Source organism: Telmatherina bonti (assembly GCF_933228915.1).
Source record: "Telmatherina bonti genome assembly, chromosome: 14".
Taxonomy (NCBI): domain Eukaryota; kingdom Metazoa; phylum Chordata; class Actinopteri; order Atheriniformes; family Telmatherinidae; genus Telmatherina; species Telmatherina bonti.
In genome coordinates, this window is record NC_136612.1 from 17,186,311 (window position 1) to 17,327,801 (window position 141,491).

A 141,491-nucleotide genomic window follows, 5' to 3' on the forward strand; every position below is an offset into this window, starting at 1 on the left:
AAGGAATGAGGCGGAGACTGAGATCTTTCAGGCTGAGGTGGGCTTTGTCTGTGAGGAGATGGTAGTGTGGGAGAAGGGGGACGCCTCATCACAGATGTTTGTTTTCTCCCTTTAAACAAATGTGGTCTTGTGGGTGGCAGAGGGACTGCATCTGCAGGGGGATGTTGTCTGAAAGATAATCTTGGGGATGGTGGAGGACTTTGTCTCCTCCTTAATGACTCCTGGGGTGACGCTAGTGGACTAGAAAGTGGGGATTGGGGTCTGACAGATGATGGGGCCCTGCGAGACGATATTCCTCCCCTTCCTCGTGCCAGGGACGGCTGAGTTCTTATTGACATGCCTCTTCTTTGTTGTGGTGGAGAAGAAGGGGGGCTGAACTGTCTACGCCTATCAACTGGAGATGTGGACATTTGACCTCCCATTGATGCTCTGTGTGTAGGCATTCGACTGGGTAAGCGAGGAGACAAGTGGGGGTCTGACTGGATGCTTGAGTGGAAATCCATAGGATGTGGTGAGAAGTGGGACGAATGAGTTGTCATTACCCTAGCTGATGCTGGCCTTAGTGATAATTGTGGAGATGGAAATGGACTCATTCTTCGCACTGGCCTGGGTGACGACACTGGGGAATGAAGCGGGGAATATATCATTGACTGCACCGGTGGGGCCACTGCAGGCATATGTTGCATCTGAAATATCTGTTGGTCTTGTGGGTAGGGTGCTTGGTACACCTGGGAGGAAAACTGAGGTGGTAAGCTAGAAGGGGGCATCTGACCAGGGGGAATAGCAGGAAGAGGGTAAGCAGGCTGAGGGGAAAGAAAATACTCCTGATTAATGCCTCCTGTTGTTGTCATGGGGACTTGTACAAGAGGAATGGTGCCATTTTGTTCGTTCATGACAGTTGGGTAAGTGGGCTGCGTGGGAAGGTATGTGGGAATGGGTTGTTCGTATTGTGTATTTGACATCATTTCTTGATTGTTGAGTGTAAGCATCGGAGAGGATGGTGGAATCATTGGGGAAGTGGGGCGAGAATTAAGAGGAGGTGGTGGCAAGGTTTCCACTTCTATTTTGTCTTTCCCAAACAACATTACTTGGGGCCTGGGTACCCTGAACTGCTCCGATGAAAAGGGCTCAGGTTGAGGAAAAGAAAACTGCTCTTGTCCATATAACTGTCCTGTGTCAGTTGGATCTAGTCCAACACTCATGGGGAAATGTTGTTGATAAGGATTATAAACAGGTGCAGGCTGTGCATATTGCAGCATTGGGTCATTATATGGACTTGGGACTACAGGGTAAGTACCATTCATCATACTGTATGCGTCTGACATACCATAATTTAAAGCTAAATTGTGGCCAAAGTAATCCTCATATAGTTCAGATGGGTCATGGAAACCATATGTGGCATCACTATAGTAACCAAAGGGCTCTGGTTCTACTACATACAGCATTCCATCTTCACCATAATAATATTCAACCCCTTCTTCGCCATAGTAGTCCTCATAACCATCATCATAATAGCTATAAGGGTAACCATATTCATCCACATCATCATCATAGTAAAGCTCATCATCATAATAGAAGTTGCCCTCATCATCATAGTAACCGTATTCGTCTTCCCATTCTGCATCATCAAAGTCCATTTCCTCTTCATATGGATTATATGGGTCATGAGTCATTGGTTGTCTGAAGCCTCTAGGTCCCCACCTCTCCTGGTAATCATCTTCATATCCATATCCATCATCATATTCATAGGCCTGATCGTAATAATGTGTGTGCCTTCCTCTGGTGTCCCTGTTAGCAAATGATAAATTCTTACGCCCAGATCTTCCTGCCCGTCCACCAAGGCGTCTTTGGCCTTTAGAGGACAGAAATCTCCCTGTCAACCAGTTAGTAGCTGCTGCTATTCTACCAACCATCCATCCTTTAGTCTTAAATGGTTTTTCTGGTTTCTTTTTTCCAAACATTCCTTTGAACTTCCCTCCCAGTCCTTTTGCCTCTGTTGCCATTTTGCCCTGGCCCCCTAACTTGGATAGATTTATTGTCTTTTTAGATGATGCACTTTCTTTTGCAGCATCATCTTTTTTATTAAACAAGCTGAAACCAGACAAACCTGGTTTTTTGTCAGCAGACTTTCCCCCAAAACCAGAAAACAGCTTGCTAGTACCTAAAAGTGGTTTACCATCAGCAGGGGGTTTCTTTTTTTTGGACAGTCGTAGGAATAAACGAGAGGTACTTTTGAGGTTTCGCTTTGGTTTTGCTTTCTCTTGCTGCTGTTTAGAAGGTAAGCCAAAGGGAGAAGCCTTTCCTGTGAGTCCTGAAAGGGCTTTGGATGCTCCTTTGAGGTGAGATTTTGCATCTGTTGTCCTCTGTGCTTTTCCTGCTCCTAAATTCTTCTTCTGTCCTTCTGCAGCAAACCCCATCATTGCCTTGGAAGCTCCTTTAATGTGCACATCACTCATTTTTTTTAGATTAACTGCACTCATGCCTTTCTTGTTATGTGACTTTTCTTGGCTTCCTCCTTCCTCATCATCATCAGGAGATGAGTGTTTAGGAGGCTTTAAGCCCTTCATAGCCATGGCTTTGGATGCACCTTTCAGAGCTGCTTTTCCTTTTCCTTTATCCTTCTGTCCTGCTTTCTTGGCCACAACTTCTTCCTCGCTGTCACCACTTTCTTCTTCCTCAGTTTTCAACTCAGAGGATTCTTCTTCCTCTGACCCCTCCTCTGACTCACTGACAGGTTTCTTTCCTTTTCCCTTCTTCCCGTCATCTTTCCCTTTTCCCTTTGTTGGTGGCTCCTCTGCCTTCTTTCCTCCTTTTTTATCATCTTTTCCTCCCTTCTTGTCATCCTTTCCACCCTTCTTTGGCTCTTCCGATTTGCCTTTCTTGGCAGCAGATTTTGAATCACCTTTCTTTGGTGGCATGATGTATGCTGATTTAAATCATTCTAAACAGTAAAAGCAAATTCCCAGAAGTGAGGTGTAGCCGTGCTTTATTGATTATCAAATTGCTGTAACCTTCAGAATAAGAGTTCGAACAGCAGCAACATCCTTCATCCCTGGTTGCTCTCATGTCTTCTCTCTTTTTTCATCCATCTGATCCGTCCCTGACACCCCACGGACATGCACTGAAATGCACTCTGTCCAAAGTCACTTGTTCTATAATGCACACTGAAACAAACACAAACCACAGTCCTTCAAAACTTGACGAAGTAATGGAGTCGGAATCTCAGCCATCATTGCTTGCTCACATTACAGGACATCTTCAGACCTCTGAAGTAGCTGTTGTCTGTTTGTATAAAAAGAAAGAAGCATTTCCAGCTATGGTCAAATATAAAACACAAGACACTTGTTGGATTTTAGATGTGAACTAAGAAAAAGAAAACTATTGCTTGCAGTGTCTGTCAATTTTACCCACTTGTTGCTTCTGGCGCAGTTTTTTCACTGACACTCTTGGAAAAAGTACATCCAAAGTTAGTTCCTGAGCTTGTTCCTTTTTATAGGTTTGTAAGTAACTCCCTGGGTCACACGACAAATAAAGGACCCTGCTCTCCCAGTGACAGAGTTGTTGTAGTCCTTTGTGTGTGTCCCATTGTTAGCTCGTCCTGTGAGTCCGGCAGTGAATCCTCATGTTGGCCACTGCACCAACTTTGGCAGCACGTCCCCCGAAAAAGGAGAGCCAATGTGAGTGCGTCAGCATGAGTCTCTGTGTTCTCTTCGTATGAACACGAATGTGCATGTGTGTTACATTTGTGTTTGTATCCTCCCACATCCACGTCAGCTTGCCTTTGTGACCTCCTGCAACCTTCTGTAACTCTCTCTGGTCAATGAAGCTTTCATGATGCTGTTCATCTCACTTTGACACCTTATCACACTATGAAAGCATCTGCGACCACTAATGTCCTTATACTGTATGTCTACACGTGTATGAAGAAATCAGAGAGAGTATTGCCTTTTATAGCTTCAAAGAGCACCTTGACATAGCAGTTATACTACCATAGGGTAACACTATCTGCTGGTTCACTTGTGTATGAATAATGCAAGCAGGCTGAGCTGTTGCTAAACTGTGTCTGAGAGGCAAAGCCACATTGAGCCAAAACACCACATCAGTAGCAGCATGGGATGCAGCTAATAACAATGCATGTTATTATACTCATACATCCAACAGTTTAAACACACTTCTAGAGAGCATGCAAAGGGCCACAAGCTTTATACAGAAAGACAACATTTCAGAATTAATTATAGCCTTTTTAGGTTAAACAAAGAAATCAATAAATCTGCTGTGGGTCATTAATTTTTGTAAAGTGTCCACTTAAGTAGCCACCTAAATCTGAAGTTCCTATCATTGCCTATAATGCAAAGCTCCAGTTGGTTTTTCTTATTGATAATGAGAAAATCCTCTAAATTCCAATCTGTTGATTGACTCTGTTTACTCTGTCCATCAGGCATCTACTAAATACTGTTAATAGCTTCAACTTAATGACTGTAAATATAGAGCGTGAAACAAGGAGTTACACATATGAAGTGTGATACCATTGTATAAATAGCTGCTGAGAATTCATTGAGAGTGGCCTTAAGTTAGTTCATTGATGACAGGTTGATGTTAATTCATTGATGATGGGCTGATATTCCAGGAGGTCATATCAGTGGCAGATGTGAATGTTTAATGAATACCTTGTGTTGTTCCTACGCAGCATGGATAAAACATTCATCGCAGGCTCCTCTAAATATATCACAAAGGGTCAACCCCACCCTGGCCTGCTCTCCAACCAATAAATAGTATTAAAACTACAGACTTGTGTAATGAGTTAACAACCAAAGATCAAGGAGCAGATGGCAAACATCAGCAGAGGAATGTAAAACTATTCAATCTAGTGTTCAGAGCTATTTATGTACATTAATATATTTTCTCCCCCTTGAAGTTACTGAAAAAAAACAGAAAAGTGATCTTGATGACCTCTGTCAGTTACAGTTTCATCCTACTAATGAAGGACTAATAGACATGACCTTAGAAAAGAACCGAGTTGAAATCTGTATCATATTACCCCAGGTGCAGTGACCATAACAAAACTTTAAACATTCTGCAGATTGCCCTAACAACATCAGCAGCTGGTATAATTTAACTGCAGGTGCAGATAAGTGGACATTCACAAAGCAAGTACAGAGGAAGGTTCAAAGGTTCCTTTTTACTGATCCCACATTAGTGTACACACTCACTGAACATTGTTGATTGCCAAACATGTAAAAAAAAAAATCACAAAAAGATCTGTGTGTCTGTCACTAACTTAAGTGGCAATGAATACAGCATGAATAGCTGTACAGAAGGAAAACAGCCAGAAGCAAACAGCTTCAAAGTAGAAATGAGTGAAAACGATAAAGAAAGTTTGAGGGATGATATGGAAAAGGACATTGGAGAACAAGCAAGTGAGTGGGAGATGCAGTCAAGTCTCTTCCTCTGTCATTGTCCTGTCAATCAGTTACAAGATGCTTTCAGCAGACACATTTGGCAACACAAGACTAATAAAGGGAATCACTGAAGCAAAGCATAGCCAACAAGCTCATTTAGAGACTGTGGAAACACATCTAGCTAACACACGCACATATGTGGGTGTCTCATAATGGAGACGGCATGTGATTATTATGCAAGTGGTGAATCATCAGGGGATAAGAAACAGAGAAAAGACTGACAGGTACAATATTGACATTTGTAAGTTAATGGAAATGATGCTACAAGGATAGCAGGTGAAAAAACTTCTGTTTTATCTGGTGTTCCTGTAAGCATTGTTACTTATGCTAAGCACTTTTGCTACAAATAATCATTTTGAAAAATTTTAAGAGTATAAGTTTGCATTGTTTTTAATTAAATGGTTTCCTTTGGGATGTGTCATGCCCTGCAGACTGCTATGTGCAGTAGCACAAACTCCATGTATCTTACCCAAAGTAAATAAATCAACCTACTGAAAGTGAGATGTGATGACATGGTAAGCGCTATATTTATTTTAGTCACCGCATTGATCGTAAAGAGATTTTAATCTTATAACTTATGAGAAATGTGTTTAATTTGCCATTAAAGTTAAAACAAACTATGCTTCAGTAGAAAAAATACTATGCTGAAGTCACATTTCAGAATCTGTGGATAGAAAAAACATCAAGAAGCAACCCAATATGGTGACTAAACAAGCAACTTGTAAAGTTAAATAAGAATTTTCTTTAGAATTTATTAACTAAACACTATTCAGCTGTCATTGCCAACCCCACACACCGATATGTACAAGGTGTGTGTAATATTTTTTTCATACAATGAGGATCAAAGTTATAAAGATTGAAAATTACTTTCTGTTTTTAGAGATGTGTGGAAAATGTAGAAAGATAGGTGCAAGGAGAGCGTCTCTAAGACAGAATCTGAGACAGGAGGATGAGAAGACTGTTCTCAGGTTTCCTGTAAGCCTTTAAACCCCATTCAGGTCTTAACCTAAACTGTCAGATTATCCTGTGACTTGATAATGGAGAAATGCCAACAGCTGCTTCCACCCCAAAAACTTGTCTTCAAGGATCAAGCACCATTTCTTAAGTTATTTTACTTTTAAAAGATATGAAAATACAATAATGTAGTTTGAATTAATTCTGAATTCACCCTAAAGGAACTGCTCCAAGGCTATTTCAAGTTTAAATGGATTAAAGGTTGAAAACATGTTTAGATTTTGAGCATTTAGGTTAAAGAAAACTGAAATAAATCCAGACATGCCGGGGTCTTGCAACATTAATTCTGGCAATGCAGCCAATGTTGAAGCTACAACTTTTCTCAGCTCTTTAATTAACTTTAGAATGGGAACATACATATTGTCTGGTAAAATTCTGCCACCTTGTGGTGGTAATTTCGAAAGCCTGAAACAACAAAATCCACCTTTAACATTTTAATTGGACTGAACTAACTTAATGAGGGCTATAACAATATCTGACACACAATAATTGGTCAGAAACATTTACAATAGAAATATTGTGTCAATAAAACTAGAAAATAATGCTATAAGACTAATTAATTCTTTTTTTCCTGAATTTTTTACATGTTGATTAAAATTTGGATATGCTTGCGAGCATTTTACTTTTTGTTATCCTTCACTGCAATTTGAGATGAATTTTAGTGCATGCTAAAACAAATTGTTTTATTTCCAACAGAAAAATGTCTCCTGAACTGAGACACAGTCAAGTTTTACTTTTGTTTCTTCCCACATCTCCTAGAAAGAAATCTGTATATTTCCTGCTAGTTTGGCAGGTGTTATAAATACATAATGCAATGTACAAAAAAAAAAAAAAAAGTCACACGACATTGAAAACTTCTCTGCCCTTCACAGACACTGAAAATATATTTCTTTGATGATGCAAATTATCAACCATTCAGACATTTAAAAAGATTGTTGAGCTTTTATTTGAGGGGTTGACATTTCTAAAACTTAAAATTTTGCATCGCTTAACTTTTGCTTTCCTTGAGCCACATGTCTAATCCTACAGACCTCAATCAGAATAACTATTACAAAAGATATTTGTCTTGTGAAAATATGTATTCTGGTATAAAGACTTTATCTTTAGTTTGTGCTGCAGCAATGGGAAATGACCTTGTGGCGCAATGGTAGCGTGTCTGACTCCAGATCAGAAGGTTGTGTGTTCAAGTCACATCTAGGTCATTTACATTACACACACAAAAAAAAATGCTACATGAAATAAAATACTTGAAGACAACTGTAAGTCCATATTGGATTTCACAAGTCAACTTAGTCCCTGTAAGAAACTGTGGCCTCTCAGTTCTCTAGCAATTAAAAAAAAAAAGTCCTATTGCACAAGTCCTTGATTGATAAATATGGCTACAAATGAAATTGTAATTGAAAATGGAAGTTGTTACAGCATTTTCTTTTACGTGTTAAACTCCTCTGTTTAATTACTTGTAATGGTAAAATGTTCAATGTAATATAGGCGGGCGTTAATAAGCTTTGCTTCTGCCTGTGCTTTTTCAGCCACAGTTTTGTTTTTCATTTTGTTAATGTGTAAATGTAATATGTGACGGAAATAAACTAAACTAAACTAAAAAACTAAATCTAAATATATCCCTTAGTCCCATAAGGAACTGCTGCCCTCCAGGTTTTCAATATATCCCTGTAACAACAGACCTTACTTAAATTAATAAAGTGTTGTGCTTCTTTTGGCTGTTGGATCCATTTAAAATGAGTCAGGTGTGTTTGTGTCGTGAAATGTTGTTCCCTCATAGATAACGACTTGAATAGCCCTGGAATATGTGGTCTCCTGCCTTTTATGTGGATGGCAAGACAATCTGGTGCAAAGTCTTTTGTTTTTTTGAAGCAAGACTTTGTGGTGCAATCGTAGCGCGTCTAACTCCAGATCAGAAGGTTGCGCGTTCAAATCACGTCAAGGTCATTTATATTACACACACAAAACAATTGCATGTGTAATAATAAAAAAATAATTGAAGGCAACTGCATGCCCATATTGGAATTCACAAGTCAAAATGGAAGCGCATGGAGTTGTGCGCTAACAAGCAGTAGCTGACATGCTGGTTTGCATTGTTTAATAATTTGATCATAGAACAAAAGTAGCTTGTTTTTGTTTTGTAAGGAGCCTATTATGTGCATTTCAGACGAATTTATTTTTATTTCTGAGACCAGAAGGGCTGGGATTGATCGAGTTATTGTCACAAATCGCTTTATTTACTTCAGACCGACCCTCTCCGTAGGCTGTCAGATCAGCCTGTGGGCAAAACGAGTGGATTGAGACTCTTCCGCATTAAGCCCCGCCTCCCGCCACTGCACTACATCGGGAGCGCGCACCGCAACTGCTTTCACCGGCATTGTAACATCTCATAAACAGAAGGATTAGGCTAATATAAACTCAATAAAAAAAACAAAATACAATGTCAACATATAGCATACAGCCCTACATGTTGGAACCTGAATCAGACCCGGAAAACAGCAACCCACAGCAACGAATGCAGCAGGATGTCTCTCTTTGGTAAACTCACCAGCCATCGTTGGAAATAACTTTATCCCACGTTTTCCACCCGCCTGATGTATTTGTACATGTCCTTGTTAACCAGTAGAAGGTAACCAATCACCGAACCTTATCCCCCGGGACGTCACAAGGATTTCCAAGTAGAAAAAACTCTCTAAAACGACACGTTTTTCGTGGCCATGGAAACCGAACGGACAGCGTACTGGAACTCAAACTCAAACATGAGTTTAGGTGATAAAAAAACAGTGCCGTTCACATGTCTGATGAGGATTCAACACTGTAATACTGTAGAAAGCTCAGAAAACTCCAAATACCATAATAGCACCCCTTTAAGATTTGCATCACCTGAGCTTTGCGTTTAAAAAATCCTGCAAGAGAGTAAAACAGGTGGTATATAGCTTCACAACCATGACCTTGTGGCGCAATGGTAGCGCATCTGACTCCAGATCAGAAGGTTGCATGTTCAAATCATGTCAAGGTCACTTATGATCAATTACACACTGGAAAAAAAAAACACAGCTTTCCAGCTACCTTATGTTCAAGTTCCAGACAACTTAATGAACTGTGTATAATGAACTGTGGGCTTCTTGTATCTACAAATTGCATGAAAAATGCTTTAGAAACAAAGTTTGATTTAATTTGGTCTACCGTCTTTGTCCTTAGGTAGAATAGAGCTATCTTTACAGTCAAGCCCAAGTGTTTGCACTTCTATGACTCCAAGAGTATTCAAATATACCTCTTGGTTGGAGAAATATATTCATTCAATTATGGAGCAGTAAAATTAATGGAACTTGTTAATATGTGTAAACATCTACATTTGTGTTAGTGGTATAGAGTAAATGAAAATGAAAGTTTAAACTCATATAAAAAAACCAAGAAAAAAAACTGTTTCTGAATAAATATGAAATTATGCAGCTGTAGCTCTAAATCATTTTCCAATAAGATAACATCTGAACATTATCATTGCAATGGTCAACTTGAAGAAAGTGAAACAGAAGAAACTGCCGTGTTTACTAAAGAATGTCCAAAATGTCCATTAAAGACTTACACACACTCTAAAACACTAAAAATACTCAAATAAATATGAATAAAATTATAAATGTATATTTATAAATATTCAAAATCACAAAAAAGCGTGAATCTTTGATATTCTCTTCAGGGAATACAATATATCTGCCGATTGGTAAAACTTCTTACTCTGTGTGGAGGACATGTGATGACCTTATTACTATACCCTGAACCTGCCTTAGAATAGACATATAAGGCTGAAGGGTCCGGTACTCCATCTTCAGACTTATAGCACGCTAATGTCCTCTATCTCCATATACTCTCCAATACTGCCCAATAAAAAAAACACAGACCACTGGCTCACACTGTACACTCTCACCTACCTAAAAATAAAATCTCTGCTGCAGACGAGTACATAAGCGCTCCTCATGGATCTTCTAACTGAAAGAGTTGTCTGTGTACGAACTGACCTGACTAATGTGTGCTGGATTGTGATCTCCCAATAGGTTGATCCAGAACCATCTTCTTGGTTCTATATGCATTTAAAATAAGATGGCTATGATCACACCACTGCACAAAGTTCTCGATAGACTGATGGGCTTGCATCTCTGTGTGGTAGGCTGAGATGTCATCAGAAAACATTAGTTTTTTATACAGTTTCTATTTAGGAAGAACTGAAGAGTTAAAACATCCCTGCGAAACTGAAAGGGTTTTAAAAAAGCATCAGTACCAGTCTGTGATACTCTAGCTTGGATCTCTCTGATCATAACTATCAGAAAAATAATTTAAAAAAAAAAAAAAAAGGTGAAATACAATGAATGATCATTTTGTATCTCATTTTTTATAAAGGAGTCAAACAAACCTGTTCAATGTAGGCAAAACAGTAGTACATGTAAAAACTTTAGGAAGGACACATACTCAAAGCTTGGCTTTTGTACCGCTTACCTTTTTTCTTTAAGAGAGAGAGTCGTAGATCATCATATCCACAATCATCAAAATATCTGAGGAGAGCTTTTGATGTGAAAAACAATACAAAAAGATTCATAAAAGCCAGAGTGATTTTGTGTTTCTCGACTGACTCCTAGCCCTCGTTTGGACCTTACTTGTAATGTTCTACATTGGTTACACACACACCCACCCTTCCCACACACACACACAAAGACATAATTCATGTTACTTTCCTTAAATGATACAGCATCTGCACACACAATGGGTCTTCCATGGTACACATGGTAAAGAAACCCCCTGTTGCTTCAATGATAGCTCAGTAATTACCTGTGCTTGCACAGAACAAACGTACAATAGTTCACTAAGGCAAAACAGAGGTGGGACTCTTTCCACATCCATCCGGGCATCCGTTATGTAGCTATTAGGTTTCTGAGTAAACATGCAGCATGTTTGTTTAACTACCGTGCTCCCCCTCTCAGTCAGTGAAGAATATGCATGTGTGTTGTGCCGTAATGGCAGACACACACACACACACACACACACACACTACACTATCATCATTCTACACATGTCATCTGACGTCAGAGCCTGAAGTGTTTTGTTATAAAAAACAAACCAACAATGACAATGGTTTGTCAGGCATTTGTGTGTGTGTGTGTGTGTGTGTGTGTGTGTGTATGCTGGGGAGCCTTATCACTGCTGCTCACACTCATATACTCTCTTGCACACACACACACACACACACAGACACGCATAAACATACACAAACACACACGCATCACAGGAGTAAGGCTTTGTTACCTGTTGCTCTACTTACCACTGAAGCAGCTTGCATATCACATTTTTTATGTTAAATATTTCCAGTGAATATCTAACTCATATATTCTTTCCCACAAACAACATCAGAACGTCTTGGTCCGTCATACTGATGCTAATTCATCTATATGTATTTTTTATATATGTTTTTGCTGCAGGTGTGTGGACACAAAAACATGGATGGATGAAGCTGTTGTGGGCAAAAACAGTCTCAGAGAAGATGTGTCTTTTTCCATTTTAACTCATCCAGCAGATTAAATTCACCAATCAAATGTTTCTGATCTTCTTTTCTTTAATCTGTTTTTTTGGCATTATGGTTTAACACAAACTCATGGTGGATTAAAAAGTAAACATTGTTCTTGAATGAAGCGGATGTAGTTTTTAACTTCATGAATAACTGCACTGCAGGATTTATGTTTTTCTGATTTATTTACCAAATAGATTCCTGTTTCACCAGAAATACAAACTGAGGTGAGGCATTTAATAGATCTGAATAATCTTTTTCTTATAAAAATATTTTAAAAAATTTAACTTAATGTGAACTCTCATTGCTGTCTTAGTTTAACAAAACTATCACATTCGGAGAACCAATAAGTATGTTGCATACTTTAACAAGGTCACTTTTCTGGTTCTTAATAACAACCACCTGCATGCATCTCATATAAACCTCATATTTGCAGCCTATCAATAGGTTTTATGGTCCATGTAAAATGATAAAAAGATTCTTTGTAGTATTTGAGTTTTTACAGGGATGGTTTACCCTCTAATAATGTAAACATGTTGTGTATACATGGTAATCCATGTGGTGAATGAACAGAATGCAGACAATGAGTGTCAGAGAATGGGTTTTCTTTATAACCCTGTTTCTTTATGCTATAGTATGATATGTCACAGAGACAATCAATGCACTCTACAGACAGTAAGATAAAGAGGGTAAGATAGATAGGTTTAACACAAAGGCCAAAATAGGGCAGAATGGTTGCATACTGTCCTCCATGCTATACATGTATATATATATATATATATATATATATATATACACAGGCTTATAGTTACAAATGTCATTTGTCCATCATCTGGTGGTCATTTCATTTAATAAGCTCTTTTTTTATTGTGATGCACAAATGTCGAAATTTTTTCACAATTTTGTTTAAACATCCAAAACAACTAAAGCATTAAATCCCATTTAATTTTTGGTTTACTAATGAAAAAAGGTGTGAATAACTTCTGATTCAGATAAGGTATCAAATTTCTTCTCTAACCAGCATCTATGCAATCACGTGTAGCTCAACTAGTTGTACAACCAACCCATATGCAGAGCTTAGAGGTCCTAAGTGTAAGTGGCCCAGGTTTTAATCCCAACCTGGGGCCCTCAGCTGTATGTCACCCCTCTGTTTTCTCCAATCCCTTTTCTTCCCAAAAATCTTTCAGATCTGGTCTGGTTTCTTACACTAGTTCTAAATGCTTCAATACAAAGTTTCTCACTCAGCATTTGCAAGAACGTTTATGCAAATTAGCATGAAAATCATTCACAATTATAATGGGAACTGTGGTTATATGAGCTGGAATATTTCCACCACCAGATGCCAAAACTGGCTCATGACAGCAGTTGCAACTATTTATTTGGTTTTGGGACATTAGGCTCCACCGAATCTGTTTAAACAGCTTTTTAGTGAACAAGATCTCAAGATTAAAACATCCTGTTAGCTTGTAACCTGTACAAGCTAACTTTACTTTTTTTTTTTTAAAATAAATACTGAATACAAGTTTAAAACTTTAAAGACTATGCCTAAACTAAAATACAAACTATGATCTTTTTCATCGCACCCCCCCCCCCAAACACACACACAGTCTAACCACTCATACTTGGCCATATGGAGCCAAGTAGCATCAAGTGTCTCACCTGCTCCGTACAACACACCCAGTCAACAGTACCTTTGTTTTCCTCTTCTGTGATAGAATACTATCCCTTCATCTCTGTGATCCTCTTTCAGGTTATTCCAAAGCAGATTCTCTCCATCCACAACGCTCTGATGGGACATCTTCAAGGCATGTTTCAGTTAAACTGTTTACACTCGGTGACTCTAGCTGGTATGAAGCCTCCCATTCAGTGCCCCTCTTCTACACCGAAGAGATGCGTGTTAATATTTAATGGTACTATTGTGCTCTTGTGTGCATGAGTCAATGGGGTGAATTGACTGGGAGCTCATACTTTGAGAAGTGGTGCACTTGCCTTGAGGCACTGGAGATGGTCATTAACAGCTGGGCTGCAGGGCTGAAGGTGGTGGTGGGGGGGGGGGGGGTCAGAGGACACTGGCTTGTAATATATACCATGAAAACTTAAGTAATTCCTCTGCAGCTTGCTACACAAATTGGGTGTGTTAGTGTGTTGATCAATATAATCCATCTGAGAAGATTATCAGAATAAAAAAAAAAAAAAAGACCTGTTTAAATGTTTTAAGACTTTATTTTCCCACATTTTTCTGAATGAATGCATTTTGCATCTTCATCACAAAAAGGTAAAATAAGCCTCTTTCTGTCCAAACTCGGCTCAAATATCTTCCATTTCTGCAGCTCTCCGTTTTGTTAGATTTCTTATAGAAAATAAGGATGTCAGCTATTTTGCTTTGTACAGTTTGTCGGGGGTTTTTTTTGTAATCCTCTCCTGACGCTTTTCTTCTGTCCAGTCAGAAGTGTCCTTTACTTCTTTACAATCTGGATGACGTCCTCATGCTCCATGATGTGCGTTAGGCCCACTCTCTGAGGACTGTACTTGGTACTGGTTCCCTGTAAAGACACACAAGTTCAGATCTGCTGAGTACAGCTGTGGAGTTGCCTAATAGCAAAGAAGTTCTAAAAACGTTGCAGATTAATTTATTCTATTTAAATAAGCTAATGAACAAATGTTGCAAAATGTTCAAATCTGAGTAAAGCTAATTGTGAAACTAAAAAGCAGACGAAGCGTTGACAGTCACTGAAACACATTAAAAGACTCAACTGGTTTTTGCAAAGGTGTGGAGTTGCACATAAATCTATGATGTGTTTATGAAGCAAGCAAAAGCAGCCCGGCTGCTTCACTGACACATAAATACGACTGTACATTAACTTTAACTTTGCAAACTACTCAAAATATATAACTTTAACTGTCTTCTAACAGGGTGGCCAGTGGCTCAGTGTGGTAGAGCCAGTTTTCCTGTGACCTGAAGGTTGAAAGACTAATGTTCACTGAGGGACGGTCTCAAGTCCGGCATAAAACATGTCTACTTGTGTGAGAGGGGCTTTTGTTGGCAGTGAAGCTGATGTTTAGCTGTAGCGACCCCTGCAGGGATAAAGCCAAAAGGACAATTACAACAACATTTTAAATAGATAGAAAGAAAAAATAAAGAACAGTAAAAAATGAAGATTTGTTTTCTTAATTAACTAAGAGTTAAGCTTAAATGCCGCAATGAAACACAGACCTGGCAACACCCCACCTCAGACCGACTGAAGGCCAAAGTATCTTTGAAATATGGTTTTACTGAGACTTTTATCACTACACATTTACGGGAGTTAAACATTGAGGACTAATGTTTTAAAAGAGCCACCAGCAGCTGAGTCGAGCCTTCAGAGCAGCACAACTACTAAAAGAACTGCGCAGAGGATTCTCACCAACAGCCGGATTTTGCTGCTGGTAATTTTACAAACTTATTCCAGACACAGCAGAAATCCTGGCATTTACATACCCTATTAACAACGCTGCTAACTTTACAGCTTCAAGCTGACTGAAACATTTACCATCTGCTGTGCGTTGGGGATTTTAAATCTAAGCAGTTTGTTCTGGTGAAAATCACCTTTGCATGACCTGCCACTGTTACTCAACTGAGCTGATCTAAGTAAATCCGAGTTTTCAGCAAATGCCTCTCCAGCATCTTCCAACTCTTTCCTTTTTTTTTGTTGTTTTAAAACCTTATTTTAAACCTGATGTTGATTTGAAGCTACAGAATTTCTTTAAAGGAACTGAGTATTTTGTACATATACCCCTTTGTTAGAAAGACCCCCAGTAAACATACTAAGGTACAAGTTTACAAGTTTGCTCTTACTTACCCACACCAAGGCATATTTGAACTGGCTGGCTAAGGTTCTGTGGATTCTGTGGCACTGTAGGTTTAAGAAGAAAAAAAAAAAAAAACTTGAAGTACATCCACATATATTCTGTGTACATGTCTGGAAAAGATAATACCCAAAGTGTTTGGGTGCATCAGTGTGTTCTACTTACGACATGCTCTACACTTGCTCCTCTCCTCATGATGATGGCGTCGTTAAAGTCAGGGCGCTCTAACAAAACAAAAGAAAAATTTTAAATGAGATCTACAGTCCATTCATGTAAATCTGACTCCCTAATGAATGAGATGGACCAAAGAAAAGATTATGTTTTGTTACCTCCTCTTTTCTTAGTATAAATGCAAATCAGCGCCAGGTATTCCCACAACCTCTCCAGAAGGTAATCCAGGTTCAGCTTCATTCCACAGCTGGAGCGTTGGAAAGAAACAGGAGGAAGCTATTTAACTCCCACATTCACACATAAAAAAAAAGAACAAAATGACTACTTCCAATCAAGACCTGATGACAACGCTGTGAGGTCTATGCGCCAGCCGGTCCACCTCCTCGATGGAGATTTGATCCACCTTATTGTACACCTGACAGCACAAACAGTATGATGTACAAAGATTTCCTCTCTACATATGCAGGTGACCTCACTTAATGTCTTCAACTTTGACCCAAGTTAGGTAAAAAAAACAAAAACAAAACAAAACAAAGTAACGTACATATAGACAAGGCATGTAAACCCTGTTCCCAACAATGACATCGATGAATTCGTCTGGTGTGCTGTCCTCCCTGAAGAGCACTTCGGCATTAAAGATTTCTGAGGAAAAGGTTAAAGAAATCATGTCCATAGAAATGAAAAATGAAGAACAGTCAGAGAATACAGAAATGTATTGCAGTGGTGGAAGCATGAATTTATTGGACTGTTATGGATTTCTGTTTACTCCGATCCCAACACCGTGAAGGATACTGTATTCATGAAGGATGAGCTGAACGAGCTTCTCTGAGCAGTGAGTGAGAGGAACAGTGGAGTTGTAGGAAAGGCCGCCACCTTTCTTGGGCTACAGATGAAAGAAAAAAAAAAGCTTTTAAATTCAAGCATAGATTTCTGGGTGCAATAAGCCAACTTCAGGTATATTTCCACAAACTGTTATACAAACTGGTAAATAATTAATTAATTTTTATGCCTCAACATCTTGCACTACTTTTGCACCATCTTGTTTGACATGCCGCATCTTGAAAACTTATAGATTCTCTTATGACCCTCCATGATGCATGAAAACAACCCAATAAAAACTATACCTTGAAATAAATATTAGGTTTTGTCCTGTTGAGTCTGATGCCCACAGACTCCAACTCTTTTTCTAAAAGTTCTCTGAAAAGAAAAGGAGAAGTTACAGGTATGAGATCATGATAAAAACAGCTGTATGTCCCTCAATTCCTATCCTAACTTGTCCACAAACCTCTGAACATCTCCTTTGGTGGCGTCCAACATCATGATGACGACGTCTGCTGTCCTGGCAACGGCAATGACTTGACGGCCTCTTCCCTTTCCTGTAAAACAAATTATATTGATTGACTGAATATTTTTTTATTTTGGTACTTTTTATGAACTGCTGAACTTAGCTAAGTTTATACAAGGTAAGTTTATAAGTTTTATTAGTTTATAAAAAGTAAACAAAATATAAAAACATGGACGCAGATGTACCTTGGGCAGCACCCTCTATGATTCCTGGCAGATCGAGCAACTGGATGTTGGCCCCTTTGTACTACAGAGCAACAAATAACAGTGTAAAAGACCTTAAAGGCAACGAATGTAAAACATTATCAGATTTTTTTATGAGTACCTCTATAACTCCAGGTATGCAGGTGAGGGTAGTGAACTCGTATGACGCAGCTTCACTGGCTGTTGATGTCATCAAGCTAAGAAAAGTGGACTGCAGGAAGCAACAAAGAGTTAAGTTAAAGCAGGACATGTCACAGCTACACTACATTCATCTCTATTTGTGTCAGATTAAGAGGATTTGTCATGTTTGCACTATCAGCTGAAGGTATGAAAATTAAACTTGAGACAGGCATGTTTTAAGTCACTTGTATAATTAAACTATTTACTGAGCAATGTGTGTTTGCACATTTAGTCCATACCAGGTCTAACACTGAGGTAAATACACAGATACACAACAATATGACTTATTACGCTAGACTGTTATTTAGGTTTAAATGCATGTGTCACTTTTTTTAATCCCATGTTCTTTTTAGAGAAGAAATCTTCTCCTGGCAACTGTTCCAAACCATAAAATTATGTCTTTTAAATTACCAATCAGAGGTTTTTCCAAGAATTCGGATTTTTTTCAATTAAAATCTATTCAAGGACTATCAAAACTCAAGCTTGTATCATGTTTTTAAAGTTCTGTAACAAGCCCAGGAAGCAATTCATAACCCACGATTTCCATTTACCTTACCAACGGACGGGAAACCAATAAGTGCAACACGAGCATCGCCTGATTTCATAACATCGAAGCCTTCACCTTTGGCCCCAGCTGACTTTGAGGGTTCCAGAAGCTGAGCTCTGTATTTGGCTAGCTTGGCCTTCAGCAAACCCAAATGGTACTCAGTAGCTGTGAGGGCAGAAGAAAGATAAAAAAAGAATAAAACAAACAAAGAAAACTAAGTTTAATGGTTAGTAATTACAAACCCAAGTTTAACCCAATGTTGAAAAGGTGATGACATGAATTTGCTCAGTGACTTAATACATAAAAATAGACACAGTTCTTTATCTTTGGAGAATAACTATACTTTCAGACAGTGTAATTTTTGTTTGACCTGCTAGCTCTTGATCCAGTGGCATCCACTGCCAGTGTTCTCAAAGCTCAATCAATGCTAAAGTGAGACAGAACGGGTGATGCCGCCCATATCATTTGAATCATCGGATGGCATCTACAGACATTTTCAATCACTAAAATCACTCCCCCACACCCTTTTTTGGTAACGAATCTTGTAAAATGTATTTTATCACAGTACAGTCAGATAAATTAGCCTTATTGAAACTAAACTTTTGACATTATTTGTTAAATTGCCTCAAATGTAGTCCGTTACAGAGTAAAGTGTATGTGTGTCGTTTTAATGCAATAATGCATTAGCCTCAAATGCAGAGGGGTTTAAATATTTTCAATTACTTCTGTAATATTTGGGGGAAAAAAAAAAGCCATCAATGCAAAGTATACTAAAGAATGGACACAGAATGAACTTGATATTCAGTTCCAGCATCTTGTTTAAATGTCTCATAACTTAGTTCAGTGATTCGTGCTTTCCTCTTAGTTTCATTAAAGAGAAACTGAACAGTACCATCAGTAAGCATATTCTCTTCTAAAACCTATCTTAGAGTCTATTAGAAGTGCATTTAAACTTGAAACTGATTACTGTGACCATCTAAAAAGTTGTTTTTATATGTTGCACCACAGGAACAAGTAAAGGAAACACATGCAGCCAGTTGTAAGTTCGCCCAGTGTGTGGCTACCGATTAGCTACTGCTGTTACCTACCTTTGTTTTTCTGTGTCCGAGAAATCTCTTTCTCTATTTCTGCTATTTTCTCCAAAATGCCCATAGTTTCGGTTCAGATGGGCTCCTGCTGCTCTGTCAAGGAGAGAAAATAAAAAAGAAACGTGACACTCCATAGTTGTTAGCTTTGTTAGCCACCCGGCTACACAGCAAACCTGACACTAAACAGTTAAGAAACTGCACCAAAGGCTTCATATAACATGCAGATTACACTAAATGACCTTCCAAATATAACATAAATAATGTCAATTAGTTAAACTGTTCAATAATAGTTGAAATTCATACTGACAAGAGGATCTACTCCGTGGCATGCACACTATACCGGAAGACGTTCCGTTCACGTCAAAAGTCCGGGAGAAACAAGGAATAGCATGCTTACGAAACTCTTACCCCCGCGTACAAACGTAGCTTACTATTCCTGGTTAATCGTGATTCCTAAAATTACACAAATTGTGTTAAAAATGAGATTTTAGAATCCGTTATTTTGGTCCATTCACGCGCATCTTGATTTCAGCGCGCCTATATCCTGATATGTGTCGACACTACAGGTCGATCAGAGATATTTACTGATAAACATGGCTGCGTACACTCGACATACAGGACCAGCAGCCTCTGAGTCGACTGGGTTTGAAGGGTTTCCTTTCCCAGTTGCCAGCAAGCCACCAGAGGATAGCTCTGCTAAAGAGCAAGCGCAGACCGGGGACGTGAAAAAGAAGCCATGTAGAGCCTGCACAGACTTCAAATCGTGGATGAAGTTACAGAAACAGGCGACAGCTGCTGCACCGGTAAGCAGAGGTCAAAGCAGGGTCTTGTTTGGGTCTGAGGGGTTTACTCTTGTTGATCCAAGAAAAGTTGAATTGTTATCCTTTTATATATTTACCTTAATTGATGTTATTGTTTCATAATGGTTTTCACTCAGTGCCGCAATTATTACCTCTTGGATTTTTACACCAGTGACTCTGAAGTGTGTGATAAATGGCTCACATCTCTTGTTCATGCTGGCCAGGGAATTATTAAGCCAAACATAGTTGACGCTTGTAAATAGACGGTGGCCGTCAGTGGCCAAAATTCCTTCACACAATAACATATCATTTGTAGCTGATCCAGTGCAACTACTTAAAACTGTGTGCATGTGTCCACTCTTTTTCTATGTGCCTTTAAAGGTGGTAATTATCCCAAATGGTGCCCTTTGAAACCAAGGCAGCCCTGCAGTTTTGGACCCTCTTTACACAGCAACATTTCCAGACAAAACCCCCATTTTATTTCCTTTACACATTTGACAAAAATTGCATTTATACAACAGTTGGGTGAAAACTACATCCACAGACTGAAAATGCAAATAGAACTGGAATGATGTAGTGTGCATGCCAGGACTGTAGTGGGTGGTGAATCTCTGCAACAACCCACCCAACATGTGCATTGCATCATCATCAGACCTGAAAACTTAACAACTACTTGTAAAGAGCTGTAGTGTACTTGTATTATAGGTGCTTTCTTGGGTGTAAACGGGGCCTGAGTGCGCAAGTGCAAGATAATGCTACAGCTGCATCATCGCCAAAGATGCTAGTTTGTGTTTACGGAAACCGGATTTGCCTTGCATTTATAGAAAATGTTGCCATTCTCAAGCTTTTGTGGATTTGCCCATGCAAAACTCTGTCACTGTGTGAACGAGACGCCAAAACGTTCACAGTTCAATCTCAGCATCCCTGTGTAAGTGGAGCCTTAAAGCTCAGACAGTTTACACCGACAAACAGACCACAGATAAATTAGCCTTTATTTTGTTTGTTTTTTTTATCTAAACCATCAGAAACAACATAGTAAAAATGGTGTCACATGTGTAACAGCTCCTGGGAGCCCAACATGGACAGTCAACTACTGAAACTGCTGTAGTGTGTACAAACTGTGGCTGGTTGGAAGGATAGGTAAATGAGTGGGTCCTTTGCCTTGTGACCGGGGTTCTCTGGTAAATTCCTAAAGAGCTTCTGGAGGGCACATTAATCTCAGCGTAGCACCTGCGCACTCAAATTGGCACGATATCAACCCACCCCACAGTTATTTTAGTAAAGTGATTAGGTACCAACAGAAACACTTTTTTTCTTTAAGAGGAAAAAAAAAAAGAGACATTAATTTTTTTGGCATTGACCTTTGCTTTTGTTACATCCTGGATCTTTAAATGTCCTTTTATGATCTTGCAGGTAACCCATGCTATGGAAACAGAGCAAGAAGACCCACAGTGTCCACTGGACAGGCAAGAACTGGGCCGAAGCACTTGGTCCTTTCTGCACACCATGGCAGCGTATTACCCCGATCAGCCAACGTCCGCCCAGCAGCAAGAGATGGGACAGTTCATCAATCTTTTTTCCAAGTTCTTCCCCTGTGAGGAATGTGCAGAAGACCTCAGGGAGAGGTCTGAAAACAGTGCAGTTATTTATCTGTTTACTGCTTATACACAGTATTGTGTGCATATGTATGTATACTTGTATGAATATGTATCTATTAGTGAATGTGTTTGTGTGTGTGCATATGTATATATGTGTGTATTTGTCTGTATATTTTCATATATTTAGGGGTGTATGTGTGTAAATGCAACATCCTCAGTGTTACTTTTATTGTCCACATCCCATACTGTGTCCCATCTTTTCATCACTGTGTTGCTACTTTCTGTCTTTCTTTTAGCACACTTTCATTTGTTTATCTTATTTTTTTCTATCGCTGTTAATGCTATGTAGCTGTCATTACACAATTTTATTTTAAGTTTACTAGTTTGTTGAGAAAGTGTCTTAATCCTGCTAGATTGCATATAGAGGCTGTCAACATATCACATGCGAGGTCTTATAGGACTTTTGTGTGACAGGTTTTTAGGTTAATGGTTTTATGAAAAACACATAAACCAACTTATAAGGACTTGGCATATTACATGTCAATCAGTTATTATCACTCTTGTCATCTTGCTTTGGGTGTACCGTTTGATAAAAGATTGTTTTCTCTCCACAGATTGAAAAGCAATCAGCCTGACGCAAGCAGCCGCCACGCTCTTTCTCAGTGGCTGTGCCATCTTCATAATGACATAAACGTCCGGCTGGGAAAGCCTGAGTTTGATTGCTCACGTGTGGATGAGAGATGGAAAGATGGATGGAAAGATGGTTCCTGTGACTGACTGTTTTTTGTTTAAGGACCAAAGGACGAGGCTGCATTGATGAAGGGAAAATTCTTCCTCTTGGTGCACAAAGCAACAACAAAACTTGGCTTACTTGACTTTTCTTCATGTGATGAAAGCTGAATGATATATCTAAGATCATTTTCTTGCATTGTGCTCTGGTGGTGTAACTACTAAACTAATTAAATAAAGACAAAAAGAAGAAAATGTGTTCATTTCATTCAGCTTTATACTGTATGTACAAAGCACAACATCATCTCAAGGCATTTTACATACAAATCAATGCAAGCCGGTTAATTGTTAGCCCATCTTTGTTCATACAAGTCAATTAATAAAAAATAGTTGCCTAGCTAAGGAAGCCAATAAATTGTTCAAAACTTTTTTTTTTTTTTTTTATTTGTTTAAAATGGAAAATAACTAAACCTGTTCGTTTTGGTAAAGTATGTCAGTGCGTGAAATACTTCATTAGTTCTTCCTAATGAATCTTTCTTTGTATGCTTCTAATGGCATGTAAGGGACTCGGTCTTCATATTTGGATTTATTAATGAATAAACCCTGAACTCTGTCTCTTTTACTGCTGCGTGTTGTCATTGCTGTCAACAGGAATACTTGAATTTGTGAAACAACACTACTGACCTCTAGTGGTGTGTAATAGTAATGCACTGTGCTGCAAAGCACATTTTGGTTCAGCTGTTTTATTAAATTAGTTTACTAACTTACAACCTGAAAATAACAAATATGATGAGGTTTGGAAGTTAGTGGGTACTCATCATGAATGTACAGTATGTACTCCTGATGTCATGGGGAAAAATACCTTGCATGGCTTTCAAAGTGCTTTGCTAAATGGGAAAATATTATGGTCTATGGCCCTTATTGAGAAATAAGATTTTCCACAATTATATTTGTGTCCTTGGTGTCTAAGAAACATCAAGGGACCTCAGAGACCTCATAGTGTTACAAAAAAAACTGTTCCTGTTAGTAGGCCTTAGTAATAAAACAGAAACAACAGAAATGTTAGGATTCACCAGTTTTCCCTACCTCCTAGTGACATTATTATGATTCCATTCTATGACCACTTTTAAAAAAAATACTATATTAACATAAATGTTAGGACTAAAATGCACTTTGAGTTTTCTTTCATGAATAATAGGTCTACCCGACTTCTGTCCTAACAATACTGTCCTGCAGGTTGTAGGTGTTTCCCTACAACAACATACCTCACTCAAATGAAAAGGCCTGCATAGCCTGTCAATGATTTTAAGTGTGTTGCAGCAAGGAAACACTGAAAACTTGCAGGACAGTATACAAGGACCAGAGTGGAAGATCTCTAAATTTTCCAGGTGTTTGAGCCACAATTGAAAATAAACACAATTATTATTATTTTATGTGATTATGTCTGTCCTTTCTTCCAGCCTTTATAAGGGCCAATCAGGCTTTAAGGGTTAAACATTTTATCCTGCACAGTAAAAAAATTAATAAAATTCCAAAATAAACATTTCCCACAATAAATCTTTATCATTGGGGTTCAATCAGCAGTTGATGAATGTGGATCTTGATGCAGTGTCATCTGCAGGATCAGAGATTATGGGGTGTCCTTCTTGGGCTTTTTTCCCCCCCCCTTTGCTCTTTTCACACGAATATTCTGTCACATTCCCTGAACTGTTCAATGATATCCTTCACTATCAAGGGAGAAATATGGAAATCTACTGATGTTTCTTTCTAACAGCTCCACTACTGATTTTTGCTCCTTAAATAACCATCCATGGATTTTGTTTTTATTGTAAATCCTGATTAAAATATATTCTTTTCATGTCGTCTTCTAAATAAATGTTCAATTTTCAGTGCTTTAAATGTGTTTTCTTTAACTGTTCCTCTTTCCTAACTTTTGTGATACAATTTGATCTGTTTCTCCAATCTAACACTGGGTTTAGATGTTAAAACTTACCAGTGGACAAAAAAGAAAGTAGGCAGAGGCTGAAGCCAAAACTTGTTTGAAACAGTAACAATGGAAAAAGTAATGGAATAGTCTGACCCTTTCTGGCCTTTTTTGTCATATGTTGTCTGTTTAACTGTTTTTATTCAAGCTTTTAATGTTGATTTATTTTACTAACCCATACAGCACTTTGGATACCTTGTGAAAGTGCTCTCTAAATAAAGTTTTGATTGATTGATTGATTGATTTGAATACGAATCAGAAAAGCACAATTTACCTCAGAGTTGTTTTCTTTCTTTCTTTCTTTCTTTCTTGCCACCCTTTCTTGTTTAAAGTAATAAACACAAATTTGACAGATTCACAAATTCCATGAGACTGTGTTGGTTGACTCAATTATATCCAAACTCAGCATCGTTGATAAAGGTCATGCACAACTGTTTTTGGTTAACACGATTTCTTTTCAATGCTGGCTAAACCGTGTAGTCAACATTGTCCTGTGGTTCCTGCAAGAGACAAATAGTCTAATCTCTGTTTTATAGCCAAAAATCATACAGTGTAGAACAATTATGCCCCGAAGAGCTTTTTTGTATTAAGAACAGTGAATTTTCTAATAAAAAAAAAAAAAAAAAAAAAAAAAATCTTTTCCATAACAAACAAACATGCAAACTTTTTTTTTTTAAGAATTCTGCTTTAAATAAACACATGAAATGGTTATGGTGGTTGTAAAATTTAGAGAACTTTATTTTTTTATATAATTTATGATTATTTAAGATGGATCGAGCCCGAAGCTCAGTAAAGAAAAGGAAGCCTCAATTCAGTTCAGAACAACTGATTTAATTCTTGAGATTCCTAACGCAATTGATTATTGCTGAATTATACGCAGCGCGTGTTAAAAACGGCCTTTCTGATCAATCTGTAGGTCCTGCACGTCCACTCGTGAGTGCCCGCGCGCGCGCCTCTGGGAGCGCGCAGGACCCGTCCCTTATACAGCAGCGAGCAGCAGCGCATCCATCCTGCCGTGGAGTCGCCGGGATCGTGGAGCTGCTAGGAGCTCACACACTTGCACACACATACACACACACAGCGACGGAAGATGGACGGAGTGGGATCGTTCGGAGCGGGTCGGACCGGGTCCACCATGGACCCGATCACATTCGCCAAACAACCGCAGACCATCCTAAGACTGCTGTCCTGGGTGAGAGATGTATTTTACGGTATTTCTGTTTCTGTGTGTATCTATAAATGTGTGTGTGTGTGTGTGTGTGTGTGTGTGTGTGTGTGTGTGTGTGTGTGTGTGTGTGTGTGTGTGTGTGTGTGTGTGCGGGGTCTTCTCTGTTGTCTTTGCTGCGCGAGACGCGTGACGTTTTCTACCATAATACAGAGTGTAGAAATCAGAAAGCTGGGGAGCGGGGTGTGTAAGAGGATAAAGGAAAATGAAGGTGATTTTGGCGTACATGAGAGAAACACCGTGTGGGGTGTTACCATACCAAGGCCTGGTTATCTGACACCATGAAACAGCTTTCACTTTAGATGTTTGTTTTTTTAAATTTTTTTTTATTATTTCATTTGATTTTCTTCCGGATTGAAGGCGACCTGTTATCATCCATTATTGTTTTTGTTTTTTTATTATTAGCCATTGCAATCCTTAATAAGCCCAACGATCCGCAGCTGACTAGATTGTGCTGAGAAATAGAAATACAGATGTAAAGGCTACTATAGGCTAATCAGTCAGCAGCCTCACCGCTGCCAACATCCCAACAACAAATGTCATTTCTATCTATTACTAATCTGGATTCTATTGAGCCTGATATGATTATTTCCCTTATTTAAATCAGTCTAATTATCTGTTTGTGATTTTACTGATTTACCCTACACGGCTGTCGTTCTTCATCCCACCTGTGATTGGTCAGCCACCATCATTACGCACGCAGGGCCACGGAGACGCGTCGTGTCTTGACGTTTGATGTAACGCATCACCTTTGGGTGAAACAGAGAAGAAGGGGTGTCTTAAAACGCGCGAGGTTTTTATTAAACAGGACCAAATTAGGGCTTGTAATACCTTTAAGTTACTCTGCAGTGAATGTCTGGTTTTAAGGTATTCTTAACTGGCTTCAGTCAGGTCTTGGAGCAGATTCGCTGCCTTCAAGAACACATATTTTACAGGAACATTCATGGTTTTTAAGACAAAGCAGACAAACAAAATTAATTAATTAATCAATCCGAACCATCCCCTCGTAAGAGAAATGACCAAAAAAAAAAAAAAGGTTTTAGACAAGAAGTGCAATAAATAGCCTTCTAGATTTACACTGTTGCACCCTTTAAAGCATGTTTGCAGTAAGAATTCATTTTTAGTGTTCTGAGAAAGAATTCAAGGAAGTAGTCAAAGTTTTGCTGTCATTTCTTTGGGTTTAGGGTGTGTTACAACAGTTTTTTGTTAACAGTTGAAGAAAACAAGAAAAAACATGAACTATCTTGCATAAACACTATCTGGTATGAAACACTAAGATGGAAATAATTCCCCTTCTTTGTTTGTTTTGCTTTTCCCACTTCCTATTCCATTCCATCATTTTCTTGATGAAGCACACCTAAACCAGTCAGAAAAGGCACATCCCTCCAGCACCACAAAAGAGGATTTTGGCTTCTTCTCACATTATTTTTATTAAACTGTAACCAAAACCCTAATTCTTAAGTAAGTCCACTGTAACTGCTGTAAAGCTACTACTTAAGGAACAAAAGAAACAAACTCTAAAATGTAGTTTCTTTGTAATTATCTAAAGTAGTTGGTGTGTAGTTTTCTTCATGGTGATTCATGGTTCTGATATATAAGCCGCTTTATAACACTGATTCACTGAAAGCACTCGAGTGTGTATCTGCTCAGATTATATCCACTCATGTGATTAGTTAAAAATGTGGACCTGAAATTATCCCATTGTGTATCCCTCTTTCATCATATGACCCAGACCCCCACGTATGAATGCATTACTCCGTGTGTTTGTGTGTCACATGGCCTTATTCTGCCATTGAGAATAAGGCCATGTGACAAAATCAGTCAGCTGATCGTTGTCAGTGAGCAAGTCCAGAACAAAGGGAGGAGAAAAGGCTAAAAATGTAGAAGGATTAGACTGAAATATGATGTTTTTGGTAAAAATGCACACAAAAGTTGAACTGACGAAGGCATTTTCTGTAGCATTTGCTACAGAGCTCCCTTTTTGTTGTATACAATCATCCACACTTGCTGCCTTAGGACTGTGTGATTCTATAAGGGGAAGTGAAGCCTCCACTTCTGCAGCCAGTCAGAGAGAAAGACCGGAAATTAGGTTAATGGTTTTGGTCTGAGTGCACTCAAAGAAGTGTTTCCCAGTAGTGTTGCCACAACTGTGATTCCAGTGAGCCTGGAACAATTCAGATTATGTCCCTTTTCTCACAAGTTGACATAATTTTCCGAGGTCTTAATGAAATGCCTGTGACGAGCTGTGGTCAAAACAAGACAAGATAGCACCACATGTAGTTCTCCTTCTGTTATACAGTTACCATACAAATGTATATTTGGACACAAATTACACTCAAATGTCCTTACAGCTGGTTACTACCTTATGAAAGAGTTACAGTACCCTACCTTTTGTGTAGTTTTATATATGTATGGAGGTATCTATTTGCATTGCTCTCAGCCCCTGCAGATGGACAGGGGAGCAATGCTCCTAAAACCTAACAATGCTTGGCCCTCAGAGCTGATGCTAGAGAGAATATTAAAGAAGAAGAGAAAAGACAGAATAGACTGACTTTCATTGCATGGAGAGAGCTCCGAGAAGAGACAGGATGCAAAACAGATGAAGTCCTTAGGAGGGTGCCACAGAGTTCAGTAGTGAGGCTTTAGGAAGTCACAAAATCATTGTCATGTTAAGATCAGCTCATACCAATGGGTTTTTTGATTTGGTGTTATGATCAGCTACAGGTGTCAAACTCTAGTCCTCGAGGGCCGGTATCCTGCAGGTTTTTGTTGTCTCCATGCTCCAACACACCTGATCGAAATGAATGAATAGGCTGACAAGATGTTGTTGGATCCATTTGATGTGAATCAGGTGTGTTGGTGCAGGGAAGCAACAAAAACCTACCGGATACCAGCCCTCAAGGACTGGAGTTTGACACCCCTGAGCTACATCGTATGACAGAATCCTAAAGTTATTAGTTTTTATTTTGGCATCAATGGTCAGAGGAAGGGTTGGGTTGTGTGCGTGTGTGGGTTAACGTGTGTGGGTTTTTTAAATGTGAAACTGTTTTCTAATTTTTTAATGTTAAGCATTTCAATATGCTTTTGTATGAAAAGTTCTATACAAATAAAGTTTGATTTGATTTTGATTTAATCATCACACTTCAGTAAAACATTTTTATTACTTCCTGGTATAATTTTGGCAACATTACTTGTTTGAGGTTCTGAGAGGATCGTGAAGAAGGCTAAGATACAACATTTTGTCACCTTCTTGGATACTATTTGGCAAATTGTCTTAAGTACAAGACATTATAACGACATGTCACTTTCTGGTGTGGTTTAATAACATCACTCGCAAAGAATTAGAAGTCAAAGGGATCATGCTTGGACTAAAATGCATTCTTTATAGATGGATATCATTTTTACAGCTCACCTGCAGTTTTTTTTTTAATAACCTTATGCTTTCAAACAGAAAGAAAAGTTTATTTTCTCTTTACTGACAAAAAGAGAAAGACAACAATGTTAGTTCTATAACTATATTAGTGGTGATGCACATGTAAATATATACTGAGTCAATATTCAGCTTGCTGATCAACTTCAGTTGTTTAATCCATGTTTCCCAGATAAATGCAAAGTAAAACCAGTATCAGCTATTATCCATCAGCCAAACTACGACCAGGTGTTGACTTGGAATATTACGGCGCATCCCTAAATTTCCATGTTTATGCTCTAAGTTATGTGTCTCTCCTCTTCTCAGTCTTGTTCTCCTGGTTTTTCCACCTGCAGATATTTTCCCTGGTGGTCTTTGCCTCTATCGTAAATGAAGGTTATGTTAACTTGGGCAGTGAACGTCTCCACTGTGTCTTCAACAAGAACGCAGATGCATGTAACTATGGTGTGTTTATGGGCCTGGTGGGCTTGCTGGCATGTTCCTTCTTCTTCCTACTCGACTACAAGTTCTCCTCCATCAGCTCTGTTAAAGACAGGAAGAAAGCTGTGATGCTTGAGATTGGGTTTTCAGGTAAGGATACGCATGTGTGCAGTTGCATTTTAAGACTCAAGCAAACAGTTAGCTAACATACAATATTATACTAACAGTAATCTCTGTGATTTTTCTTTTTACAAAGGGATGTTTGCATGAAGGCTACAGTTCTCCTAAATATGAAAAGTGTACCTTGACTGATCTTGTTTCTTTTGTACCACAACACATAAGGAGAAATGAAAGTGAAGTAAGAAGTATTACAGAAATGAGAGGCATCAGACAAGGAGGATATGAGAAATAACAATCCGCAAACATGTCAGTGTTACCTAGGGAATAAAGTTTTACTCTTTCATTGGTTTCTGGCAGGTTTCTGGACCTTTCTGTACTTCGTAAGTTTCTGCTTCCTGGCTAATCAGTGGTCGCGAACTAAAACTGAAGACCTGCCACTCAACCAGGGAGCAGATGCAGCTCGAGCAGCAATTGCCTTTTCTTTCTTCTCTATAATCACCTGGGTAAGAATGCAAACTGAAACACAGTGACACTTACAGTGCAAATAAGCCACATATATAATAATATAAAGGAAAAAAAAGGTAAACTCAGAAAAGAAACGCAAACTTTCTTTGGTTTAGGTCCTGCTAAATCAGTTTCTTTTACATGAGAATAGTGGTGCTTGTATTCCTCTATCTCTTAATGTCCCAGAATGTAAATGGTGCTATGAGTTCCTCTTGAAGTCAACATTCATCTCTTTTATATAGTTTGTGGTCAAGATGAGGTGATTGTATCCACACCATCTCAAAAACTGATTGACCAGTTGTCTGTACTCAGTTCCCTGTCCATCACTGATACACCCCAAAATGGCAGAGTTAGCAGAGGATTTGTGTAGATGACAGGACTGAGTTGTCTGAGGTCTACAGTGTGAAGAAAAATGGTGTGAAAAAAGTTTATTGTGGTGATCCAGTTGCTGACCGCCATCTCTGACACGCAGCCTTTTAGTCACACAAACTGTGGTTTGTTTGACGGTCATAAATCCTGGTGGTTGTGGAGGTATCCTCCTGGAATTTATAGAGCTTTTCACATAACAGAGCAGCCGAATAGTATTAAACGCACTTGAGAAATAAAAAAATTACCCTCAAAGTGTTGCCTGATTGGTCAAACAGAATTGGGCTCTCTGAAGAAGGTACATGATGGTGTCTTTAACCCAAAGCCTATAATAAGCACGCTGTAATGGGTCCTGAAAGGCTTATAAAGGTGAGCAAATAATCTCTCAGGGTAGTTCAGGATGTGTGAGGACAAATGGTCTGTGGCCAGTTGGTTCAGATGGTTGGGCTTTTTTAGATACTGGAACAAGGCAGGATGTTTTCCACGGCACACAAATTCTTTTGACTCGTGTAGAAAAGGTGCTGAAGAAGTCACCATAGTTGTTCTGGGTAAGTTTTCAGAACCCTGAGGCTGACCCCATCTGAACCTGCAGCCTTGTTCTGGTTCAATCTCTCAAGTTGTTTATTTACCAGAGACAGACAGGCTAGAGGTGGAGGCAGAGGAGGTCTCAGTATTGTGGAGTATCTGTTGTGGAGGGAGTTGAGGCTGTGTGCAGGGGAGGTGAGGGTATTTTCAACAATTGCATAAAATAAGTCCAATATATATATTTTTTTTTATCTGGTGACAAACTGTTGATGCTGCAGAGAGGGAGATGTTCCTGAGGTCTTCAGATGTTGCAATGAATGCGTTATGATACTTTGTTTGTAGCATAGCAATGACAGAGCTCATCACATCACAAGCTTTGTCTATGAACATTGGCAAAAACTAACAGTATAACAGTTCAATGTCCCTTGTGCAGAACTTTTCCTTTATCCCTTACAGTGACATATCCGGGATGGCACCGGTGGTGGTTAAAAAGAACTGCAATTCCATCTCTCTTTAGGTTTCCATTGATTTTCTTATTGCAGTCTGCACACGCAGTCTTAAAGCAGTGTGCCGACACATTAGAGTCTGTACTCTTCATGAGACTTTGTTAGCATCTAAAGCTTGCTTGTTTTGTTAGCTAGTAGGGCTGTGACGATATGCTTTCGTCCTGATTCGATTTGATTCAGATTTTTTGGGTGCCGATTCGATTTAAATTGCGATTCTCACGATTCTTTGATATTGCAGATTTTTGTAGACTAAAAAAAAAAAGGAGTGTACGAAACTTTGTTTGCTTGTCATTTTTCTAGATTTCAGTTAGGAAAAAACAGCCCAGTAGCCAGACCATCATTCTGCTGCTGTAATGCCCAAGAAGACAAGGAAAAGATCATTAAAAACAAAAAAAAACAAAAAAAAAAAAAAAAAAAAAAAATATATATATATATATATATATATATATATATATATATATATAGGAATTTTTTAATTTAATCAATTTTTTTAACAATAAAAAAAAAAAATCAATTTTAAAATTGTGAATAAAAAAAATCCCGATATTCGATTTTTGATTCGATTTCCCACCCCTATTAGCTAGCAACCTCACATTAGCCATGAGAACAACTGGAAGAAACTGTTTAAATTTCCACTGTTATACCTCTCCTGCCCTGTATCCTCTTTGCTTTCTGTACAAAATAAAATGTACATTTTTAAAACTGGGGAAGTCAAGAAAGCTCTTTATTTACCGTCCATTTATTCTATATGTACCATTGATAGAAATAAACATTGACTGATGTGGTTGAAAATTGGCTTCATGACTTAGACACCTTCACTTTTAGTTACTGCAGCCCCAAAATAATTTATTTATGATACATTGTCCACTTTGCTTTCCCTGTAGGCTGGTCTCACAGTACGTGCGGTCCAGAAATATCTGCTAGGTACAGACATGACCCTGTTCACCACTGAGCACATGGACGGCGGAGCACCCACCCAGCCATACCCCTCCAATTCACCAGGAGGTGGCACCACTGAGACCACAGAGACCTACCAGAGTCCACCGTTCACCGAGAACAAAACAGCACCGACCTACCAGGTTCCCATTTACTAGAAAAGATGGACCTGATGGTTGAAGGGGGAGGTGGGAGAGAAAGAGATACAGATGAGAGGAAATTGCTTTCTGTGATTTTGGTTTCAAATGCAGTTGTTCATGCGTTGATCCAAGCTGAGTTAGAAAAAAAAAAAAAAAGAAAGAAGTGGCCTCTGCTTATTTGTTTCCTCCTCTCGTTCCCTTCCTTTCTCAAACATTCCAGGTTTATCTGAGCTTTTTCTAGATCTGTGCTTTTTAAATTCTGTTATTCTTACTTCAAAGCAGATAAAATAATAGAAAACTAGAGGAGGAATAATAAAAGAGGTTACTTTGAAGTAATCACTTTTTTTGTTGCTGTATTAAGAAACTATAGGCAGTGCAGGAGGCACTTGCCTACAGAACCTTCATCTAAATATATTCACATTCTTCTAGGTGTCAAAAATCACTGCAGGAATGTTCTTTTTTTTTTTTTTTATTTTAATTTTAATTAAAGTTATTTCTTTTTTAAACTATCATTGTAGTTCCTCCCATGTTCCCTGCTGCAATTACAGGTGTTCATCTGCATGTTTCCAAACATAGATATCAACTAAGTGCCATACTGTACTGTGTGTTTCAGACAGTGACTTAATTTAGTAGATTTCCACATGCTGTAAAAAACAAAACAAAAAACTTAAAAAAAAAAAAAAAAAAAGACATGGACAATGTTTTGTGAACTAGTGCAATATCTCACACTCTTATGTAGGTAGGTATATACTGTACTGTATGTAGGCAACTTTGCGTCAAATTAGTTCAACTTTAGGCACTGTCTCAAATTACACACCTGAATTGTACAACTGAATCTCAGGCAAATTTCCGAGCTAAACTCATTGATTAAACAACTTCGGGTCAGCGCTGTTGCCCACAGATGCTGGAAATTTGAACACAACCTAATTTGTGTGGATCTGTTAGCTTTTCAAGGTCTTTAGTCTTCCTTGGAATTCCTTGCTTTATCATTATTATTATTAAAAGAACACAGCGTCATGATGCAAAATGTTCCAGGATTACACCTTCACCGTGGAGTGTACGGGTCTGTTTGATCACACAGTTCATTTAAAAAAAAAAAAAAAAGTTCCTCCATGTTAAATTAGTTGATTTTCTATGTCAGACATGGACACTTAGACCTAATGGGCTCTTCTGCTGGTAATGATGACATTAAAAAAAAACAAAAAAACAAAGAGATTCAATAAGAAATTTCACTCTTGGCTGTAAGAAGGTTGAAAGGCATTTTTCATGCGGTTGCCCATCAATCCATCATCTCATGATCCATCAACGTTACAAGAGAATGTATATGCAGTGTGTTATTTGAGACAGTGTCCTATGGGGGGGTGTTGTATGTACAAACTGGGGTGAGGGGATATTTTGGGTAAATTTGGTCCGTTTGTGTTTATTTTTTTAAAAAGCTGCCAAACTGCCCTGTGTTCTTACTGTCTTCTTGTTACCACATTACAACTTTATTGTTGATGTAGATAGGATTTTCAGGAGGAAGAACAAATGAGCTTTTATTAAGGTTGGGTTGTTGGAGGATTCTGTTAAGTCTCAGGCAAAAGATAAAACTAATGTTAAAGGTCGCTAGCTGGCTAATTTATCGATCCTGCAATCCTGCCTTTGGGTTTGGGTTGGGTCCTAATTAGTTGCCACGGTGATAGGGACTAGGGGTTGGATGGATATGGGTCACCAAAGACCCTAATTGTGGATAGTAACCATGCCAACCACATCAATGTGTAGCAGTATCTCTGTGTTGTGGTTCAAATACACCCGCCATCAGTGAATCGGTCGTTTCAGTGTGTGTGATTGTGTGAATGTGTCTGCATGTGGCAAGTGTACATGCACATGTGAATTAGCATGTATGAGGGACTTGTAAGCGTGTGCATTCGTGTGCAGTGCTGTGAATGTGTAATTAATTGATTTTTCTGTGCAGCATAAAAAAATTGTTATTTTTAACAAGTATTTGTCACAGTTTTAGCTCAGAGGAGGTGATTACAAGTCTGTTGCAGCATTTAATAATTTCCCTAGAAATGAAAATAATCTTTAAGCTAAATGTATAATCAATGTCACTGTCGAGGTATCTGAAAAGTATGAAGTTAAGAGTTTTGTTTGTTTTTGATCAACAGAGCCAAATATAAAAGCGTATGTCAAAGTGATAAGACTGACTTGTAGGATGCCTTGCCTACTCTTCTAATGGATCCAGTGTGAACTATCTGAGAACTAGATAACTGTTGCTGCAGCAGTGCAACTGATGGTCTCAGAGTTTTTAGAAGCAATCATGATATAAATGCATGGATATATTGTATAGAATTCATTATATATGGTCTACTATGTAATTTTTAAAATGTTTTGCAAAGATTTACCATCAAACAATACAACAGGTATCACTGTAATCAAAGAGGTTCTCCATAATCCGAAACAGCTTTGCTCTTTTCGAAGTGTTAATCTAATTCTTGTGATCCAAGTGATCACTCAAATACTTGTACAAGTGTGCAAATATGCTAAATTGTTCTAAGGTTTTCATAGTTCTGTGCCATGGAGCTTAAAGATGCAGTTAAAACTAATCCAATCATAGATTTTAGCAGCTGGAGCTGCAGGACAGTAATGGAAAATGTCCATTAATGATCACTGTTGTGTGTTTCAGCGATGAACACAGGTTAATCACAGGAGTGTAGATTTTAAAAGGTGTTATTCTGGAAATTATGGTAAATTGAAGCCTTTCATTCTTTAATCCAGCATTAGAGAGAAGTAAAGAAATTTCATTACAAGTTTACCTGGGTGCCAGTTTTTTTTCTATTCTCCAAAATGATCATTTACATAGAAAGTCATTTGTTTAATGCAGTAGAATCGCTCTGTGGTATTAATTGGTTTGGAGGACGATGCAACGTTGCTGGATCTGGCCTTCTCCTGGGAAGTTATGGAACTGGTAGACAAAGGTACAGTCAGATGGAGAACCACTGAGCCTATTTGCTGGAGTCTAGTTAAATTAATTCAAAATTAAAGTTCAGGGTAGGTGCTTGTCTAAGTAAATTAAGGGTCCTGATTGGCTCCCATTTTTATTATAAAATCTTGCAGCAAGATTGTTTGGATCCCCTCAGAATTTGGTGTTTTTTTATTGAAATTTAAAGATGCTATCCTCTAGTTTCATAAAGGGCCTTGCACATATTGAAAATGCAGTGAATGGAGAATAGATTGGGATTGGTGCAATATACATGAGAATTTTCTCTTCTTTTTCCATCTTATTTTATGTTAATGTTAAGTATAAGCCTCATTATGTGCTCCATCCAAGTTTAAATTGCCATTGAGAAAGTCTTGCTAGCTATCTTACAGATGTGTGTATTACTGTGACCTAAGCCCACTCATTGATACTGTTCTATGATGCATTTTACAAATGCAAGTACAAAAAAAACAAAACAAGACTTATTACGCTAAGAAAAAATGAACCGGAAGGCCACATCTAACAAAGGAAGCATTTTAGCTTGGAGAAGCACCTACCGTGATTTTTTGCAATCATTAATGCCCATTGGCTGCTTTTCCCAAAGCACATCATGCTTATAGACCATCATCTTCTGGCAGTTTCTATGCTGGAGTTAAATTACAATTGAAAAATTGTTTATTAACAGTAATTAACATGAATAAAGTATAAGAAAAAACTGTTTTTTTACTTTTAAAGATCAGTTTATGGCATGCTTTGGAAAAGGGTCCGGGATAATGTCATAGTAAGTGTGAGAAAACGCCAGTGTTGACCTTTTAAGTCCTTCCCATGATTTCTCTAGAAGACATTTAATTTAGTTAGTCTGAGACTAGGATATTGCCGGTTGTTATTGGGTACTATAGAGGCTTAATTTGGTAGTTTTGGGTGCTATCATTTCAGGTTGTGTTATTGTTCTCAGTGCTTCAGTCTTTTCTTCAGTCAGTGTGGTAGATAAAAATAATAATGCAAGCATTCTGTGTTTCGTGCACTGACCCAGATACACTACCATGGTATTGGTTGATTGTAAAACTCAGTATGTTCATGAAGTAAATGGAACTTGTGTGTTGATGCTGTCCAGGGTCTGGTTTGTCCTGTACCACTAAAAACAAGAAAATATTATCAATGATAATTATTTATTACCTAGAATGCACTCACTTTGTTGGAAATACTTTGTGGACCACTTATAAAGGGCCAGAGTCAAAGTTTTTATTTCTATCATTCTGTTTTGTGAGACAGAGATAAAAAAAAAAAGGCTGTTATATGTAGTAATGCTGGCACCATCAGTGGTGTGGTTTCCAGTACAGTACATTGCATGGATGTTACAGTGGACCCAACCCCTTACCCCACCCTACCCTCCAGTAATACAGATACAGGGAACGAAGGAAGTTCCCAATTATCTGACAAAGAAGCAAACATTGATTTTGTGGCGTGATATCCCTTTAATATGTTTTCATTATTCAGTTGTTTCTTCCTGTTTGGAAGCTATTTGGCCTTTTTAGTGTAAACTTGCTGTGTACAGAGGTGTGTGTGTCACTGTCTATTACCTGAATGTCTCTGGACTGCAAGTCTGACCATCACTCCAATTTAAAAAAAAAAAGTGTTATTGACCATCTATTTCTGTGATTTATTTTATTTTTAAATAAAGGTTGTTGTATCCATTGTTTTTTTTAACAACAGTTCAAAATTAAAGGAGGTCTGCAATTATCCAAATATGCTGCTATTGGTCAGCAGACCTGAACAGCAAGCAGGAGCACTAGCACCTCGAAAGAGCCATATTAAAATGAAGTCAAAGTTTATTCATAAGGTACTGTAAAAGTGGTGAACGATGGAGTAATACCATGGTCCTCAGTACTTCTGTCAGTTTCAGTCTCATTAAATCCCTTATGCACAAAGTACTGCCCAATCTCCATCAGTGTAATCAGCATTGTTGTTTTATCTCGAGTGCATTTTATGGGAACCTCCAAGTTTACAGTAGAAAGATGGCTGCCCCACAGATTAAAAGTGGTTTTAGTTGCAGTTATACTTACTCTTCTGTCAGCTTGTGTATTGTAAAAGCAATCACAGACAGTGCCAGAGAGTGCCATCTAAACATTATCAGTAAATATGATACTACTTATATGCACAACTTGAACATAATGTGTAATCATATTTTACTGCTAATAGCTAGTCCATTCGGCTAGTACTGTGTTTCTGAATCCTGCTCTTCAGAGACAACTGTTTCAGAATAATTGGATTGATTGTCCAGTTCCTTGAAAGCCTCCTAATGAGTCTTTCATTGAAGTCAGGTGTATTAAAGTAGGAAAGCATCTAAAAAAACATGCAGGGGTCCCAAGATTCACAAACACTGGATTAGCTTAGCAGTGAGCAAACACAACTTGCTTTCTATCTTCCAGCATGGACATGGTCAACCTGAGCATGAAACACCTTCAAATGATTAAGAATGTTTCTTTGAAAATTTCGATACACTAAAACTGATTTTAAAGAGTTTTCTAACTTTAAAAGGGTAAAAATACAGTCTTGAGGAGAAGTATTTTATTGAAGGATGTTGGCATTTCTAGTTTGCTTTTTTAAATTTTTGCCTGATTATTAGTTCAATTGGGCACCGTCAAAAAAAATTTTTTATTTTCAAACATTATTTTCCAAGATATCCTACCCTATTAGTGCAGAAATAACCTATAGAAGACATTTTTCACCAGCAACTACAACAAATAAAAGGAGTCTTGTAAACTGAATGTTCTGAAATGGACATGGTGAACAGATTTTGTGCTAGATATACCCAGTAACCCCAAATAAAGTCATCTTTGAAATTACAAATACTAAACATGAGCTTGAGAACAAGCAAGTTCTTTTATTTTGAGTTTCCATTTGATATCTTGACCAAAAGCCCTGATGAACCAGTTCCACAAATATGTCAAGTTTACTGGCGAGTGATTTGAGTAGAACAAAGGAAATGTATGACAGAAAACAGTTCTATTATGAACAAAAATTTGTTCTAATTTCTAAAGCAGCTTACTTTTCATCATGCCCTCCTGCCCCAGCATGGTGTTCAATAACAGGCATTTCCCTGCATGAAGCGACAAAAGCAATTAAACAGCTAAACTTAAATAACGTTTGTTTTTTTTGTTTTTTTTAACCAAGCAGCACCGCTGGAGTTATGCATACCTTAGCAACTCCAATGTTAACAAGTAAAAGGGTAATCCTCTGTTAATGTTTTTAAAAAAAAAAAAAAAAAAAAAAAAAAAAAAATATATATATATATATATGATTAATTTTTGTTTTAGAGAGCAATGCCATCTCTACTTTCATTGAACTGGGATTTCTGATTAGACATCATCTGTGCGAGTGCCATTTGGAGGCATCCTCAAAGGATGCGAGTTGAAACAAGAGTTAAGATGGAGTATTCCCTTTTCTCAACTATAAAATCATTCACACAAACCAATCTATGTAATCCTCAGAGAGGATCCTCATAAACCGTGATCCATCATTGTGAGAGACAGGCCTCAGACTCCTCTGGGATGTGGTCAAACAGGAAACGGGCTGCTGTTTTCCCACACCAGCTGCTGCAGTGCCGCAGGGCTTTAAACAGAACTTCGGGGGCAATGCCATTCTACCCCACAATGGCAAACAGTGCAGAGGAAGTCTAAGGCGGCTAACTAATGATACGGCTAATTGACTGCAAAGAAGGGAATTCCTCGTTCTCCCTTATGTGCAGGGTCTTGTGGGGGTTAAAGTCTTTGGGGGCAAGTACCTGTCTGCAAGTGGGGCACACCTGGCAGTCCAGTTCAGCTGCCGTGTTGGCCATCGTGGCGGGCATCTGCCAAGCGTTTTTCTTGTTCTTATTTTTCTTTCCTCCTCCAGCACCTGACTGCTTCTCCAGAGCTTTGCAGTCTCCATGGGCAGTCAGGAGCTCCTGCTGCTTGCCAGTGTCCGGTAAGAGCACCAGCAGCTCGTTGAAGATGCGGTTAAAGTCTTCTCCGAGCAGGTCCTTACAGCTGCGGTGATACTGGGCTGCTGGGATCACACTCTGGAAATAGATACAAGAACAAGGTGAGCATTAGCAACACATATTCAGCTACTTTGCAATTCATTGATGAAAAGAGGAAAATGATAGGTTTGCCTTGTGAGTACCTGTCTGAACTGGGCAGAGTAGTTTTTGAATTGGTTGAACTTTGACTCATCATAGTGGAGATACTTTCTAATGGACTGGATAAGCTCCAAGTTCCTCTGCTGGAAGTCATCTGGCACCAAGTAACCACTGTCTGACACCTTGGGTGGTCTGTAACCCCCCCCCCCCCCCCCCCCCCCCCCCCCCAAAAAAAAAAAAAAATCCAAAAACAGCAAGAAAAAAGAAGAAGAAGAAGAAAGGCCAACATCTTGATTAGTCAAAAAGACTTTAAAGAGGAGAAAGGATAACATGAGAAATGAACACTGCTTACATGGTAACTGCAGAGGGTGCTGGTTCCACCACGTTGCTATTAAGAGGGATTCCAGTGAAGCCTGGAGGAGGCTTAGGGGCTGAGACTCCCAGACCAGGTGGAGGTGTGGGTACTGCAGTGGATGGGGCAGGGGTTGAGGCCTTCATTGGGAAAGATGTCTTGAAGCCTACAGCAAAAGTGTGAATGTATTTAGTTGTGTTTTAAACAATCTAATTCAAGTTCACAGGATCTTCCTTCCATGCATTTCCATCGTTATAGCAGAGACAGTTGTGTTCTCGAGAACTGAGCAAGCCTCAAGCAACTACACTGTCTGCTCTATCTGTCTATAAACTGAAATGGGGCACATTATGAGCAGTGGAGGGAAATAATGCTTGATATATTTGGATTTTTGAAGTCACTACCAGGTCAAAAACCCAAAATAAACAACACTAGCACTTTGAGCCCACCAAACAATTCATTTTAAATTCAGTAGGTTGTTCAATTTTCAAGTATGTCCATTTAATTTCAGGTTCAAGTCATGCTGCAGCCTCTGTACCGTGGAAGTGGGAAGTTGAAACTCTTTTTGTCTTATTCACAGTACATTCTCATCAGTAGTAGTTATTCAGCTAATAACTAATGGTGCTCTTCCACAGGGGGGCACAAGTCCGGTTCTCGGGATCTACTATCCTGATTTGATTCAGGCGTGTTGGAGAAGAGTTGCATTTAAAGTTGCAGGATAGTAGATCTCAAGGACCAGACTTAGACACACCTGCTTTACCAGAAGGCTGTATTCATCAGCTGTCTTAGAGTGGCATTTTAGTCCCAAGTGCTGAGAATGTGTGGACTTTAGTCCTAGTGTAAAACTAAAGAATAAAAGCTATTTATTAACTTTCTGCAATCAAGGGTTTATTCAACTCCTCCAGATATTTAAGAGACCTTCAGATGTGTCCCAAGTGGCTTGTAGAGAGATGTGCGCAGACATTGAAGTGGAACGTTTTTGGCTCTATTTGACAATAGCAGCTGATAAAGCGGTATCGTTTTATCTCCCACAGCCCAATTCCGGACCTGCTCTTCAGGAATGAATGACATATTACATCAAAACACAATGCACGCACTTGTGAAACCTAGGGAACAAGCATTACGTGTTTCTGTACTTTGGAGGCATGGCTTCAGGTAGAGCCTGAAGGAATGGGTTTTGACCTTTTAATTTTCAAAATGAAGCTTGCTTGAATTGTTTTTCCGGGATCTTCTATTTTACCTATAATAAAAATGATTGGGATCTTTACCATGATTGAGATCTAAGTCAGCATCTGTTAGAGACATGGTAGCAGAGGTTTTTCAGGAGCATTTATTGCTATACATGCTTAAAATCCCCTCCACACTCCAGTTGCATGGCTTCAGTGTGTGTGTGTGTGTGTGTGTGTGTGTGTGTGTGTGGGGGGGGGGGGGGGGGGGGGGGGGGGGGGTTGGACTTCTGAATTATACAATTTCAAAATGTATTTTGCTTGAACAGTTTTTCCCAGGATCTCCTTTCCTACCTTTAACATTCTCACATAAACATTTAAAACGGAACATGACAGAATATGTGGATGTCAGGCTGAGTTGTACCTGGTGGTGGTTTCTTGGTCATAAGAGCAGGAAATTCTTCCTCTTGTTCAGGGGCAGGGTCTGTGCTAGAGGGTGGGGTCACCTTTGGTGAATCTGTGTCTACAGCTGGGGATGCGTCGGAGAAGCCGTTTGCTAATCCGCTCACCGCTGTTGCTGTCACAGCATTGGAAAGTGGTTTGTTCCAAGATTTCTCAGGGACGTTTTCCTTCTGAGCGGCCGTTTCCACTGAGATTGTATTTACAGTTGTTGTGATCCCTGATGCTGCAGCCACAGATGAGGAAATGGCAGCTGCGCTCTTCTGTTTTTTCTTCTTATTGGCTTTAGAGGTGGGGAGATCTGTGCTAGGGGTTGGATTTGTAGAAATGGAGGGTACGGTCGAGGGTTTGCTGTTGCCTCCTTTTACAGTGAGTAGGGAGGAGATATCCAACATGGTGGGGACAGAGCGGAACTCCTGCTGTGTCATTCCTCCGCTCTCATCGTCGGAAAGAGAAGGAGAAAGACGGGATGCTGCTTTACCATTTTCCCCAACTTTCTTTTTCCTGCGGGAGGAGGATGGGTTTGTGGCAGAGAGGGGCTGTGGGCCAGAGGGAGCCACTGACTGAGAAGGTGGTGGCCTGGAGGAAGGAGGAGGAAGAGTAATGGGCTTAGCTACAGCAGTGTGACTGGACCATGCAGAGGTGGTGCCTGCTGCGGGCTTGGGGGGCCGGACTCTTGAGACGAGAGCAGGGAAATCCTCCTCTTGAAAAGACGAGGTCTTCTTTGGCTGGGCGGAGTAAGCCGGGGTCATTGGGGCTGAAACTGCAGTGGTTGAGAGACTAGGGAAGTCGTCCTCCTTCAGAGATGCTGTAGACACCACAGGAACTGACTTCACACTGGAGGAACACCAAAACAAAACCGTTTTTGGAACATTTCAACTCAGACCAAATGATATTTTTGAGAAACCAAGTGTTAAAGGTTACATGGGTGTCGCAGCCGTGGCTCCTAAAGCTGGGAAGTCATCTTCATCCCCTGGATTTTTGCTCTTCATTGTTCTCACTGTTAAAGATTACAAAGACATTAAGACCACTGCTGCTGGTCTCTCTGTGATAGGCCAATCAGCGGGAATTTGTAACTTTTTATTTATGGTTGTACCTGGAGGTTTGCTAACTGTTTTGAGTTGTCCTGCTTGGTGTCTGGGCTCCTCTGGCTCTGTTCTCTCCATCCTCTCCTCCCTGATGTGCTTGGGGGCACTCCTCTCTTGCACTGCAGCCCTCTCTGCCTGTCCACGCACAGCCATGGAGGCCCTCAAAGCAGCTTCCACCTGCCTGTCCTCTTCCTCTCTTTCTCTGTTTGGAGAAGCAGACAAGCAGTCAAAAGCTGGAAAACACCACCAACATGGCGTGAGTAAACCACAGCCGAGGACGATTAGGCTTTTACTGCAGCAGACACTAATTTTGATTAACAAATTTTTACAGAAACAAGAGACAGAAGAGGCAAAACAGAGCCCGGAAATCCTCCAGTGACACCATATAATATTTGTATGACTCACCAGGTAAACATTTCGTAAAATAATGATTATCCTTCATTTCATGTAACTCTCTCTACCCTACTTTTTGGGAGCAGACTAGCTTGCCTACTTAACCGCAAACTTTGAAAACACCATGGTAAATTATTTGGACATTTCAATCGACAAACTAAATACAGATGCACAACAGTGGAGTAACAGCGAAAGTTTAAGGAATAACTAACCAATTTATTGAACATTATTCTATAAGGTTTCTGTGTTTTCTTTGTGTGCAGACTTACAAGAATCTATCCAGTAATACCAGAGTTGCAGCTGCCAATCCTGCAACCTTTGTGATTAAATCGATTCCAAACACTCACCGGGAGTACCTCCAGCTCTTCTGTCCCCCTTGAGACCTTCCTCTTCCTCCTCGATTGCCGCGGAGCTCCTCATAGTCCTCTCCTGACACCAGACCTAAGGATGCACAAGCTTTTATCAGTTTACTGCCTCAAAACTTCAGCTAGAGTAGCAAAACCACCATCTGACCTTCATTCCTCCTCTGTTGTCTGGGAGCATAGTTAAACTGCAGGTCAATTTGGCGGTTCTGTCGAGCCTCTGCTCGGTTTTTGCTGTGTGCTGCAGCCTTGTGGGCTTTGTAGTCAATCTCGGTACGGAATGCGTGGGTGAACTGTTCAGTGGCGCAGCGGCCTTCCTCGCACAGATAGTGGCTCTCCCGAAAGTGCTCGCTTAGATACTGGTAATCACTAATAATGGAAGGGTTAAAAATAAAAAATGTAAACATCTAGTGTAAGACTTCTTTACAACAAAACTGAGTAACTAAACAAAGCTGGTATTTCGCTTATTGTGAAACGGTAATAAACACCTGTAATATTCCTGAGAACCGTCGGCGTCGCAGAAATGGCAGAAGAAGTGGTCCCTCCGTAAGTGCTTCAAGAGTTCATCGTTATCGAGGTAACGGTCATCGCAGAACTTGCAGAGCGGGTGTCCTCTGTGACTCGTGTCATCTGGGTCTCCGTGTGCTCTGTGACGTGCCAGTTCCTTACGGTTATACCATTTCCGTTCATGGGAGAAGATCTGGTGGGAGGTGTCAGGTTTTAAACACACAACCATTTGTTGTTCTGAAAATATTAGCATTACTTCTGTTTCTTAAACCATCTGTCCTCACAATTCTCAGGAATAAGCACAGATCGGTTGATTTAAGGAAGGATTTCCCAACATATCTACAATGCAGTAAAACATTTTACATTTAAGCCAGTAATATCCACCTGTGTTTACTTCAAATATTTCAGTACCTATTAAAAAAAAAAAAAAAAAAGATTACCCCTCTCAGATGTTGCTATTCTGATGCTAAACTTTCAGTTTCAAACAATTGTTATGGTTCTTTTTCAGTTTCAGTGTCTGCAAAATATGAGATTAAAAGACGTTTTCCTGCATTTTGTTTAATTTAGGACAACATTGTAGAGTGCAAGATCTTTTGCAAATGTTTTCCAATATTGGGAGATACTGTCAAGGCTTTGATGCCCTCAACTGGTGCAAAATTTTTACCAGATTAAATGTTTAATGTATTACCAGAATTTTGAATATGAAACAGAGGAAATGCATAAAGGAAAACTATCCATAAAGTCAATTAAACAGAAGTCACAAAAGTTTGATCTTTACATTTTAACATTGCCAGCGTGAATCATTAAACTGATATGTAAACAATATGTCAAGCTGATAACAGTCACTGATCTCATTAACTGGTTGTGTTAGTAGAGGAAATATAATCCCGACTTGTTATACCTTGAGATGTTTTGAGCAAAGTTTACAACAGAAGAGCTCGTGCTGCTTCCTCATGTGCTGTTCAAGCTCCTCAAATCTAGAGAAAACCTTTGGTTCTGGACAGCGAACACAATCTGACAACAGCAAATGCCTGATAAAAAAAAAAAAAAAAAAAAAACACCAAGAAAGTTAAGTACAGCACCTGGTCAACTCAGCTATAAACAAGAATAATCAGTCAATAAGAAGTATTTATTTTAATCCCGCATGTCATCCAAGTTCATGCGAGCACTCTGACTCCACTCTGTGTGGTTGCCATGCTACTGTGTTTACAATTACCTGTCGAGAGACAAACACCTGGCAACAGAGCCTTTGCTGTTGTTAAGAGACCAATATAGGAGCCTCCAGGAACACATTTTACCAAAACAATGTACACACACAAGTTGATAACTACTTCCACTCCACCCATGAACGGATGCTATCACAGGGTGATAAAACTAAACACTTTTGATAATCAGCAGCAACTTTTGTTGTACTTTACATTTTCTGGATGCTTCCATAGAGCTACTGACTGCATTTATTTTGGCTGGTTGTGAGTTCCTTTATATAAAATAAAAGTGACATTTCAGAAACATTGTTAGTCACTTTTATTTAATGGAAATTTCGTTTGCATGTTCAAAACAATCAAACATTAGCTAACAGATCACCAAAACTGGGCTTAACTTCATCCACTCAACTCAAATAGACCAACTGATGACAGAAAAACTAATAATTCATTGAGGCTACAGCTGATTCAGTGGGTACATATGTGTTTCCTAGAACGTGCAAGTGAAAAAACATATATGTACATTCTCCTTCAAAACAATCTTTATCTCCATGTCTCATTACGCTACCAATAAATAAACTAAATACCACCAGTTTGAGTTTCTATTTGTTATTACCAGAGAAAAACAATCAGAATGAAAACACTTGTCTCTTACCTGTACTTAGCATAGATCTTCTCATCAGCAAAATAGATGTCATGCTTCTTCTCACAGGGGAACTGCTGATAGGGCAAAGACTGAAAGGCCTCCAACTTTTTCACAAACACCACCTGAGAGCAGTATCAACAGAACAAAACATGTCTCATAAAACACTGTCTTATAAAGTTGAGAGAAATGGCAGGAAATCGTTAGAAAAAAATTAGAAGATATAGATTTTGAAAGAAGTTTTCTACAAGTCGTTCTGAGTAAAGAGTTTAGTTTATCCCAGTTAACAAACCTAAAAACATATGTGAATCATAACAAAGATTGTTAATTGTTCTTTCAGATTTAATGGCTCACTCTTACTTCTACTAAAATATATGTGTGATCACAGGCATACTGAAAAAAATAATTACTATAGCCAGCTCATGGCAGACCTATGTCTTGGTAGTTCTGGGTTCTAAACAAATCTCGTGAGGCCATTAACAAGCAAACTGTTTACACCTCTTGTATCTTGCAACATTTACTGTAACCTGAATATTTTAAAGTTTGAATTCATATTAAAATTGCTCCACAAGTCATTTCTAATGTGCAATTCTGCAACACTTGCACTGGGCTTCTTGATCTCCCACTATGTATTACATGATGGACAATCCAGTGACTTCTGTCAATCAAACTTTTACTGTGTTTCAATTATATTAAACTAACAGGATATTAAGAGAAACTTAAGAGTTATATTATGGAAGATCACAGTTTAGTTGATGAAAAGACATTTTTGTTCCCATGTTAGGTTCAGATTATGCAGGTTAGTGAGTGACACAAATATCCACCAGTCATGTTTACACTACATTCAGCTCAGTGGTTGGGGTATATTTTATCTTGACCAAAGCTAATGATAAAAGTTGTTATAATCAACCTAGTCACATGTACATGACCATTAACTTTTAACTTAAGTGAGCAGACACCACCCTTTTAAATATGGCGTAAGATTTAAATACACAGCAAACGAGTAAATCTAATAAGCATATTAGTAATGTAAATGATAGTAATTTGAACGTTATGTGCAGAAAGAAAATTAGACAAGGCTAAGAGCACCGGCTCACGCTAGCTGTCATTAGCTGCTAACTGCGTGCCTGTAGAGTGGCTCGTGTTAGCATTAGCTTGTTTAGCAAGGCAAATGACAGCAGGAAAAAAGTAGCCTCAGCGACAGGCTGTTGCTATTGACTACATCTTTCTCTGGTATATTTCTTTAAAGCAAATATGCTATGAAAATAGTTTTCTCCACGCAAAATTAAATGGAAATACTGACAGGGCCTAGCTGGCTCCAGCAGGCATACAGCCTCGGAATATAGCAGAAGTGAGAGGCGCACCTTGTCGAGCTCTTCCCGGCAGACGGCGCAGTATTTCTGGTCGCACAGCACCCTCATCTTCGTGGAACAACGGTAGCAAACCGGATGATCACATTTTCCCAAGGCGAAAATATCAATATCTTGGCAGCACAAGACGCAAATCTTCTCTGAGTCTTTAATGACTGTAGAATCCATATCGTTAAAAGGCACTAGTCAACCTTAATACTACTTGGGAGAACCACAGCCGCGAAGTGCTTACGTAATTACGAAAGTGTGAACTACTGCCGCGTCACGTAACGTTTGGAGTGTCCACGATTTCCACAACATGTGGATGAACCAAGTTACGGGCGGCTGCACCTCGTTCATATCAACATATGTGTAAAGATCTACGCAGGCGGTCATGACTGTTCCACGTGTGTGCTGTGGCGTTCACCTGTGCCTGGACTGATGGGGTTCTTTGAAAAACCTTTCACGTGCTTCACAGTTCTGGAAAACACATGGGAACAGGTAGATTTCTGCGTGATGAGGATTTATTAACAATGCAAGTTGGACCAAACGGAGGCAAATCATAGCTGCCAGTTTAGCCTGATGACATTTGACCACTGTGTGCATGATTTCCATAACAGTTTTGTTTTTGAGCTTTTCTGGAAAGTGAAAGTAAAAAACGTGGCAAAACAGAACATTCATTTAAGATTATAATTATTGTTGTTGTTGTTGTTATCAATAATAATAATAATAATAGTAATAATAATAATATTAATAATAATAATAATAATAAAATCTTGGCAACACAATTAAATCAGTTGATAACCTACATGATTTATTTATATACATTCTTTTCTTAAATCTGATGTGTAAATGTGCACCAATGCACATATAAATATACATAAGATGTGTTATGTATAAAAATAACGTTTATTTTAGATGTTTGCTTTCCATAAATTTACAAAAAGAGACAATACACTATCAATGATTATTAGGCGAGTAATTTTTTAAAAAAAATTATTTTTTTTAAGCATCTTGTCATTTCAATGCAAGTTCTTATATAAACTTGACTGCCTATTTGATTTCAGCATAACAGGAGATGTACATTTGTGTATTGAAGGAAAGTGGTGGCCTTATGAGACCAACACCCTATATCAGGTGTGCACAGTTATTAGGCAGGTATTTTACTTAAGCCAGGAGTGGGCAGCAACTCCACTCCTCGAGGACAGCAGTCCTGCAAGTTTTTCTCTGCTGCAACAGACCTGACACAAATCAATGAGTAATTAGAAGACTAGTTAGACTATATTAGCAATGCATGATGCGATTATGTGAACCATATTTAAGACATACGGAGATGCCTCAAGTACATAACTACTGATGACCACTAGATGGCAGCACCGAAACATTTTTCGTTTCAATTTTTAGTTTTTTCAGTTTAAAAAAAAAAAACCTCAACACATTTATTCAAAATCAGCAAGACAGCACAGAAACATGGAGAAAGTGAATTTATTTATTTTTACTTATTTATTTCTGCCATTGCACTCTTCAGGGATGGTAAAACTGACACTTTGTGATCTTGTGTTCTGCACATTGACATATGTAAAAAAACTATATGGTATGGATTTTAGCCTGTGTAAATTCATACATAACTTCTGATAAGTGAGGTGGGGAATAGGGACACATATGACTGTAAAACTAATCAATAAATAATCAGCATTAAGAAGTATCTTTGATACAAGGCTTTAGAACATGCAAACAGGAGAAGCTTCAAACACTGAAATTTAAAAATGAAACATGTTGCTGATAAAATTATTTGCATTTCTAGTTTTATCCTCTAAAGAGGTTCAAGGAAGACACTTTTACAGCTTTAAATTTTGGTTCCAATTAACACCCAACCAAGAAGTATCAATGTCTTATTATAATATTAAGTTAACCCATTTTCCTGATATATATGAAAAAAATGTTAATAAAATTATTTGCAACTTCTAGTTTTATCCTCTAGAGAGGTTCAAGAAAGACACATACTTTTACAGCTTTTTTTTTTTTGTTCAAATTAACACCCATCTAAGAAGTATCAATGTTTATTATAATATTAAGTTAACCCATTTTCTTTATATATGTCCATTGGGTAGTTTGTTAAATTCGTAACTTCTGATAAGTGAGGTAAATAATTTTAAAAAGAACTCCACATATTTTATGCTTCTATGGTACGTATTTCTGTCTAAACAAGTTTCAGTTGAGGCTTGTTACCAGATAGCCTTAATGTTGTGGGCAGGATGGTGGCATAGTGGTTAGTACTGGGGCCTCACAGCAAGAGGGTCACTGGTTCAAGCCTTGGGTCAGGGTTAGTTTGAACAGTGGTCTTTCTGTGTGCATGTTCTCCCCATGTATGCGTGGGTTCTCTCTGGATATTCAGTTTCCTCCTACCATCCAAAGACATACATGTTACCCTGCCTCTCACCCAATTATTGTTGGGCTCCAGCTTCCTCACAACCCTAAATTGAACTAAGCGGTTCAGAAAACAACTGACTGACTAATGTCATATGTACGGGAAGAACTCAGAAGTTGAACTTTGCTTGTCATGGTGTTCCAACCTCTGTAATTAGGCAAACAGTCCATAACACAAGCGCACATTTTTTTTCCATTTTCCTCAGAAAAACAGTTGCAGTCAGCACAACAAACAGTAAACGTTCAAGTAAAACCATTTATTGGATGGAATATTTGCAAGATGTCACATTTAAAGAGACAATGTCTTTAAGAAGTTGGTAATTTTGTAGGAAGTTTAATCCTCTATCCAGTGGACCGTGAGCAGATAATTTACCCCTCTTCAGTGCTTTTTTATCATCCAGTGTGCAGGATTGTGGCTCACTATCTAGCGTTTCTTCAAGTGGCTGTTGCTTAGCCCCATGACTCTGAAGGTGCAGCTGGCTATCTTCTCATAGAGAAGGAACATGAGGGCAGCAGTCAGCACTGTCTGCAGCAGCTTGGCCTCCAGGCCTTTAAACAGGCCCAATATGCCGTTCTTCCTAAAGCAGAAAGCCAGAATTAAAAAAACAAAACAAAAAAAAAGAAAACCACCAATACAGTGTTTAATACTCATATAACAATATGATAATAAGATATGTGGTGCCTACATAATGAAAAATTGTCTTTATAATATGAAAACTTCATGAGGAAAAGCTGACTCATCTCATGCATCATATTCTGGGTACCAAAAGCAGGTATGTTCTAAACTGGAAATGCTAAAACCAGTTTTAACTTTGAGCAAAATATCAATTGCCTCACTTTTCTAAATTTCTTAAGAAATTCTTTGCAACCCACATTGCAAGTTCATACATGTGCTCCAAGTCAATATTTTCCTTTATATGCTGTATTAACATAAAGACACTAAAATAAATGAGACACATAACAGCACAACTTTAAAACTGGTTGCGTAATTTTTTAACAAACACCCACCTTGCCCTGTTGACAAGTAAACACTTGATAGTTCTTATACTTGACAGCAGTTTTGACTTCTCTGTTGATGTTCTGAACTGACCAAACTGGAAACAAAAACAAAACAAAATTAGGGGTATGAATTTAACATCTTTTGACTTTTTTTTTTATTATAAACTACCACCTGTTATTTAAAACGTGAACAATTAATGACACAGACATACACACAAAACCCACCCTGAGAATGGACTGTATAGTCTGCAGTGGGTATGTAACAGTTGTGGCGATGGCTTTGGCGACAGCGCCAATCATGAACACCTCGAGGGATGACAGCTTTGGGAAGAAGGAGGAGGATCAGTTACATTGCAATATGGCAGAAAATGAACAGTTGTTGATTCTAATGCCTTCGTTTGCTCTTCTTTCTTTGCCGTTACCATCATAATGTTCATAACCATTACATTTTTTCCACAAAAGCTAAGGTAGACTGGAAAACAGTCAAAATGCATGTGGTTTGAATCAGAACCACAAAACACGCTGTGTCTGACCTCTGGTTAAGTCTCCCCAAAGGTCATGTGCACAGAATTACCAAGTGCCTGCATATCAAGTGTTTTCTCATCCACATAATGACTCTCAGCCTTAACTTTACTCAATCTTTCTCACTCACCTCCCTGGGAACTCCTCTCCTCAGCTGCCTCTTCAAGCCTTCATAAATCATGAACTGGATGGCAGGGTTCAGAACTAGCAGCAGGGACGGAAAGGTGCCGTTCCACAGGGCGCCAATGCCCTCATCACGGACAATCTGCACAAATGCATCTGAAAATATAAAAGATTAAGGTACTGTGTAATACAGAGTAATAAAAAAACATAAAATCACAAAGGTTTATGCTCATAGAGATGGTCAATTACCCAGAATGCCTGAGTAGTTGGTGGGCTGGATGTCTGAACTGCGAAACTTGGAGCCCTGAAGCTTCAGTCTGGTGTTAACCACCCACAGAGGGGTTGTAGCAAGTACATTTATAACACCTGAAGAGATGAGGGGGCAATGAAAATGAAGACATGTCACATTTCTAAAAATGTTTATTTGCTCATCTTTATGCTTTGTAAAAAAACTCATACAGGCATTATTGTAACCTATTCAAGATAGATTATATTTATCTTTGACATAAGACACACGTAGAAGTGTCTGTTTACTAAATAAACAGGTGTTTTTCACCCAGCAGAGCTCAGTCGTGAGAAAAGAAATGTGACACTCACATTTGAAGATAGAGGGATTGTCTGGATTCTGGAAAAACAAGTTGTTTTTTTTTTTTTGTTTTTTTTTTACTCATACGGATATCAACCATCTCACCTGCAGCAATGCCTATGATTAAGTCAGTGACAGGTGCTGGCTGCTTTCCTCTCAACCAGCTGGTTTTGAGGTAGTGGAAGCAGTAGAAATACACAAAGTTGGAGCAGCACAGACTACAGATGACAGGGAACCAGCCTCTGTAGGGAGCCAATCTGCAAAAGGCATTGAAGACACAGTGACACATCTCAGTCCTTTCAGTGCTGGTAATACTGTTTCTACATTCCACATCTTCCTGAAACACACTTTAAATGATGCCTTGAAATAATGACAACATTAAAATTACAGTCAGATCTATTAACACGAATCCACTTACAGTCCTTCTTCTTTCACAATGTCTGCCAGTATGGCAGGAGTAGAATTGGCCTTCCTATTTTCATCCACTGGACACAAACAAAAGAGCAGTATTTTACTAAATATTTCCCTCTGATTTCTATCCTTACAGCCTGTATCCATATGAGACTCCATGAACTCTGTACATTACCTTGAAGACGCAATCTGGCAGTATCGAGAGGGAAGAATATCGTCATGGCAGTCACACTTCCCTAAAACAAATTATAGTTCAAATCGAGACTTTTACACGCAATTACATGCGAGATATTTAAAAAAAAAAAAAAAAAAAAAAAAAAAAAAAAAAAAAAAAAACCCGCTCCCAAATGCAATAGAAGAAACAAAAAACCCAAATGGGAAACACATTAAAGATGAAGATTTAACCATTAGGTGGGTTGAGGTTCGTTTGTAGCTTTAATGTTATTCTGTTAATGACAACATTTGGCCTCTTTAGGCTTTCAACAGCTGGACATGTAAACATCTGTATCGAGACAGCGTTAAACCGCGTGGACACTGACAGTACAGTTATTTACATAAGCAAAATGAGTTTATTCTAAAACAGAAATTAATAGTCAAACCAAACCAAACTGATGGTTACTTACCACCGCTCCTGCCATTGCGTGAACCAAACTCTCATATGAAAAAACCTCCGAGCCCATGGTCACAACAGTTATTTGTTTTTCTGAGGCCAAGCTGTTGGTTAGCTAATAAAGCTGTTTGCGACTGACTTTACAGTCACAAATCCCCCTCTGTCTGTCTATCTGTTGCCTTCTGGTTTTAATACACCACTTCCTTGTGGACCAGTCGCCAAAAGGCATCATGGGTAACGTAGTTCAATTCTAACTGCATAAACATAGACCGTATGTGCATAAAACCCAAATACCGTTTTTTCCCGGTTAAGCTAGCCAACCGCAGTGCATTTTATTAGCTGATATTAACGTTTTTGAAAGTTAATAAAAATCACTGAGTTTTATTTGAATTTAATTATTAAAATCCTGATATAAATTGATCTAACAATAACACAGAAGTCACAGTTCATTGCAAATTTACACATTATGGGCTACTTACACTGTTAAATGTACTTGTACAAGAATACATTTTTGTGATATTAGCGCCTTGATTTTGGCAAAGGATATATTGACTCACTAAAAGCACCTTCAAGTCAGTCACATATAAGATTTAAAATAAGATTTTTTAGTCAACATGTTTGCTGCAGTAAAGACTGTCTTTGTAATAGTATTACATTTAGCTGTTTTGACATTACACTGACATGTTGCACTGACAATTAACAATCTTTAAAGAACTACCAAATTTGTAAAGAGTTCCTAATCAATTTGACTTGTAGTCATGTTACTAGGCTTTTCAAATGCAGTTGTATTCAACACATATTCCTTAATTACACACTTATTTAACTCACTCTGCTGCCCTTGAAACTACTGGCTCTGCCATTTTAGCTTCACCTGTCCTCAACAATAAAATGACCGTAGAGGCAGATAGAAGATATTTAATAGCTGAAGTTGTTTATTAGCTAAAACATATAGTAATATTTTGCATGTCATACATCATACAATAAAATGCAATAAGCTTTCGTGGTACAAAACATGCATTGACTGCTTCTTATATGTTATAATTATGGCACATTAAACTTAAAGTCTCCTTGGTGCTTTTTTTTCCTTCTTGAATCAGAAGTTATTTTATTTGAGACAAAGAATTTACCACAATCAAAGGATCCATATCTGAGTTGCAGTGAAGTTGATATGTAACTTTAATTTAGATTTTGTACTGTAGTGTGGGGATTCCAGTAGTAAAATGTTGTTAAGAGAAACATGAAATATCCTTTCACATCATTTTTGTGATTTAGAGGTGTTTACGAGGAATAAAAGACAATCTATATTCTTGAAAATTTTGCAAAATGCATGTGGTCCCTCTGATGGTGTGGGAGCATGCTCAACATGCTTTTAATATGTAGACAGCTAAAATAAATAAAAATAAATAACAAAAAAAAACCTCTCTCCAATCAATCTCCAGCCCATTCACTCAGCCACTCTTGGCAAATCCTCCTCTGTTCCTCACTCTCTTCTTCAGTCCTCTGTCCCTTCCTTTGTTTTTTCCTCTCCTCTTCTCTTCTCGCTACCTTCTGTTCTTCTAATTTAGTCTTTCTTTTCTCCAACAGGGCGTCCACAGTAGCTGCCAATGTCCTTAATGTGCGCTGTGGGAGCCATTTAGGGTCAACTGCTGGAACAAAGGGGTCTCCAGCAGTGACAAGAAGGTCATGGGGTTTTAGGGGAATGTGAAGGAAGTAGGCATGCAGCATCATTCGGTACGGAGAGTTGTCTGCACCTAAGCTGTAGGTGAAGTCCCCAACAATGGGGTGGCCAATAGCGCTGCAGTGGACCCTTAACTGGTGGGTTCGGCCTGAAAAAAAACAGACAGAAAGATGTTTGATGACCGAGTAATAATATTTTCATAAAACATTGCAAAGAAAACTATAATCTGTTGTTCTTTTGCTTTGTGTGTAGGTGAGAAGAGAGCAAGTTGGAATACATCACTTAGAAAAAAAATGACTGCATACATGGGATCTGTGAACTTTCCTTATTTGAGAGGAAAGGAATGAAAATGGTTACCAGTGAGTGGCTGCAGTAGCACCTTGGTGACAGGACCCCCATCATACAATCCATACTCTAACACTGTTAGTTCAGTTTGACAAGATTTAGGATTCTCACAACCTGATGTAAGAACAGGAAAATAAAGTAGCACAGATTAGAACTGTATTTATATTTTGTGATTGTGTTTTTCATTTAACTTTTTGAAGATCATTTTTTAAATGTAGTGCTAAATCCAAAGCTAGCATGCATCCTACTTTGCTTTAGCAAAGCATGAATCACAAATGTATTGTTTTCAACTCTGAAATACATCAGTGTTGGTCAAAGTGTTGTACACACTCAAAAACTGCAAGCCAAGTCTGATTCATGTACCTTCTGTCCCCTCAATACACATCATATGTGTTTTTCCCTCAGTGGAGTTCTTGCCAATAGAAAAGTCCAAAGTTTGTGTTTCTTGTTCAACCCACCCACGAAGCTGGGAAGCAAAAGAAACAATTATGAAATCATATTTTTCAGAATGTTTTTTTTATAAACAAACAAAATAGGGACAATTATTCATTACTAAATGTGATCCATTCAAACTTGCAGTGTGGTATAAAACTAAGCCAAAATTTAAATCTGATGACCCACTCCTGTAGTTTCTGGAATATAATTCTGCTGGTGTGTATCAGTTCTTCTTTAGGTGATTTTAATCTATTATTATTTTAAAACGTTTCTGTTTTTGTCTATATATGCCCATAAAGATCTGATTACTGGGGCCACATCTGAGAAAATTTGTGGCACTTGTGGCCAAATTGTAAAAGTACTTTGTATGAACAGAAGTAGCTTTTTGTCTAAAAAGTGTTGTAGAAAAGTTTTATTTAGTTCTGAAGTTGCTTTAGTAAACCTAGTCTGTGATTTTTGCAATTAGAAAAGTTCATGTGGGCGCCTTAAAAGCTCTTTGACTGAATTATTCAGATGCATTTGGAATTTTAGTGCCAAAATACTTGCATACATTGTGATAAGTCTGCTGTGAGCACATGACTTTGTCTGGGTGCCATACCAGTGAAAGGTAAACTTTGGTGACAGTGCGATCCTTAAAGCAGCGATAGGCCTTGCCGGCAGCAGCCTTATTTAGAGCAACACAAAGCGCTCCACTGGTGGAGAAATCCAACTGATGACAGAACCTGGTGAAAGATCATTCAAAACATGACACTACTGCTCTTTATCAGAGTGCATATCATTAGAGAGATTAATTTATGTTATTCCCAACCTAAATCCATAGTAGGTACTAGGGTCTGCCAGGTGAGGGAAGCGGTGCTGAAGTTGCGCTTGCACAGTCTGTTTCTCATACCACATTTTGCTGTCAATGCGGATGTCCCAGTGTTTGTCCACTACAATGTAATCATCACTGTGGTACAGCACTCGCAGGCTCTCAAGGCTTGCGGGCTCCGAGGTCATCATGTGCAACTATCAATCTGCAACTATGACTGCCCTGCAGAGAAACAATCTTCTTAATTAAACATTTAAGAACAACAAGATTTGGACATTTTAAATATTGAAAAGCTTATGGATTATGCAAGGCTAACAAAATGATCAGTTTTTTTTAAAGAAGAAAAATGCATACTTCCACGTAAACGTATCTATCTTGCTTTTAGGAATGCTTTTTCACAAAGTTTGAAGTTATGTCTTCTTCCTGCCCTAAATCCCAAACAATGCATCATGACATGTTATGTTTCTCTTTGCCATCCTATCTGACTGTGTTAGCTCTTCCATAATCTGATAACCTTACTGTTAAATTCAACCCGTACAAATATAAGTTATAATGTTGTGTCCTCCCACCTGTTTCTTTCTGCGCATCTCATTTCTCTCACCATTCTCTGCCCTTTCCACCTCCCTCTTAGTTTTTTCTTAATGATGTTGATTTATAATCTGACAATAGATTTTCTTCTTCCAGTTTATTTTTTTCTTTTAATAAAGTAAAACTACCTATGAGCTCTTCATTAGCTAAATAATCGCCGCACTTTGAAGCCGAAAATGATGTATTGAGGATAAAGAAGTGAGAAGAGTGATGCGCAAAGTATGTCAGCAGCTTTGATTAGCTAACAAATAAATGATGCGAATATTAGTTTAGGCTAAGAGCGTTAGTAAAATAAACATTTATTATGTAGGCAAAATAAACTCACCTAAAACAATTAGCCAACGTGAAAACACTCCGAAATAAATAAACAATCACGTGGCAGACACCATCACTGCGCAGACGCGACCTCTTCTTCGAAAGTTTTTTTTTCTTTTCTTTTATATCTTTTTGACATTACGCCCCCAACCGGCATGGAGCTACTTAATCTTCGGCAGCTCCTGGCAGTACTCTACTTTATATAAATTTGCTGCACTTTTACTTCATTGGTCTTTTATTTTCAGGCCATTTTCTTCTTCTTTGGCTTTACCACTTCTCAGAGGGGATTATTATCATTATTTTTTACTTCTTGTATGGCATGTGTAGCCCCAACTTTACAATTTGTAATCACCACCAGCAAAAGAAATAAATGTACGCTGCACGATATGAGAAAAATGACAACTGGCCATTTTTCAAGTCTGTACATTGGGATTCACTTATTTATAATCCATCTATAGTCTTTGATTCAGTTCACTCTTATGGTTAAATGATTATCAGCGAACTGAAAGGAGTCGAGACCATAGACATCATATATACGATATATGGAGGGTCTCGACCATAGACATCATATATATATATATATATATATATATATATATATATATATATATATATATATATATATATATATATATATATATATATATATATATGTATATACACACACATCATATATATATGATAGACATCATATATATATATATATATATATATATATATATATATATATATATATATATATATATATATATGTGTGTGTATATACACACACATCATATATATATATATATATATATATATATATATATATGATGTCTATGGTCGAGACACTGAGATAGGAACTCTTCTTTAGGCCGTAGAGAAGGCGGTCATATTTATTGACGCACAAGTATGGCGGAAAAACATTTGGCAAACTAGAGAAAGACAAGTATCTTATTAACATGAGACTCCACCTTATTTTTGAAAGACAGTGTTAATTCGGAATTGTGAAAATGTATAACCTCTTTCTGGTTATAACAATAAATACAGTAAATTCGGACGGATAGTTTCTAAAGTGCAGGTAACTTGACAACCAACAGCAGCGTTAGCTTGTTTACATCCACTGAAATCGCATCACCGACGCATTTAGTTATGTGGGGCGAGATTGACCCTCCTGTTAAAACAAAACCGAGTTTGTGTGAGATAGAAGATAAGCGTGAATCCTCAGAGGAACCTGTGGTGCCTCTACAGATATGCCACGAGAAAAGGTTCATTGAAGGTAAAGAACATCGTCGCGTCACCACGGTGAGATAAGCAGCATCTCCTGCTTCTTATACATGTAAAGTAGATACCTGGCCATTAGTTGGATGGTTTGTTTTAGTTTTACGGTTTCACACAATGCTTTTTTTTTTTTGTTTTAAGGCCGAAACCAGTTGTGTAGCTGCTATGATAGAGTCCGTAGCTATGAGTGGTAGCCCGGTGAAGAGCCAGCAGATAGGAGAGGCTGAACTGACTGTAGGGGAGCGCAAAGATGAGCTGCTGCATCAGTACCAGACGAGACCGCTGGTGTTCCTGGAGAGGTACCAGGTATGTACCTATATAAATGAGTTTAACACTAATGAAGGAAATAGCTGTAAAATGTAAAAACAATGAACAATGTGAAAACTGTTCATGTTTAATTTTCTTTAGAGACCACCAACATAGGTTAAAAAAAATTGTCATTCAGTAACTTTTTAGATTTACAGTGGATGTCTGAGTCACAATTTTAAATAATTTAAAAAAAAAACGTTTCAGCTTCTTTATTTCCATCCAGCTTTGGCTTCTACTACTTTGTATTCACTGCACTACAACAGTGGAAAGTTGAAACTCTTTTCTTCCTGGTTTGTGGTAAAGCATGTCAGAGCTTTGCGACTAGCTCCATCATTTTAACATAAAAATAAACAAATGCAAAACAGCTGGTTGATTTAATATAAAAGAACATGAAATAACAATGTGATCATGACATCTTTGTTAGTTTAATCTAATAATCCTCCATTTCTGTTACTAAATCCACAAAATGTTAGGGCCAAGAGATTTAGTTTGTTCATTTTAACACATTTGTTTAACTATATTGCATATTTAGGTTATATTTTAGGATAGGCTTGATATTTTTCTGTTAGAATTATGACAGCATGTTATCAAGGAGTTAAGAATATGCTATCATATTTGTTGCGATTTATACCTTTCTGCATTTTCAGGCCTGTCTGAAGCCAGAGCACTTGCCAGCATTTGCCCACGTCAGCTCAGACCCGAGAGCCCAGCACTACAGCAAGATGGTGCAGACACGAGCTGCTGGACACACCAACAGGACCAGAGTCAGAAACCAGCGCTACGGCGCCCTCAGGGCTTTGCAGAAAGGTAAGGGCTTAGTGTTTCGGTTAGGACTAAAATGCAAAGGCATCAAGATTTATTGTGCATCTGTGTTAGTTCATAGAATTCATAATTAAAGGTAATTTATTCACTAGTGATCATTAAAATAAAATGTAGTTGTGGACATTCACCATCAAGCTGTCTGCTGCCACCGTAACATCGTGTACATGAATAGAAGGTAGTCTTTTTCTCCTCATATTGCCATTTTTCTTCTTTCATTCCTCTAGAGGGGACATATTTTAGTGAAGAACAGATGCGGATAAGGGAACCACTGCTGTATGAACAATATATCGGCCAGTACTTGACTGACGAGGAGGTGAGTTTTATTTCATTATCAAAATGTTTCTCCTGACTTTTGTGACTGTTTACTTATGTTTTTTTTTCTTCATCATCACTCCAGGTGCTTGAGCGTTCCCAGGAAGCCATGTTGGATGGTGCAGAGATGGCACCAGGAGGAGGGACAGGAGGGCTCGCTAACCTTCTTCTGAATTCCTACCAGGAGCGACTCATCCAAAACAGGCTGCAGGAGGAGCAGGAAAGAGAGGATGATGCCCAAGAGGAGGATGAGGATGAAGAAGATGATGGTGATGTGTTGTTAGGGTTGACAAAAAAAAAAAAAACTAGAGGAAAAAGAAAAAAGGAAGTTTTCATGATATTCTAGACTGAATGGAATAAACAGAAAACAGCTGATTGCTTTTGTCTGTTTTTTCATTGTGTAGATGTTGGAGTCCAGCAGAAGGAATGGGAACCGACTCCACAGGAGAAGGCTCTGCTCAGGGAGGAGTTCATCAGTCAGATGCACCAGCGCTTCCTAGACGGCAGAGACAAGGATTTCAACTACAGGTCAGCCACAATTCAATTTCCCGTCAAGATTTTTCTTTTAAAAAACAAAAGACAGGAGGTTTATTAAAACTGCATCCTCGTGAAGGCGGTCGATAAGATATCTGCTCTCATTGGCTGAAATAGTTTAAATCCTAATGTGACCCTTTCAAATATAAACAAGCAAATAAGAAGTCACAGTAACTCCATGAAACACTCCACTTTAGATTGGACGATTCTTCAAACTACAAATGGAGGAAAAAAATGTTTGTTTTTACAGTGAGGTGGATGAAAACCCCGACTATAACCTGGACATTGTCAGCAGAGACGCAGAGGATAGATACTTTGATGAAGATGATGATGAAGAAGAAGAAGAGGAGGAGATGGAAAAAGATTACGAAGAACAAAACATGACAGAATAATGTCCAAATTTGTAACATCTCATCTTTACTTCTGGTCTGTAAATACATGTACAAAATAAAAAAATGTCATTTTTTTCCCTTCATTTAACATCTGTTAACACAGACTGCAATAAAGGTTTGGCATCTTTAATTATAAAGTTCTTTTCTTTGGGGAAAAAAAACATGGCATGGAAGATGTGCTATATTGTTCATACAGCAGTGGTTCCCTCATCCGCATCTGTTCTTCACTAAAATATGTACCATCTAGAGCAGTGTTTTTCAACCCCTGTGCTGTGGCACACTAGTGTGCCCTGAGAAATTACCCAGTTTCACCTAATTGGTCTAAAAAGCAGCTGTGTTAATCCTAACAGGTCCCAGTGAAAGACAATAAAATTCCTTCTTGTGTTTATCTGATTTCTATTCAAGAGGCTTTGACAAGATGGACTTTATATGAATAATATGGACTTTAAAAAATATATATATTTTGGTTTGTGGTGTGCCTTGTGATTTTTCAGTGAAAAAAAAGTGTGCCTTGGCTCAAAAAAGGTTGAAAAACACTGGTATAGAGGACGTGAGAAAGAAGAAAAATGTCAATCTGAGGAGAAAAAGACTACCTTCGACTCATATACACAATGTTAGAGTGGCAGCAGGTAGCTTGATGGCGAATGTCCACAACTACATTTATTTAATGACTAGTGAAGAAATTATTTCCTTTATTTATGACTCCTATGAACCAACACAGATGCACAATAAATTGTGATGCCTTTGCATTTTAGTCCTAACTGAAACACTAAGCCCTTACCTTTCTGCAAAGCCCTGAGGGCGCCGTAGCGCTGGTTTCTGACTGGTCCTGTTGGTGTGCCCAGCAGTGGGTGTTAACAGTAAAAGTTATAAATTGGATTAAATACTTCATTTATCCAAAAGAGATATTAAAAAAAGACAGTGAAGAAACTTGTTAGATATGCTGGCTGTATCCTAAATGAACAGTCTTTTACTGGAAGAACCACTTCAGTTTCAGCATGGTATACCAACCTTACACAGAGATGTAAGGTATACACACATGTACATCTTTGATGTGTGTACACCATCATATGAATTCTTAATTTTACATCATATAATTACAAGGAACACATTAAGCAAAAGTACAAAAACACATTTTCAGCTTTCTCCCCCTTTCAGTATCGTGTAGAACCACCATTAGCAGCAATAACTTTGTGCAACCATTATCTCTGTGATTAAAATCTCTTTACAATGTTACTTTGGTTCTTTAAGGGTTACTGACATTCACATTTTTGTGACTCACATAGCATTTTAATCAGGTTCAGATTGTGACTTATTAATCAGCTTGGGGGGGGTTTCTGTATTTACACACATTCACAAGTAAAAATACGTTTGTAAATTCCATACACTGTTTGGAACTGCATCTCACATACAAAAAAAAAAACAAAAAAAACAACCATACAATCTGGTTAATAAATGATAGATTCATGTGGCTACAGAACAAGCCAATGAGAATCCATCATACCAGCATATTAATAAAAACCATTTATTTAGGAAAATTACTAGATAATTTATACCAGTCTCAGTTTGTCATCTTTCTTAATTCATTCAGTTTTAAGCTGTAATACTCTTCTTGTAATTTTAAAACTCTGAGCTGCATTTTTATTTTTTCCTTCTTCAGCTGATAAAGGTCCATTGTTTCCTTATCAGAGCCGGACACAGCTCTCGAAGAGACCTCTACAATCTGTGGCATCTGGCTGGTTGGAGGTGTGCTGCAAAATGAGAAGTCTTTACTGTGTAAACATCGTATACAGAACATCTTTTTTAATCTGAATACTGACAGTTTTGTCTTACCGCATATCTGACGTCGTCCCTGTCGCGATGTGTGTGGGTACCAGCACGCTCAGAGGTTTAGAGACAGGGCCTGTAAACATGACAGAACACACTTAAATTGTACCGATGTTCCTCCAAAGCTTGCCACTGCTTTTGGTTGGTGAACTTACTCAGTGTTGGCGGGAAAATGTTCTCTATAAGTGGCTGTTTAGGAATTGTCCTAGAGGGCAGATCTCCATCTTCAACTGCACGTTGTTGGTTGTTGTATTGATATATTGATATGTCTAGATGCTCCCTTTTCCTTATTTTGGCCTCGTTTTCACAAAGCATGTTCAACTGTCCATCTTCTCCTTGCTCATCTTTGTAAAAGAAAATTATTCATTCAGACTGTTAAAATGATCTGCTTAATGGGTTACCATCTGCTTTAAGAACTCATTCATCCATCTCTTTCTGTTTCTGACAGTGAATGAGGAAACTTACATGAAGGAGTCTCAGTTTTGATATTTCTTGGCTGATGTCGTCTTTCCTCGACGCTATCCGTTCTGGCAACCTCTGACTTCTGTGAGGGTTGATTTTGCATCACTGATGTAAAGAACAGGTCATCCGTCGTTGCACTGCTATCACCAGTCAAGTCCTCAGTGTGATCATCCTCACTCAAAGATTTATTACCAGTGTCTGTTCAGAAATAAAACAGCTCAAAGTAAAAAAGCTGAATAGATAACACAAAATTCTGTTTGTTTACATTAATATTTCCAAACCTTCAAGCAGATGCTCCACACAGTTGGCCTGACAATCACTCTTGGCCTTAGATAGAGGAGAGTCTTTATTTAGGACAGTGTTTTTCAACCTTTTTGAGCAATGATACACTTTTTTTTTTTTTTTTAAAAAACAAAAACATCACAAGACACACCACAAACCAAAAATATTTCTTAAAAAAAGAGCCTATATTAATAATATGTTGTCAAAGTGCCTTGAATGGAAATCAGATAAACACAAGAAAGGGGAATTTAACTATCTTTCATTCCATTCAGTGAGAAACCTGGACCTGTTTGGATGAACATAGACCTGCTTTTAGGACATTTAGGTGAAACTGGATCATCTCTCACGGCACACTAGTGGGCACAGTGGCTGAAAAACACTGATATAGAAAGCCTCTGTAGGTTATTTATTTACAAGATTTCTCACAAATGTTAGGCTTATTGATTCAGAAAATGTCAAATTACAGGGAAAAAAAACCCCCAAAACTATATTCTAAAGTTATAATGTGACTGTTTTTGTAACAAGTACAGCAGAAAGATGTGGGTATTCTGAGACTGGAAAAGCTTGCCTCGAATACTTTATAGATTAAACACTGGGACCTTAAACATGCAAAAGTGTAAATCCAAATGCATCCTGAGTCTAATAACTTCCTTTGAACAAATATTTAGACAGCATGCAGTGAACCACAAAGACCAGGGAATTTAGTGGCTTAGCAGATGTGTTGACTGACTCCCATTTAATATTTCTCCTTTATTCAATCGGATAAAAGCTTCACTGATATTAGAAATCTGTTTAACAAGAGTGACCTGGCCAAGAAACAAATTAATAATATGCCATAAAATAAGAAATATCATCTACGAAACACAAAATTTAAGTCACCAAATTTCCTTGGGGGTCAGTATGGTATCTGCTATCGACAAGGCGGCTGTGTTGCATTCAGGTACCACCGCAAAGGCAAAGTCAATTCTATGTATCTCCATGGCAACTACCATTGCGCGGAGACGTAGCTGCACCGTAGAGGAGCCTCTCCCGGCAGCACGTTCCTTCAGCACCCATTTGTGGACTCGTTCCTCCAGCTCTGGCCATTTTGCTTTCCTCCCTCGAGGAGTTGTCTTTGTTTGCATCAATGCTAGAATACCCTCTGCTTTCCGCCAGTCCCTAGCAAGTTTCTCACTAACACCAAACTTTCTTTCTGCTGCTCGATTTCCGTTTTCGGCTGCATATTTTGCGACCTGTAGTTTGTAATCTGCAGAATACGATTTTCTTTTGGGAGGCATTTTGTTTGGATTCAGTCTTTCTCAGTGGTCTTTAAATTGATTTTACCAGGAGATGAAAGTTGCAGAAAGCCTAGAGCGCCCTCTCGCGGATGTAGGCAGTAATGTTTACTCCTTAGTTCGTCTCAGTGGGCATAAAGTTTGACACATTTAAAAACATGTCAAAATCTGTTGAGTATATATGAACTAGAAAATAACTATACATAGGAGTCTGTAACAAGTAGAATAAAGGTAGCTATAAATATTAGGTAGGTTACAGTAAATATGGCATTAGTTGAATCATGCAAGGAAGTTTAAAAACAATCACATTGATTGAGTTATTTTCTCCAAGTCTTAAAATCAACTTAAACTTCCCAAGAGAGATAATTTCTTGATTTGAAATCAGTTGTAAGTTATTAACTTCATCATAGGGAAGGACAAATTGATGCTGGGTTCTACACATTTTCTACAAAGCAATATATACAGGAAGTTCCTCCTGAACAGTCTTATACATGAAAAACAGCCAATGTGAAAGTCTGTGTAGAGGGAAGTTGAGCCATTATGATGGAGCAAGAAAACACTCGTCACCTATGCTATACCACCCAGAGACACACAGACACTTGGATAGGCATGAACTTAGATGGTGTTTAAATACATATTCTCCAAGTCATCTCTTCCTCTTACCACTGGAAGCCTCTTGATGATAATTTTTACCTCCTTCTGCAAGCCAAGTTTCTCAGGAGCGGAAGTGATCAATTTATCCTCTTCTAGAAAATAAGCAAATTCAAAATCACAACAAGCATCCACATTTTCGAACATGCACACATCTGTTTCAGTAAAAACATTGCTTCAGTGGATAATAATCCCTGCAGGATACAACACCTTTAACAACAGCTTGGTCCTCAGAATCATCGGAGATGTCAAAGATATCTACATCGTCGGTATCCCACATTTCCACACTGTCATCTTCGCTTTTACTCTCTTGGCGATCTATCTTTGCGCCAACTTCATCTTGTCCACCCTCTTCACTCTCTTCTGTGTCTTGTGCCAGCTCTTCGTCACTTGAAATCCAGTCATCATCTGTGACATCCTCTTCTTCTGTTTTCTCAGCTATTTCTATGTCTGACTTTCCTGTAGGGAAATCACCATGCACAAAGGTTTTTAATCATTTAACCCTAATTCTGCTGGATGTTTTTACGTATTGGTTTATGTTACAGCTTAAAGAAACAATCAGACAAACCATCAGACACTTCCTTTGGCTCGCAGTCTGTTGGCAGAAGTTTCCTCTTCTGTTGACAGAGAAAAAAAAAATCCAAACAAATATGACAGGGCAAGTTGTTTTAGTAAATCGGACAGTATTCTGGTGTTCATTTACCTGGATGGCTCTGCTCCCCTTCATATATCCTTTTGTGGACAGATAACCTTGCTGTAATGAGTCGGATTAGATAGTTATTTGCTCTGGAAGGAATTTTTGGAATAAAATAAATAAAAGATAATAAAAACTCACCTCAAACCAAAACTTTAGCGGTTTCTTATTATAATAAATGCTAGTTTTCCATTTCTTAGCTGCACCTTTTCCCCCAAGGAACTCAAAAGCAGGTGGAGTCAACAGCTGCCCCTCCCACTCAATACACGCCTTACCTGATCCGTACATCCACGTCACAAAACAAGAAAAGGAAAAAGCAAGAAAATATAAGAGTTATTAACAGAGACTATAATGAAATGTGCCTTTTTAATTTTAATTATCCAACAATAATTTGTTAAATTAGAGCACTAGGAAAAAAACATCTTTTAAATAGTCATTTTCACTAAGTTTAAACTTAATGTTTGACACAACTCCAGCTGCTTACCTCCTTCCAGCTTTTTCACATCCAGAAAGCCCACTTTGGTTCCACAGACTACAAGCAATCCTAGATTTTGTAGAAAAAAATGGCTCATAAGTGAAATTCTCCAAAACAGTTTTACCTCAGTGCATTATACTATAAATGTTTCACAAAACATGTTGGTTACCTGATGTTAAGTGGTCTTTCACTTCCTCTTCATTCTTTTCTTCCTTGTCGTTGTCATCAATAATTCCTTCATTAGTATACTTGATGCTCTTTCTTTCTCTTAAACTGAGTCTTTTCTCTATGCATTTTTCCTCTTCCTCCCCATTTTTGTGAAAGGCTCTAAACCAAGTCCTTTTTCTCTCCATTTAACCCACTTTCCAAACTATACAGTGCTTCACGCAGCCTGTATTCCCCTTAATGAACTAAAATGAAATTAACAAGAACAATATCCCAAAGAAACAAAATAAAAAACAAAGCATTTCTCTCCAGATAGGGAGGCCACCTTTTATTTAAATATTTTTCTTCTTGATGGTAAGGGTTTTCAGCAGCATCTCAGATGCAGTTTCAGCTCATAGCAGCTGTTCTGGTTTGGCTGGTCCTGAGGAAAAGTAATGGTTAGCATTAGTATGTGGTCAGAAATTAAACAACAATGCTTGTGTGATTACAGGAACATTTTTCCAGTACAAAGACAAGAAGAAACTGGGTTAGATGTTTGGCATTGACTTGCTAAAAAAAAAGCAAAAAACCTGCCTAAATAAAAGTTTGTGTGGACAGCAACAAAGATGAAGATGCTACGAGTTATGTATAGTTAGAAGGTCAAAAATGCTTTATACTTGTTATTTGAATGGAGACTTTCTTAAATTTACTGTAACTCATGTTAACATTTTAGTCTTGACTTTCTAAACGATGCCCCTAAGTTTGGGCTGAAATTTTAACAATCTACAAATTTCACATAAAAGCTTTTGGGTATAAAATGTGAGTTATTCCATTTAATATTCCATAAAAATAAAAAACAAAAAATAAAAATAATTAAAACATTTTTTTTAACATGATTAAATATACTATCCGTAAATACTATCATTAATGGTAATACTATCAGAAAAAAATGACCACTCAGCTGTCATTATTAGGAGGAATTTGATGCATAAATTGTTTATCTATTTGTTTATTTTTAAAGAAGATTTTCTTTTGCATTTTAGTACGTTTTTACAGAAATGTCATATTTCAACATTGAGAACAGAATTTTTGTATGTTCATTTACACGGTCAGAACAAAAATAAACTGTAGAAAAACTACAGATTCATTTGCAGTACGAACTGCTTCACAAGAATTATAACAGTAAATAGGTGAGCAGACAACTGCTCACATTTGCTACAAGCTTAAAAGAAAAAGAGACAAATGCTTATGTTGTTTTAAAATTTAAAAAAGTAAATTAATAACGCACACAACATTAATAGAGAGAGTATAATGTTCACAAATTCTGTGTAGAACATGAATCACTATTAGATGTAAATCGGTTTTAAAATGTACTAAAGTGAGTTTAAACTATTTAAAAGAGTGTGCCTTTATTCAAGGTTTTGCTTCGAAAGAAGATGGGCCTGATGTAAATGTCTGCTAGGTTACTTTGTTTAGGTTCAGGTGAGAATTAGCTTCATTGTGAACCCGTAAAGTGTTCTGGAGATGAACAAGTCTTGTTTTGTAAAGACCATAATGGCACACCCAGACAGCATTGTAGGAGAGAGGGAGGATTAGTCCACCACAAAACACAATTCACTGTCACATTATTTTTCTTAGTTTCCCAACTAGTTTATCAAAAAGTTGCACAATTAACCTGCTGTTAACTTATACAAGCATCGTCTATCAAGGGTTCTTTTAACTTTGTCCCACAAGTGTGTGAAACAAAGTGTGACCTCAAGTGTGATAGAACTATCAACAAAATCAATTTTATATCCATATTTTTTCAAGTGCAATGGTTAAAAAACTATTTGTAAACATTTTGATAATTCATTATAACTTATGTGTAAACATATTTCACATTTCTTTGTCATTGTAGATAAGCTTTGAAAAAACTGTGAGCAATTGTCTCCATTTCTTTTAGTGTTCTGATCAAATGCCGTTGAATCCAGTAAACATCACAAATATAAATCGCACAGCCTTCAAACTGTCATGAATACTATTAGGTTTTAAAAAAAAATCTGAGATTCCAAGTGTCACCCATAACTCTCTGCTCTGTTGGTGGGATTGGCTTTGCATAGTGTTATGGTACCACTGAATTTCCCCTTGAATGGAATCACTTTATCCTACCACACATACATACTAAAAGCAACTCCAAGACTACTACATCCCAGATACCAGTAGAAATGCAACATACACACAACCCCCCAGATAAGTACATTCACACCTCTCCCTGCCCCCACACCAAACTACACAATCAAACTCTGGCTTCTTCTCCAAACAAAGACAGGTAAGAGAAACAGCAGTATAAATTTTTACATATTACATTCAAAATATTTGATACTGGTACTGAAAATGGCTTAAAACACAACAAAAAGACATCCTTTATCCATTCAGAGGCATTTAAATCTGGTAAAAACAGATAAAACAGACTTAGAAACGATGAATAACCCAAATACATTATATTCTTGATTGTAATAAATTAATCTTTCCATATGTAAAGTAAAAAAGAAATGCAACTGACCCCAGTTATGTGTAAGGTACACATGCTATTTTGACTACTATTCTCACCAAAAGCTGTAAAATGACAACAGATATAACAAACTGAAAACAGGCGACTGATGCATGAATTTATCAAGAAATTTCTTGTTGTCTACAGTTGTCTATATATCTACACATACTAATAATCCAACAAATATATATATTTCAGGGATTTCACTTACTTAGGTGCTGATTTATCAAGACTGGTGAAACAGGGAGATGTGCTTTCAGGAAAGTTAGGATGTTATCTGAGTTCAAGGCCTGATGGCCAGACCTATTTACACATTTACCATCCAATGGCACTGCATGGCTATCAAGGAGTCTAAAGACTATGCAAATGTGGTCTCTTCAAGACAAAAACAGTGACAGGCTTGTTTCTTGGGACACATAGGTGATGTGATTTCACAACAGTGGGCCTTGGGTTAACAGTAGTTAAATTAATCTGTAATAACCTAAGCAGAAGTGTCAATAAATATAAATCAAGAAAAAAAAAAGCTATATGAAGATTTTATTACATTACATATACAGTATAAATTAGTTGGTCTAAAACCACATGGAAAACTAAGCAATCCTCAAAATTAATTAGACTTTTTAACTTAAAATTAACCAGTAATTACAGGCCTACATGTTTACCAAGCGTGCTCATGTTTCACAGCTGCCTTCTTACAAAAACTCTCATTTAGTGCTGTCTTCTACGAGACACTAGAAGTTCCGAGTTTCCGGGTGGCAGTGAATGTATCGTCGTGACGTTTCTTCCTCTTTAAAAACCCCGCCAAAATAGAAGAAGCGGAATAATTATTTTATAACACAGTAAAAAAGGTTTTGATAACAGTATCACAAACAAGAGTGTCCCAGTAAGGAATGTTTTAAAACACCTCACATCATATCATATAATAGTTTGACGCCGCATTTTATTTTACTCTATATTACTTTTTACGTGTTGATTCCAAACGTCACCAAACCAAAAACATCGATCTGAATTTTGCCCACTTTATGGTTTTGCCACTTATAACCACACGCCTTTTTGTTCCCTGCGCTGGTATGAGCAAAACTAGTCCACAGAAATAAACAAAGTTAACACAAGTCAAACATACGACTTACTTTTACGTGTTTCCTCATCTGAAGCACAAAACACCGACATTTATCCACCACCAAGTAATGCAAGTAATGCATCTGCCACATGGATGTTTCTACATTTGTAAAACTGTAACCATGTCTGAAAACCCACTTTACATCTGTTCAAAAATCACAAGATTAGGTCACTTTAAGAACACAAGTCAGTGTCTTACCTCTGCTGTCTACAGGGTCTGTGAAATTAACAAACTAGTTGCAGACCCTCCCACTTGGTGACTCAGATCAGCGCAAAACAACAATAAAAAGCTGCCTACGCCAGTAGATATTATTATTATTATGATGATGACGATGATGATGATGAATAACACAAAGCAGACCAGCTGTGTTTGTTGAAGGCATTAACATTTTTATTTTATTAGTTGTATTTGACAGAAACTGTAAAAATCTCAGTTATCTATCTCAGAGAGGATGTCAGACGGTGTTTGCCTCAGCATGTCATCTCAACTTTAGGCCTTAATTTATCACAAAAGTTTATTTCAAAATTTACCATAAAATCTTTTTTTGAATTACCAAACCTTGATTAGGTGAGAGTTACATTTCATACCATCGTGTCCCATGACAGTGAATAGGTCATTGACGCGATGCCACATTTGTTTCTACTTCTAACCAATTTTAGGACAATTAAAACAACAAAATACTTGTTTTAGCAGCAAGAACTTACTGAGCGTAACAGATTAGTGACACTCTTGTTCAGTTTCATTTTATACGCCAGGGGAATTGAATTGGAAAAGTTTGAGACATCGTCAAGAATGCCACAATCCAAAGGCATGTCACTATCGACAGTCCCATAACTGGACCTTTTGAAGCCCAGCCAATTAAGAGACCCACGAACACCAGTAACAATATGACTTTGAAAATCTTCTTGTTACTGATCTCTTTCTCTGCACGTTTTCTTGCATCATCCTCTTCTTTTCTCCACAGCTCCTTTATCTTCGTCGTAAGCTCTTCTCCTTGATAATGCGTCCTGTAGTCATCCTCTTTGCTGCTGATGGCATTGCTTCTCTCTGACAGGATTCTCTCCTGTCTTTCTCTGATCACTCTCTCTTCTTTGGGATAAAGCCCCGAGTGGTAGTAACCTCCTCCGTTCAGGGCCACTAGGGTTTCAATCTTTTCCAGGAATGGCGTCACCTGTGTCTGGTCGTCTGGATTTTTGTTGTTAAAGACGTGGAAACCGCCGCTGCACTTGCGTATGAAGTTTCGGAGGTCTTCATCACTCTCACTTATGACATCATTTATTGTTTTTCCCTCCAGACGATCCCCATGTGTGAACAGAACTATGGTGTAGTCCCATACTCTGGGGCCAAACTTGGCTTCGATCAGTGTGTTAGTGTCTTTGTCTTCTTGTGTCATCCTTCCCAAAGGAACCACAAACACAAAGACGTGAGGGCCCGGCTCCTGGAGCTTCACACACTTAAGGATCTCGCGACCGATTTCCTCCTTGTTACGGTCTTTTTCAAAAAGGCCAGGTGTGTCGATGACGACAACAGACCTGTCTTCAACCATTCCAGCCTCCTTCTCACAGAACACAGTGACTCTCTTCAGCCTCATGTCAGATTTGAACACTGTTTTGTTGAGGATTGTGTTCCCGCTTGAGCTTTTGCCTGCACCGCTCTTCCCGAGGAGCATGATCCTGAGGGGCTCTGTGAACCAAACAAATGACGCAAAAATTTCATATGTCCACCAGATCAGTTAGATAAACACAGGTCATTTGTGTGTAAATAAGCCGTAAAAGTTGAATCGTTACGCCTTTTCTTCTTCTGAGCTTTCCTAAGAGAAACACTTAAGGTTTTGGGTCCCGCTAGCTGAGAGTATCCCTTTAATAAACCTCAGGAAAAGATTTACAGGTCTGTGGTTGGAGGTCTGTGACCCATCTGGAGCGACTGCTTTGGTTGGTTAGACAATTGGTTCTTCCCACTTCTTCCCACAGATTTTAATACATATTAACACAAATCCAACTCATCATAGTGAATAGATAAAAATGGGAATAGATAGATATGGAAAATCCATGCATTTAGCGATACATAGAAGCTCTTTTAAGCTTGACAATGGTTTTCCCACCATAGGAGGGAAGGCTTGACCCTTCTGTCCAAGAAGGACCAAAAGAATCAGCTGCTTCTGTGCCAGTCACCAGGCTGCATATTACATGCTGGCTCTGCCACGTTCCCTGTGATCGACCAACTATCAACTGTATGGATGATTTGGAAATGGATCATTTTGAAACTTGACAAAAAAATTCCTCAAGCATAAGGGTGTGTCCAACCATCTCAGAAACCAGTGGTGAAAGTAAAAGTGATGGTGGCACTTTTTGCTGGTGTAGCAGCTGATAAGGATAAGTACAAGTAAGAGAAGATCAGAAAATATACAGATAATGATCTGAAGTCTGGATTTTTCTCAAGGGAGACACTTGGCTTTGAACTACCAATGTGTATCAAAGGTATGGTGCTGCTCTACACTGATGGTGCAGGGGCCATGGCTGGTATAAAACAGGAATAAGTCACGTTTGTTCTGTGACCCTATATCTGGATCACCAGATTTGTATATTTTAGTGACGTTTTGCTGAACTTAATCAACCTATTAGTTCTATTTAACGTCATATTGCACATGGCATTCAGCTGTATGGTGGTCGTTGCTCCATTTCTCTATCCACTTGGGGGTCCTGGGTCAGGTTAACCAGAAGATTTCTGGAACAGTAATTGTTAGACAGACAAATAGATATCTGCAGAAAACTCTACCCAATGTATCAGCAGTAACACCTTATACCAACTGTCAAGCACGGTGGTGGAGGGAGAATGATTTGGGTGATGTCACAACCACACCTGCAGACTTTGTAATCATTCAGCATGTTTACTTGTTAAACTGATTAAAATCTGTATGAAATTGAAGCTATCAAGGCTGAACTAACACACCCAGGTAGTGCAGCTGAAGTTAGATTAACTCCACTTAGCTCAACTCAAATGGGTTAATTATATTAACACAACCACATTTCCAACAAAGCCACTTTAATTAATCTTTTTTGGGTTTCTTTGGTCAGAGTGCTAAACGCATCAGAAACTGACTGAAGAGCAGCCCACTACATTACATCTTAGAATAAGTTTTACCATTAATTATTTGAAAGAACAACACGTTATGTTTCTGAGGCAGAGTTAAACACATTACCTTATTTACTTAATTGTCAAAAACTTGATCCTTTTATTATGTCCTGATATATCAAACCTTTAAACTGACAGGATGTATTTCTTAGTAAGTTTAGTCAATGATTAATCCTCATGTATACGATGATATAAAATTTTGTACTTGTTCAGTGTGTGTGAGTCTTACATGTCTGTAAGATTCAGGTGAAACCATTTGAATCGAGCAGACTATGTCAGTGGAGATTGTCAAACTTTCTGCTGGTCACTGAGGAGCATGTCACATGGCAGGCAGGTGACAGGCAGGTGGCAGACAAGCATAATGTCAGCTCTGTCATAAAAGTGTCAGTAATGTAGAAAAAAATGTTTCACCGTGCCCATCAGATCCATATAGGTTTATTTCTCTTCAGTTTCTACACAGTTGTATTACTTTCTTCTTATTTTATCTTTTTTCTGCCTGTGTTGACCCTCTTTAAGTTGAATTTAAATCCCACTCATCTACACTGACAGTAAAATGATAATTAAACGATTGAACTTTTTTGAATAAACACAATTTATGATATATTAAGACACAAGTTAACAATACAAGATGTACCTGAGTTTATTGGTGAGTTTCAGGGAAAGTTGCTTCATAAAGCACCAACAACTAAACAAGCAAACAGACTCTATATTTTATTTACCTTGGATGTCTCCCTTATGAGCTGCATCAGGAATGTTTTCAAAGTTCATGGCAGAAACAGATCCGAGTATGATTAACTCTCAAATATAGGGTGAATAATAACAGTAGTTTCTTGAAAACAGCTAATGAAGCAGAGCAGTACTTTCCTTTCAGTTTGTTTTTCACAGTCCCCTTTGCTCACAAATGCTCCCTCCCACTTAAAGCAGCTGCGTGTCAGGAAGTTGCTCTTCTTACGGGAACATCAAAGTTTTAAAGTATAAAGCAAGCGTTAAGAAGGCAATACTCCAAGTAAGATGAATGTCGTAAAGTTTGACATCTGCATGCTACAATTTTGTGTCACAACCTGTCGTTTTTTGTGTTGAGAAATTGTCCTAATTTTACACTTTCGCTGTCAAAAAGGCTTCAGCAGTCAAATGGCGCCATCTAGCGGCTAATGTGTTTCGTTGCCGTGAGGACGTGCAGGGTGTCATACCAGGGGCTACAGAAGAGCCTGGTTTCAAATCGGATTAAAGGCACAAATTAGCTTAATAGAAAAACATAAATAAGAAAATGCCCCCAAACATTATGTGCATATTTACATTTTGGACAACTCCTAAACATTCATTCATTAATTATCCTAACTGCTTAATCCAATGAAGGGACGCGGCCCGGGGAACTTCTAAACATTATTCCTAAAATACTGTATTTTATCTTTCAATTCACCATGTCTTCTGGCTTTTACTTCAATTGTTCTCCAAGCAAGACATGTTATACTACATTTTAGTTACTTCCCAATAGCTTAACTTTACCAAAAACAATTTCAGAAATTGACCCGAACACCTGACTGGGCTTCGAGCCTTCTCTGAGCCTTCTCTGCAAACAATATCAACTTTTCTTTGTTTTGGGTTTCTTTCTTTCTTTTTGAATTTAGTTTGCAGCCAATCCTCTATTGCACAACTTCCGCCCAGTTTCAAAATCCTTTCTCTGACAAGTCATTGGTTGTACTGGCCCTTCATTTAGCAATCTTGTCCTAAGGGCATTGTTAAGCTAATGTAGAGTGTCATGCATGGTTCATTGATCCACACGTTCACTTTTTACTCTTTGAACAGACACTGTAGCGAAACAGAATCTTTCAAGTATGAGCTCTAAATGCAGAAATGACAAACCGCCAAACGAGAAGTACTCTCTAGTCGTGTGCCAGTATGAACTCTGTGACCCTGCTGAGGCAACTTTTTATTTTTTATTTTAAAAGAAGGAAATATAAATGAAATGAATTGACATTTTATTCTTGCTTCCATTGCTTCAAGTGTTGACCAAGTAGTTCATTGATTAGAAGTATTGTTATGGTATGTTAATGCAGCAAACTGAAACATGAAGCCTAGGACAACACAACACTTCACTTCACTTTCCATGATGTAGAATGGAGGAGTTGGGTTTGCTTTTCACTTTTATGTCCTTTATATTCAGAAATGTTGCGTGCTTGTGTCATGTAAGAAGCATCAGAGCAGACGTAAAAGTCTCACGATTGATATAAAAAGTTCACTTCCGATCTGCCAGTCTCTGCAGGAGGGCGATGACAGTGTCTTGCTTGGATGAGAGCAGCTCCAAGGCTGTGGCTATCCTTCCGAGGGACTCTGACATCCTCACCTCCCTCCTCTCGCGCCTCTTCTCTCTGGCTTCCACCCTACGCCGAGCAACTCGATCCAGGTAGGCCTGCTCCTCCTGGCGCTTCAAGATTTCCTGGAACAAAAGGGTGCCGCTTTGCTCCTTGCTTCCTTTCTGGTTTTGCCCCTCGCCTCCGGGAAAAGTCGTTGCCGATAGTGATGCGGGAATAGAAGAGGTAAGACAGGAAGACGTAGGGGGGAACGAAGACAGCCCGAGGACATTCTGATTGTGGTTGAGCTGCGTTGTACTGAGGCGAAAAGGCATGACACTGGAAGCGAAAGACGAAGCTTTACGGCTCGTGTAGCCTGACGGATTGATGTCGGTGCAGCCGGTTGAGCCAAGGGACGGGGACGTAGAGGTCGTTTCTGTAAAACAAGGCGAGGAGATAAAAGAAGGAGCTGGTACGATGGAGGCTGGCTGAATACTAGTGGTAACAATGTCACCACTGAGGACGATGAGGGGCTTGAGCTCTGGAGCATTTACTGGGTTAATGGTTGCTGCACTCAGTGAGGTACTGGTAACGGTGCTACTGATAACCTGACTGGTGGGAACCCCAAGGCTTACGGACTCCGCACCACCAGATGTGGCAAAGTCACCATTAGGACGCATAATGGACGGCTGTGGATGCTGGCCGGGCTTTGCAGCGATCTTTGCCAGAGCACCAGGAGGTGTAGGAGCTGCTTTGTTTCTTTTGTTGTTGGTAATCTGTGTGCCAATCGTGTCACAAAGCGTGGCGTCCATCAGCTAGAGGGAAAACCAGAAAAGAAGACGGAGATAGAGCATAAATAAACATATTTTATTACCTTTTTCTTCAATAGCCTCAGAAGCTGTTGCTTGTATGTTTGTACAGGTGGATATAACTGAGCAGGGCTTATTTAGTTGTTTTTTTTTAGTGCTAAAAAAACACCCAAAACAAAAACCTGAGCATGATTTATCTGTTTGTAGAGCAGCATGACAAGTCATAATGCATATGGGACCACTGTCCTGTTGTGTGACCAAACTTTAGCTGTCACACAGATGGCCTGGCATTTTCTCTACATTATACAAATCATCAAGCTTCCACCACCGTGCTTGACAGCTGGTGTTGCAGCAGATATGTTGTGCTTGGTTTTCTTTAAATATGCTGCTGTGCATTATCCCCACACATCTCCATTGCCGCCAAAATGACAGTTTTTAAGTCTTATGGCTTGTTCAGATGCAGCTTTGCAGTTTTTACTATTTCACACAAGTCAAAAGTGTTCAGTCTGTTTATAATTCCTGTCATGAACTTTAAAAGATGCTGGGTTTTTGAAATATCTGAGTATTGCTGGAAGAACCGGGTAAAAACCAGATAATTTTCTTTTTTTTTTTATCTTAAAAAGATGATGCAATTGCTTTTGCACATGACAAATATTACTATAATGGGTGGGAGTGTGTGGTTCCTCATGTTTTGTCTTTCGTTGAAATGTACCAGATATTTAGAGAAACTGGCACATTTTTAGAGCTGCTAATAATGTTGACATGTTGATGCAAGTTTAAAACATGAACTCACAAAAGGAAGAGAAATCAGAAAGAGGAGAAGTGGAAGACATCAGTGTCCCAAAGAGTTTGATTGTTTTTCCTAAAACTTTCCATGAAACATATCAAACTGTTTGATATTTTCTTCTTTTTCACATTTAATCCACTTCGAGAAATCTTACCAGTGTGGCACTTAGTAAAGTGTAAAGAGGAAACGTTTATTTGCTTTCTAACTTACATCAAAGAACTCCCAGGACGTCTTAGCGTGTCCCGTCTCCCGGCTGCGGTCTTTAACCCTCTTATATGTGACAATAAGGTTGTTCCACTTGCGGCGGATCTTTTCAACCGGAAGCACGTGCCCCTTGGAGGCCATCTCCTCCTGGACACTCTGGAACAGCTGAGAGCGTTCTCGAGTCTCGTACAAGCCCCAGCGGCGCCCGACAGCCTCGATGAGACACAGCACGGCTTTAGAGGAGAAATCCGAGCCAGAGGAAAGTGTCTTTTCTGAGGAGGCAGGTGGCATCGCTGCAGCTGGGACAGGACAAAAGTTATCTCTGATTACTTTGTGTAGGATTACACCAAACACACACAGGTTAGGCAATAGGTAATATTTAAAGGCAATGAGTTCAGCTACAGTTTTTGAAAATTCCCATGTTTTATTTTCTGATATGATTGGATCAGAACTTTTTCAAAAAGTCAGAAAAAAAGTTCATACTGGTGAATGTAACGACCCTCTACGTCTACGTCCTCTGCCTCTGTCTTCTGGAGGCATCTTCTGCAGCTGGATAAAAGTCCGTTTGACTCATCCTTATTAAGTGTATGAACATGCTATGTGTTTACTGACCATATCTTCGTATGTTTGTATCTGCTGCAGATGTTTCCTTCATGTTTTACAGAGTTGAAGTAAGTTACAGAGTATTAAACTGGATCGTTATGGTTGAGCTCTAGCAGCCTTTCTCTAAAATGACCCCAGAGCACGTGTACAGGTAAGTCACTGAGCGTTCATCATCTGTGCCGGGCACCTGGGTTGTTCTGCGTGAATTGTGATGCATGGTGCTGAAGGTATCTCTTTTAATATCACCATTTAAATTCTTCACTAATCTCTGACATTTAATTATAAAGTCTGATAATTGGTTGAGATTACTAGACTGACTTTGCTTTTCATGAATGAAATCATAAAATTTCTGTTCTATCTGTTCACCACAGCTGATATCAACTGGATCCAATTTTGTTTATTTTTTTTAACCCATACAGACCCAACCCATGAAAAAAATGACCGCATCATCAGGGAACGGCTGTTGGAGACTGGTGTACCTCAAATGGAATGGCCTGCACTCTCTCCAGACTTGAATCCCATTGAAAACCTGTGGGATCAGCTGAGCCGTCGTGTAGAGGCTTGAGACCCTGCACCCGAGAACCTCAATGACCTGAGGGCTGCCCTTCAAGAAGAGTGGGATGCCATGCCTCAGCAGGCAATAAGTTGCCTTGTAAACAGCATGAGACGTCGTTGTCAAGCTGTAATTGATGCTCAAGGGCACATGACGAGATATTGAGACGTTCAAATTTTTTGTTGTGGTGTAACTACCATTGTTGTTACCTTTTGTGTTGAATGAATTTTTTGAGATGAGGAAATCAGTAGTGCATCCTTCTACTTAAATGTCTTACTTTTATGATATTATATCACTGTAGCGTGAACATGTTGCATTTTCCATAAATTTCACCTGAAAGCCAAATATCCCTAACTTTTTGTGAGTAGTGTATATATATATACATATATATACATACATACATATACACACACACACACACACATATATATATATATATATATATATATATATATATATATATATATATATATATATATATATATATATATATATACACACACATATATATATAATGGTGCAGTGTTATGTAGATGCACATATCATGCACATGCCACATTTACCTGGAGCTATCTTCAGGTATGTTTTTCCATCTGCTGATGTGGTGAAGAAGCGATCTGTGCTTACAGGATCTGCAGGAAAAGCAGAGAAACAAGAAAAACAATCTGAAAAGACTGAAGATTGAAATACAACTCCAGGTATTACTCTTCCATGTGGTCTTTCTTATTATGCTCGTTTCCTGAACTCATGTGGACACTCACACAGCAGTACAGGGGTGGTTGTGTTGGCCTGGAACTCCGTGTCAGCCAGCTCCTCTGCAGTCTGTCCCACACCTCCTCCTCCTCCTCCCCCCCTGCATGCGGTATCACCGCAGGGCGCAGGCGAGTCCTGACTGCCCAAAACCAGAGCAGATGGGCTTTCATCCACCAGTTCGGTTTTCACATGCATCGTTGCGACTTCGGAGCCTCCTCCTTCCTGATACCCCTCCATGGCTCACATACAACATATATACACATGTACATATGAAGCCAGAAACGGAAACAGCTTTTGTCTGCGCAGGCGTTGAATTGGCAGAAAGTTTGGAGATCGCGGCTCTTGACCAGAGATGCAGACTTCAGCCTCCAGTCGCGCTCCAAAAGCGGCGAGTCCCGCGTGACTGTGGCGACGTGCAGCCGTGGAATACGTGTATTTTTATGGCGAGGGACAGAGAAATGGCTGCGCTGTCCACCTCGGCTCAGCTGGCGGATGCGCAGAGCGGCTGCGCAGCTCTCAATACAGATTTGCTGCTGGCAACCGTCCGTGATAGTGACGTCAGCTGCCGCACAGCACGTGCTCAGCAAACAATACAGCTTCAATATCATTCAGGAATTATATTTGTGCTTCTCTATCGCTGAGATATGATCTGAAACGCTGTGCTGCAGCAAAGAATTATAAATCTTTTCTATATGGGGAGTAGTTTAACAGTAATGGCATGCTACCACGAGGGCTTCTGTTTTGGTCTTTATTCTGAAGAGATATCCACATTCAGGAGATCAGAAAGTGAAACAGGGAATGAATAGCAGAATGTTACTGGCAAATCTTCAGACAAAGACAACACGAGTTTAAAATCCAAACACTAAAATATCTATACTCAATCATAATAAAACCGGATAACTTTCAAGACATTACTTACAACTTAACGTATAAAAATGTTACTATTTACGCATTCATCTTTTTGTAAAACATGAAGGAAAATGGGAATTGTATCAAATGAAACTTTATTTATAAAGCACTGTTCAAACAATAAAATGTTGCACAAAGTGCTTTACAGCACCCACAGACACACCAAACACCCCGTCTGAATCATCGTCACACATACACCTAGTATGTATGACCCAAAAAATTATGAAATACACAAAATTCATAGAACAGTAAAGACTAAAACCGAGGAAAAAAATAAGCAGTTATAAATTCATATCAACAATAATATCAAAATAGAATAAAATGTCTATAAAAGGAACCAGGTTAAAATAAATAGATGTAAATTGTACTTTTTTTCAATTCAATTCAATACTTTATTAGGTCCCCGTAGGGCAATTTGTGTGCAGCCGGTAGCATAAAAGTGCAATCAGTCAACAACAACAAACAATAAAAATAATAAAATAATAAAAGGCAAGTTAAATAACAGTGGAAACACGGTAAGATGAGAACATCACAGCACATGAAGCGACGCCAAAAGTAGCAAATTAACAACTATGATTCATTTAAAAATCCAATGGCTCTTGGGATGAAGGAGTTTCTGACTCTATTGGTTTTAAACTTAGGCACGCAATATCTCCTGCCTGAGCGCAATGGCTGAAACTGCCTGTGCAGAGGATGGGCAGGATCTGCAAGGATTTTCTTTGCCTTGCATACAGCCCTGCATTTGTAAAGATCCCACAAATCACTTAAACGACAGCCAGTAATTTTACTGCACTCTTTAACTATGCTTTGTAAGCGGTTTCGATTTTTAAGATTTAACATGCCAAACCAGCAAAGAAAAGCAAAGGTAAGAGTTGACTCCACAAAACAGGAATAAAACATTTTCATAAAAACATTGTCAACGTTAAAAAATCTCAATTTACGAAGGAAGTGCATTTTCTGGTGAGCTTTACTACAGACAGCATCAACCTGGGTGTCGAATGTTAATTTACTGTCCAGTACTGTTCCCAAGTACTTGTACTGATGCACCACCTCAACTACCTGTCCATTTATCAGGGCAGGAGGGAGGGCAGGAGTGGATTTCCTAAAATCTATCAACAATTCTTTTGTCTTTGACACATTTATGTGCAGGAAAGAAGACTGACACCACTCAAGAAAGTCAGTCAAGACAGGGCCATGATCAAGAACATCACCAGAGACCAGAGAAACTATGACAGAATCATCAGCAAACTTAATGACATGGCGGTTCTCATGGAGGCTTTGGCACATATTTGTGTACAATACAAACAACAAGGGAGACAAAATGCAACCCTGAGGTGCACCAGTGGAGGAAACCAGAGAGTCAGACAGAATGCTGTTGACTCTAACTTGCTGAGTCCTGCATGTTAGAAAGTCAATTAGCCATAGAATCAAAGTTCCATCCACATTCATATATTTAAGTCTCTCTGCCAGTAGATGTGGCTGAATTGAGTTGAAGGCTGAGGAAAAGTCAATGAAGAGCAGCCGCACTAACGTCCTTGCACCTTCGAGATGACTGAGTGTCAAATTTAGGAGGGTAGCGATTGCATCATCTATTCCTCTACCTGGCCGATAAGCAAATTGGAATGGGTCAAGGATTGGATTGACACAACTCAGCAATTCAGACTTAACTACTTTTTCAAGGGCTTTCATGACCAGAGATGTAAGCGCGATGGGCCTGAAATCATTAAGTTCTTTAGGTGACTTGACTTTTGAAACAGGAACGATGACGGATTTTTTCCACAGGGCAGGTATCTGACAGAGCTCAAGAGATTTTGAAAAGATATAACAAAAGATGTCTGCCACTTGCTCCGCACAGTTTTTTAGGACCCGTCCCCCAATACCGTCAGGGCCAGGGCTCTTCCTCTCCTTTACTCCTTTAAAGAGTTTTACAACCATAACTCGATCGACATGGACAGTGCTTTTTGGCTCAGTTACACTGTTCTTCAAAACTGTCAATTCATCACTGAAATCATGAATATCAAACCGATTGTAAAATGAATTAAGTTTGTTAGCAAAGCTAAAGTCAGATCCATTATTTACTCCAGTGCTGATAGGATTCTTATTAGAACCCATCCCCATCATGGTTTTCACACCGTCCCAAGCAGAGCGAGAATGTCCTGAAGTAAACAGGCTTTGCACTTTATTTTTATAATTAATTTTGGCAATCTTTATATTCCTTTTCACCTGCTTCTGAAGTTCATTGTACAAAAACAGGTTCCCAGCATCAAAACTCCTATTCCTCTCTATTATTGAATCTCTGACTTCTTTAGAGAACCACTGCTTATTATTGGGGAAATTGAAACAATATCTGTGGGGAATGGCCAAATCCTCACAAAACCTTATGTAGTCAGACACAGTTTCAGTTAATTCATCTAAATCTTCACAAGCATCTTTGAAAATGTCCCAGTCGGTACAGCTGAGGCACTCCTGGAGACACTGGGTGGAGTCATCAGACCATATAGGAACAAGGCGGCGCTCAGGTTTGCTCCTTTTAAGCTTTTACTGAGCTTTTAGTTATTTCTGTGTTTTCTGGGAGCACTTAGGGTGGTTTTAAAAAAAAAACAAAAAACAAGAGAATAGTAAATTGGTTGATTTCAGGGATGTAAATTATAGGACTGGATCAGTGCATTTATGCTTGCTTGTAAACATACCAATCAAGTAGTGCAGCTTGTCATGTTTTCATCATCACCCACAGGTTCACAATTATACAACTTCCATATAGACCATGAATTGACAGATATGTTAACATGTAACACATATAAATGAACATTGTGTAATTGTGAAAAGTAAAGCATTACCTCATAGATACTCCTGGATATTGTGATATTGAATACACCTGTTTGTGAATTCATACCATCCTGCTATTTAAGTGAAAAAGAAACCCACAGCATCCACTTGCTGACAAAAGCCTTTCTGACTTAAAAATACATTGCGCAACTTTCTGACCTTAAAACCCAAACTTGTTCAATGACATAGTACCATCTATCACGTGTATTTCGACAGCTATTACCCAGCAGTGTCCCGAGGCTGAGAAACCGCACTGTACAATTTCTTAATTCAGGATGCCACGTTGCAACAGAGTTTCGTTTCATGGTATAACAGGGAACGTGCAATGTTGCCGATTCAACAAAGAAATGCAAGAAGATTAAAATAGAGAAAGGGACAAAAAAAGATCCATTGTAAAATTGCCTTTCAGTGGCTTGAGAGAGCTAACAGGTCAGGTAGGATGCAAGATGGATGCCGAATTAGCTGTAAATAGGGGGCGCTTGATGGGAAAAATGGAAAAAGTTCTGTAGTTTGTCTTTAAGAGAAATATACTAAATTTCCTTCTTGCACTTTGTCATTACATGCACAATGGCAACCCATTGTATCCTACTGCTGCTAAGCTGTCACTCACAGCTATGCAGATTTAGTTCTAATATGCAAACTAGCCAGTAAAGACTCAGGAAAATGGCAACATCGCTGATATCTTTAAAAAAGTTACATCCAGCAGTATGCAAGCGAGTAAGTCTGACTTAGCTGTTCCTCATTAATACAACAGTAAAACAACTCTTACATGTGCCGACTCAGTGCACAAACTGAGCATGCTCCAGGACTAGTCTCCATTTAGAAAAACAATGCATCGGACAAATCAGACAAGAAACAAAAGAATGACATTGAATGATGTTAGGAGGAGAATTTCATATAATCCTCATCACTGATCCATTATCATATGGCTGTAATATGATAAGTATAATCTCATAATAACATGCTCAGTATTTGCAGGAATATACAAAAACACCCACCAATTAGCCAAACAAACAAAAGAACCACTCAGAAAGTGTGGAAAACTACGGCTAAAGACCACTTATAAAAATGACAAGAAAAAGGAATCTCACTACTCTGAAGCAAAATATTATCAAATGAGGGATTTAAGATTTTTGCAGGTATTGTAAATTTAACTATGTTCTTATTTTTTTTTCAGAATGTCAAGTAGTCTCTGTAAGACGATATTTTCAGAATTTTACTTTAAGTCTTTGTGTTATTTAGAAGTTGACACACAGCATATATTAGAGCAGGGTTGGACAACTCCGGTCCTGGAGGGTTGCAGCCCTGCAGGTGTTTGGAGTTTCCCTGCTGCAACACACTTGACACACACCTTAGTAGACTGATATAGAGGTTGACATTAAACTCTGCACTAGTCTGTTAATTAGTCATTAGTGTGTTGCTGCAGGGAAACTCACAACAACTGCCTGTATTAGAGAGATCTATACGTGCTTTGATTTAATTTACGATTTAGTTGTCTTTTGCTGCTTTTTACGACTTTTTAATGCTTTCTTTGCACCATGTGTAATACTTTTAATGTTTTTTGTCTTGCACACATGAGCTACACAAATAAACCTGCCTTGTCTTAGTTTTTTCTCTTAATTTGAAGAATTTAAGAACTTTACACTGCTCATCAGTCAGCAGTTGAGCTACAGATGTTGAAGGCCTTCTTAAATTCTCCATCAAACAGCTGGTTCAGCTGGTCGCCAATGGAAAGGAATTCAGGATTATCCTGCAAGAGAACACAACAGATTATCAGTATATAATTTCTAGAAAAACAAACAAAAAAATAAAGAAAAACTAACTCCTAAGTTTAGTTATTTTGCACTTTGAGTACCACATGTGAAAAGTCTTTCAAAAAATCCAACTCTGCGTGTTTCTTACTTGGCTGTTTGTAGCACAGTTGGTGAAAATTTGCTGGACGTCAGAGACAAACTGGCCTACATTCTGGTACTGATGCCCCTGGAGTTTGTCTGTTACGCTGCCCAGCCACATGGGGGATGTCATAAAACTGGGGTGGTTTTCTACCTGTTAGCATCAAACACAAGCAAAGTTTTGTTTCCATTTATTTCAGTCCTGCTCATATTGTTCCTCCTTCAGTAGCATTCATATTTTGCTGACTTTGTTTATATTTTTAATGAGACAAATAGTGCCATTAATTACAAATGGAATGACCTGAACAGTAAGAGACTTACACCGAGTCTGGGGTAGGTGGCAAACATTTGCTCCATAGCAGTGCTGAACAGATACAGGAGGAGATACTGGCATTCCTGTTGATATAAGACAAGACAGATGATGGACAGCAGTGTGACAGAGAGACAAGAAGTCAAATGGACAGACGGGAAACGATAAATGCTAACCAGCACGTGTTGAGCTATTGAGAGGGACATGACAGCTTCTGTCTCCCGGTCATCATTGTAGCGGTACGTTTGAGCTTCTCTGAAAATGCAGAATGTGCAGAGCCACGGTCTGTTGTCCCTGAACGCATACAAAAAACACACAGCAATTAATAAATAATATTGACCCCCTCGACATATTTGTCTTAGCTAGCTTTTTCAATGTAACTTATAACCACAAGCTTGTGTGACATAACATATATAACCATTTATAGTACTTGATTTTTTTTACATAACAGTTTCTCATTTATGTGTTTATACAATTTTTTTGGACTTAATATTTCAGGAGAGTTTAAACTATATGTCTGAATGATCGGCACCTTTAAAAACACGTAAGCAACCACCAAGCTCTGTGATGCCCCCAATGGAGGAGAAAAATTATTCATAATTCTTTAGAAATAACTAATAACAACAAGAAGAGTGGAGGTCAAGTTGAGCAGGGTTTCCCAGGGAGTTTGCATCAATTCCATACAGCACTTGCTGATAAGCTGTGAAGTTCCAGCTAGCAATCAGGTTTGGTTCCTCCAGTCCAGGGGTGTTCACACTTTTTCAGCCTGCGAGCTACTAATGAAATGACCAGTCAAAATGATCTACCCATATATTTATTGAGAAATATATTAAGGATTTTTACAACTTATGTTGATGTATGTTGTATAGCCACATATGCTGCATAACAAAACATAATTAACTATGTACATTTTTTTACATACACGAGTTCACTCTGATGATTTACACTGAATTGAAAAGCAAAAAATTAGAGCTAACTAACTGACTAGCTTGTTAGCTTTGCTGCACTTAGAGATGTTGTTTGAGGGGCACAGTGACCCACAGTGACCTAAAGCTTATTACATACGGATGTGTTTGAAGACATTTCTTGACACGTTGGGCTGGCAGAACTTTTCTTGCGGGGCTCCAAGAAGTATCGTGTGATTGGTGGGACATTTGAGGTGGCTGTTGTTAACACGGAAAGGCGTGAAGCGAACAGTTGCTACCTCCATGTTTTTTCTGTTGCATGTAAAACGGATTGTTTTGATAAGACAGGATCAAATCCTAATGTCATGCGATCTACCAATAGTATCTTGGCGATCGACTGGTAGATCGCGATCAACGTATTGAGCTCCCCTGCTCTAGTCTATTCCTTACTGCAGGTGGTGCTTAAGAGATTCAAAACAAATGTCACCAGGCATTGTTTTCATAACAAATGTAGTTCATGTCACGGCTTGTGTCACATAAAGACAAAAATGGATACACGTGCAACCACAAACTGATTCAGGTCAGATTTGCCTCAGTTATTAACTCCCATGTTGACTTCGGTGGCATTTCAGCTTTGTGCCAACTCTCTCACACGACACCGACCACATCTGGCTGGAAAACTAAGTTATCAAGTTTTGATACTTGTGGATGTTACTAAGAACTGCAGGAACTTCTGTTGTCTTGTAATCATGTAAATACATCTAAATGAATATTTACAGTGATTTGTCAAAGAGTTGTACAGAATTCAAAAGGATTTATAACTTTGTTACTTTTAAAAATCTAGTCGCCTTTTACGATCTTTGCTAATTCCAGAAAGGTTGTGATGCTTTCACACAAACCAGTATTTTATTCTCAATAGAACATAAACAACATATCAAATGCTAAAACTGAGACATTTCATGATTTCATAGTAAATATTAGCTCATTCTGAGTTTGATGGCAGCAACACATCTAATAAAACAGGAGGAACAAAAGGCTGGAAAACTTATTGTTCCAAATCAAAATAACATGAGCAATTGAGAGTTAGTTAACTGACACAAGGTTGGTAATAGGGCAGGGAAAATTGAATTGAAAAATTGAAAATAAATTTTTTGTTAGAAAAATAGATTTTTTAAAAAAATAAATAAAAATTAATCCACTATCAAATTTTTGTCATCTTTATTTATTTATTTATTTTTATTGATCCTTTTCCCTATCTTCTTGGGCATTAAAGCAGTAAAATTATGGTCTGGCTACTGTGTTGTTTTTTTTCCTGATTGAAATCAAGAAAAATGACGAGCAAAAAAAAGTTTTATACATTTTTTTTGTTTTTAGTCTACAAAAATCAGCAATATCGAAGAATTGTGAAAAATTGGAATTGAATCGAAACGGGACAAAAGCATATCGTCAGCCCTAGTCAGTAATATGATGGGAATCAAAAGAGCATTTCAGAAAGGCAGAGCCTCTCTGACATAAAGATGGAGAGAAACTCACCAATCTGTTCTGGTGGAACATTAAAACAGGCAGGATTTCTCTATTTGAAATCATTGCAGCCCTGCCTCTCCGAAGCTCCCCAGCGACCCTTAATCAGATTACGCAGTTCATATGATGAATGAATGAATTCAATTACTGCACTGGCTCACAAACACTTCCAGAAATCCCCATCCAATAACATAGTTTGCCATGCAAACCACACATGCAAATTGCTGCTCTATGATCCAAATAAGACGCCATGTGTGAACATGAGTCAGAAGCACTGCCATCTTCTCTGGGCCAAAGCTAAATAAACCAATTAACCCTTTCAAGCCTAAGAATAGCTGGGCAGAAAAGTCCAAATTTTAAAATCAGTCTTTATTTGTAACAAAATCAGAAAAAAATTATATTTGTAGCATTTATTACCATGTGATAGATCAAAATCATTGTAGTGTAATCTGGTGCTTTCTGCTATTTGCCAGGGGGCAGGTGCCAGTAGGATGTAAAACAGGGTTTTGAGTAAAGTTTCTTCCATAAAGTGATGGAAAAATCTCAGAAACTGTATGTATCAAATATAATACATTTGGCTTTGTGTGGTCTGATGGAAAGAGGAAAACTATTCTGTGATCAAACGAATAAAAATGTGAAATTCTCTTTTTAAAAACCTATGGATGCCATGTCCTGTAGACTGAAGAGAAGGGGGACCATCCAGCTTGTTATCAGAGGACAACTCAACAGGGTGCATCTCTAATGTTATGGGCTTACTTTAGCGTGAGGAGCTTCCAAACCTGTCAAAGTTGAGTCATTGCTGAGGTTTCAGAGCAATATCTGCTCTCATCCAGACGACGTGTTTTTATGGAGGATCCTACATGTTCATAATGGTACACAGCATACTGCTTCCATCACAAAAGCATGGTTTTACAGGAGAAGACTTGGGGTGCTGAACAGGTCTACCTGTCCAGACCTTTAATCAGTAGAAAACATTTGAAGTGTCATGAAGGAAAAAATCTGGCATTGAAGGCTGTTGAGAAGTTGTATCAAACAACTGGTTAACAGTCCTCTCCTAATAATATAGCAACTGGTCTTTTCTATATGTTTACAGACATTTGTTAAGAGAAGAGGGGATCCTACACAGCGGTAATTATCAGCCGGGTCCAATCTTTTTTTTATTTATTTATTTTTTATTTACTGCTGCCTCAAATTCAAAATATTTTTCAAAGAATGTTAAAATGTTTAATTTTCAACATTGTTTATGTTCCAGTGGGTATAAAAATAGGAGTTTATGAGATTTACATATCAAATACATTTTTGCAAAGTATAAGATACATCTAAAAAAACAAAGTTTTTATGAAGCTAGAGCTGATTCGGGTCAAGCAGCAGAATGTTTTTTATGCTAAAAGAGTCAGATTAGAAAAGAAGTTGAAGATATATCCTGCTGCTGCAAATCTCACCTTAAAGTGCTGTCTTCTACATGAGGCAGATGACATTGTGGGTGGAACGATCTCGGACAGTGATCGCATACTACCAGCTCTTCCTCGTCTTCACTTTTACAAATGCAACACTCATCATCATTTTTCTGATTCTCCTGCAAAACACACAACAGCAACTCTGTTCATATACAGTCTAACTTGTTTTGTATTAAAACCCATGTTCAGGAAAAAGCTCACTTTGTTTATTTGTCATATTGTAAATGCAGCAGTCAATGCTCCACTTTTCCTTGTAAAGCAGAGACAAGCACAGGATGAACATGCGCTACCCGTATGACCCTGAGCGATGAAAGACTTACCAGGTCTTCCAGGCCTGCTGTGCATAGACAGCACTCACAATGCACGGAGTGGAGTCGCAGTATTCCTGCCTGCAAAACACAGATTAACAGTGTCTTCCTCTTTGTTTAATAATTTAGTACTTTGGGCTTAAAACACCCTGAAGCTCTCTCATTAACTCCCCATCTACATTCACTTTTAGAGCCAAGACACAGTTTGATGAAACAGCATCATTCATGCTGTGGTTTCTCTGACCTGAGTGTGTTTCATCACTAATTCCCATGTCTTAATTGGAGCTGGAATAACTTAGTGACAAAAGTCACAAAACCTTATTTCTGTACAAGTTATGGTCCAAATTTTTCCTTCTTTAGTGACTAAGAGTATTTCCATTTTGCAGTTTATTGTTTTAGGAAATAGCATGCTTAATAATATCACAGAGAAATGAGATACATATCTGATATGCCATTGCCCTAATTTAGCAAAAAAGTTGAATATTGTGTAAAATGTAAAAAAAAAAAAAAAGAAGGTGATTTTAACTTATTTTGCAATTAATTAGGTCAATTAAAAACAGGTTGTTGGGTTTAAAAATAGCTCTTTCCAGGTTATGATCGTTTTGTGCCTTATAAAATAAAATATATTGTGAAGAATTTTACATCATACAAAAATAAGGCCACCTCTTCAATTAACAAAAACGAAACGAAACGAAACAAGACAAGACAATTAATAAACAACTGGTCTTGCCGATGTTTATAGACTGTTTTTGGCTACACAGAAATAAACATGGCTGAGGGCCAACTTTTTATTTGATGTGTTGCACCTAGCCCAGCGATAGACCGGCGACCTGTCCAGGGTGTACCCTGCCCCTCGCCAAATGCTTGCTGGGATAGGCTCCAACTTTCCCGCTACCTGTAACTGGACTACGCGGTTAAGAAAATTAATGAACGAACGAACAAATGAATTAATTTTGCCCCTGATCAAATTTTAAACAGTTTTTCTTTTGGCTAGATGTTAAAATAAGACTAAAAACAACAGCACACCAAAAAACAAAAGGATCAATTGGAGATCCTGAAAAAGTAAGCAAGGAAAAAGTATGTACGGTTTTAGTCTCAAAAGCAAATGTAATGGATATAAAACACAACTTTAACAAGCAAAACTCAACATGCATGACTGCAACCTGCTGCACTGTGAAGCTCTATTACTTCCAACGAATTACAGGGTGTTTATGATGACAAGGTGTGTGTGTGTGAGATCCTTCCTGATCACTGCTACCTTTATGAGATTGCTGAGTGGTTTTCCATCATGGATGATGTCTTTCCTCCAGGAGCCGTCTGTCTGACATAATGCTGCCTCTACAAATTCTTCCGGGCTCATCCAGGTGGTCTCAGTGCGAATGCTTTTTCCTTGACTCCCTAGTCGGGGACACAAATTCACATAAAGATATTCCTCTGAATTCTACAGGTCATTACACAGTTTCCTTAAGTCACACGTCTCTGTTGTAAATCTAATGCAGGATATGACACAGGATGTTTTTCTTTGTTTACAGGGTGTTTCTATGTAATACCTGATGCAAATCGTTTTAGGTGCAAAGTCCCACATAAAGCTCCGCATGTCACTTTGAACTGCTTCTCACGGCATTGCTCTGCCTCTTCTTCTGTGTGAGAGGATAAAAATGTAAATACAGCACAAAATCCCAGCCGTGGCATTATTATACCTTCTATCATTTGAAAAATATGAAATGCTGTCTTGAGCAGCACCTGCCACATCTGTGCGATTTTCTTCTTCGCCCGATGAAGACCGGTCTTCCTGCTCTTCTGGGCTACTTTCTTCATCATCATCTTCCTCCTCAGGAGACTCTAAATCAGGGAAACACGATAAGCAAATAAGCTAACCGGTAAGGATTTTCTTGGTAACTGAAAAAAATAACATTGCATATAAAGAACTTAAAATTTACAAAAAACAATCATTCTTAGAGGAAGTTTATAATCTGTATTATCAACATGATATTGAAATTTTATTCCTTTAATACTCTCAATTATTAAAATTCTAAACCCATTAAAGAAGTACAGATACATTTCTAAAGGAGAGTGACACACTTCATGAAAGATGGAATGTAATGGCCTATGGGGCTGCAGTCTTTTTCCAAAATAAAAAAAAGAGAAAAAAAAAGTTGCCAAAACTTGTTTGTAGTAACATAGCAAACCTGAAGAGTTGGAGGGAGGAGTGGATAACTTTGTCTGACAAATGAAAAAAGATGAATTAATACCAGAACTGAACTAAACAAGTTATCTTAAAAATCAATATATTTATGTAATTTCTACAGTTGGACCTTACGTTTCTTCTCTTTCTTTTGTAGCATGCAGTTTTCAGGTGATTCTCCTTCAAGCAATTTTACAAAATAAAAGCTTAAGTTTAGATGAACATGGTGAAGATGAATTTGAAGGAAAAGCAGCATTACACAGTTCCAAAATGACTATTGACCAAACCTTGATCAGTTTCCCCAGGGGGGTGCCCTGACATCGAATGGACATCTTCCAGTTTCTGCTGCTTGCCTTCCCTGCAAGCTTCTCAAATTCAGCAGGAGTTAACCACTGTTTGCCAACCGCAATGCATTTCTCTCCTGAAACAGAGGAAGGAGATTTCACACAAATAAAGGAAGTGAAAGATAAAATTAGAAAATTAAAGGAAAATTTTCTCCCATCAGTCATGAGTTTTTTTTAAAAAGTAAATTATGCAGTGAATTACTACTGTTTCTATTTATTTATAAATATTTTGCTTTAGTAATCCAGAACAAAGAACATAAAGCCAGACCTCAAAGACAATGTCTTTTAGACAATGGTATACTACAGTTTAGCCCGTCTAACCTTTAGCCAGTCTGTCTCTTTGAAGTGATCCTTTTTTGTTTCCACAAGTCACAGGTAGCTGGTACTTAAAGAGGGGCCATGTCCAAATGTCAGCTTTCTCTCCCTTCTTCACAGGTGGAGCTGGGGAGGAAAAACACTGAGTTCCAGTTTATGTTTTCAACTGAGAAGTGAACTAATTGAGAAACATTTAATTTATCTGTTTTTTGCCACACCAGCAAGACTACTTGATATTTATACAACATAAACTGAAACAGAGCACAGTAATTGACAGAGGGATAGATCTTTGACATGAGGTGGACAGACAAAGTTTGCAAACAATCAGCCATCTGTATTAAGTAAGAAACTTGGGAAAGAATTTGCATTCCAGGCAGGAAGCTGAAATATTTCTGCAGACCTTTGTATTAAGTTTTTGTAGAGTTTTAAAACATTTTTTTCCTCATGGTGACGGTTATGAGAACTGATTTGCTCCTTCTACATGTAATTCTTTTCAGCTGAAACATGAAATACCCAAGTTAAACTTGGATGCTGAGCAATCTCATTAGTCTATCTAATTCTGCATTTAAAACCAGACTAACATGGCAGAAAATGTCAAAATATTGTGGCTGCTTCATGCAAGTCTAGCACAATGCCTTTCAATTTTCCAAACACAATAAACAGGACAGACAACAAGAAGAAAAGATTCTGCAGACTACAACTTACTCCGCCTGTTGCAATTGCACATTTTCTTAGAAGCAGGAAGAAATAGCTGGCCAGATGATTCGAACAGCAGAGTGAAATTTCTGGAAATACAGTCAAACCAACAACAGCAAAGCCCAACTACAGCAGAGGACAGGGGACTTACAGAAACATAATTTCTTGGACTTTTTCTTCTGACCTGGAGTATGCTGGGCTGATGGACCAGGCTGCTCATCATCATCACTCTCGACTTTCCTCCTTTTTTTCCCTGGGGTTGCTTGTTTCTTCTCATTCTCCGAAATGCTCAACCGTTCCTTTTTGGTTTTCTCTTTCTTTTTCACCCTGTCAGGCAGCGGTGTGTCAAAACGGAAAGACCCTGCCAATGCATCAACATGAAGCATACAGAAATGATCAAATGAGACAAGAAGATAACTCAAAACAAGTTATGTTAGATGCTAACTTGTCTGGTCTGAGTTACACTATTCTCATTTAGAAGTAGAATTTGAATATTTTACTTAACTTTTAGCTAGCAGCTATCTAGCTAAAAAGCTCGCTTCCATTACTGTCAGCTATTTCTTTTAAGTTCTAGTTCTTTCTCTAACATCTGTGATTAACATATTTTAGCTTTGTATAAGAACAAAAATCCAACCAAACCTAATAACTGTTTAAATGTTCCTGCTGGCTTGCTAGGATATTTGGGCTGCTTTTGGATTCTGTTATTAATCCCTATGTGCAGTGGGAAGACAAACAGGATGTCCTGCTGCTGACAGCAGCAGGACGTTAAAAAGTCCCTTCTTGAATATGATTGCGGGGTTTTGCACAAGTATTAAGGAAGTTTTTTTGAAAAACTGGCAGCCGCCAGTATATTTTCAACCAGCTGCTGAGGTCAATTCAGATAAAAGAATATGATCTATTTGTGCTGGAATTGAGAAACAATTGCTTCTTGTCTTATAGCTGCAGTGGTGTGGATGAAACTGAAAATGTGAGGGTGAATTGGAGGTTTGAAACTGTGCAAAATCAAAAATGATTGTTGCACCCAGAGCTTACTTACAAAATGATGTTTGCAGAAGATTTTAATGTTTCAAAACTCAAGTTTCAAGGTTCTAAACTTTTTGCACACATGCACACAACAGTTTTCAGATCTCATATTACAAGGTTTCAAATGCAAAATAATGTGGTGAGACTACAATGCTATATGTGAATCTCTGAAAATGTCTACTTAAAAACAGCAAGGGTGCAACAAGAGGTTTGAATCTGAAAATGTGAGGCTGAAACTGTAATATGTATGTTGCACTTGTGAAAAAAAAATTTTTTTAGAACAAAATTAAGTTTTTTCAGACTATCAAAATGCTTTTCAAGGTTTCAAAACCTTCTTTAAGACTTGTGAAACTGTATTTCAGGTTTGCAGTTTTCAAACACGGACTTTTATGGTTTCAAAACATTTTCTTTTGGTTTAAGATTACTGCAGGCATCGAATCCAATAGGTCCAAGGCTTAACTTTGCATTTTGCACATGTCTATATTTCTATACATTTGAAGAAAAACTGTAAACTTTATGCAATTACTTCCTCAAGAAAGCCAAATTTGAGCCTATCTGCCACTGCAGAATCAAATCATAATGAGAATTTGTCTTTTTGTGTCATGTTCTAATCCAAAAAGATGATTAGCACTTTTCATCCTTTATTTATACCTGAATGTGCAAATGAATAGTGCATGAAGCTGAGTTTTATAAATGTGAAGACATTTTATTGCCTTTACTTGAATTTTATACACTTGTATTATTGTCTTAGTTGGTCAAGGACTCTGTTATACGGTTTTGTGTTTATTTTTCTTCAGCAATCACTATTAAATTATGCCGATAAACATGTCTCACCATCCATGAGGCTGTTGCGCATCATTTTCAGGGTGGGGTACTGACTCAAGATAATGTCCTTGAAGACGCACTTCCAAAACACATCAATGTGCTCTGAATGCTCTTTTTCCAGCCAGTCCAGGATATCATAAACAGCTTTCTTTTTGTTTTCCTTACTCTTCATACGACTCACCTTCTGGACACACAAAAGCAAGGAGAAAATGAAATTTGGGTGATATGACAATAGGACCAACACTAAAACAACTGATGATGGGTTGATATGTTCATGTTGATGCTCTTGTATCTTTCAAAGTAAGATAAATCAAAACTGCAATATGAATACATTTGTGGTATAAGCAGTAAGGCTGGTAGCAGCTGATGATGCAGCCCATCAATATACAATGTAAAGTTTAGAGCAGAGGTGTCCAGCGCCAGTCTTCAAAGGCCACTGTCCTGCTGGTTTTAGATGTTTCCCTGCTCCAGCACATCAGATTTAAAGTAAATGGTTCTCCTCAACAGTTTTTTGTCAAGTGCTGCCATGCATGTGGACCTATTAATCTGATTCAGGTGTGCTCCTGCCAGAAACCTCCAAAACCTGTGGAGCATGCATGCTGTTCCCCTGTGTGCATGACTTTTCTCCAGGGACTCCAGCTTCCTTCCAGCGTTCAAAGACATGCATGTTAGGTTAACTGGTCACTCCAAATCAGGTCTAGTAAAATTTCTCCCATATGGGTTTCAATGTGTCCCTGTTCCAACACAACTGACTCAAATGACATGGATCCAACAACAAATGAAGTTCTACACAATGACTTATTATTTTGAGTCACATGTGTTAGAGCAGGGACACACTGAAACCCTGCAGGGCTGTGGCCCCTGTGGGACAGAATAGACCTGTTCTAAATTCACCCTAGGAACGGGTGTGAGCGTTTGTCTCTCTGTGTTGGCCCTGCAACAGAGTGGTGACCTGTCCAGGGTGTGCAATGTCTGCCTAGTAATTGCCAGCACAGGATCCAGTTTCTCTGTGATCCTAAATTGGAATAAGTGGCATAAAAAATGGATAGATGTTATTAATTAATCGATAATCAAAGTCCATTATTAACTAGAAAAATACAGCTAATCAATTTTTCAACAATAAAAACTGATCACTTGTCTGTAATGTAAAGCAAATAGCAAACAAAATGATCTTCTGATTGGACCACTAATTTGTTTTTTAAGTATGTTCCTTAGTAGGAAAGTATTTTGTCTTTTTTAAATTTAGAGTTGTTCCTTGTGTCCAGTTCACACTACATGGATTTAGATTAAATTAATTTTTATCTAAAAGACTCCATAGGTATGTGACCCTAAATTGGAACAAGTACAGAAAATGGATAGATGTTATTAATTCATCAATCACCAAAGCCCAATATAATGTTGTGGGCTACTAAGTTCAATAATAGCCACCAATAATTCATCTAAACTCTCCGCTTCATAAACATGTTTCATGAGACTTGTTAGATTGCAGACACTGCATGCATGACATGTTAAACCTTTTTGGAGAAGTTGGCAAGGGGAAATTAGTTGACAATGCTCGCTGCCTCGCACTCTAAGAAATTGGCAGAATTTGGCTTGAATCAACTTGCCTCTTCAATGCTTTCAGCATGCAGTATCATTACAGACTTCCGAAAGAGAAAATATTGTAGGCAAACAGCCATTTCTCTTCAAAACCAGGTGATAAAACAAGTTGATCCATCATCCACAGGGAGGAGTGAATCATCAGCAACTGATGATAATAATGAGAAAATGGAAGTGGTCCTGGTTAATCTATTGAATCCACCACTTACAAACTCTTTGAGTAAAGATGATGCTGTATGAATTCAGCTTTATGATCTAGAAAACTGTAAAGATTATGCAAAACAACACAAACAAGTAGGCTACATTACATGCTGCATTTACTGAGCCTTGGACACCCAATATTTCTCCAAGTCCGGTCAGTAATCAGTTCAAATCAAACTTTATTTGTAAAGCACTTTTCATACAAAAGCACAGTTAATATTAAGATTCGGTAGCATTTGTAATGTCTTGCCTTTTCTGTTGATTCACTAGTGAAACGGCCATATTTCAGACATAGTTTCCAATGGTAACTAATCATGATGAACTGATGTGTTAAATGCAACTAATATAAATTAAATATTTAATCATTTGAAAACCCTCATTTCTATATACGTCTAATAACTGAGTAGGACAGTTTGTAGCCTACCATTTACATTTGTTTCGTGACTTAAATAGTAGAAAGCAAAGAAGAAAACATCAGCGCTCCGCGGTCAAATAGGCTGGCTCGCGCGCACAGCACAGGACGGTGTGACGGTATTACAACAAGCACGTTAGCGCCTACACTGGGTCTCTTACCATGTAGCTGTCCTCTGTAATCAGGTTGTAATCCCTGAGCTGGCAGAGAAAGGTGAGAGGGTTTTCCATTAAGGACATTTCGGTTTTATGACAGTGGAAAAACCGGAGCAGCTCGTCGTTGTCTAGGAAATCCAGCGGATCCCCCATCTCTGGTCTGCGCCTGAAACAGATCAAAGATGAATGCAGTCTATACTAAAGTTTTAAAAAGGTCCAAAAACGTCCTTGCTGCTGTTTCACCACGCAGCAATTTCCTATACTCTGAATTTGCATTCACGGACAGACGAAGCTTGTGTGTGCAATTGCCTACTGTTTATGGCAACTGCCAAGTATTATTGTCGCTCTAAAATGACGTTTGGAAAGTGAAACTGTTTTCGTTGCCTGAATCGTCAGCCTGCTCACTACTGCAAACAGCCTACCACGCGGGTGCGCCCAAAGCAAAGCAGAAAAACCACCAGACTAAACTCCTTTTTTTTTTTTTTCACTCTTTCAGTCTTATCACTTTAGCAGAGAAAGATTTGGGAGCTGAGATCTGCACCTTTGTATTAACATTTTGCAAAATAAAATAAAAAATAAACTGACATTCTTGATGCAAATGAGACCCACCTAAATAAATTTAAAATGTATGAACTAGGCCGCTACTTTGTAAGGGAAGGGATTTATTTGTCAGAGCTCATTTCGCCGGAACTTAAAAAGGATGAGATCACACAGAAGTCCTGACAGCCTGAATCTTTTATCCTACTGCTTTTGTTTTTGTCATTCTATTCCCTCTCTGGGAACATTGAGAGAAGGAGAGGAAATGCAGAGCAAAGCTTAAACAAAATACAAAGGTACAGAAATGCTATCAAATTTTCCAACCTTTGTTTGTCAGTGATATTTTACTTAAATGATGGCCTATTAGGCTCACATATATGAGTTATTGTGCAAAGTCATTGCGCAGAATAGTTTAGTTCCTGTCTAAAAGGAAACCACAACAAAGCATAAAGCCAAAAAATGTCCGTTGATTGTTGTCCCACAAACGTCCTATTTTCATGGGAGATGAGACAAGAAAACAGAAAACAAAATTTGACATAAAAAAGAACTTCCAAGAAGTGAGTGCATAGATAAAACAATGTAGTTGTTGATGTAGAAGTTTATATCAGATTTATGATTCATGTGAAATCACTTATGGTTTGTACTTTTACTTACACCTCATCTGTTACAGTTTTGCAGGGGAAAAAAAGTCTACTGTGTTTCAGTTTTCTATTTTTTTATTTGAGTTTTTAAGCACTTTCAATATTTCACAAGACATATTGATGAGAAATATACTACATATAAACATAAAGATATAAAGTATTTAGGCCTCTACCGTGGTCAGTGAGAATTCTTATGCCAACTGTTGTGCAATAGTTTCATATAAGCAGACGTACTTCGGCAAGTTAAATCACTGTAATGCCACCATAGACATCATGAATGCCACTAGGTTATGGGCGTCACCATAGCAACACGTTAATGAACCGATTCAGATTAGCTGGTTTTTGACAGATGAATGAGAGAAACGTGCTCTATCTTGAAAATGTTTGTTTCGCATAAAAACGTAAGACCAACATAGAATATTTCCAATACTTAAGCATATTTAGCAAGTTTTGTTAAAAAAAAAGAAAAAGAAAGAAAGAAAGAAAAATGTGTAATGACATGTTTACTGTTCGGGATCATGGACAACTCGGATGCATGCATTACTACATGCCATCATGTTAGATTTTTAACATTCAAATTATTGTGGGCAAGTATTTGTGCATTTTCGTTATAGTTTGGACATTAGTTAATTAATATACCTTAATACTTTATTTAAAATGATGACGTTGCAGAAATAATTAGGCCGTTAAGTAATAAATTGTCACAAACATCGGTGTGAGGCCCACTGAGGATACTCGATAAACATAAAGGAACAGAAGAGAGAGCAAGTTCCCAGCAAAAGCCTGCTGAGCTTCGATGAGATGAAGAATTGATGAAACAAAAAAAAGACAAGACAGTTACAGCATACAAAGACATGATAATTTCTTCCACTATACTGCAGAACTTCATCACTCTTTACTTTATTACCTACATCTGCAGTTGCCACTCATCATGACAAAACTGTTGGGTGCAAACACACACACACACACACACACACACACACACACACACACACACACACACACACACACACACACACACACACACACCTGGCAGTATCTTAAATGCCTAACATCATTTCTACCTCACACAGCTACATTATTTAAATATAGTTGGCTTTTAATACAAGATCACTGACAATATTTAGCACACAACAATATAACTGAACTTTCCCATTAGTGTGTACATACTTTGTATTTTTGTTTATTATGCATAATCATAAATTTACAATACAAGGTTTTTAAAATAGAAATCTTGTCATAAATACATTTTGAATTGTAGAGTCAGTAATAGAACCAGTTTTCCTAACCTAAAGGTTGGCGATTTGAGTCCTATCCCATTGTGCTGCATCCCTAAGGGGATACAAGAGTTCTTTGAGGGCTGGATAAATGCAGAGGTTTGTTACAGGAAGGACATCAAGTGGTCGTTAGAAGCTGATGATTTGCTGTGGCGACCTCTTCAGGGGGAGTGGACAACATGTTTCATATCTTCTGTAGGTACAACTGTGGAGGGTGCATTTTAGTTAGTTTTGCATTCATCGATGCAGAAGCGTCAGAGTTGGTAACTCAAATAACCTCAATGAAATGATAAAGAAGGCTCTGAAACACCTGGAGCTGACTGTACGGAATATTCTGTACACGTTGCTCAACATAATAGACAACACAGCACTATCTCTACACAATTAATCATGGGAGTGTGTTCATCCAGAGGCTTCTTCAGTGGTAGTCTTTTGAATAAAATGCAGTCTTGAGTCAACACAAGTTAACTTGAGGTGAAACACGAGGCAGACACTGTGTATAGAAAATACATAATTTATTATCTTAAATTTTTCTTAGTGTAGTTGATGGTCATAGTTTTGATCAAATGCCTCCATATCATTATAAATGACGTCATTATGTTTTTTTTTACAGTCCTGCACCACTTCCAGGATAGTTGTGAGGCGTCGGTCCAAAGCAGACAGGTGTTGTTCGGAGAGGAGGGGGGCAACACTTGCCAGAAGATCTTGAGCCAGTGATTCCCTTATTATATCACTCAAACAGTAGTCACGGAGAGACAAGAGCTGCAAGCGGAGGTAGGTGGAGCGACGGATCCTGCAATGATTGAATAGGAAGGAGAGCAATGAGGCAGTAACAGAGAAACATTAAGGGAAAGGATCCACCACAATACTTGCATTGAAAGACAATTAATAGGCAAAATTGAATAATAACCTCTACCTGCAACACTGTTTCAAAGGTGCAAGAATAGATGGCTCATCCTGAGAGTGACGCCCAAACCTGGAAAACAGCAACAGTGGCTTATTAAAATAACATAAACATAACGATAAAATAATGTTTGACAACTGAGTGGTAAATGAGCGACAAAAGAACGATATAATAGGCTGGCAGAGCTGAGATGAGTTTGGATATGCTACTCACGCTCGTCCATTATCTAAGTGCAGCAGAAAAGTGTCATTGCCAAATGCCTCAAACGTCTCATAGTGATGTCGATCCATGTTACCTAGAGGTGGAAATAGTGCTTCAGTTATGTTCCCAAAAAATATAAAGAGTTTAAGGTAATTTAGGTAATTATTTAATTAATTATTGTATACTTTAATAGGGAGAGAAATGAACAGACAAACAAACAACTGAATAAACTGACTCATAAGGAAGTCCAACACAGCCATGTCTATAACATCCACCAGTCGAGTGCCATGGTTGTAAGGAGGAGTCTGTTTCACTATGTCACAGTAGGCTGGGTTCTTTTCCCACCTGGGAGCAAGACAGCATTAAGAATATAAGAAAAAAAAAATCCATGTTAAAATGGAGGAAAAAGTTGTTAGGCACAATCTCCAAATTAATGTGCAAGTTTGAATGAGCTAAAACATATGAATAGTGGTAACAAACAATATAAGTACATCATAAAATAACTTAAAACAAGTTATCTCAAAGTGTTGTAGTCTTAGTAACACAGTAAAGATACAATAGATATTGTCTTAATGATATTTAAGGATATAACAGTGACAATTTAATAGGATGTAAGTCCTAAATTAAATATAGCTTCTTAAATTCTACAGGGCTGCACGATGCGTAGTGGTTAGCCCTGCGGTCACACAGCAAGGCTCGTTTGAGCCTCGGCATGGGGGAAAGTTTGAAGTGACCAATCTGTAGAGAGTTTGTATGTTCTCCCTGTGTAGATGTGGGTTCTCTGCAGTACCCTGGCTTCCTTCCACCATCTAAAGACATGCATGCTTGGTTTGATCACTCTCCTTAGCAATGAAAGTGAGTGTGAATGGTTGTTTGTCTCTCTGTGTATGCCCTGTGATGGACTGGCGACCTGTCCAGCGTGTCCCCTTCCTCTCGCCCAATGATTGCTGGGATAGGCTCCAGCTTCCCTGTGACCCTTGATTGGATTAAGGGGTCAAGAAAATCAATGAATGAATAGATAAATATGTACATGATAGCAACAAAAATGTATTTTTTTCCCTTATGGTCACTGTGTTTGACTCTTTGGTTTGTGTTAAGTTGCAGCTACTTTTTATGACCACTAGGGAACACTGAACACACATCACCAATCATTCCACATAAGCTCTAAAGTATGGAAACAGTAAAGTTACATGAAAATATCAGCTGGAGAGACACAATTTTAATGTCCTTTAATTGTCAATAAAATCATTATTAATATTATTAAAATCATTAGTAATTAATTAATTAAGTAATTAAGAAACAGGGGACATGAAATCAAAACATTTGGCTTACACCTAAGAAATCACATAATGGGCCATTGTACCCACTGTGCAAGCTTGGTTCGGCTGTAGGATCGTCTCCATGGTGACCTCCAGGACCTACGGGGTGCGAGGGAGAGGTCAGGGAGCATAGCCGCAAGGGAAACCTCTAGTGCATGTGGCCGTCCGCACACTGGGTGCTCTGTTGAACAGTAGTATTCACACTGGCCATAGAAACACACGTTTCCAGCTTCAGGGAGTCAGAAAGACACAGATTTTAGTAAAAAGTCGGGGAAGCTGTGGTCCTGTACGCAAAAATATAATCACACATACCAGGTGAAGTGAAAAAGGTCCTAGACAGCTTGTGGTCAGTGGTAATCTCTCTGATCTCTGTGGTGACATTGATGAGTCGTCCAACCACTGGAGGGATCCTGTTAAAGCCCAGTAGTCTGAAATGCCAGAAGAAAGATTGGTAGAAGTATAAAAAAAGTATAAATGTTGGATCATCTCCTTACAACATCCCATTCACATAGAAACAATTACACCTCCATGTTGACATAAACCAGGAGTACTTTAACCTCTCAGCCACTGAGAGGCTGTAATGGTGAAGGTGGAGAAACACAATCTCATCGCAAACTGTAAAACACCCACAAACCATACATGATTTATTCCACAGACATCATTTACACAGCTTTTTATTTCTGACACCACCACACCATCACAGAATAGACATAAATAGTTGTGAAACAACTTTTGAAGAAGTTGAATGGCAGAGCAACAGAACATGAGAGGCCAGTCAAATAACTGAGATTGAGTCCCAGCCCAAACACTGTCTTCCTGGCAAATAAACTTAGAAAATATTTTTTTGTTCAGGTTCATGACCTTTGGGTCAACAAATCTGTGGTAAATCAAACCAAAATTTCTTTGATCATTTAATGATTATGTGTTAGTTTATGCACTAGATGCCTTAATAAAGATGAGTTATGTTATGGCATAAATCCTCAGTCATTATCCAAATAAGATTTAAGTTTGAAATTTAGAAATGTCTTCTAGTTTTGTTTCCTGATATCTCAAACTAACTGGTGCTGCAGAAATGTACAGGACCAAAAAGATGAAAACATGAAAAATCCAGGAAGCCCATAACATTGTTATGTGTGGATGATTGAAAGCCGTTGGGTTTTAGAAACTTCATGGCAGATCCTGAACTTTTTCAGTTTGTGTAAACATGTATTTTTGGGTTTTTACAATGCAGTTGCTACGTGTGTTTGGTGTAAACAAACAATGAGCAGCTGTTTCACTATCAGAGTCTCTATCCTTAGTAGAAGGCCATTTTATGTAGACTTCATTATAAAGATTGGTAAAATGTCCTGATGAATGAAGCAAAATCGTTAGCTCATCTTATAATGAGCTCACCTTAAATGCTGTTCGCTTCTTGCATTACAACAGTGTTGCTGAATAACACAAGAAAGGTGTTACAGTTTTAATCATTAATGAGCATTAATTTACTCACAAAAGCAGCAGCTAACAGAAGGATCCTACCTAAATGCAATCAAGTGTTGCACGAATGAAAGCATGTGTGAACTCAGATTCCTTTTGATCCGGACAAAAGGTTTGAAAACCACTTTTCTCAACATCTTTTCATAAAATCCTTGACTTACCCTCCCGTTCTAAAGACTTCACAAGGTACACTGATGTAACATCAGTTAGTTTCATGGTTTGAACAATTGAAAAACAATTTTAAAGCATTTTCCAGTGAAATTAACATGCTTTTCCCACACGTGAAAAGCATGTTATTTTCATGATGAGTGAGGTTTCCATGATGAGTGAGGTTGACTGCCACTTTATATCAGGTACAACTAATGAAGTGGATGTTGTACCTTGTCAACACAAGCAATGCCACCTTCAAACATGACAAAGTCCTTGGAAAGGTATTGCGAATGGCCAGAAAAATGAACTATTATGTGTATATCTATACAATGTTAAAAATCCATAAAAATGAACTGTTTAAGGGCCACATGTTAATGTTTAAGATGAAAAGGAAAATGCTGTTTTCTGGCTTCTTATCTACATAAGAAAAAACTAAATTTGTTTGCTTTAATCTTAAAGATTTTCTGTTTTTATTTGTTCCTTTTTCTAACAAAATGTCTGCACTTACCTTTTAAATTTGACCCCTATGTTAATATTGTACAAATGTTTGTACACTTGATTTGCCAAAACATTTTGTAGATGGTCAGGAATGTATGATTCCAGTGTCAGAAAACCAGCCAGTTACAGTCCAGCAAGATATAAGAGTCAGTCTGCCCAGACAGAGATCTGCAGACAGTGTGCATAATGATCAGTACCTGTCAAGGTGAAAGGCAGAGATCTCTGCATTGTGTCTCTCAAAGTCTGAGAAGTAAAAGAGGTTTACATCTGTCTCAGCATCTCTGGATTGTCTGGACAGGAGAAACACACAAAAGTGGAATTATGAAATATGATACCTCCCCAACAGTGTCATCCTCAGTTAGTCAGAACGATGGGGCCTCACCTCATTGGTTTGAGCAGAGCTTGTCCGTAATTTGGGAATGATACGAGCAGTTTCAGCTGGGTGCCTCCTGTTTTCTGAACTAACAGAAACACATCAAGCAAACAGAGAACTTATGAATCATACAGTCATATATCATGATAAGAAAAAAAAGAGAGAATGAGATGTACATTGTGTTACTGTGAGAGCATGTGTATATATATATATATATATATATATATATATATATATATATATATATATATATATATATATATATATATGTATATATATATATATATTTTTTTTTTTTTATTATTATTTTTTTTTATTATGATAAATGTATGATGATAAAGTATACCATAAAATACTTCAAAAACAGATTTCAGTTGTTTTATTGGGAGCTATTTTAATCACTTAGTTACACATTATTATAGCAAAATATGTGACTATTTTTGCAACCTTGAAATTTCCTCTGTGGCTTAGCAGAGGAATTAGCATTTAATTAAGTTCTTTTTGTAAACTGTTAAAATACATTTTTACCCAGCTGGGCTCATATTGGAGAATTTGGGTTATTTTTTCATTGTTTGTCTTTGATCCTAAGAAATCAAACCAACCTCTGTCAAACCTTGGACAATTTTTAACAAGCAAAAGTCAAACTTGCAAGTTATATAAAACACATCAAATTTTTAAAATATTTTTTCATTTCTATATTTGTCTCCCTGACTCACAATAAAAATCTGCCTAAACTCAAGCATTAAAGATGAATAAAATGATGGTACAGAAGGAAAAATCATCTGTCTGGGGTTGAGATTAGTGCTTAATCTGCACCATATGACTCAAATCTCAATACATTATTCATTCTGGAGCATGCGGAAAACAGGACCTCATGTGGACATAAACATGCATGTTTACGAGACAAGTTTTATTAACTGTTCACACACAAACACACGCGTATGTATATATGTATTTACACACATGCATACACATATACTGTATGTATAACTGTGAGTGTTTGTTCATCAACAATTCCTCAAAATCATCAGGGACTCTCTAATCTTTCTCCAGATACAACTGATGAAAAACGTTAAATCATCCAGTACATATACTGATTAAATAACATGGAAAAAATAAAAGAAAACTTTCTTTCTTTTCTTTTTTTTTTGCTTTTTACTGTTTGTAAAATCCAAAAAGATTTCTGGGCATCAAAACACTTTGGTGAATCCATGAGGGTTTGTTGTACTGTCTCTACAAGTTTGTGCTGCCATTTGATTATTTGTTTAGGTTTGTTTTGTGACAACATGATACTGTATTTGTCAAAAATGTCACATTCACAGTTCTTCACACACGGTTTGTCAAATGTTGCATTCATTTAGTGAAAACTTTAGTAAATACTCTGCTTTGCCTCTGGCTCTTTCACAGGATTTTCTTGTTTGTGCTAACAGCTTAGAGTTAAAAGGGATATAAGAAAAATCAGAGCAAAAACTGGGCCAGATTCCAGGTTTAATGCTCCACTATTAAGACATACAACTCTACGAGGTGTGTTATTTTTAGTAATCCAGCAGTCCTAAGTGATAAAAAATTGATGCAGATCTTGGCACAGTATGTAGCCCACCTCACTGATGTAAAAGGATGTTGTCTTCAGGAACAGAGAGTTGAATGGAGGATATTTTAAAATCTAGTAATCCTTCACTACCTTCCTGTAAACCACCCTCCTGCTGTTTTTAGCAGCCTTTCCTGGACCTCATCCTTTCCTTTCACCTGCTTGCTTCCCCCTGGCCCTCCCCATTTGCTCACCAGCTCCAAGGATGTTCTGCGTTGCCAAGTAATGAGTCAGCTGGGCCAGGTTGGGGTCTTTCCTGTCATACAGCTCCCAGCGAGAGATGCCCAGGTGGAACCGTAGCCAGGGAGGGTGGGTCTCCTTATCTGTTGTCCAAGTGACTTTGTCATAACCCTTCTCCTGACTGGCACTTTGCCTACAGGCAGGGATTCAGAGGTGATACGGTGAATTATCAGAGCTATTAGGGTTCTGTGAAATAATGAAATAACTGCAACAGATGCTAAAATGTGCAATCAAGAATATGTGTTTTTAGTCTCAGATAAAGCTATTTTTAAGTTCAACAGTAAAATACATTCTCATGAATCTGCATTTGTCTTCATGACTTCGACGTAATATAAAATACAGCACAACATTTAAAAGATTAGATTTTAAAGGGTTTTACAAAATTATAAATCTCAGCGTTCCATGTTGTGGTGGAGCTCAAGTGAAGTGGGTATTTAAGCCAAACACAACCAACTCCCACCTCCAGGCCCAGCAGGTCCTATAAATAGGTTTTCTAGCCCACAGCTAGCCAACAATACCATCCTTGTATACGTATCTGATAGCTGGACGGTACTGCTGCCTTTATCGCAGAAAGGCCTGTTTTCCAGGTGCCAGAATGAGCAGAACTTGGGCTGTTCATGCATTGTAGAGGAACATTGACTTGAAGAAGAAATAAATTTAGTGAAAAATGAAGATTAAACTGCAGAGCTGTCAACACACCAGCTTGGTGAATTACATTATGTGTGTACTGAAGGAAAGTTAATAGTGGGTTACTGCAGTTGGTTAATACAGAGCTGTGTACACATGTAGGCCTACTGGGGTCAGAGTACTGTGCACATACTCTCAGAGAGAAGTTACTGTGGTCAGAGGACGCTTGGTTGGAAGGATTTTTGCCAACACATGTTGCATTTTTCACCTACAGTACCTTTATCCAATTGCAGGAGATATTAATAATCACAATAATGACAGTAAAGACAAGTATAAACTCACAGAAAAGATGATAATATCTAAGAACGAAATTGAATGAATGCAAAAGGTGGCCAGTTGTTATTAATAATTTGATGCATCCAGATGGGTTGGTCATTCCCTCTCTTTACAGCACTGTAAAGAGTTATGGTGTGATATTATGAGTTATGCAAGTTATGGTGTGTTTTCTTTCACTCTAAAAAGAGTGTGTGTACAGATGTACAGATTATATTAAAATGGCCCTTTTAGAGCTTACTGTATGTGGTACGTTCAGATGGCATTTCAGGATGCATTCAGAAAAGTTTTCAGTTTCAAGATGGATATGTGAAAGCCACATACTCAACCTGAATAATGTGTCTGTCTTTCATACAGTATTGAGGAATTTTATGTATGAAATGCATGTGTTGATTAATAGATTAGAAACATGTAATTATAGTTGTCATGACCCAGTCGGCACTAAGTGATACAAAATATTGATTCTGTTTTCAGAAGCACTGGAATCAGTGTCTCTTTCTACAAGTTCATTATATTTGTTTTGTTAAAGTTTTAATTGTTTGTATTGCTGGTATGGACCATTGTGTCTGAAATAAATAAAGGGTAGAAGGATAACACTCGTAACAAATGAAAAAAAACAGGTTTTGAGGCAGTCAGGAGGTTTAACTCATTCCAGTCTGGATCACCACTGTAGGTTGACAAAAATCTTAATCTGTCCTTAGCAGGGCTAAAAAGTATTTCTAAATAAATGAAAAATGTGAATGTTCTAATTAAACATCAAGTTCAGAAAACCGGAACAGTTTGAGCTAAATGCCTTCAAAGCCTTCACATTATGAAAACCTAAACCTTTATAATCAGTAATAATTAGTCTGGAGGACTTGTAGTTGAATTAAGTCAGATTTTTCCTCAGAACAACTCTCATCTGGATGTTATTGATCTGTTTTCTCCGCTTGTTTTGCTTACCATTCACTGTCGTCAGCAATGGAGTTTTCCTCTTCCTCACTTGCCGCTTCCTGGGCCTCTTCCTCAGTCTTCACCCTCAGCAGCCAATCATCTTGCTGTCGTTCGGGGCGTGGCAGGTTGTACAGTGGATGTTTAAACAGCTCCTCCAGTTTAGAGCGGCCTGTCACTGCTTGTTTCACTTTCCCACCTTCAACCAGTTTCTTTGTCTTTCCAGTTGGTTCACCGAACGAGCCATTTTGTTTCTGGTCAAAGGTGCTTGCTGTCAGTTCGTGACGTTCATCATTCTGGGGGCTGGTTGGCAGTTTATTTGAGGAGGAGGCAGCAGAAGAAGAGGAGGAGGAGTGTGAGACAGTTTGATGATGCTGACTATCTGTTCTTGGAAAGGAGGAAGATGTGGGAGAGGAGGAGGTGGGAAGAACGCAGGCTGTTTGGAGCACTGAGAGGCAGAAAAATGCCAGAAGGAGATGGAGAGTGAGGGACAGACATGCCAGGCCCAGATAGATGGAGCGAGTGGATTGACCCAAGTACCGCTTCCCCATTCTGGCAGATTAAACAAAACACAGTGGAGCCTTGTCAGCACTTCAAAACTGGTCATTATGTAATTTCATGGCTGACTGTTTCAGCACTCAAGACATCCTCCACCAAAACAAATGCTGTATTTAGCCATTTAAAATATTTTTTACCCACCAAAATGACAAACCAAACTTTTCCTTTACTGCAGTTCTACCACAATTGGTTAAAGTGGAACTATTATGTGCATTTCAGGCTAATTTATTTTTATTTCTGAGACCAGAAGGGCTGGGATTGATCGAGTTATTGTCACAAATCGCTTTATTTACTTCAGACCGACCCTCTCCGTAGGCTGTCAGATCAGCCTGTGGGCAAAACGAGTGGATTGAGACTCTTCCGCATTAAGCCCCGCCTCCCGCCACTGCACTACATCGGGAGCGCGCACCGCAACTGCTTTCACCGGCATTGTAACATCTCATAAACAGAAGGATTAGGCTAATATGAACTCAATAAAAAAAACAAAATACAATGTCAACACATAGCATACAGCCCTACATGTTGGAACCTGAATCAGACCCTGAAAACAAAGTGGAAAACAGCAACCCACAGCAACGAATGCAGCAGGATGTCTCTCTTTGGTAAACTCACCAGCCATCGTTGGAAATAACTTTATCCCACGTTTTCCACCCGCCTGATGTATTTGTACATGCCCTAGTTAACCAGTAGAAGGTAACCAATCACCGAACCTTATCCCCCGGGACGTCACAAGGATTTCCAAGTAGAAAAAACTCTCCAAAATGACACGTTTTTCGTCGCCATGGAAACCGAACGGAGAGAGTGCTGGAACTCAAACTCAAACTCTAACATGCGCTTAGGTGATAAAAAATAGTGCCGTTTACATGTCTGATGAGGATTCAACACTGTTAACACTGTAGAAAGCTCAGAAAACTTGAAACACCATAATAGCACCCCTTTAAATTTGACTCTTAATCAAACATAAAGCAGCAATCAAAAGCTCTGGCAGTTTCATGCAACAGCCATTTTGCTCCTCTTGCATGAAATTAGTCAAGGTGGAAACTGCAAACATCATTGCAAGGGAAGTATCTGCATGGTCAGGACTGAAAACCTCTTCAGCAGTGTGATGGGGGGGATTAAAATGTAGCCACTATACAATATTTTTGCCTTCACTGACATTGCAATTGCATTTTTTGCACATGTAAAGTTACGTATTGAGACTGTAACCAGAATGCATCACATCAGGGTTCTAACTTTTTTTTTTTTTTCCAATGTTAATCTGGCAAAAACAATTAAGCCAATAAAACTTGAAGAAACAGGCAACAAACTGGTTAATAGAGTTCCTGAATATTCTTGCCTAACCTTTTTGAGACTAATGAATCATGCACTAATCTATTAACCTAAAAACACATTATGCTTTACCCAAATAACAGTTAAGGGGCTTTTTGTCAGACTCCCGCATCATTTACATGTCTAATTTAGTTGTTACAAGCCCTTGCAGACTGTTAATCTAACAAAGCAAACAGAGTAGTAGCCTACCCACAGAAACCGTGGGGGAAGTGTTGAGAAGGATAGCTGCACACTGAATTTAAATGCTTGATTTACTTTTCAAAAGGCAAAAATATCACTCCTCCTGTTTTTCCTTTTGTGATTAGTGCAGCAGTAACACTGCCTTTTAAATGGTGTATCAGGGATTCAGTGCTGTGTTAAACATGTCCCTGATGAGATACTGAAGCAAGACACACAAAGATTCAGACTATCAAATCTGATTTGTAGCCTTTTCACAACACACAGCGCATCCATAAAGTTAAAAGTAATTATGGCAAGTTTTGCTGCTTGTTACTGCTTCATTTTCTGTTTTTTGTCTTCACCAGCTTTATGTTTTCAGTTTTTCAGGACCATTGTTCACCATGTCGCTGTAAACTTATTTTAGTAGATCTCTACCAAATGATCAAGATATTTCTTTAAAATGGAGTTATTAAAGTCATGGTGTTGGAAGAGGAAAAATGATCATAGGCATCCTAAAACCACAGAGCAACCGCTGTTATGTTTTCATGATTATAGCATTAAATCAATAATAAACTATAAAAAGAAATAGACAAACCACGATATCAAACACACACCCAGGACCAGCAATGGGGATCATCACTAGCTTAAAAAGCAATTGACTGTTTTTCCATTGCGGATATAACTATGGCTTCATAATATGTCTAGGAATTATGTTTTTTTTTCCTCTCTCATCCTTTGGCAATAATCCTGAAAACCCAAACTGTTGCTTTTCTGAAGGCTACTAGTTTTACTTTGAGAGTTTAACTGACACCAACTTCATTGTATTGGGACACAATTAAAATGTCAGATATGAAGACGGAGGGACAGCAAGACAGGAATCCATAACTACATTCACAGCTGCGAGTTCAGTAATAAACTGTCAGATTGTAATTCAGACCAGAATGTCAAAATAGATAAGCTCACAAAGAAAATCAATACATTATTGAACCATTTTCTGCTCACAGATTCCCCATGTGGAGCAGCATGACTGGAAAGATTACTTACATCTTTTTTCTTTCAAGACCCTTCTCCCTCCACCTCTGTTTCTGTACTTCTCTTCTTTTGCAAATGACACAGAATTTCAGAACTCTTTTATTCTTTCTTTCCCAGTCTGTTATCCTGTGGTCACCGCAATGCAAATAAAAATGAGAAGACGGCCGTGTTGCGATGACCTGTGTCAGCTTGACCAGGTAGAGGTAAAGGCAACCTTAAAGCACTGCCAAATGATCTTTAGTCTGCCAGGATCAATGCAGGTTAGCTGACTGTAGCAGTGCTAAGCAGGAGCCCTGTAAAAAGGGCTGACGGAGTATCATATATGACCCTAAACAAGAGTTGAAGAGGGTCAGAGCATAGTTTATGGTCTTTAAATAGGAATGAATGAAAAATACTCATTTTCAGAGTTAATCATTTCACCCCCTGGGTTTGACTTTTAGAGGACAGAGATGTAGTTAAGTTGATACTGTGAATTCAAGGAAACTCTCTTTTCATTATGTACAAAGCTTCACCTTGACACTCAGCAAAAAAAGCAAATAAGCATGTTGTGTTAAAACATTACTGCTGCACATTCAGGTGCACAGAAACAGAAATATATCAAGTAAATTAATTAATATTCTGAAAGAAAATCAGAATATGAAATATTCATTCTCCTAACACAGTTTTCTCTTTGTCATTCTTTGAACCTGCAACCTCCTTCACAACAAGCCATCCATTTAATCTCCAGCAGTGAGTTTGAAGCCAGTTATTTTACTCTGAGTTTCATTATTTTGTTTCTTCTGAGTGTTGAAAAGTCCTCTCACAAAATGTTCCCGTTAATTAGTTGGCTTTGCTGTGAGACACCGTAGTTTTCTTGTATGTTGCAGCAGTTCCCAGCAGAGTATTACTGGTGTTTGTCGGGCCTGCAGGAATAAGCTACGGTATATGAAGCTTCTGCTCTTCATGTTTTGATGTGCCACAGCCATATAATCATTTCATACACTGGATTTTCAAGAAAGCAGAAGAGCAAAAGAGGCTGAGAATCTGTGTTTATGTGTCAGTGGAACAAAGCTGTGCTGTTCTGTGTGTTGGCATTAAAAGAAGTCAAATCTTTTCTTTTATTTCTGTTTTCATTTTGCAACTTTTATTTTAGGCTTCAGTATGGGTAACATAACTGTGTGTATTCATATTCATTGCTAATTCATCCCGACGGACTGTGATGTGCCAGTCTATGTGATTTATCTGTGGAGGTAAACCCTGCCCCTCATTTCTGAAAAGCTAATTTTACCTTGTTGTGACATGGTGCCAAGATGTTCCAGTGAACAATCTTGTGAGAAAGAGGTTCTTTATCCCCAACATACTACTGCACACGCACCCTTTCTGACTGTGAACAGGGATTTCATGTTCCCAGACACTCAGGTTTTCATCAGTTATAAAGAGATGGCATTGCCCACTGTGTTGTAGCAGCCCAGAGATTCCTGACACTCCAGATGTGCTGTCTTTATCCTGGGGTGCAGATTTAGAAATGTGTTAATGAGAACAGTAGTTTCCAACAGAAAAATACCCTTGTTCTCATGGACAAGGGTTCAGTCTATACACTGATACCGAGCATCAGTTATTACTTTCTGACAGTAGTCTATTTGTAGACTCCAGAGATGGAAATTTTTAGCTTTTGATTGACACCTTTGAAGAAACATTGGGTCAGTTAAAACCTAGCAGTTTCCACAGAAAATGTGTGTAAGGTAGGACTGTTTCATTGGTAAAAGCAACAAAACCACAGAACATGTGAGGTAAATAATATAATGAAAAACATTTTAATCAGTTGGGCTGTTTGGATCTTTAATGTAACAATGAGACTGTTATTTTTATCCCACCAAAAACAGTCAGTGGGGACAGTGGTTACATGCACAGCAATATTTTGACATATTTTGACATTCTCCAGATTCAGAGTAACACTGATAAAAAAAAGAGTAAATAATCATATTAACCCAATAATGGCAATAATCAAATTAATGCAGAATATTTTAGAACAGAATAACTTAGACATGTGTACAGCCTAATCCTCTTAGTAAATCCCAGTTTTTCCAGCGTTTGGTGACATATATATAGAGCGCAGTTAATGGGAACTGATCATTCCAATGAATTAATATGTAAATATTTAATCAGCACTTGTGGTTCAGCCTGCTTTATTTCCAACTGTTGCAACTCTTCTGTTTGGGGCAACGATGAAGATGGTTTTTTTTTTTTTTTTTTTCAGAACATTTATCAGATATTAGATGAGTTGAAAAAAGGCATGGTTCATACCAGTTAAGACACATCTGTATTCTGTAGGAATCTGTGTGCAGACTTCAGGATGATAAACGGCGCTGGTAAAGAGAAATTTAAGATGCCTGAGTGTTGAGCTTTGGATTTGGACAGAATGACTAAAAACACAGATTTCCTGTGCAGATCACACCTTGATACACGACACAGACCTAACCATTGTTCACTGAATGACTCGTGCTTCAGCTGCTTTACAACACTAAAATAAGTGTTTTTTTTTTTTCTTCGTTTGCTGAGCTGCTCAATGTGGCACAATCCCACGTTGAGTGGATTTGTTCTGTCAGTGCACTAATCTGATTAGACTTTGTCAGCAAATCCAGTTTAATAGCATATTGCAAATTCCTGTTGCTGTCAATTTCTTCACATCCTCCCTCTTTCATTTCATTCCCTCCTTCATATTTACTCACATAAAAACACAACCAAATTCTTCAAACAGCGAAAGCATCCTTCAAAGCTTTGAAGCCTTTCCCTCACAGCAGTTACAGCTTAATGTAGGTTGCTTGGAAACAACCCAGAGTTTGGTAGCTAATTGGAGCGAGCAGTTGCTCCAACGCAGGCAGGCGGCTTGTGGCTGTTGTGCAAACCCGGGATAATTAGACTAAGTGAATTCACGATCACATCTGGAACACTGGAGGGAGAATGAGCAGCTAAGGACCAATTGGATGATGTGGAGGGGTTGACCAGTGAAAGCTGCAGGGATGTAATCTGCATGTTTGAGTGTCTGCCTGTGTTGCACAAGTACTTGTTTTTTTACACTTGCCTGTGTGCTTGTTCATCTAGCAGCAGCAGCAGCAGATTGTGTGAAATAGTTTAGCGTTTGGTTGGTTATGCAAGTAAAAATGAATGTCTACAGCTTGTGATTTGGATATGCATGTGTGTTTGGGAATAAAAAAGAAGGAAAGGGATCAATGATTTATTAAAACATACAGACAGAAATGTAATAAAAGGCAAAAAAAAAGGGTAAAAAAAATGTGATATAGAGAAAAAAAGAAAACTTGTACAACTCTAGCATGTTTGAAATTCAGTATTTAAATGAATACCTACAAAAGCCTTCCTGTAAGTCTTCAGGATTAGTTCTTGAAGGACTTTAAAAACTCTTCCTTGTATTTTAGTTGCCATTTTAGTCTCTTTTCTGTCTAAATGATCCTACACTGCTTCGGTATTGTTGAGATTTGAGTTCTGGGGAGGGTTCATCACTACATCAGACCTGTTGCCACTGATTTTCAGTCAGATCTTGTCTCATTTTGGCATGTCTCAGCCTTTTCTTCCTGCTTCCTTTCATTAAGAATGACACTTTTGAGTTTAGTGATCATTTTGATGATTCAGTGAAGCATGAGTCAATAGTAAGAAATAAAAAAAAAACCAAAAAAAAAAAAACCAAGTTCCCCTGAATGCGCTGAGGTAAAGTGACTGGGCTGAAAATGAGTGGACATAGAAATGAAATGAAAAAAGTACTTTATAAATCCCCTGAGGAAAGGATTATAAAGCAGCCAGTGCCCAAAGAAAAACTCAAGAAGACTTTCAAAAAGCCTGGAAAAATATTAAACTGAAATTTCTGTGGAGATCTAAAAGCTAAACTACAACCCCCCCCCCATCGATAACCGTTTCAGGGTTGAAGCTGGATTTTAGACTCATGGTTCAAATTACATTACAATTAGGGATCAGCTGAGGCCTAAGACATAAAGGGCTTAAAAGGCCCCCACAAAATATGTGTATTGACTGCAAAATGATTGCTTAATGTGTGTTCATGTGTTTCTTGATGTTTTATGTCTTCCCACTTCCTCTCATCCTTTTTTTTTTTTTTTTATCTCTGACACATCTTATCTCTTTATTTTCTCCTCTCCTCTGCCTCCACATATTTTTTCATTACTTCCTTCTCCCACTCTTCCTCCCCCACTACCTCTTATTTCTATCTTTTCCTCTCACTGTCAGCTCAGAAGCCCTGTGTCTTTGTAAGCATTGACTCCTGTGGCTCTAACTGCTGCTGCTGCAGCACTCCCAGTATGAATATTTAATCTTGGGAGTGGGAGAAGGAAAAGAGAAGGAGGGGGTGATGGGGGCTAAAAACATGGGAGACAAAAATGAAAGGGAGAGTCAGAAAGGATGGAGCAGAACAGGTGAGATACAGATGAAGGGGACCAAATGCAAATTAAGAGCAGATGGTAGAAAGATGAAATCAAAGAGGAGGAAGGAGGGGTGAGATAGATGTTACAGAAGATTGAGACTGGAGAGAGGTAACTCGGGTCGAATAGCAACTAGAGTCGAAGCAACAATTTGTAATGCAGAGAGAGTCATACCCCCCTACACCCCCCGCACCACCCCCAAAAAGCCCATGCAAAAATCTAATAAATCCCTTTGCTATCTGGCTTTCTTGTGTACGTACAGAGTCGTTCTGATCCATCTCCCTGTCAACCTAACTGCATCTCTCTCTTTTTTTCCTTCTGTTTCTCTTGTCCTCATCCATTTCAAGGTGACAGCCTGTGAGATAATCTAATCTTACATTTCTCCACATGGGACAATCTGTCATCAGCCGTAGCTGAACACTGGATCTGTTGTTTCTGAATGGATTTGTTACTGAACTTAAGATAGAAAGGAAGGACTGGAGTAAGGACCAGTGTAAATATGTTTATATTCAGTAGTGTGGAAATGAAGTCTTCTGCGTCATCTCAATGTTAAAGAGCCAACATGCCATTACAACGTTTGCAGTAAATTCAGTTAGTGGTTACTTTCACATGAAAACTGATAGCATTGTGCAGCAAGCAAATTATCATTCAAAACAAAACTGGGAATGTCTTTCTGTTCCAAAATGCTCACAGTGTACTTCAGCCAGCTTATAAATGAGGCTGTTAATGAGGAAAATCAGTCCTCTACGATCATGTGTATATTACAAAATGTTGGCACATATGCTGCTGGTGACATCTATTTGTATTAAAAAAGATATTATGATTGACCAAAACCTGGCTAAGATGGGGGAAAGAGGAAGTAACATCATACGAAGCCCAGATGGAAGATGATATATCAGGGATTTCATTGTCCCAGTTGGACACAAGGAAACAAATGAACAGGACGGATTAATTGAAACAAACACCTACTGGCTGACTGGCAGTAAACTACAAAACCAAGACAAACAGAAGTAACACTGCAAATATTAAGTGCCTGATATGTATCTAGATCCAACTAGCCCAATTTTTAATGAGAAAATACACGCAAACACAGCCTTAAAGGCTCAATACTAGACCAATAAGGTCAAACACAACTCAAAAAAGTTCAGCTAGAAAGCAGCTAAGAGGCAGCCTAAGCGACAGTCTCTACAAACTGTGCATGCAGTCTACCAGAATACAGCCGTTGCCATTTTATCTTTGGACGAAGGGAGTTGGTCCAGAGGGCATCAAACGAGGAAGCAGGGGAGGCGGGTGTGGTGATGAGGAGCCAATCCCAGCGAGGAGATGAAACAGGACAATTTACATGCAAGGTGAGAGAGGTACGTAGACAAATGAGTGGCAGCCTGGACACTTGTATTATTTTCATTTCGGAAAAACTAGAATAATCCAGTTTCATGGTAAAATCCCACAACAGTTAATGGAAATCTTTGGACTTTTGACTTTGCATGCTTTGCATATTTTCAACTGCTTAGCTACAGTGTTTAATGACAATCCAACCAGACATGCTGTCATGGCTATTTATATCTGAAGTAATTAGAAGTTGTAGTTTCCATGACGAGGAATTTCTAGCAAAAATACATTTATAAATGACCAGGAATCATTCAGCCATTTTTTCAGTATTTCATCTGGCAGGTATTTATTACCGACTAAAGCAATGTTGTTGTGTAAATAGATGTGAAAAGCACATCACCAAAGTTTTCAGCGATTTGTTGCTATGTCATGTACAGAAGTACAGAAGTATATTTACAGAAGTGTAAATCTGTGCCTTAACTAAAATAAAGGGACCATATCACATTATAACATGATACGTTTCCTGTTATAATGTAATAACATCCCAGTTTTTTTTTTTATATTAGGATGACAGATGTATGCTTCCATTGATCTACAAAACAGCATGTGCATTTTCCAGATGAGTATTTTAAAGACATGTTACGACTCCTTTGCAAGATCTGTTCATGAATCTGTGGTGAGAATCAGATTTTATAACATTCAATGAATGCTCAGCTCAATTCCAGTACATATACAGAGTCTCTGGTGCTGATGGTTTTTTAATGATGGGACTTGAAACAATTCCAAATGTCTGAAACCCTCACCTACAACAAAACTAATGGAAAGCATGTCTTTCACTAACATCTTTGAAATGAATATTAAATGAATGTTCAAGCTGCATTGCCAACCCTCATTATCTCCACATACTTTATCACCTCTCAGATGTGACACAATAGTTGTTTTTTGACTATTTTTTAGAAATACAGTGAGACTGTGCTTTGCTGTGGATCTTTTGTCCCTTTTTTTTCTTTTCTTTTCTACAGATTAAAAAAAAAAAACCAAAAACAATTTTTGTGACTATTTCACATTTTGCTGCAGTCTTTGTTGGACAAATAAGTTCGATAGAAGTAATTTTTATTCCAATGAAATGGATCACACTGATAGTTTGTCAAGTTCTGCACAAACCTGTTTATTTTGACTCAGGTGTGTTAAAACAGGTAAATAATTGAATCCTACTGGACATTGGCCCTTTAGGACAGGAATTGGGCATCCCTAAACATTGATCCGCTTTTAAACATTTGAAAGGTAAAGTCAATAACATTAATCTTTTAACTAGAAATATAATTTAAGTAAAGTCTATTTGTTACATTCATTTGGATATACTGTAAGTTTGCAAGGCGGCTACAACTTCCTCATACTCAGTGTTGGTGTCGTTACTCAAAAAAGGAATAGTTACTTGTTACTTCTGCAAATTCAAATGGGATTACATTTTGAGTTACTGTATTTGAAAAGTAACACCACTACTCATTACTTAGCTTTCCTATTTCTTAATTTACTGTGTAGAGGTACATGTTGCATTCACTAGTCATGTGCTGTCTCCAGAAAGAAATATGCCCTACTGTAAAATCCACAAACAACGGGATACAGGAAGCTGTGATGGCATCATGCTGTGCTGTTACATGTTGCTGGAACACACTGAGCTAAATTTTTGGTAAGGCTGAAGTCCACTACTGCCTATCAACTCATCATCAACTATGTTTTCTCATGTGAATTTGAGCCACGCTTTCCTAGAAGAACTTCCAGCTCAGGTCTCTGTTGTAGGTTTTCACTGTGACACCATCAGCACTTGCAGTTCTCCGATAGTGAAATGATCTACACAGCAGCAGATCGATCAGACTGATCAGCTGATATAACAGATGCACTCCTCCCATCTGTTCACAAAAATAAAAGAATTTCAATAGAATAAAACACTTGTGAGTTAAAAGCTTGTTTTTTTTTTTTTTTTTGTCTTGTTTTATTCTATGAAGTCTAGAAGTGGGCATGCAAGCAGTTACATCACTCAAACCAATCTCTGTGGCAACGTGCCCAGGCAAAGACTCACACATGGCAGCGCATGCAAGCACCACTTGAACTGATCAGAATTTTTACACACAGGTAAAAAAAAAAAAGCTAGGGTATCACAGGAAGACATGTTCTTGCAGTATAGTAAAGTAATTTTGTAAATGGTATTCTAAACGTAATGCATTACTTTACTTTGTTACTAAAAAAAGTAACATTGTTACTGTAACGTGTTACTTTGTAAGTAGCTGCAGCTCACGTTGCAGACCAAGCATCATAATCAGAGTACGTTTCTAACAATGTTTTTCAAGCTTGATGTCAAATTCTACACAAGTCTGCTAATTACAAGTCTGTCAGGTGTGTTGCAGCAGGGAAACTCCCAACAGGGCTGCAGCACTTGAGCACCAAAGTTGGCCACACCTGTTCTAGTGCTTTTTTTGTTTTGTCTATAATAACTAAAAAAGCAAATGTATTCCAACTTTTTTTTCAGACTTGTGCAGGTTTAAGGTCAGTTTCAATATTGCTTCTTTGAGCTCTTCATTTTGTACAGGCTTTTATATATATATTGCTTAGCAGAGCCCCACAGGTGAAACCAGAATCAGGCCTGTTTCCACAGAGATCTGGGAGAGGTTACAGGTCTTCACATCTTTCAAACACAACCTCAGGTGGTCTGTGATAAAGCAATAAATCTGCCCAAGAGGTGGATTGCTCACAGCGACATGGCACACTCAGGGTGAGGACAGTGACCCTCAAAGCAAAGCACTTAATACTTTTCTAGAGTTGTACTTTTTGTTTTTATTAAATGACTCCAAGCCAAGAACAAACTTTAATTATTATCAGGATATCACAGCACCGCCTGTCAAAATACAAAACAAATTAAGCAAGACAAGGTAAAGGTTAAAAACAAGTTAGGAAATATAAAAACACCATGTAAGATTAAGATCTTTATAAGAATTATATATTGAATATTTTATAAGCTGCATGTTTCTGTTTAAACATAAAAGTAAAGTCTGATTTTGTGTCGTTTTTGTGTTTATTTAGCATTAATCAGAACATTGGGGATGTATTGTCAAGCAGATGCTGCCTGTAGAGCATATGGTAAAATAATGCAAACACCAGTCAGAGATATTAGTAAGATTAAAGTGTATTCATGTCCATAAATGGTAGATAAGGATTTGTGATGGATTACAGTAGTTGTTTTATGGCCATTTCACAAAATCAGCTGACTGTGTTTATTTGAAGAACAAAACTCTGATGACACAAATCAGTTAATAAGTTTAGGGTTAAAAAGAATGCTTTATGACTATTTCAGAAAGGCAAAGACATTTGGTTTCCCCCGGACACAAAACAGATCTTCCTCTCTTGTGAGTCTTGCCCTCAGAAATCAACGCTAGAATATTTGCAAGCTGCAGTTGTGACAAAGTGGGTGAGACTGTAATTGTTCACCACTTGTCCTTAACATTTACCTTTTTTTCATATTTGTCCCTTTAACTTTATTCTGTTATTTCCGTTGCCAGGTAACCATGCTGGTTACTTACTATCCCGGGTTGTTAGTGTTTTCATTGTGTTGCATTTTTCATTGTATTACCATTTAACATTATTCTTTAACTCCACCTTGCAGGATAGGTGTTGGGGAGTGACCAACCCAGCACTTCCTCATTGCAGGTGTGAGTGACTTCCTTTTAGTTGATTGGGAGAAACCAAGTGGAGGATTTCCTCTTCTGTAGTTTCTTTAAGTATGGGCTTATTTGAAATAACGTATTAGAACTGGTATTCCTTTTGTGTATTTTTGTTTGTTTAGGAATTTGGTTTGTTTATTATTGTTGGTGTAGAATAAGGTTGCTGGGGATAGTGATTTGGGGAAATGGTTTAAGCTAAATCAAATCAGGCTTGTGTCTAATGGGGTATATAAGTATCAGTTTTGGGAGCTTGTGAGGGGGAGAGTGAAGAAAAGGATGTGAAACTTGTGACTGATTGCCCGCTGATCTTTGAAACTGTACAATGGACAACTTTTGGAAAATAAAATGGTCATCTTTAAGGAAATCCCAGGACTGCTGATTCTGTCTATATCTGATCTTCTTCAACACACTACTCCACAGCAATATTCAAGGAAATGGTACAGGAAATTCTGGGAACTAATTTACCAGATGTATAAAAGCAAACCAACAAAAAAGCACACTTTTTTCCTTTAGCCTATAACCCAGAATGAGGTAGTGTAACTGACCATTAGTTGTTTTTATGATTATTAGTTTATTTTTTGGGTTTATTATTATTATTATTATTTTTATCTTATTTTACTTTTTAAAGTTGTGCTTGTGTCAGTTTTTTAAGTGAATTTCCTTCGAATTGCAAAACACTTCAGCCAACCACGTTGCTGTTCCAAAAGTGCTCCTTCATAAATAAAGATGCTACAATAAGACCGGTGTAAGGTCACAGGGATATTGGTGGTAAAAATCATCACGTTTAGAAAACAAGCTTTTTTACAAAGCCTGAAGTTGCCCAGATCATAACAACCATTCTCATTACAGCTACACACTGACAAATATACTTGTAACAAAAACTGTGAGCATAAGTGGAAACAAATCAGAGTCAAGTACACCTGAGCACAGAGGAGGATGATGGAGAGGAAGGAGAAACAGAATGGAAATTATGTTAATGGGTGTTATGTTATATAGTCATTAGACACAGAATTAGCCCAGCAAACTGAAACAGTTGCCAACCTCCTCTATTGTTGAAATGTTCATCCTTTTTTGTGTACTCTCTACAAATTTGGTAACTCCCTCTGGTTGGGAGTTCTTTTTGTGCCCCCTGGTGGAATCATGTTAACGACTGATACAGCTGACCACGGAAACCAAGTTTAAAAAGCAAATGAATTCTTGGCCTTATATGTGGATATGCTGATTGAAAAATAATTAGGTGTACTGCATTTGGCCTGGATCAAACCACTGGGGCCAATTCCATCCAAATCCAGGCTAGTTCAAAGGATTTTAATAAAAAGGTTAAGACTGTAATTCAAGCCAGTGCATGCCTTATGTTGAGATTCTAGCTGCAAGGTTGAAGTCAAGAATTACTGTAATAAAGTCTTGAGGATACAGCAGATGTATTATTCTTTTGGGATTTTATAGAACAAAAGGGATTTTCGTTATATCACTAAGATAAAAAAATGCTGTCATGGTAACAGCCTTGAGACAAAACTTGAATGTTAAGAATAAATTGAAACGAAAAAAAAGTGGCTGATTTTCATGCTTTCAGAGTGTTTAAAACCATTACTAATGCTCAAACTTTGACCAGTATTTTTCAATTATTTTTCAGCATTTGGCATAAAAAAGTTAATCTAAATTTGAGGAGCAGAAGGATAATAGATGGCTCTCTCTTCTGCAGTGGTGTTAAAGGTCGGTGCTCAAGGGCCGCTGTTCTTCAGGTTTTCAATGTGTCTGTGTTGCAACACACCTGGCTGCCATTAGATGGATCCAACAGCCTATGAAGTTCTGCACAATGAATTTTGAGTAAGGTATGTTGGAGAAGGGACGCATAGAAAACCTGGAGGATTGTGGCCCTATAGGACCAGAGCTGGACCATGCTGATGTAGAGTTTGTAGTTGTCTAGCTGGGCAGACTTTTTATAATATTGCACAATAAAGCTCAATGCTCATGGTTCAAGTTTTGTTTTCATAAAAGTCAGATACTTTTGAAGGACAAATACTATTGAAATCTGACTGTGTGACAATGTTTTTCTTTAAATACAGACACGACGGTTAAAAAAAGATGCGAAGGAACAAGTTGTAATCTTTTATTTTGTTTAGATAAGGTTCTCAGCAGAAAAGCCAGGACCGTAAATAGTGTGTGTTTGTGTGCACACAAGCATACCTCTGTGTGTGTGTGTGTGTGTGTGTGTGTGTGTGTGTGTGTGTGTGTGTAACGCCATCCAGCAGAAAATTGATTTTGAGCAGATGGCATGAAAAGCCCTCAGAGAACACAAGAGTGTGCTCACTCAGAATAAATTTGGAGGACAAAACACAGAACAGAAATGAATGCATTTCTAACAGGTCTGTTCAGATCCAAACATGAACCTTTTTTTCAATATTCTGTTCACAGATGGAGGGAAGAAGAGCTGAGAAGAGAGAGCTTTCAGCGAGGTAACATTAACACGAGTGTACAACTACTCCCTCAGTGTGTGCGTTTATCAATTTGGACACTTTTCAATGTTTATTATCCTGTTGCTGGTGTGAATGTTTCAGCCATTATTTCACATTGATCGTCACCTCCACACAATATCTGATGCTAATGTTTCTTATTTGCTTATTTTGACATTTTATTGTTAAGTTTTGTGCAGAAATGGGCCAACACACATCACAATGAGAAAACAGATGGTTGGTTTTGCAAAATGCATCAGCTGTAACGACTGAGAGTAAAACAACCAGCACTGAGAGATTTGATCATGAACATGCCAGACTAAAAAGAAAATGACTTTCTTGGAAAGACGCACACTGTTGTAAGCCAATACTAGAGCTAGAAAAATAAAAATGTAGTCTTCCAAAAAGCTTCAAAATGAATAAAGATATGTTTTTATTGAGTTATTTAAAACAAATGAAATAGGTAAAAAATGTTGACATAATGAGGTATACGCTAGTAATTGTTCAGTACAAATAACCTTTGTCCTCAACCAGGTTTATTTATAGTCCTCAAGTGTACATGGCAGCATTCTGCTACGTCTCTGTAAATACTTGCTGCAAACAACGGTTATCTACTGGGTAGATAACTGTAAGAGACCATAATGACGAAGGCTATCCCTCTTTTATTGCAGGAACAATAACAGAGTGTGTGTGTATGTGAGTGTGTATGTATGCGTGTGTGGGTTTGGGTGGGGATGGGATGTGCTAGTTATGTGCTATCACTGTCAAGGTTGTGTAGAAAACTGGTGTTATCATTGTATTATGAGAGGAATGTTGTATTGACTCCAGGAAGAACAGCTGCATTGCAACAGCTAATGGAGATCAAAATAAATACAAATACAAATACATGATGCGGCCAAAAATGTAATACTGGAGGTTGCCACTCAGGAGCAGCGCACAGCACTTGGACTGTGAAATAGTGAAATGGCCAGTCTGGCGGTCACATTGTTTGTTTTCCAAATGAACATCGTAGTCTAACTCACTGTGTCATAGCATTGCTGGTCAGCAACAGTTCTTGTAAAGGGGGTTTTATTCACTTTCCACAATCACTACATACCTATATTTGCATTTCCCATTATCATGTGCAGCATTGACACCAGTCATAATGAGGTGCTTTGACACCCTGCACATAATGGCCAGTCTTCTTCACAGCTGACTGGAAAATGGAGTCTACTGAGAATGATAGGAACACAATGAATTATTATTATCTATCTACAGTATGAAACTACTGAAGTAAATTGCTTTGCATCAAGATTTAAAAGGAAAGGTTGCATGGCGTTCAGTGCAAAAAATATAAAAACCTACAAAGGAAAAAATAATTTTAACTATAATTAATTGGCCGACTTCACCACAAACTCTATTGTGAATTACTGACAGGGTGAAGCAGACCTCATACAGACACACAAGATGTGGATTTACATAAAACAAGAGACTTCATTGGAAGAACAATCAAATCAAAGCTTTCGATGACAAGAAACAGAAACTCAAATGGAAGTGCTAATAGAACATGAAGCAGTGTTGCAGGGAAACAGGCAGCAAAAAACCTACAACAGATACACACTCTGTGTGAAACAGCACTCTCAGGTAGAATTACAGCACAAATACACAATGTGTCAAACCTTTCCAAATGTAACAGGAAGTAATATTGAGATACAGAATAGAAAAAACCCAAACTAAAAGGACATAACTGTTCAAAAATGATAAAGTTGATGTTAAAATAATTTAAATTCACATTTTTGCAAGCTGAAGTCTGCCACATTTGCCTCACTCTGAAAGAAACCCGTCTTACTACTATCACCAAACAGCATCAACACCATCATGAAGTGCTTTGACACCCTGCACATAATGGCCAGTTTTCTTCCAAACTTTGACTCCAGTTTCTGCATAGCTGATATTAAAATCTTTTGAAATCACAGTTTTGCAAGCTGAACATATTCGAAAAGGGCAGATGCATTTTTGCCCGTAGTTAGAGCTGTGTGCAGTCCAGAAAGATCCTTTATCACATAAAATAGTCTTTTTTTAATCATATTGTATTAAGAAAACAGGTGTATTCTTAAGGTGTGGAGCTCAAACATGCACAAAATCTAAGATGCCAAAATCAAATGGCAATGACATCATTGGCTGCATCATCAATGCAGCTGTTTCACACTTGTTACCTACCTTATCAGTTTCACCTGCTAAATGGCTTGTTAACAGAAACAGCTGCTCAGTGAATCACATGGCAGCAACTCAGTACATTTAGACATGCAGACATGGTCAAGATGACTTGCTGCAGTTTAAATAAAGCATGAAAATGGGGAAGAAAGGGAATTTGAAACAACCTGAACGTGGCAGGACTGTTGGCGCCACAAAAGTATTTCAGAGACCGCTGACCTACTGGGATTTTCACACAAATGCATCTCAGTGGATGGACTGAAAGAGAGAAAAGTGGCAATTGTCTGGATGAAAATGCCTTGTTAATGTCAGCAGCCAGAAAGGAATTTGCAGACTGGTCGGAGATGGTAAAAAGTCAACTCAAATATATATACTGCTTTCAACCAATGTATGCAGAACACACACGTGTAGCCTCTTTGGCATCTCTCTCTCTCTCTCTCTATCTATCTATCTATCTATCTATCTATCTATCTAAATACCTGAATACCATGAACATGAGCACAGTGAACCCATCTTCTAAGTGCCTTGAGATCATTTTGTTTTGAATTGGTGCAATACAGATAAAGCTGATAATGCACCTAGCATAATCCCCCAACTGTTTTCATGAGTATAGCAATAAGTTGTACTACAGTACTCTGTACATCCTTTGAGATGTGGTGGAACAGGAGATTTTCATCAGCTGACAAATCTGCAGATACATGATGCTATCATCAATGTTGTGAAGAATTAAAGCAGTTCCAACAGCAAAAGGGGGACAAGAGACTGCTGTCCATCATTGATTTATTAGTGGAGTTTATTCAGAGGCTCTGACTTTATTTTTTAAAATTGCAGGTTTTTTCTTTTATTTTTAAAAAGTCTTTGTCTTTGTATTTGTCTGATTCCTAAACAGGATCTTGTCTCATGTCTTTATTTTTCCATTAAAGTTTAATTATACTACTACCAAACAGATAATACTTTTTTTTTTTTTTTTTTTTTTTGTGAAATATCGAACATTTTAAAAGGATTATTATCAGCCTACAAGGGATTTGTTGACTCTTTTCTTCTTAGTGAAACTGTGCTACAGCAGGTTCTTACTGGTGGCTTACACAACCAGGTGAATCAGGACAGCTTATTTTTAGCCACATATGCTATCCAATCTTACAACTGTTTTTAGCAAGCCAGGCTAGCACCAATCTTCCTCCCTTTATTTAAATAACTGCTGCAAAATAATAAAGCCGTAGAGAATAAGTGAGGGATGGGGGGGAGTATATGAGGTTCAAAGTGGGCGACAGAGAATGGAGGAAGTGGTTGTTCCTGTCCAGATGGAGCCTCCATGGGAATCTGGACCATGTTTACCATGTGCTCGTGTATGTGTGCGTGTGTGTGTGAGAAAGATAGCTAGAGAGAGAGAGAGAGAGAGAGAGAGAGCGAGAGAGAGAGACATAATAACTCTATGCAATGAGTAGGTGGATTATCAACTCAAGTTAAATAATGGAATATAATGAGGAGGTGGAAAGTAGTTACAGCGATGATTACAAGATCCCACAATGCTTCTGGTTCATTTGCCAAACCACAAACCAGGAACTGGTTGATTCTTTGTATTACTTTTCTGTATTCTTAATAAATATTACAAGTCCTGTCACAATATACAATAAGACATTTAATTGTGTCTTAAAACAAATTTTTGTTTAATATCAGCAGGATTCAGACTTCATTATTTTATTTAGAGTTGAAGAAGCTTAAAATAATCCTTGGACTACCAAAAAATCTGATAATGTGATAATGACTATTTTGTGAGGAGAACACATAATGTGATTGTATTAATTATAGGAAAAAAATGAAATAATAATTACAATCTGATCAGTCAAATGACCCTCTTTTGCCAAAAGAATTACAACTGAAATGTATTTATGGGGTTGTACCCATGACTTGTAACCCTGATTGGGCTAAAATATCCAAAAGACCCAACTTCTGTTAACCCAATATCTGAACCAATAAAAACTCCTAACATTAATAGATGTATATTATTGACATTAAGAAAATTGCAATAGAAATACGAAGAAGCAATTTCTCACTTCTGCAATGCAAAGGCCTGTTTACTCAGGTTTCAGTTACAACCAAAAACTACATGATGCAGCTCTTTCAGTTAAAAGAAAAAACCCAGAAACCCCAACCTTAATGGGACCGTGTCCTTTAAAAGCCCAAGTTAATGTCCTCAGGGTTCCTAAGTAATCGCAAACATACTTGTTATAACATGGAACATAAGGCTATATTACTGCATGGTGAATTATGTACTCAAGAGTCCACTAGAACATATTATTAATACTTTTAGTTTTAATTTCATGACTAATAAAAGTTCAGCTAAGTGTAATAAAATGAAAACCTAACTATTGACTTTCTTTGGTGATTGATTCGTTTCTGAGACTTCATCTTCACCTCTCTCCATTGGAGTCTAGGGGAGCAAAGTTAGATTCTGGCAAATATGTAAGATTAGATTTTAGTATCAGAAAGAGTTGGAGATGAAAAATGACGAGGAGAGAGACAAACTGACAATAAAAGCTGGAGAGAAAGAAATCCATTGCACCAGAGTTACAATGACAGACGTAGAAAAATGGAAGTGACGAAGTGTAGATGAAGATGAGGAGCCTAAATGTCCGACACCGAAAGCAGATCAGGGGGAAAATATCTTCCTTAATGAAACTTCACATAAGCTTTATTGCTAATAGCTGAAAACAGAAGCTATGTTCACAAAATCAAGTGAAATTGTACTGCAAACCTGTTTCCAAAGAGGTTGAGACGCCGTTAAATTAATGCTATGATTTACAGATCATTTTAAACCTGTATTCTGATGAGTGTAATGCAAAGAGAGCAGGTCTTAGAGTTGTTTTAAAGGTTGATGGCAGCTAAACGTTTAATGGATAAAGAAAGTGAAGCCACCAATTTCTGGTTTCCAGTAAGATTTGGGAATGTATTTAGGATGGCCCAAAATAATCAATTTCAGGCCTCTAGCTGACATTGTTTGGCACTGAATTAATGTCAGTACCAAACAATGTGAAGAAGGTTAAGCTAATTGTAGGATTTATGTTTCACAATCATACATTTGTGCCCCACTTTGCCCAGATGGCACAGCTACATGCTCTTGTAAGAAAGAAACAACTAATTAACAATGTTCATCTATTCACTTGAACTAATGAGTGTCAAGTAGCCTTCAACCAGTTGAGGGCCTGTCTGAGCCAGTCTGCATTTCAAGCGTTCATTTATTCTGAGCATAGACACAAACAGGCTTGAGCTAGGAACACTGTTGAGCCAAAATCAGGATTGGGTTGATGGGTGCTTGCTTTAGAAATGAAATAAAGATTCAGTCTGTTGTGAAAAGTGAGGTGGTTAAGCTTCACTTGCTTGATTTCTAACAGAGCAGCAGAAGAAGATTGCCACAATCTACATTATCTCTGGACCTGTCAGGCTTGTGTCCTGCAGGCTTTTGGTGTTTCCCTGCTGGTTCAATTTAAGATATTCTTCAACAGCTTGTTCAGTTCTGCATAAGTCTCTTAACAACCCACTGATTTGAGTAAGGTGTGTTGCAGCAGGGAAACATAAAAAACCAGCTGAACCCAAGAGGTCCTGAGTAGGTGATCCCAGAGTACAGAGTACTACAGAGTAACACATCACAAAACACAGCATTATCATCAGGCATATAACGCTACAGAACTTTTGCCATTTTCCCCGTCACGCACCCCCCTATTGACGGCTAATTTGGCATCCATCTTGCATTCTGACCTGTTAGCTCTCTCCAGCCAGCAAAAGATGATCTTATGATGGCTCTTGTTTTGTCCTTTTCTCTCATTTTGATCTTCTAGAGTTCCTTTGCTGAATCAGCGACATTATATGTTCAAAACAGCCAGTTCCTTATTTTACCATGAAGCGAAACGTCCTAGCGACCTGGATGTAAAAGTTGCATAGTGCGCTTTCTCAGCCCCGGGATGCTGCTGGGTAGCAGTAACTCTAGAAATGCAAATGATAGAATAATAAGATAGATAGAAAAAGCAGTGTCATCGAACAAGTCCGGGACACAGAATTTTAAGGTAAAAAAATTATGTAATGCGTCTTTAAAGAGTTCATTTGATTGAACAAAAGTTGATATTCTGAGTCAGTCACAATCAGCCTGAAGAGTTCTGGAAACTACTTTGATTGTCACCCCGTTTATCAGGGCGTAAATCCATCAAAACAGTAACTCAGTGTTACAGACTTTAAAAGATGACTTTAGATGGCAACTGTGCAGGGTTTCTATCTCTTTGTTTTAAAATGATTTATACCATGTGTGAACTGACATCTCGAATAGCTCGAATAGTCTAATCCAGCACACTATCACTTAGTGTCCCAATCAACTGTCACTTCTCAAACTTAGTCTTTCTGAAGCAAAAGGAAATGCCTTTATGCAGCTGTGAATTCACTGAATGATCATACGTGGCCCATAATTTACTGGGAACGAAGCTGAAAAACATTTAAGTAAAAACAAGCACTGACCAGGCAGTGACATTAAATCATGGACAAGTGGACTATTTCATTTCAGCATGAATTAGGCTGCACTGTCTGCTGGCCTGACAAGACAAACCATTTCTATGGATTATGCTGGATTGCAATCTGCTCTTTCCTTTGGAGCATTATGGATTAGATAGAAGTTGGTAATCCACAGGGAATGTGGATGAAATGTGTTGAACACTAAAGATGTTTAGACTGGCAGTCAGAAAGGTTTAGCAGAAGGTCAAAGGTTGCCGGTTAAAACCTTGCTGTTCTGTCATGTGCAGTGGCTACCACGTGATGGACACTGCATAGTGCACTACATTCATGTAAAAGAGGGAGAAGCATGCGTTTGACACTGTTGTTTGCAGGTAGATACTGTGAGTTCCACAGTCAAGTAGGCATGCAGTTGCAAATTGTGTCAGACACCCCAGTGATACTTTATATGTGTAAGAAGCTGCCAAGTGCCTGCTTAATCTAACACTGTAATACAGCAATAAAAAAATGCAGAGCTAGTTAAATTATTTGATAGCAGTACCACTTACCATTATATGTCACGGCAACCAGTGGTGTAAGATGATGTTTTTCCCTCAAAAAAAAAAAGAAGACTTGGCAATTGTTTTGAGTTGTGACGAGGACCAGAGGGCGGGAACACTTTACACTTGTTTTAAAATTGCTGCATTGGCTCCCTGTGCGTTTCAGGATTGATTTTAAGGTTCTTTAAGTCATTTATAAATGTCTTAATGGTCTTGGGCCTTCTTATTTATCTGACCATGTTTTAAGTAATGAGGCCTCGCCGAACCAGAGGTCTTCTGGTGCCTTTTAAATATATCAAAAGTTAGAACTAAAATATTTAGTGAGACCTCGTTCCAGTTTTATGGTCCTCGCCTTTGGAACAGCCTGCCAGGGGACCTCAGGGCCACAGAGAATGTAGATGTTTTTAAAAAAAGGCTCAAGACCCACCAAGACTTGGTGACATTGCTGTGTATTTATACTGTCTTATTTTTTTCACACATTGCAGGCTTTTTATGTTTTTATTGTTGTGAAGCACTTTGTGACCTTGGGTCTATGAAAAGTGCTTTATAAATAAAGTTTGTCTTATCTGATCTTATCTTATCTTATCTTTTAATTTAGCTTTTACTTGAATTTTTCTTCTTTTCTATTTTATTTGTCTGTTTATTTATTTTTAAATAAATACATTTTTTTTAAAAATTTATTTTTATATATTAAAATCTTACCTACATTTATGACACATTTTATGTACTTCTTATGTATTTACATATTACTTAAGTTTAATCTTATTGTTCTAATTATAGTTTTACAGAATTATTGATTTCGTTATTTTATCTTGTGTGTCTTTTTAACTTTTAGCTCTGGTGTTTGTTTTCCTCATGGGGATCCTCTGTGTTGGGGGCTATGCCTATTTGTCCGGCGAGATCATTGTGGCGGGTGATGTTGGTAGGGGTTCTAGACTGCAGCCATATGGCTGTGGTGTGGACTCCAACCTGCCCCAGCCTGGGTGTTCCCTGTGGCTGTGTCTCTGTTGGTCATTCCTGGGGCGGCTCCTGACATGGACAGATTCCTCAGCAGTGTCAAGTCAGATACAGAGATAGAATCCTGAAGATTGTAGTTTTTATTTAGGCATAAATGGTCAGTGGAAGGGTTGGGTTGTGTGCGTGTGTAGGTAATGTGCATGTGTGTGTTTAGGTGTGAAACTGTTTTTTTGTTGTGAAGCACTTTGATATGCATCTGCATGAAAAGTGCTACACAAATAAAGTTTGATTTGATTTGATTTAAGCCTCTCTAGTGAGGTCATCCTGCCAGTAAGCCTGTCCGCTACCTTCAGAGTGAAGCATCGATTTACTAATTCTTTTGAACGCACACAGACCAGTCAGACCAGTAACATCAAAAGGCAACGTAGTGATCTGCCTTTTTATGTAAATAATTTTTATGTGGAGAAACTGACTTCACATGTGAAAACACACATCTTTGCAATGAAATGAGAGGAAAAGGGAAAGCAGCATTGTGCCTTCAATGGAGGGTGTGGCTTTGGCTATTACTCATGCAGCTTCTCTGCCTGGCCAGATGGAGGTGCTGTTGAGTCGCTTTTAATTAGCTTGAAAAGCACTAAATGCCATGACTTTCAAATCAATAGGTAGGCTACTATATGCTATAAAAATCATAATTATGTAAATAATAAGTTTAAAAGAATATGAATAAAAAATTAAAAGATAATTATCAAAGTAGAATGATTTCATTTATTCCCACCCTGACTGCACACCACTGCTTGTTTTACTGAAAAAAAAAAGCTGTGGGGAAGAGAAATCATCACAGTAAATTTGTGTGTCTTCCCATCTCTATTCTGTTTGCTGCCTTTGACAAATGAAAGCTCTTGATAAGAAGGTAACACTAGGTACCCTGCCAGTTGCAGTTAGAAACATACTATTGCAGCCAATAGTTAAAACTCACACTACAGCAGGTATAAGACATAAAAACAAGAAGTAGCATGTATGTCTTGCATCTTTCATGGTTCAATTTGTCAAGTTAAAAGGCAGAATTAAGCTGTGGAACCTGAAAACGAACAAGACTCCAATCACTACAAGGTAGCTTCATTATTCATGAATGTGCATGATGTATAATTTTTCCACTGCACAGTCAGATCAACATGATGTGACATTTCAGGCCTTTTATTTTAATCAAGACCTTAGCAAACAGGATTAGTTGTACCATGATAAGATCAATAGATGTGACTAGCTGGATACCAAATCTGATAACATCATGACTCTTGTTAGATCTGAGTTGTAGGACAGTGATGGCGCTCAGTTCTATTACATCCATTGGAAATATTACTGAGGTCAGTACCAATCGGTGATAGTAAAGCTTGCTGTTTTTCTCTGCTTCAAGTAAGGTATTTGTTAGTTATTCCATTTACAAGCCTGAAATGTTGCATGACTGTTGCCTAGTGGCAGAGACGTAGATAAAAAGATTTGATTTAAAATCTTCTCCCAGAGCTTTGTTAGCTTCATTCTTTTATTTCAGTAGTGTGTATGCTTGTTCCCTGCATTGTGTGCCTACAGTTTCCCAGCATACCTATAGATATGACAGCAACCTTGAAACATTGGAGTCTCATAGCTATATGCTTCATTATTTATTTATTTGTAAATAAACAAGTTGAAAATGCCTTTGCAGAAGAAAGAAACACACAGAATGCTGAGTTTAGATAGTGAGCAGGCGACTGCCAGAGTGATGAATCTTAAATAAGATGTGATGGTGAAAATGAGAGGAAGATAGAAATGGAGTATAGCAGAAAGGTGGCAACACCACTGAAAATTCAACATGCTATTTCAATAAGCATGCAAGATGGAGACAATAGAGAGAGAGTCCCATTTGTGTTGAAAAAATACTGACAGCCATACAGATGAGATGCACATAAGAGTAATAATTGTCAATAAACAGATAATTTCACAACTACAATTCCAAACCAGGATGCTGTGTCAAACATAAATAAAAACAGAATACAATGGATGGGTTGGCAAATCCCACAAACCCACAGTTTATCATTTCATGGAGCGCATTGGCTAATTTTGAATGTGATGGCAGTCATACCACTCAAGGAGGCTGGAACAAGGGCAACAGAAGGTTTGTTACCAATAAAAAACAACTGGAGAAGCATTTGGCAACTAATTAGGCCAACAGGTAACAGGTCAGGCTGTACGGTGGCACTGGTTAGCACTGTGGCCTCATAGCAAGAAGGTCACTGGTTTGATCCTTGTCTGGGGAGGGGTTCAGTCTTTTTGTGTGGAGTTTGCATGTTCTCCCCATGTATGCGTGGGTTCTCTCCGGGTACTCAAGCTTCCTCCCACCATCCAAAGACATGCATGATAGGTTAATTGGTTACTCTAAATTGCCCATAGGTGTGAGTGGGCATTCACATTACTGAGATCCTGTTCGGGCATTTTTATTATTATTCCGCCAAACTTTGCCACGCTACTCCTCCTGCACCGTTCAGGTCACTTCAATCATTCACATCTCAAACCCTGCAGCTCCTTCGGGAGATGTGTGCTACGACTTCTGTCGTTTCAAATCTTTGTAGTTTTTGAGATATTTAGCATTTTGTAAAAAATTAATTTAGGCTTGTGATTGGATGAAAGTCTTTCAAACCCACTGCATTGGACGTTGCAAAAATTCAGCTCTGTGATTGGTCAGTTTTTGCATAATGAGATGAAAACTGCTTCAGTGGGGTTTCGGAGCTCTGCGGTGTCCGGTTCATCAAGTTTCCGTCCCCCATTGTCTTTCCTGCAAAGACAATGGAGGACGCTACTCTTCCTACACCTTTTGCCTCATTTCAGCCATTCAAATATCAAACTGTTCAGCTCATTCAGGAGATATGTGCTATGACTTTTGGTCTTTCTAACATGTACACTTTTCAAGTTATTCCCATTTTTGCCAAATGTTAAAATTCTCTCCAGTGATCGGACAAAACGAAAGTCAGCTCAGCGATTGGTCAATTTTGTGCACCGGTACACAGGTACACATATAAGGCAAGGGTTGAAATGGAGCATTTAACATATAACTGTTGTCATTTGGCAGCTGTTGCTTGTGTGATGGTGTGCAGTTCTGCAGGCGGCTTAATGTGAGCTATTAGTCTCACCTATGAACTTCAAGGAGCAAAGGATTTTGTTGGCAAATGTCACAGTTAAATATGAAGGATTCGTTCAACAATGCTCCCTGCAACATTTGAACACTTTGATAAATCTTAAACACATTAAACAAAGTCTTTCACATCTTCACTGGAGTTTAGTTGAACCTTGCACATGTTTTTGCAATCCCACTAATTACACCCTGCTGGAAGTGAAAAAAAGGCCTTCCCATCCCAATTGGAAAAAATTTCAACGCTTTTTCCAAGTTGCAACTAAGAGTACTTGTGGTGTAGTGAGTAAGTCAATGTGCTTCAATACAGAAGTTAAGGGGTTCAATCCTGATGCGGTGCAGTTAAAATAATGTCACTTGTGCTTCTTTTTTTTTTTCCAATTTCTTATCCTTATGCTATTTTATTTCAATCATTCAGCATAGTTCAATAAATGGGCATTCACAGTTGCTATTATTTCAATAATAGCTGTTTCTAGTTATGTGTTCCAAAACATCACTTCTGAGACTACTCATGCATGTGTTAGCTTCCAAAAAAATGACATTCTTTCTTTTTGAAAATGATAACTTTATTAAACACTGAAGTTTGTACACAGCACATATGCAGAACGATATACATACAAGACTATCAACAACATTGAACAGATATGCAGTGAAAAAATGTGTTTTCATTTTCTGTTTCAGTAATCATAAACAGGATGGCACACTACTATCAAAAAGCTTGCAAAAAGTTCTGAAATGAGCTGGGGAGACAATAAGCATGATGTATATTGCAAACACAGCAGACTGAGCGGCATCATCAAACACACTTCCAGGGAAAACAAGAGGATTTTGACCTGATTAAGCATCAGTTTTACAAAAGTTTGAAGCAATGTGTTGGCAAGCTCAAACATCCTACCTAGCCTCTTTAATCTTAAAGCTTTGCTGTGGAGTTCTCAGATGCTTAATTAGCTCAAAACATCTTGCAGTGACAACTTTCCATCAGTAGAATTAAGTGGGTGATTTGTCTACAAGAACACAAACACCCTCACAGGCACTTTTCCACTAGGGATACTTTAATACAACTAAATAGCTTTTTAATTTTTTCTTTCACTTTGTAAATGAACAGTTTGCATTTATCAGCAAATCTCATAAAACAGTTTTGGGTTTTAGGTTTGAACAGATTCTTCTTAAAATCAGTAAAGCAACTTACGACTCATGCATGGAATGTGTTTAAGAGTTGGAGGTTGCAGGTTGCTGATAAACAGACTAAGTCGAATGGCAGACATCTTTTAATTAGCTCTGGTTAGTAGGGCAAAAGCATTTCATATTATAAGGTACATCGGAAAAAACACCCCTATTCTGCACATGGTATCACTTTGCCTTGAAAACATGACTGTTCACTCCTTTTTTATTTATTCATTCACTTTGACATTTCAGTTGAAGGAATAGGAGTCCCTCAGACCTTCAAGAGACAACCGAAAGATCGCCACTGACAGTGTCTTCTGCACACGAGTGCAGAAGACACTGTCATCTTGCACTCCCGCGAGCACTGTAACAGTCTCTTTTGTGACACTTGTAAGAAACACGTTGCAGTAGCAAGACATTAAAAGCACAAGATTACATCATGCAGAGGTGAAAACAATGTAACATCACTCATAGCACGTATCTGATCTATCTTTTTCTCTTTTCCTTCCCCTTTCCTTTCTCTTTCATCATCTACTCTTGGCTGCCATCAACTACTTAATATTCCCACCACTTTCTCCAGCATTTTTCATCACCTTACCTTGACTCCAACTCTAAAAGCCGTCACAGCCATTAATTAATTCTGTTCCGACACTGCGTGAAGGGATTTACGCTGCCCTGGTTTGACTTCAAACCTTTCATAGTTATCTTCTCTGCTCTCTGAGGCTGAGAACAACTGATTCAACCGACTGCAAATTGACCGCTTCCAGAGAAAGTAAGCTCAAAATGTTATTTTGTGCTTTTCTTAAAAGACGTCTCCATTGATACTGACAGTTTAGATTTTTGTGCTTTGGTCTTTGAATATTCTTTCAAAATAATGTCACAACTGTAACGCCACAGAAAACATCAAAATCCAAAAGCTGTTGATATTTTAACGTTGTGCCTCGTGCCTGTGCTTCTGCAGGTTGGTTTGCACTGATTTCAGACTGACAACAAAGTGGAAGTGTTTCTGAGACAATCTGTGTTGAATAACGTGACAGGTCTGCTGGTGCATTTTAAAGGCAGTACATTCATTTTCTTCTTATAATTTACACTTGGAAGGCGACTTTTGCTTCTGTCTTGTCTGGGCCAAGAAACAAAGTTAGATAACTGTTGACATCTACTAGCAATATTCATTTTTTTTTTTTTTTTTATCACACATGCATGGAAGCTGCAAGACATTCCTTCCTAAAATATTGAAAGATTTCTTTAAAGATAAAATGACCTTTTATAAAGCTGTTAATTATTTCTGGTTGGCTAACAAGTAGTACTTCCTTCTTAGCATTCTTTTGTCTTTAGCTAGGAGACAATTCATTTTAAGGCTTATAGTCTCAAATTTACATGTGATATTTTTCTTTATATGATGACTGGTTTGCTGACCGAGCAAACATTTACATTATAATCTAGATTGAAGTTTAACCTCAGGATATGAAACAAGAATTCTTGTGGGAGCTAAGACACACAGCGTGGCCACAGATGAGCAAATATTGTTCTTTTGCTTTTGTTTTAGATGTTTAATTTGTTGACGTTTTAACAACTGAAGAAACATCCATGTTTCTGTGCATCGCTGCATGCACAGTGACTCCTCAGTGTATATTATGGGTGTGACTCAAAATCTTCTATCCTACTAGTCTGACTCAACTCCTAATGGACTCAGATGGTGCATCAAAGTGTATGTAAATCATGATCCCCAGGGACCACCACTCTGCATGATTTAGTGGTAACCCTACTTTAACACACCTAGTTCAGATGAATGGCTCATTAGCATACCTGCAAAGAACTTGACATGCAGTTTAATTAATCTGAATCAGGTGTGCTGGAGCTGGAGGGAACTAAAACATGCAGGGCGGTGGTCCCTGAGGATCTGGACTGAGAAACGCTGCATGAGACCACCTCTGTGCCTGCAGTGATGAGGAGGGATCTTCTTCAGCTGGAAATGCAAATAACTTTTCCATGTTCCAATCTCTTTAAATGTGCAAACTACCATTTTTTTTTACTGCAGATAAGGAAGTGACTGCTCATAATGTCGTCACCGAATTCGACATCGGTCAAAATAACTTTTACCTGCCGATCCTCATCTAGCGACACACAGCAAGCTCAGATCATGGCAGTGGGTGGCGTTACACAGAAAAATGGGCTGTACTTACACTCTAAGGATTAGATAATGGCCTGTTAGCTGGCTGTCCGGCTTATTGTTTACAAAAACAGTGACTTTGAAAGTCAAATACCCCTTTGGCAATTCAGTCGAACAAAACAAAGATGGCTGATTGTTGCATCAGCTGAGTGACACCATGCTTGTTGGCCAGACTGATGTACTCTCTGATGCTAACACTGCTTTACACATACAAGCTGTTTCACCTTTGTTGCCCATTTGCCTCTTTAATTTCACGCAGTGAATTATGCTCAACAAAGGCACACCTCAAAATAGGCTGACTGAAAAACATTCAGGTTATTGCAAGCATTTTAAACATTTTTCGTCTGTAGCTCACAGAAGGTTCAAGTTTTGGCTTTTTTTGTGGACTTTAAGTCTTTTTGTTGACAGGTTTAGTGAAAGAGCAGAAGAAATAATTATTCATACTAATCATTAGATGCAAGTGTATTCTAGTGTTGGTTGACCATAACAACACCTCATCACATGGCTCATTTACTTTTGGCGTACATACTTTGCTGCTTATCACCAATACAACAGCTGTAGTTATGAGTAAACCAGCTAGATTATTAAATCTCCTTTGCATGGGGTAGTCAGAGCAATGGAGGTTGAATAAGTTAGCTGGTGACTGTGTTGTAAAATTTTCATGTGAACCTCCTTAATAGCATCAGTTGAATTGTTGGAAGTGTGATCCCGTAAATGAAAAGCCTTTATTCACATGTTCCATAATTTTTTCTCTCCTTTTACACACATCACTTCATGCCTTCTGGAATTTTTGTTTTTAGCATCATTAATCAGTGATAAAACTGGGCAGATGGAATCATTTCTCAAACCCCTCCTCCCACCATCAGTCACTGGGAGCTCCTGCTGTGTTTACTACAAGGCTCCCCCGGCTCTTTAGTTGCCCCACCAAATGCCTCAACCCCATTCTCGGTCCAGGGGGCCACGTTGCCCTGGGTTACTCTGCCGCATCGAGCCAAGGTGGCCACTTGGTTGGATGATAGGACTTTGTCCCAAAGACCCACCTGGGATAGTTCTCCAACCAGTGCCTGGGATGAGTCAAAACCTCCACTGAGGGAGTCCTGGAGAGGAATTAGACAACTATTAAAGGCTTGAATAATTTAAAAATAGACACATTTATCTTCATTTACATGCAAGCTCAGCTTCAACTGTTCAACTCTCATGTTAGACAAGAGGGATTTTAGGAAGACTTGAGCTTCAGTACAAAGAAAGCAGTTGAATGTAAGCAAACAAAGCAAAGCAGCCTTTTGGGAAAGGTTTTTCTGGCTCAGAATGACGCTCCTATTGGCTATCATCTCTGTATATGACCAGCATATGCGCATCATTTACACCCTCACAACTGAGCACACCTTGGTGCGTTTGCTAGCTAGACATTGGTAAAAGTAGATTAAATCTGCCAATTTAAACTCCTTCAACTCATTGGAGTGAGTTTTTCTGACTTTTTTTTTTTTTACAACTCAGAGAAGTCAATAAATAAAGTGACTCCCAACTGCATTGTCATTGGTACCTTAGCTTAAAGTCCAGTAGAAGCACAATGTTTCTTTCAGAGTAAACCAATTAGACTTGGTTTCTAATAATTTAAAACTTCTTCATTTGCTCATGCAACAAACAAACAAACAAACAAAAAAAACAAGACAAACATGTATTTTACTCACCTGCTCTTGCCCCAGTACAAGAACTCCTCCAGGTCTTATGTGATGTCCTGCAGCCAGTCCCTCTCCTTCGCCCTTTAGTTTCCCCCCCTGGTAGGCTTGCCACACTCCTCCTTTCTGAGTCCAGCTCACACAGATGTGCTGCCAGCTGCCTCGGGAAAGGTTCAGAGGCAGCTGGGTCACCTAAAAGTTGGTTAGCAAAAAATGTGGGCTGTTGTGAGTGCCACCCATTTAATGATAGAGCATGTAATCATGCAGTGAAAGGTGAAACTGTAGCATAATGAAGATGAAATGCAGATTATGACCATATAGTTCCTTTGCCTTTGATATCCTTCTTCCTCTATGAATCTCGACCATCCAAATGGCTTTATTATACAACATTTCCTCTGGCCTAAAGACATTTAGCTACTCCAAGGATGCTAAACTTTTCCTCCACGCATCTATTGTCATAATGATTTCACTGAATTATGCCAAAAGCCTCAGCACAGCTCTGCATAACCTTGCATTGCTGCCAAGGTGGCTCTTCAGTCTCTCATTTAAATACATGAACGGGACTATTTAGATTATCTCATAAACTGGTCTTTTTTTTAATGTTAATTTTATGCTAATTTATAGAGCTGTTTTCTCTTTAAAAGTGGTAAAAAATTCTAAATGAGGTTAAAACCTAACATGTTTTTAACATACACTGCAAAAATGAGGGGAAAAGAAAAGTTAACTTTGCATGACTATCCAAGGTTTTCTTGAAAAAAATATATCTCAGCAGTCAATCATGAATGGATGTTTCAAAGCAGCGCCACAAACATTGACATGATTCTCCATCAAAAAATGAATTGCATTAAAGCAGAAGGTAATATAGAACTTAGCACAAAAAGTAAGACATTTGTGTTTATTCAATTATTTCTCCCTTTTTACTCTCAAATAGTTTTTATTTATGATGTATCATTAAGGAGCCTGATTAGTCACTTTTACAATGAGGTGTAGCTTGTAGGGATTGTGCTTTGGTGGAAAGGGTAACACGGCTAACTGTGTGGGTAGTTCCTCAAAAATGTGTCAAAACCAGTGTAAACTGTCAATGTAGGTGTTCACTGTTTAGAGATTCAATTGCTGCCAGATGTGTGTCAGTCATAGCTGGATGAATGACACCAGATTGGTACACTATCAGTCTAAAATTTGGACATCTATGAAATAGCCTGCTGTGAGTGCAGACCTCAACCCAACTGAAGACTGTAAGATCAGCTCGGGTGTGCTGGACGTGTCAGAGTGGTCAACACAACCATGGTCTTTGAACTTCATCAACTCCGGTTTGAGGAATGGGATGCCACACCACATTAAGATTTAACCAGACTGGTGACCACCAGGCTCTTGTGGCTGCATACAGATCTTCCACATGCTACTGAGCTCCCTGACAGTGTAAAATCAGTATGTGTAAAAAGTGTGAGAACACAGTTTCCTTCCTTTTTGTGCTAATTTTATAGAGACATCTAACTACTGCCGACTACCTTGTCATTGATGAGTAACTCAGCAGGAGTATGCAAGCCTTGCAGAAGGACCAGTTCATTTGGCTGTTCAGGGACTGCATAAGAGAGAGGAGTCCCGATGCCTCCCCCTGCGGGCCTCAACCACAGACAGGCGGTGAAGGCCCGCATCTTTGGAATGGAGTGTTTCACCAGAGCGAACATGTAGTTTGTACGAGCTGGGAAGGACAATCTGTAGCCCTCTGGGAATGAATGTCCTGCGACACCTTGAAAAATTAGCATAAACATGGAGAAAAGTGTCAGAACACACAGTAATTTGCAGT

The 141,491-nt window shown here is 38.3% G+C and overlaps 14 protein-coding genes and 1 long non-coding RNA gene across 21 annotated transcripts in view; 3 read left to right on the forward strand and 12 right to left on the reverse strand.

Moving 5' to 3' along the window:
- Positions 1-543: 543 nt before the first annotated feature.
- LOC306765546 (uncharacterized protein) lies at positions 544-2,918 on the reverse strand (the record flags this gene model as incomplete). The annotated part of the gene is made up of 2 exons (XM_079253029.1): positions 544-728; positions 773-2,918. 2 exons carry the CDS (start codon positions 2,916-2,918, stop codon positions 544-546), a joined length of 2,331 nt encoding a protein of 776 aa, XP_079109155.1.
- An 11,388-nt stretch (positions 2,919-14,306) lies between these two features.
- Positions 14,307-20,151, reverse strand: drg2 (developmentally regulated GTP binding protein 2). 4 transcript variants are annotated; one of them, XM_079252571.1, is made up of 14 exons: positions 20,024-20,151; positions 19,408-19,500; positions 18,324-18,484; positions 17,714-17,803; positions 17,575-17,635; positions 17,330-17,420; positions 17,169-17,241; positions 16,837-16,927; positions 16,589-16,686; positions 16,383-16,459; positions 16,203-16,291; positions 16,039-16,097; positions 15,867-15,920; positions 14,307-14,570 (listed from the first exon to the last, which is right to left on the reverse strand). In XM_079252571.1, the coding sequence occupies exons 2-14, from the start codon at positions 19,469-19,471 to the stop codon at positions 14,484-14,486; spliced, it is 1,095 nt and encodes a 364-aa protein (XP_079108697.1). In that variant the 5' UTR covers positions 19,472-19,500; positions 20,024-20,151; the 3' UTR covers positions 14,307-14,483. The 4 variants fall into 4 exon arrangements, with proteins under 4 accessions (XP_079108697.1, XP_079108698.1, XP_079108696.1 ...); XM_079252572.1 differs by lacking the exon at positions 20,024-20,151 and adding an exon at positions 19,748-19,761; XM_079252570.1 differs by lacking the exon at positions 20,024-20,151 and adding an exon at positions 19,715-19,760.
- On the forward strand, positions 19,778-23,028 carry gfer (growth factor, augmenter of liver regeneration (ERV1 homolog, S. cerevisiae)). Its single transcript, XM_079252577.1, has 3 exons — positions 19,778-20,210; positions 21,621-21,832; positions 22,420-23,028. Exons 1-3 carry the CDS (start codon positions 20,001-20,003, stop codon positions 22,580-22,582), a joined length of 585 nt encoding a protein of 194 aa, XP_079108703.1. The 5' UTR covers positions 19,778-20,000; the 3' UTR covers positions 22,583-23,028.
- Positions 23,029-25,602: 2,574 nt separating this feature from the next.
- On the forward strand, positions 25,603-32,708 carry syngr3a (synaptogyrin 3a; the record flags this gene model as incomplete). Its single annotated transcript, XM_079253270.1, has 4 exons — positions 25,603-25,710; positions 29,509-29,743; positions 30,071-30,216; positions 32,499-32,708. Exons 1-4 carry the CDS (start codon positions 25,609-25,611, stop codon positions 32,706-32,708), a joined length of 693 nt encoding a protein of 230 aa, XP_079109396.1. The 5' UTR covers positions 25,603-25,608.
- A 5,810-nt stretch (positions 32,709-38,518) lies between these two features.
- znf598 (zinc finger protein 598) lies at positions 38,519-47,511 on the reverse strand. The gene is made up of 12 exons (XM_079252248.1): positions 47,303-47,511; positions 45,951-46,063; positions 44,995-45,124; positions 44,075-44,286; positions 43,738-43,955; positions 43,572-43,665; positions 42,840-43,033; positions 42,668-42,743; positions 41,709-42,580; positions 40,122-40,287; positions 39,814-39,961; positions 38,519-39,709 (listed from the first exon to the last, which is right to left on the reverse strand). The coding sequence occupies exons 1-12, from the start codon at positions 47,474-47,476 to the stop codon at positions 39,335-39,337; spliced, it is 2,772 nt and encodes a 923-aa protein (XP_079108374.1). The 5' UTR covers positions 47,477-47,511; the 3' UTR covers positions 38,519-39,334.
- A 2,522-nt stretch (positions 47,512-50,033) lies between these two features.
- slc25a17 (solute carrier family 25 member 17) lies at positions 50,034-53,132 on the reverse strand. The gene is made up of 9 exons (XM_079252373.1): positions 52,979-53,132; positions 52,531-52,591; positions 52,363-52,429; positions 52,050-52,201; positions 51,608-51,724; positions 51,366-51,514; positions 50,939-51,034; positions 50,723-50,808; positions 50,034-50,292 (listed from the first exon to the last, which is right to left on the reverse strand). The coding sequence occupies exons 1-9, from the start codon at positions 53,033-53,035 to the stop codon at positions 50,139-50,141; spliced, it is 939 nt and encodes a 312-aa protein (XP_079108499.1). The 5' UTR covers positions 53,036-53,132; the 3' UTR covers positions 50,034-50,138.
- Positions 53,133-54,033: 901 nt separating this feature from the next.
- Positions 54,034-56,422, reverse strand: rpusd1 (RNA pseudouridine synthase domain containing 1; the record flags this gene model as incomplete). The annotated part of the gene is made up of 5 exons (XM_079252941.1): positions 54,034-54,791; positions 55,001-55,102; positions 55,352-55,454; positions 56,022-56,145; positions 56,232-56,422. The coding sequence occupies 5 exons, from the start codon at positions 56,420-56,422 to the stop codon at positions 54,394-54,396; spliced, it is 918 nt and encodes a 305-aa protein (XP_079109067.1). The 3' UTR covers positions 54,034-54,393.
- Positions 56,423-58,025: 1,603 nt separating this feature from the next.
- On the forward strand, positions 58,026-60,917 carry ccdc97 (coiled-coil domain containing 97). Of its 2 annotated transcripts, none has more exons than XM_079253267.1 (7): positions 58,026-58,418; positions 58,536-58,700; positions 59,351-59,510; positions 59,750-59,838; positions 59,923-60,106; positions 60,242-60,365; positions 60,622-60,916. In XM_079253267.1, exons 1-7 carry the CDS (start codon positions 58,266-58,268, stop codon positions 60,761-60,763), a joined length of 1,017 nt encoding a protein of 338 aa, XP_079109393.1. In that variant the 5' UTR covers positions 58,026-58,265; the 3' UTR covers positions 60,764-60,916. The 2 variants fall into 2 exon arrangements, with proteins under 2 accessions (XP_079109393.1, XP_079109394.1); XM_079253268.1 differs by having other exon boundaries at positions 58,271-58,392; positions 60,622-60,917.
- Positions 60,918-61,635: 718 nt separating this feature from the next.
- On the reverse strand, positions 61,636-64,621 carry LOC306766044 (uncharacterized protein). Its single transcript, XM_079253628.1, has 6 exons — positions 64,324-64,621; positions 63,334-63,379; positions 63,056-63,250; positions 62,746-62,934; positions 62,597-62,666; positions 61,636-62,514 (listed from the first exon to the last, which is right to left on the reverse strand). Exons 1-6 carry the CDS (start codon positions 64,609-64,611, stop codon positions 62,325-62,327), a joined length of 978 nt encoding a protein of 325 aa, XP_079109754.1. The 5' UTR covers positions 64,612-64,621; the 3' UTR covers positions 61,636-62,324.
- A 602-nt stretch (positions 64,622-65,223) lies between these two features.
- Positions 65,224-74,122, reverse strand: LOC306765547 (GTPase IMAP family member 7; the record flags this gene model as incomplete). The annotated part of the gene is made up of 5 exons (XM_079253030.1): positions 65,224-65,354; positions 65,470-65,718; positions 65,828-65,876; positions 71,094-71,905; positions 74,074-74,122. The coding sequence occupies 5 exons, from the start codon at positions 74,120-74,122 to the stop codon at positions 65,224-65,226; spliced, it is 1,290 nt and encodes a 429-aa protein (XP_079109156.1).
- A 1,468-nt stretch (positions 74,123-75,590) lies between these two features.
- Positions 75,591-77,639, reverse strand: LOC306765548 (uncharacterized protein; the record flags this gene model as incomplete). The annotated part of the gene is made up of 2 exons (XM_079253031.1): positions 77,452-77,639; positions 75,591-76,460 (listed from the first exon to the last, which is right to left on the reverse strand). The coding sequence occupies exons 1-2, from the start codon at positions 77,584-77,586 to the stop codon at positions 75,591-75,593; spliced, it is 1,005 nt and encodes a 334-aa protein (XP_079109157.1). The 5' UTR covers positions 77,587-77,639.
- A 57-nt stretch (positions 77,640-77,696) lies between these two features.
- LOC306765879 lies at positions 77,697-79,428 on the reverse strand. The gene is made up of 3 exons (XR_013771584.1): positions 79,363-79,428; positions 79,165-79,233; positions 77,697-77,744 (listed from the first exon to the last, which is right to left on the reverse strand). It is a non-coding gene; the product is annotated as an uncharacterized lncRNA (long non-coding RNA).
- A 1,849-nt stretch (positions 79,429-81,277) lies between these two features.
- LOC306765513 (uncharacterized protein) lies at positions 81,278-97,549 on the reverse strand. 3 transcript variants are annotated; one of them, XM_079252994.1, is made up of 16 exons: positions 97,244-97,549; positions 94,880-95,054; positions 93,207-93,383; positions 92,333-92,452; positions 91,955-92,088; positions 91,803-91,847; positions 91,672-91,705; positions 91,226-91,324; positions 91,033-91,122; positions 90,741-90,880; positions 89,495-89,563; positions 89,160-89,293; positions 85,468-85,585; positions 85,303-85,377; positions 84,992-85,135; positions 81,278-84,839 (listed from the first exon to the last, which is right to left on the reverse strand). In XM_079252994.1, exons 1-16 carry the CDS (start codon positions 97,388-97,390, stop codon positions 84,741-84,743), a joined length of 1,800 nt encoding a protein of 599 aa, XP_079109120.1. In that variant the 5' UTR covers positions 97,391-97,549; the 3' UTR covers positions 81,278-84,740. The 3 variants fall into 3 exon arrangements, with proteins under 3 accessions (XP_079109120.1, XP_079109119.1, XP_079109118.1); XM_079252993.1 differs by having other exon boundaries at positions 91,033-91,119; positions 93,174-93,383; XM_079252992.1 differs by having other exon boundaries at positions 93,174-93,383.
- A 2,677-nt stretch (positions 97,550-100,226) lies between these two features.
- Positions 100,227-108,882, reverse strand: LOC306765549 (extracellular serine/threonine protein kinase FAM20C-like; the record flags this gene model as incomplete). The annotated part of the gene is made up of 10 exons (XM_079253032.1): positions 100,227-100,485; positions 100,609-100,668; positions 100,810-100,891; positions 101,033-101,142; positions 102,165-102,345; positions 102,429-102,544; positions 104,438-104,530; positions 104,623-104,701; positions 106,396-106,574; positions 108,344-108,882. 10 exons carry the CDS (start codon positions 108,880-108,882, stop codon positions 100,227-100,229), a joined length of 1,698 nt encoding a protein of 565 aa, XP_079109158.1.
- Positions 108,883-138,871: 29,989 nt separating this feature from the next.
- Positions 138,872-141,491, reverse strand: part of nptxra (neuronal pentraxin receptor a) — a gene marked incomplete at both ends in the record, with an annotated part of 7,770 nt that continues 5,150 nt past the window's right edge. The window contains 3 exons of the mRNA XM_079252749.1: positions 138,872-139,102; positions 139,697-139,876; positions 141,193-141,434. Of these exons, the coding sequence (XP_079108875.1) occupies positions 138,872-139,102; positions 139,697-139,876; positions 141,193-141,434 (653 nt within the window). The remainder of the gene's footprint in view (positions 139,103-139,696; positions 139,877-141,192; positions 141,435-141,491) is intronic.

Excerpts from the sequence above, each read along its gene's own strand:
- drg2 (XM_079252571.1), bottom strand. The coding sequence starts at position 19,471 with ATGGGCATTTTGGAGAAAATAGCAGAAATAGAGAAAGAGATTTCTCGG. Across the intron at positions 16,928-17,168 it reads AACCTAATATTTATTTCAAG|CCCAAGAAAGGTGGCGGCCT; the intron begins GTATAGTTTTTA and ends TTTCATCTGTAG. Across the intron at positions 14,571-15,866 it reads TCAAATATGCCTTGGTGTGG|GGAACCAGTACCAAGTACAG; the intron begins GTAAGTAAGAGC and ends GTGTCTTTACAG.
- gfer (XM_079252577.1), top strand. The coding sequence starts at position 20,001 with ATGGCTGCGTACACTCGACATACAGGACCAGCAGCCTCTGAGTCGACT. Across the intron at positions 20,211-21,620 it reads AGGCGACAGCTGCTGCACCG|GTAACCCATGCTATGGAAAC; the intron begins GTAAGCAGAGGT and ends ATGATCTTGCAG. Across the intron at positions 21,833-22,419 it reads GCAGAAGACCTCAGGGAGAG|ATTGAAAAGCAATCAGCCTG; the intron begins GTCTGAAAACAG and ends TTCTCTCCACAG.
- znf598 (XM_079252248.1), bottom strand. The coding sequence starts at position 47,476 with ATGGATTCTACAGTCATTAAAGACTCAGAGAAGATTTGCGTCTTGTGC. Across the intron at positions 43,666-43,737 it reads ACAACAGAGGAGGAATGAAG|GTCTGGTGTCAGGAGAGGAC; the intron begins GTCAGATGGTGG and ends GTGCATCCTTAG. Across the intron at positions 40,288-41,708 it reads GACCAAGAAACCACCACCAG|GCTTCAAGACATCTTTCCCA; the intron begins GTACAACTCAGC and ends CTTTTGCTGTAG.
- slc25a17 (XM_079252373.1), bottom strand. The coding sequence starts at position 53,035 with ATGGGCTCGGAGGTTTTTTCATATGAGAGTTTGGTTCACGCAATGGCA. Across the intron at positions 52,592-52,978 it reads ACGCAATGGCAGGAGCGGTG|GGAAGTGTGACTGCCATGAC; the intron begins GTAAGTAACCAT and ends AATTTGTTTTAG. Across the intron at positions 50,809-50,938 it reads CTATACAGTCCATTCTCAGG|TTTGGTCAGTTCAGAACATC; the intron begins GTGGGTTTTGTG and ends TTTTGTTTCCAG.
- ccdc97 (XM_079253267.1), top strand. The coding sequence starts at position 58,266 with ATGTGGGGCGAGATTGACCCTCCTGTTAAAACAAAACCGAGTTTGTGT. Across the intron at positions 59,511-59,749 it reads CCTCAGGGCTTTGCAGAAAG|AGGGGACATATTTTAGTGAA; the intron begins GTAAGGGCTTAG and ends TCATTCCTCTAG. Across the intron at positions 60,366-60,621 it reads GACAAGGATTTCAACTACAG|TGAGGTGGATGAAAACCCCG; the intron begins GTCAGCCACAAT and ends TTGTTTTTACAG.
- LOC306766044 (XM_079253628.1), bottom strand. The coding sequence starts at position 64,611 with ATGCCTCCCAAAAGAAAATCGTATTCTGCAGATTACAAACTACAGGTC. Across the intron at positions 63,251-63,333 it reads TGTGGAGCATCTGCTTGAAG|ACACTGGTAATAAATCTTTG; the intron begins GTTTGGAAATAT and ends ATTTCTGAACAG. Across the intron at positions 62,667-62,745 it reads CATTTTCCCGCCAACACTGA|GCCCTGTCTCTAAACCTCTG; the intron begins GTAAGTTCACCA and ends TCATGTTTACAG.
- LOC306765513 (XM_079252992.1), bottom strand. The coding sequence starts at position 97,390 with ATGGGGGATCCGCTGGATTTCCTAGACAACGACGAGCTGCTCCGGTTT. Across the intron at positions 92,453-93,173 it reads GTCCAAGAAATTATGTTTCT|CTCCACCTGTGAAGAAGGGA; the intron begins GTAAGTCCCCTG and ends TTTCCTCCCCAG. Across the intron at positions 91,848-91,954 it reads CCCTGGGGAAACTGATCAAG|GAGAATCACCTGAAAACTGC; the intron begins GTTTGGTCAATA and ends AATTGCTTGAAG.